General features: G+C 39.3%; 5 protein-coding genes and 2 long non-coding RNA genes across 9 annotated transcripts; 2 read left to right on the plus strand and 5 right to left on the minus strand.

Moving 5' to 3' along the window:
- Positions 1–1,402: 1,402 nt before the first annotated feature.
- slc36a4 (solute carrier family 36 member 4) lies at positions 1,403–34,599 on the minus strand. Its single transcript, XM_079885841.1, has 13 exons — positions 34,330–34,599; positions 33,381–33,490; positions 32,166–32,262; positions 31,858–31,948; positions 31,167–31,255; positions 20,727–20,822; positions 19,490–19,574; positions 19,024–19,278; positions 17,401–17,499; positions 15,334–15,503; positions 14,099–14,268; positions 1,751–3,650; positions 1,403–1,434 (listed from the first exon to the last, which is right to left on the minus strand). The coding sequence occupies exons 2-12, from the start codon at positions 33,400–33,402 to the stop codon at positions 3,355–3,357; spliced, it is 1,470 nt and encodes a 489-aa protein (XP_079741967.1). The 5' UTR covers positions 33,403–33,490; positions 34,330–34,599; the 3' UTR covers positions 1,403–1,434; positions 1,751–3,354.
- A 26-nt stretch (positions 34,600–34,625) lies between these two features.
- On the plus strand, positions 34,626–37,425 carry LOC307166992. Its single transcript, XR_013822722.1, has 4 exons — positions 34,626–34,744; positions 35,697–35,792; positions 35,879–35,981; positions 36,210–37,425. It is a non-coding gene; the product is annotated as an uncharacterized lncRNA (long non-coding RNA).
- LOC307166990 lies at positions 36,933–37,893 on the minus strand. Its single transcript, XR_013822721.1, has 3 exons — positions 37,693–37,893; positions 37,183–37,361; positions 36,933–36,987 (listed from the first exon to the last, which is right to left on the minus strand). It is a non-coding gene; the product is annotated as an uncharacterized lncRNA (long non-coding RNA).
- A 6,668-nt stretch (positions 37,894–44,561) lies between these two features.
- On the minus strand, positions 44,562–52,665 carry smco4 (single-pass membrane protein with coiled-coil domains 4). 2 transcript variants are annotated; one of them, XM_079886441.1, is made up of 2 exons: positions 52,525–52,665; positions 44,562–45,578 (listed from the first exon to the last, which is right to left on the minus strand). In XM_079886441.1, exon 2 carries the CDS (start codon positions 45,511–45,513, stop codon positions 45,334–45,336), a length of 180 nt encoding a protein of 59 aa, XP_079742567.1. In that variant the 5' UTR covers positions 45,514–45,578; positions 52,525–52,665; the 3' UTR covers positions 44,562–45,333. The 2 variants fall into 2 exon arrangements, with proteins under 2 accessions (XP_079742567.1, XP_079742568.1); XM_079886442.1 differs by having other exon boundaries at positions 52,514–52,535.
- A 2,488-nt stretch (positions 52,666–55,153) lies between these two features.
- On the minus strand, positions 55,154–71,255 carry ccdc150 (coiled-coil domain containing 150; the record flags this gene model as incomplete). Of its 2 annotated transcripts, none has more annotated exons than XM_079885851.1 (24): positions 55,154–55,750; positions 57,031–57,168; positions 57,442–57,528; positions 60,149–60,280; positions 60,954–61,022; positions 61,132–61,290; positions 61,422–61,536; positions 62,558–62,670; positions 62,755–62,827; positions 63,204–63,328; positions 63,428–63,493; positions 64,284–64,382; positions 64,571–64,654; positions 64,729–64,821; positions 65,004–65,072; positions 65,768–65,945; positions 66,201–66,325; positions 67,454–67,561; positions 67,942–68,034; positions 68,106–68,149; positions 68,230–68,359; positions 68,757–68,873; positions 69,502–69,668; positions 70,898–71,255. In XM_079885851.1, the coding sequence occupies 24 exons, from the start codon at positions 71,253–71,255 to the stop codon at positions 55,616–55,618; spliced, it is 2,877 nt and encodes a 958-aa protein (XP_079741977.1). In that variant the 3' UTR covers positions 55,154–55,615. The 2 variants fall into 2 exon arrangements, with proteins under 2 accessions (XP_079741977.1, XP_079741976.1); XM_079885850.1 differs by having other exon boundaries at positions 61,422–61,539.
- A 1,971-nt stretch (positions 71,256–73,226) lies between these two features.
- Positions 73,227–84,967, minus strand: usp16 (ubiquitin specific peptidase 16). Its single transcript, XM_079885509.1, has 17 exons — positions 84,818–84,967; positions 84,431–84,499; positions 84,166–84,344; positions 83,986–84,086; positions 83,781–83,896; positions 81,910–82,106; positions 81,749–81,838; positions 81,539–81,669; positions 80,472–80,559; positions 80,252–80,333; positions 79,303–79,448; positions 79,010–79,174; positions 77,679–78,336; positions 76,867–76,961; positions 76,682–76,768; positions 75,352–75,499; positions 73,227–73,757 (listed from the first exon to the last, which is right to left on the minus strand). Exons 2-17 carry the CDS (start codon positions 84,477–84,479, stop codon positions 73,636–73,638), a joined length of 2,454 nt encoding a protein of 817 aa, XP_079741635.1. The 5' UTR covers positions 84,480–84,499; positions 84,818–84,967; the 3' UTR covers positions 73,227–73,635.
- Positions 84,968–103,711: 18,744 nt separating this feature from the next.
- On the plus strand, positions 103,712–107,304 carry lpar6a (lysophosphatidic acid receptor 6a). Its single transcript, XM_079885593.1, has one exon. It carries the CDS (start codon positions 104,532–104,534, stop codon positions 105,645–105,647), a length of 1,116 nt encoding a protein of 371 aa, XP_079741719.1. The 5' UTR covers positions 103,712–104,531; the 3' UTR covers positions 105,648–107,304.
- The last annotated feature ends 36,875 nt before the right edge of the window (positions 107,305–144,179 follow it).

Genomic DNA, 144,179 nt, shown 5'->3' on the forward strand with positions numbered 1-144,179 from the left:
TATGATATGGACAATGAGCAATTTAATTAATTCACGCTGGCATTTAAGAAATATATTGCATGATTCATTTAAAGCCATTGATAAATGGACCCTATTTACATTTTTAATACACGTTCCGGGTCATATTGTGAACGATTCATCAGAGCACGTTAGTCCGAAGACTAAAATGCATTGTCTTTATAACCTTTGATCAAAATCTAATAACTTCCTCTGACATTGAAATTAATTTCCTTTTGCCTGGCATCACCAACCTCTTCATTTTTCAACCCCTCGCCTCCGAATAAATGCTCATTTTTTTACGATCCAATCTATTCCTGATGTTAAAATCAAGTACTGCCTTAGATTTATCCTCATTGATTAATCTGTTTCACTTGGAAATATGACAAGAAGAACTTTCCTCCGCTTTTGAAGAACTTCAACAATATAAGTGGAAGTAAACTGGGTTGCATGAATGTGGAAAGGTTCAATACAAAATAGGGTCTATCTTTTCTAGAACTACAGAAAATGGACTCATCCCTCAATTTGTAAAAGGAAAAATTTATTTTATAGTAATATACTGACATTTGCACTGCACTTGAATAAATGTTAACATTACAACGTTCCGAAAGTATAGGCACAACATTTTTTGGCCTTGTTTACACCTGGTATTAATATGCGTTTCGGTCGTACGGACAAGTAGATGACGCAAAATACAGGTGTTAACGGGGTCTAAAACGTTTTAAGCTTTTCCACTTTTGACCACTTCCAGAGATAGTCGAAAACGCATTGGACCGGATTGCTTTCGTAGTGTAAACGCTCATGTGGTCGAATGCCTTTCGAACAACAACAAAAGACGCCTAGTCTCCGCCTACTGACCTAACATGTAAACATTATGGGAAGTGCACTAGCCAGACAGGATTTAAACTGTCGGGTGAAGAACCAAGCACAATGGGTTTCATTCACTAATTGCGTACACTATTCACATTTACGCACATATGACAAAAACGTTTAGCTTAATTCACAACACATTCGTACGCACATGAATTTGTTCTTAACCTCTTTCTAGTGTTGATGAATTCTGAATGAGCGACCACGTACCAACAGAAGTAATTTCTAATTTACATAAAAACGCCCCAAACCATGTCCATATAAGGGCTTTTCACACACCCTTTTATTTCATGACTCTCATCAAACATGCAATCTCTACAGACGCATTCTCGCTATAACACCTTTTCTACTTTTATTTTACTGTGAGTCATATATGATGAAATAAAGCCTAAATAAGATTTATATCTGTTTAAAATTTCATCCTATGATGCCACTAAGAGTATGTAATTTTTACCTAAGAGTGGTTTCAGTTCAATTACATTTTTTCAGAATTTAAAAAATATTATAGAATCAAAGTTTTTGATGAATTGTGCTCAGATTTCACGCTCAAATTTGAGTTTACGCATGCTTCGTGAATGAGACCCAATGTTCTTGATTTCTAACACGCACTCATAGTGTTCAAAATACAATTCTTTGACGCATGACCACATAACTAAGCAAAACATATATGTATGGATATATGGTATATGATAAAATCTGAAACCTTAACAACCTGCCTGAATTAACATGAAAATGCCACACTAGTTAGCAATAGAGTGCAACAGCTTTTTTTCAGCGCCGCTGGTACCCGCAAGTATTTTTTTCCATTTATTTTTTCACATAGGGATTTAAAAAAATTTCTTTGTTAAAGTATTATAAGCCATGAACCAAGCCAATCCGATACAAGGTGAATCACAACAGTACAAACTTTGATTTCAAGCAAAAAAGGTTTCGAAAATCGCACAAAAAGACAATGTTCAAGACTGTGAACTTAACGGCTTTAGTTTGGGAAAGAACTACAATCCCATGAAGCATTGTGAACAGCATAATCAAATTAAAAACAATGGTGAAATAGAAAACTACTCATTTACAAATGTTGATTTTTTTAATACATATATATACATACACAAACATTTAAGTGTTTAGAGAGTGTAGAACAATGTCATTCGCAGCGCTTCATGTGAGTGGGTGGAGCTAACAAGACTTTTTACTCTCTGATTGGTGTAATTTTCTGCACAGCATCATGGGTAATGTAGTTTTTCACCAGGAATTCCACTGTTAAACACGATCATTTTAAAAATAAGCTGAAATAACACAGGCTGACGGCTTCAACAGAAGCAAATGCCATCGATTAATAACCTCGTAGCTCACAGTAGGTCTGTCTTTATAAGCGTATAAGGTTTATAAATCAATTTCCTCATGGAGAAAATTAATGTTTTCCTTCCGGAACCCGACTGTTGCGCTCTATAACACTAGTGTGTGCTGGAAAAATTAATGCTGCATTTTTAGTGACACCAGTTAGCTTTGTCACTCACAAAATATTAAAACTACAATAAAAATTAAACTGAAAAATGTAAATAATAATTGATAGAATACAAATAAAAAACTGAAAATAAAATAGAAATAAGCATTTATTTCATAACCAACAGTCCTGCTGATAAACAGTAAATACCAAGAGGATTCTTGGTGGCATAATCAGAAATACACAACTAACAGGATTATTTAGAAATGCATTTTCGCATTGAAGAAATTAAGAGCTTTAACTAAAAGCTTCTTCAACACCTTGTGCAAACACGATTTTTGCGTGTCTTTACAAACTGAGGGACGAGTCGATAATGATGTCTGTGATAATTGACAACATTCCACAGATACGGTCGATACAGCTTTGAATCCTGAATATTTCCATAAAAAAGGAGACTTGCTTGTCTTCTACTATTTAGATTGGATTTTTACTTAACAGTTTAATCGCTTGCAATACATTCAACATTTTAATGATTTTCGTTAATTAAGACTTATAATTCCCATTGAATATTGCTGCAGTCAAAAAAAAAAGAATAAAAATAATTAAATATCACAAGCCTCAGGAGAAAGGATTAGTTTTATTAATAATACCTCTAGTCAGCGAGAACGTACATTCTTTACAGTGTGCAATATTTCTCTCCCGCTGCGTTAAATGCTGACATGCTATACGGTCTACCGACCTGATTGAGTAAAAGCCATTCCAGAACAGGGTGGAGTCATGGAAAGCCCATAAGGCTGTACGGAAAAAATATTTCCTACGCACGCCATCACTCACACACACACACACACGTGCACGCATCCACGCTACAGCAGCACACCTCAGGCTTGTCCCTGTGGAATGACAAACAAATTGAGCTATAAAATACACCTCAACCCCAATAAGACAAGTTCTTGATCCCAAAGCCACCATGAAGTGTCTCTGCTGTCACAGCGTTAACAGTGGAACTGTGCCTTCATGGATTGGTCCTTCATTTGTGGGCGTGGTCCTCAGGGCGGTGAGGTAGTGGGTGTGGTCCAGTTCCCATGGTCACGGAGATGGGTCTGTCCTTGGTCGTCGGGATAAATTATCTCCTCCACCGTCACGTAGGTTCCAGCCAGGAAGCCAATGAAGCCGAGGGTGGCGATGGAGAGATCTTTGAGGAGGAGGAGAGGAGGAGGGGGTTGACTGGGGAACGCCATGAGCTCCACCAGCGGAGGAAAGATGAGCGCCAACGCTGAGCTGCTCACCGCGCCGACCAATGAGATCACCAGGTCTAACCGCGGTATCATAACAGCGGTTACACCTGAGAGAGACAGAGAGATTAGATGTTTTCATGTTCTGAAGAAAACATGAGTGGTGTTTGCTCATAAGAAACTCAATCCAATGATACTGGCAGGGCTGAGTGGTTGCCAAGGTGTTGCTAGGGTGTTTTTGTGGTTAACAGTGTTGCTAGGTGTCCCATAGTGTGTTGGGATATAAATCAGGGTTTTGCTCTGGGTTGCTATAGGTTTTTTTAGAGTGGTTGATAGGGCATTGCAAAATGTTCTCTTCGGCATGTTGACAAGACAAAAGCACATAACAGAAGCACTAAAACTTGTTGCTAGGGTGTTCTGGGTGATTGTTATGGTGTTGCTAGGGGTTTGGTATGGTGTGTTGGGATATATAAAGTGTTATAATGCCATTGTTAGTGTGTTCTTGTTGGTTGCTAGAGTGTTGGGATATATAAAGCATTACAATGCAGCTGCTAATGTGTGGTGGATGGTTGCTAGGGTGTTGCTAAGGTTGTCTGGATGGTTGCCAGGGCCAAAAGCTAGGTCACAAAATTTGAGTTCTTGTCAGCATTTATGTCTGTAGCACAAACGAGTTACATATAGAAGTTTCATACTTAGTTAAGTTTCAAAAGTTTGTGCAAAAACCACCAATTACAACAAAGAAAAAAGATGAAAAAAAGAAATGGTAGATTTTTGCCTTATTTGGATGAACTGCACAAAGTAACTTTTTCTACACAATTCATCCGGCTGTGGTTTTAAACTGCAGTGTGTCTTTAACTCTCTGACATCCTGACTGGTTTGTTTGTGGACGAGTGTAAGCAGAGAATTGTGGCTGAAGGACTAAATCAAAAATCAATATTCATCTTTTTTGCTGATGTGGAAGACAAAACCCCCTTTCCTTTCCCTGAAAACAAAGGCACAACAATTTATATCCACACACACATGCAGCTTGTAGTGGAATGTCTCCCATCGCTCTTCGCAGCATTTTATAAAAAGCACACACACTCTCTGGCTGTACACATATGTTTAATTCATGAGACTCTAGTGTAGTGGTTCTCAACGGGGGGCGTTGGAAGCAATATTTTTGAAAGGGGGCCGTTCAGGTGTTCACGAGTTTACACCAAAGGTCCAAGATTAAAGATGTAATTACTTGCAAAATAATTGCCTACAACATTCTAAAATCTGCCAGTTTAATGCGACATGTAAGCTATGTATCGTTTCCTTTGCAATGACTATTATTTTTCCAGTCATAGACCAGCGCTCAAGCACTGACTAGAATCAGCATTCATGTGCTCAAAAATGTGTTTTACGCTGACAACAATCACGCAGCGGAGGAATGGAAAGTTGACAAGCCATTAAAAAAGTATTGACTTAATAACCACTTATATAGTTTCAATAAATCATGTTCCCTCTCATAAATTCTATTTATAAGGTAAAACTTTTACATTTTTAGGCATTAACTAATGCCAATGCAAAAATATTTTCTTTGTTCAAGTAATTTACTGGTCAGGCATTATTGTTAACTCGCAAGACTGTAAGAGGAAAATGACAAATTTGATGGATAATTTAAATATATTCTGTAATCACATTTTGGTAATGTATTAATTCCGCCGTCACATCTGAGTGCGAAACGCTGCTTGGATAGTTTCAAGATGGTTAAAAATAATGAATAATACAATAATAATTTAATTGTTCATATATGTTTATTCTTGTTAGAAGATTGAGGCAGTTTGCTATTTCCCACAGCTGGCCAAGGTGATCTTTTTTTCCGAAACAACACTAAATAGATATAACAGGCCCACTATTATTATAATTAGCCTAATATATTTTATTTCCATGAATACCATTGTAATGTTTATTATTTCGAGTGATTATATTGAGTCTGAAAATACAGACCCACCTAAAGCACACATTACCTTATAAACAGTTTAGTAGAATAAGGCCCCGTCCACACTACTGCGTTTTCGTTTAAAAACAGAGACCTTTTGCTACGTTTGCACCTCCCGTCCACACTAAAACGGCAAAAACGGAGACTCAAAACGGAGAAGTTTAGAAACGCTGCCGACCCGTTTTTCGTTTTGAATCTCCGGAGGGCGTTTTAGTGTGGACGGGTCAAAACGGAGGACTTTAGAAACGATGACGCAGAGGCTCACGCTCGGCTCTATGATTGGGTGTCATCAGTCATGGAGTACACACAGGTAATATTCAGTACCAGTCCAGTAAACTTCACCCGCTGGAACAGTTTCTTACAGTAAGAAACTGCCGAGCCTCAGGTGCGGCTCGCGCAGTAAACGCGTGCATGCTAGAAATAGAACCGACGCCTATTTTTCATGCGACACGCAAGTGTGTTGGAAGCATTTCCAGGCAAAATAGAATAGGAAAAGATGTTTATATGTCATTTTGACACAAATACATATTAATAAAAGACATTTTGATGTTTGAAAGCATTTTTTTACAGTCTGTTTGAAAGTCTCTAGGTTTACACCAGCAAGCGCATGCCCAGTGTTGGTGAATGGTCACGTGATCCGCGTTTTCAGTCGTTTTAATGTGGACGGAGATCAATTCTAATACGCAGCTAAAACGCTGGTGTGGACGGAGATCGTATTCGTTTTAATTCTCCGTTTTAAACGAAAACGCAGTAGTGTGGACGGGGCCTAAGCAATAAAACAACTAATTCAAATCAGACTAAAAATATTCATGGAGATAAGAGAACAATTGAACTGTAAAATAATACTCATTACACGGGTCTGAGGCTCTTACCGATGACCTCCTCCTAGTTTACACTGACCACCTGAGGATGGTTAAGGCCGACATGGAGATCCGCTTCAGGGACCTCCTTAACCTTGATGTTCCCAGTTGGGTTGTGCAGCCCTTTCAAACGGATGTGATCGAATGCGAGCCTGCTATTCAGGAGCATCTTATCGACATCCAGTGCGACAAAGCCCAGGCTATTTTACGCAGCTCTGGCTGGTGCAGCATTTGGGGCAAATATGCCCAGCGGTATCCGGCTCTCTGGCTAAAGATCAGGCTGCTGATTCTTGCTTTCCCAACAATTTTTCCAATTAGCAGAAAAACATCAAGCACAGGGCTCACACTATTTTTAAAAATTTTTTACAATTTGAAATTCGAACGTTCAAATAAATCATTCTGCTTTTTCCCTGTTAATGTTCTCCGTTGAAAATAATTTATAAGAATGCTTCTTGTTTGCTGACTGGCTGTTCGCGGTACAGCTGCTGTTGATTAAATATTGAATGTCTAATTTGTAACCGTTGCATTTCGTTAACACTGATATATGCTCTCTGGGAAACTGATACTAATATTCCCAATGTTCAGTCAAATCAAATCTGTAATTTGGCTTTTAGTGACATGCTTTTTAATTTTATATGAAAGCTGCAGTTCGTAACTTTTGGCGCTCTAATGGTAAATAAACAAAATTGCAGGAGTCTTGGTGCTGTGCAGGTACTGTGCTACTCCGCAGCGGTGCCGACTCGAACCAGTCAGGGGCCGCTCACATATTGCGTTATGCACGTGCAAATTCGTTATTTCAAATGTAGGCGCGTGGCAATCGCGCTCATAATAGAAGTGACACGGTCGGTTGAAAACATCTCAACTTTTCAGAATGCCGCAAGCGCACAGCAGGTCATGTGACCAAAACCAACCAATCAGCTTCAGCCTTTCCGTAACAACATCGAAAGCTCGGCCGAACAGCTGATCATAGCTGTACAGGGCGGGTTTTTATTTCTCATCTCCATAAATATATCTAGTAGTAAAGCTAATGCAAGGGCTAGAAATCAATTAAGGGACCTGGATAATGGATAGGGGGCGCTGACCCAAAAAAGGTTGAGAATCACTGCTCTAGTGTGAAGTGTCACACACCTGCTCTCTAAGCTACATCTTCTCTCTTTCTCTCTCGCTCTCCTTCTCTCTGTTTCAGAAAGAAACCAGTAACATATCACACGCTCGATTCTCTCTCTCTCTCTCACTCATGCATTCTGAACACTCTCACAAACACGCATGAACGCTTCAGTTTCTCGTCTCTGTGTGCTACTGCCACCCTCAGGATAGAGGTTTTGACAGTTCGGTACATGATATGAGAGATAACCAACACCAACACATGGACCCACGTTCAAAAAAGTAATGAAAATCTAAAAATGAACAACCAACCATGAATAATAATTAGAGGAATGTGACATGAGTTCTGATGAAGCAAAAGTTACTTATTTTACTTGTTTTAGAGTCAATCCAAGTTCATGTTATTGTTAACTAAAACCGTTTAGATAAATTTAGAAATTATCGTCACTTGAAATAAATGTTAACTAAAAAAAAACTGCTTACTAAAAGAAAATGGAAAATTCTAAACGTATATCAGTATATTAATACCAACAACAAAAAAAGACATTCGATAAATAAATACCAAAATAACAAAGATCTACAGTAGTGGCCAAAAGTGATGTCTGGAGGGGATATTTGTTTTTAACGACCATACTCATTTGATTAAACCATCAAAATATGATACATATTTTTTTTAATATGAGGGAAGAACAAAAGACTAAACTTTGTTGAGGAATTTATCTGAAAATTATTCAAACTACAGCTACAAGTTTTATCTTACTATGAAAAAAAAAATGCATAGAAAAACTAAAAGCTCACAGGAAAAAACAAACATTGACTACAACATAAGTTATTAATATTTAGTTGGTTCTCATTTGTTTTTTCATGTTCATAATTTCTTTGTATGACAGCCTGGCCAAAAATTTTGTCTGCACAATTTGGCACAATTATCACAAATAAAACAATTGACTCAAAGCACAACTACGCAATATAGGTGCATACGCGCCATGTCGTTATTACCATAAAGTTTCTGAACTGTAAAAAGCCTTCACTTGTTTGTAATTTCAATAACTTGTATTTACATGTTAACTTTAAATTTTCTGAGAGCTACGACTTGTACCATGTGGCCGCTGTACCACCTGACCACTGCAGATTCAAGGTGTGTTCGACCTGAGTATTAAATTAATCCATGTATGATGTCAAAGTACTGCGAGTGAAATTCAAAAGCATACAGAGCTTTATTTACGGTAATTTCAACATGGCGTGACCGAAGCATATGCTTGTGGCAAGCAGGGCGGGGCCAAAAGCTGTGGAAGCGGAGCGAGGCCGGTGGCGCGAGTGCTAATGAGCCACATCGGTCACGGGTCCCACGGAGAAACCTCGGAAGGAGAAAAAGAGGAGTGACGACAGTGAAGGACGAGAGAAGACCAGGCCTGATTTTATGTTGTTATTTTGTTTTCATTTATGTGGCAGTTGTCCGTGAGGGGCTGCCGCTTTACGTTTACTGTTCGCTGGTCCCTGCCGCCTCCTTCCCAGAGCTTTTAACATTGTTGCATTGGTGGAGGAGGCGGGAACCGGCGAAGAATAAACAAAAATCACAAAATAAACAAACAACAAAACGGCATTCTCTCACGGACGACTGCCACATAAACTGAAACAAAACAACAATAAAGTCCCTGGCCTGGTCCTCTTCTTCCTTCACTGTCGTCACTCCTTTTATCTAGTGCTCGACCGATACGTTTTTTTGGGGGTTTTTTTGGCCGATGCCGATATCTTAAAATGCAGGGTGGCCGATGTCATTTATATTTTTAATTCATATTTATTTACAACATATTTTTTCCCAAATAAATGAATAACAAAGTAAACCCTGTAACCAACAGGGTACTCAGTAATCTGGTAAATTTTTCGTATACCGTTTATTTTCTTTGTTTAACAGTTCTATCTAATAACGTGTTATACAGAACTGTTAAACAGAGACTGTAAACTAATGAAGATGAAGAATGGGAGCGCTGTGTGTTCTCAGTGCCAACAAAAATGTTGCTTTTTTTTTTAATGAAACTTAGCCACATTCAAGTGTTGATAAAGACCAAAAATGCTGGCGGTGGCTGGCAACTATTTTTTTAAAAACACTGGCGGGGAAAGAGTTAACACTCGTGCCACTGGCCTTGCTCCATTCCCATGGCTCTCGGCCCCACCCTGCTTGTCACAATGCTTATATAATCTTTACCAAACTTTTAATACTATTTGGGTGAAGGTGTAAAATTTCCTAGGCTGGACATCACTTTTGGCCACAACTGTCGAAACCTGGGGTTACGTGACTTAATTCTTGTATGGATCGAACCAGAAATGTTTGTGTTACCAGTGAACTTTCTACAAAGTGGTTGAGTCAGAGGCATTTTGGAATCTCAGAGATGGGCCTCAGCGTGCAGGTGCATGATAAGCCCCATCACGGAGCTCTGCGACAGGCCTCAGCGGAGAGCTCCATGATGGGCCTGTCTCCGTAGGGCAGGCAGGTAATAATTCACAGAGTTTCAGGAAGACGGAGATAAATGACCAGACACTGAATGAGTCCCTCAACTCTGCCCCAGCTCTCACACACACCACAGAAGACGGCCACAAACACACTCCATACATACAATGCACCCGTAATCTATCACGGTGCTCGGGGGGGTGACGGCCTTGAGCCAGAAAAAGAGGGAGGAAGCACATCAGGCAGAAAGAACACGGAGAGAGATAAAAGACAGCATAGGTGAGTGACAGAATAAGAACTTCATCTTTTTATCTACCAGCACGGGCCACGGACCCGCAACCTTCGGAGCTCATTACCCCCCTGTCCAACAGCACTTCTACGGGTCTCTTCTAAAACTTCCTCAGAAGAGCGATGCGCAGAAGAGATCAGTTCTAACTACACCCGAATCCGCTATTAAAAATAGCTCATCCACCTGCCAGTCACTGGAACCCATGATTTTTTCTGATTTAGATATCCTCACTTGATCATCACATTACAGTTATTCTAGTTCTGTGTTAAGAGTGATGATATGGTAACATATTTCACTGAAGTAGGCTGTTTTAAAGTCAAAGTTCTTCTTTGGCAAAATTGCAATTCCTTAATAACCTAAACACAGGCTTGCTTTACTCCTTCAAACCTAAATGGGAACGTCACTGTTTCCATCACTGAAACTTCCTGAACGCATAAATTAAATCCGATCAGCCCAAGCAAAGGCTGGATATAGGCTTTATGAGTTTGTAGCAGTTACATATCATATACCCAGCACTTGACTGATCCTGGTTAACTACTTAATTTTGCTTTGTTCTTAATTCTGCTTTTTGAAATGTCTCTCCGATCTGTTTTGCCTCCATTAGTTGCTTGAAAAAGTGGACCCTGCAACTGCGTAGCTTAGAATCTTGAAAATACTGCCTGACGAAATATTTCCATCATTAATGATTTCTCTCATCCATCCACCCATCCACCCACCCGTAATTAATCAGTTTGTTACTTTTTATTACTTGGCCCAACCGACCCGCAGATTATCTGCAGTGTCTGTGGATATAACCACAATCCGCATCACTAATGTGCAGCATAAAAGCGTCCAACAGAACCGAAAAACACAGCTGATGCATGTGATATGACTAATAGTGATATATAATTTATGGATATACAGTTTAAAGAGAAAATAAAAAACATAAAATAAATATACACATTTACATTTTTTGTTCATTTTAATTTATTTTTATTCTTAAAACTCTATGTCCATAAACTTTATATCATTATTAGTCATTAAAAAAAGAAAATTATGACTCTAATACACAGCTACTTTTTGTATCCATAAATTATGTATTAAAGAAATATGTAAATAAATTAAAATGAATAATATAAACAAATGACCCCATTTCTGGCTTCCCATGCCTTCTGACCAACTGTCTATAGATACTTTTCAAGTTTTGCACTGAAAAACAGCAATTTGTAGGCAAATAAATTATTTAGAGCTGTGCATAACTAGAAACAGTTACATTTATTATGGAAATTTCCAAGACGTGAAGGACTTCAAAATTGCATTTATTCAATGACTTTTTCCAGGCCTTTTACATTTTTATTTTACTTTTGTTTCCATTTCTAATTTAAATAATTACAATAATTTCCAAGAAAGTAGGAACCCTGCTATTTTCTTTCCTAATAAATGTCCATAGTCTCATTGTACACGGCTTACCAGCGCATTTCATGGTAAAGAAAATATATATTTTTTCATAATCTTTCATCAAAATGTAATGACTTTCTCTGCCTCTGAAATGACTTTTCTGCTGTGTGGGCAGAGAAAATAATATTAACCAATAATATCTTGGCCAATAAACCAATCAAACCCCAGTGGATAAAATCAAGTCCCACCTAACATAATTTCCCACCGACAATTGCTTTACTGAAATGCATAATTCGGAAATATAAATGTAGTTTAGCAATGAATTAATGTGAACATTTAATTTTTAAAAAATTAATTTACAAGGCATTCATGTTTCTTTCATGATGGCATGTTGCAACTTAAACCTTTGAACAGAGAGAGGAAAAGAGAGACGGAGAGTAGCGAATGATTGAAAGGTCAGGACAAAAGAAAAAGAGTCATGGATGCAATAAAATAAATCTTATAAGTGGAGAACGTGATATGTCCCAGGAGACAAGAGACATGGAGAGAACAAAAGACTGACAAATGAATAGTGAGCAGAGACACTGGGGAGGGAAGGAAGAAAGAAAGAAAGAAAGAAAGATTGTATTTTCATAGAATGATAGATGGATACAACAATATAAATTGCTGGAATGGTAGATTGCAAGAAAGATAGATCACTAGAAAATAGCTAGAATGATAAAGAGCAAAAACAATAGGTGGTTAGAACAACTGGTAGAATGATGGTTACTATTAACAACAGGTAAAATCATGATAACAGTAGATAGAACAATGGATAGTAAGCTAGAATGATAACGATAGCTAGAATGTAGACGGCTAGAAAGAATGATAGAGGTGAAAATAGCTCAAATTATAGAAAAGCTACATAGAATTATAAATGGAACGATAGATAGATATAAATAAATGGGATGTGATAAATGATAAATGGAACATGATCAATGGAACGATAGATTTGAGCTATTCTATCATATTTTCACTTCTATCATTCTTTGGATAGATGGATAGATATTTTTTAAAAACTGATAGAAAGGTGATTGGAAACAAAATTAAACAGAATAAAATATACACATAACATGAAATCGGCTTGCACGGTCTTCACACAGTCTCACTCCATACAAAAACACACCATCACTCACTTTTCCATTCACTATTTGGCATGCGCACACAATTCTTGCAACATGCTCTCGTCCTCTTTCCTTCTCTTTCTTCATAGCAACGCTCTCTCACTTGTCCCTGCATGACTGCCGGTGTTAAACAAATATTTATTTTCATATTTTAGGTCTCTGGGTGGTTCACGGTTCAGTGGCAGACTCAATTTTTCCAAAGATAAAAAACATATATCAAAGTAATCCAAAAACCTTCAGGTTTACAATGGTTCACAGGATCCATCCATCATTTTTGGGAGGGGTACAAACCTCCACTATCTCGCCTCTCATCACCAATGAATATTAGAGGGAGGATTAGGATGAGGAGAAGATAAGAATGGGAGGAAAAAGCAGACCGACCGGACGGATGGGTGGAGCGAGTTCAGATAATATAGGAGGGAAACAAAGCGGATGATGAAGATGGAGAAGCATACGATGAGCTTCTTACATGGGCAGAACAAACCCATATTCACCACCTTGGATGTTTTTGTTGTCATTGAGCTCGGCACAATGCATTCTGGGACTGCTTTCATTATGAAAGATGTGACTATAACTATGTTAGCAGTCACCTATTTTATGCAAATTTTACGTTATCTCATAAAAAATGATGGAAACGCCAAGATGCAAATTCATTTTAAACGATTTATGCGCTGAATTGGGGCGGATCATTTTTTTACTCAATAAAACGACGTGCATAAACAATGGAAACACGTTTACTGAATAAATCCCTCGATGCACAACAAAAAAAGTCACATGACTTTGCCTCAAAAGTGGACGATCTGATAACTGGACTAACCAGTGGACCGATTTCATCGCACAGCATCTCAAATGTCGTTCTGAAACGCCAAAGTCTGTCATCAGAATGATTTGGTTTAATTCCCTCCCAGAAGCGTCCTAATGCCAAATAACATGGCAGTGTTTGTTGGGTTCAAGTCATTTATGATGGAGGGAAAAAAAGAGCCACATTTTCTTCTCTGACTGCAGCAACTTCCATTTTTATTACAAATATTTTATGGCAATTTCTTAGGAAGTGACGGTTTTATTGTCTTTTACACGCGTTGTTTTGTGTGTTTGGCGGTGTGTGTGTCTGTATATGTGTGTGTTTGTGTGACTCTGTGTGTGTGTGTGTGTGTGTGTGTGTGGTTGTATGTGTCTGTTGTGTGTGCATGCGTTTGTGCGCGTGTTTGTCTGTGTGTGTGCGTGCGTATGTTTGTTTGTGTGCATGTTTGTCTGTTTGTGTGCTCGTGTGTCTGTGTGCGCGCGCATGTTTGTCTGTGTGCGTGCATCTGTTTGTGTGCTTGTGTTGCGTGCGTGTGTGTGTACACTCACAGGTGAGGCAGACGAGCACCGCTCTAAGGCTGAGATCAGCCGTCTGTCTCCAGCTCTTTCTGATGCGCTCACACACAGGCGGAACCAAAATCTCTGCCGGCACGAAAAACTGCACTGCAAAACTCACAAACACGCCGAATGAGTACAAGACCTTCACCAGCTGATTGGACCTGCAACACACACACACACACACAGATCAGAAATCATAGAATGTGCAATTACGGGTTGAGGAATGTCAGTGATGCAATGCACCATTTCAACACATGACTTCAAAGGAAACTGAATGCAGAGACTATGACTTTTTGACTTCAAATGTAATTTATTCCTGAGTTTGAAGCAGTATTTTCAGCATCATTACTCCAGTCTTCAGTGTCACATGATCCTTCAGAAATCATTCTAATATGATGATCTGATGCTCAAGAAACATTTGTGATTATGATCAATGTTGAAAACTGTTGTGCTGCTTCATATTCTTGTGAAAAACTGTGATGCAATTTTTTCCATGATTTTTTGATGAATAGAAAATTGGAACAAAAAGAACAGCATTTATTTGATTTATTCATACTTCCATAAAAAAGTCTTTGATCAATTGAATGCATCTTTGCATTATAAAATAATTAGTTTCTTAACATTGTTTAACAGTTTCAGAAGCATGTCACACTGCTTTATACGGCAGCAACCGATTTGCTGAATCAGATATTGGCTCTGGTGACAGACTGTTCTCGGCTGACAGGATGCTAATGAGTTCTAGAAACACATTAACTGCTAATAAAAGTCTTGATGGAAGTTAGTTGGAAATGGCAGCCTTTAGTTAAAGCTAAACTTGAAAGCAGCTGGTTTTGATTTCTTGGTAATTTAATCTTAAGTCGCTCCGAACTGCGATCAATCACTCGAGCCGTTTCTGACAGTGAGCGCAGAGGACGAGGAGTTTTATATTATGTCTCTGAATTTAACTCCATGGAAGAGTGCTGCGATAACTACATTTATCTGAATCAGACACTCAGATGTGACGGATGAGACGTTTTACATTTAGATTTTTCAGCATTTGCCCCTTTTTACGTATAGAGGTAGTTGAGAGAGGCCGGAAATGGGTCGAATGGGAACATGTTGCAGGCCGGACTTGAACCCATTTTTCCCACATGAGCACTAACGCGCCATAGCATGTGCATATATGATTATATTTCACCCACACCACCACTTCGATGACTTTTTAAGCAAGTTTGAGCGCATGTTACCAGGAATCATGCGGGAGGTTGAGTGTGATGCTTCCTTTGATGTCGTCTCTGAAGCAGAGGTAGCCCAGCGTCGCCAGGGTCACGTAAAGCACGATGATGACACCCATGCCAATGTTGAGGGCTTGAGGGAATCGTTTCGGTTCGCTCATTTGATTCTCTAACGGAAGAACCTACACAAACAAAACAGGACATACAGAAGACTGATTGGTGAAGCATTGTTCCGGGCATCACATGCACACTCCGGAGACCAAGGCAAATATCATTTTTGCATTGCCATTTGCTCTAATTGTAAAAAAAAAAAAAAAAAAAAAAAAGAATTAAAAAAAAAATCCACTATTGTCTGATTTTGATGGTCAGAAGAGCGTAAGATGTCAAATTTACCATCACCTACTTACAGTAGAGTTTACTTTTTTGTAATGTAATGCTAGGGTACCAACCCAATGCATGGCATTATAAATGTACCTTAAATGGGCTATTTGTAGAATTCAGAAACGCTTGTTATTAGCAACTTGTATGTTTTGTGAGCATGAGCAATAAGAGACTGAACGTGATTCAAGGCTCCGATATACTCACTGCAAAGTTATTTTTCATTCTTCACTTAGGGGTAAAAAATTCGGAAATACTGTTAACAAACATCCAGACGGCGTTCACCCTGCTGAGAGCGATATTTAGATGAATATTTAAATGTGCTGTGCGTTTCCCTCTCAATAACAAAATGAACACACAACAAAAATGACAGCGGTGAGAAAACAGCAGTTAAAGGGATACTTCACCGATTAGCATTAAGCTTTGTATCAGTAGAAACCTGGTAGTATTTTTGAATGACCGTGCTTCCCTCCCTCATGTCCCCCTGAGACGAGAGATTTCTGTATTGTGTGTCTGGACAAAAAACCTCCGATGATGCAAAAATCGTCATTTAGCGTCATCAGAGGGTTATTTGGCCAGAGGCGAGAGACTACAGCCAGTAGGAGGAGCTCGTTCCGCATGTCTTCAACCCGCCCATAGGGGGATCTCACGATAAAACGGCGGCTTTTCAGTTTCGAGTCAACTAGTAGCCTAGTTGTATCATTTCTTCCGATACTGCCCTCTGTAACCGGTAGGCGTGGCTTGGGAGTGGCCTCGTAGGGAAGCGAAGCAAGTGCATTCTGGGAGTTGTTGTCTTTCATCCACATGAGCTAAAAATACATTTTCTGGCTTTTCTCAGTCTAGAAGGCACCAACTTCTAAAATAATTTCACATTTCTACTACATAAATGACCCAATTTAAATACACATTCATCTTTCCAGCAGTAAAATATCCCTTTAAGAGCATCTGATCATAGTGATATGGATATGTTTGCACCAGCTCTGTGATTCACTCGCAGATGAGGTCATCAAAATTACTGTTAGCATAGTTATAGACTATATGGATATATCTGTGAGACTATAGTTTGAATTAATCGCTTTTCTTCGCATGACACATTAACATTACAGTACTGAATGACTCTTTCTTTATTATCCTGAACATTGTATAAGCATTCGTTTCACGTGTCACTGAACGGAAGAGAGGCTCTCAGGAGCATGTAAACGTCACATCCTTTTATTTTTCCAGGGAAAAAACGTCCTGAGACCTTCACATAAAAATCAGTGTACAGGCTTTCAAAGACGACCTAGGAAGTCAGGGAAGGTCTTGGTTTTTAAGTTTCGTTACAAACGGTTCACACACTGGTAATAAAAAAAAATAAAAAAATACACGAATATTCTTACATATTGCCCCTTTAAGTTGTTTTAAAGAAGAAAATATATATAAAAAAAACTTTTGTAATATTAATACTGCACTGAGAATATCTAAAGTCGCTATGGATAAAAGCATCTGCCAAAATATATTTATGGAAATGTAACCTTTGCAGAGGAAATCCCATACTGCATTAAAACAAGCTCAGTGGGAAAGAAAGCATGAAATGATAGTGGACGAAGCAAGAGAATTGTCCATTGTTATTATTATACCTTAATTTATTCAATACCAATAAAAAAAAAAAATAGTAGATGTATCAAAATCAAATAAATAAAACCTGAATCATAAACTCACCACTCCAATTCCCTCAAAAGCAAATATGGCTGTTCCAAAGAAGAAGGGAAACTTCCGCCATGTGGAGGCATATGGCAGGCTTCTGGGATCACTCACATCCTACGGAAAGAGATACAGTTTCACATGACTATAATTGCAGTCTTTCTTTCTAGTATAAAGGCTGAAATATGCATACACACTTACAGGAACAATATATTTAAAGATCAAATGTCAGGCTCAGACGTACCAGCCACCCACAGCCTTCACAATTTGATGCATAGAAAAATGACTCCAATCTGATTTGGTGGCTTCATGCAATATCAGAGAGCTTGCATGCACAGACTTGTATCAGTCGTGCACAATGAGCATTTCTGACTACAAAAGTGGATATATGAGATTGAAATAATATGAAAGTATGAAATAAAACCGGAATCGCGATATGGCTTAATGCGATTATCAAATCACAAAGACTGATTTATTTCAATTAAATGTATTTGCTTGAACTGTGTTCATTTACACGTGGACAGCTTATGACCTGGGCCCGTATATATATATATATATATATATATATATATATATATATATATATATAGAGCCTCTGAGAATTACTCGCAAGAACACTGCTAAGAATTGTAAAGAGTAAACAAAATTCTTGGCTCAAAGCTGCTCTTAAAAGTTAGTTATCAAGCATCTCAGTCGTAATTTAAGTGAAGTGTAGGACTAAAGCTTAGTCTTAGAGATGATTCACGACACACTGCTGTGCCACAAACAGGATTTTGGATGACGACATTGGCATGGACCAATCACTGAATAGATTTTCTTATTTAAGAATATTCTCAGATAAATTCACATTGAATGGTGAAATTCCTAAGAGGAGTTAACATTCAGCACACATTTGACAATAAATCATTTTCAAGAGAATACATTGATATTCACATTGGAAATTAAAGATAAACACCTTTTCCAACATGTCTTACACATTTTAAACCAGTGCGCTGTTCACTGATATAGCCTAGATTTAATGATTTAAAATCATATTTCATATTTGTGTTTACATAATATAATGTTATTTTATAATTTCATCTATGTTGATTATATGAAAAGTGAACAGCATGAGTAAGACAGGATCATAAGATGGGCCAGACATGATTTTGACCACTTTATTAAGTTTTGTTTTTGAGAGAAAAACTTGAGACATCTCGAGCTGTCTTAAATAACTGGGTAAGTAAATTTCATGAATTCAATCAGTGTTGGGGTAATGCATTACCATTAACGTAATCAGATTACTTTTTTCAAGTAACTAGAAAAGGACATTCAAGCTATTTTTAGGCATCAAGAATTTTTTTCAAAGAAAAAACACTTAAATATGTAATTTTGGTGATCAAAGATGAGTTTTAAGTGTTAAAATGATTGACTACAGGGGGACTTTAAATACTTTATTTTACAGTAAGATATTACAATAGTTATATTTCTTATTTTAATAGTTTATTTAATAATAATATTTTTTTAAATTTAATTGTCATATTGCTATATAACAACAACAAACCTGGAGCTTAAAAAAAAACATTTTAAATTGCAATTATCATATCGCAATTAGATTCTTTCCCCCAGAATCATGCAGCCTCAGCACACACGCACACTTACGTGGAGTATATATGTGAAGATCAGGATGAGGCTGATGGCCATACAGAGGTTGGCGATGGCGGAGAGCACGGCCATGTTCCGCAGGTCCCTGATGAAGGTCAGCACGATGATGAAGGGAAGGAGGAAGACCATGTAGAGCCGCAGATCCAGCCCCGCAGCAGAAGGAGTGTCTGGGGACACGGCGCCCTCCTCTGAGCTATTGGGGTATAATGGCACGGTCTCCGCGGAAGAGTTCGGACGAGCTCCTTCCATCACCTGTACAAGAACACACTGAGCTTTGACATAATTCCAAACAAAAATGTGATTGGCTGTTAAGTTTAAAGCCAGATTCTGTCGGGCTGCTGATGGTCTTCATTCTGGAAATGTGTTTTTCCATTCGTTTTCATTTGCTCTGGCTCCATCATATAGTGAAGATCTGCTTATCTATGGAGAAAATGAAACTTGGGTGCACTACTGTCGCACATACCTGTTTAATGTTCTCAGCCAGGAACACAAAATAAACGCTACAGAAGCCCAGCTGGGTCAAAACCAGGAAGAAATTCACCAGGTGCCTGTAAAAGATAATAATAATAATATGTGATCAGAGACATGAATCAGGTGCAACAATGGTCAATTATACAGTTTATCGGGTTAGAGAAAAAAAATATTTGACTGAAGCAACTGACCCATAAGAATCAAGTATTCCAGAGAGACATCAGACATGTACTTCATTTTTGTTAATTTTTTAAGGGATAGTTAAATTAAAGGGATAGTTCACCTAAAAATGGAAACTATTAAAAAAACTTTTTTTTTAAATCGAAATAAAAGGAGAAATAAGACTAAATATCTTGGCAGCTAATTGTAATAACGTCAAGTTGAAGTGCTAGAATTACTAACTAAAATACAAATAAATTATTTAGAAATATATATATAAAAAAAAATGTAGTTACTATAAATTTAACAAATTTAAATAAAATATAAAAAGTAAAATGATAAAGTTAAAGGTATGTAAAAAAAAAAAAAAAAAAAAAAACTCTAAATGGAAATTGTCATAATTTACTCAACCTCATGTTGTTCGAAACCCATATGACTTCCTTTTTTCAAAATTACATGAAAGGGGGACATTTAAAGACTACAATCTTTTCCGTGCAATTGCCATGAATAAAACCTAAAGATTTCAAGCTTCGAAAAACACGAAAAGCACCATTAAAGTGTCACAAAAAATAGTGAGGCGATTTCAAGCTGTTCCAAAAAAACAATCATATGGGGTTGTAAACACATAAGGGTGTGTAAATAAGGACAGAAGTTTCTGTTATATATACACTATAAGATACATAAAATGTTATTAAAATATTTATTCAATCAATATTATTATTAATAATTGCAATATTATTATTACTTTTTTTTATTAGCAGTAGTATTGTTAGTTTTATTTTTCAGTATGCATGATATTATCTCTCAACAATGACAATACGAGGCACCATTTCCCAGAAAAAGACAGATCTTTTTAAGATTCAGGGCACAAGATTTCTCTCTGTGTGTGTGGGACATCAGATCTGAAAACACCACTGCAGGCACCGTCCTGTCTCTCTCTGCACTCTAATGAGTGTATTCATTCCAGCACAGACGTTTGCCCTCTTGCCATCCCCCTCTCTCTCTCACATATGCACACAAGTGGGGTGTAAGGCTGTCATGCCAATGAACTGCATGATGGGATAGCTCACCTCCCAAAATGAGCACCTTTCCTGAGGCACTGGGAGGAACTGGTCTCCATGGCAACGGCAACCGTTTCGCTGTAACCGAGGGGGGAACGCTTAAACCTGTGAGAGAACATGCAGGAATGAGACAGACAAAACAGGAAAATATTCTTGAAGAGCAAAGCAGTGCAGAAAACAAAACAGCTTTTTGTGTAATTCTAGGGTGGAAAATAATGAGGTCAAAACACTTTTCATCATACGTGATTTTTATATTTTATGTGGTTGTTGTTTTTGTTGTTGGAGTAACTCGACTCAACTTTGGGGACAAAATTGACCCCCAAAGCTAAATCTAACAATACTTCCCTGGTGATGTCCTCAAAAAGAAAAAGAAAAAGATTCATATTTTTATTTTAAAGATTCATATTTATATTGTAATAATTTCACAGTTAATCCAAATTCATGTAGAAACAACAAAGACGGTATATTTTAAATACTTGATCTAACAGGTAGAAAAATACACAGAAATTTAATAAAGTTATCAAACACTTTAGTCTTCACTGCATGAATCATCATTTAAATATATCCTTATTAATGCTAGAAAAGTTATTGTCAAGAGCAGTGAGTGCTTTTATCTTTGTCTTTGCTTTAAATTAATAACAGACAGAAACTGGTTTATTAGGCTACTGTCACTTTAAGATCTGACACACATCCTATGGCCTCACAACTCTTTACGGTCATTTAAGACTTTATGTAACTCAATATAATAATATATTTATGTAATTCAAGACTATGCTTACGAGGATACTCGACAAAGCGGGCAATTTGGCCTAATTTTGTGTTTTTGTCGGTTCAAGTGCGAAAGAGAAAATGTGGTCGGCACGTTGTCTGAAGTGGCTTTCTGTGCGCACGAGTCGTGTGTGTGTGTCACACAGACAGAGCGCCAGTACAGATTTAAGTTCTTTTTTTTTGTGCATCTTATCACGCTTGAATGATTTAATAGCAATTGAATGAGTGATAGTGCGATTATATACTGTATAGTGTGACTTATATACTTTGCATATGTGTGTATATCCTCGGCAGTACATCGATGAAGCTGAAGTAGAACTGTAATACTGGCACACTTTGTAAAAAACACCCTGCCCACATGTGACTGATGCAGTATTCTGTCGCTTCCTGTACTCAGACCCGAGGGAGAGCCCTTTTAACGCGTTTAAAGCTGGAATGCATGCAAGAAGTTTTTTAAAGTGTGAACACACCGACAGATACTCAGACATGTTTATACGCTAGCAGCTGCTACATTCAGAATACAGAATATGTACGCTTCAAATGTATGCACACTTCTAATTTTACAAACAACCCAAGCCTCTCACGTTTATATGAATACCTAATGAGATTGGTTTTTAGGTCGCCCCTTCCATTGTGGAATAATTCAAATGCCACACGTGGTCATGGGAATCACTTTATCCCAGAGCGCCGCTGTCAAAAGCTCACTGCACGCACACTTGCTTTGGTTTTCCATCACCACCAGTATCAGAATCAAACATCCGTTTACAATTTCAGAACAATTTCAAAGAAAAGGGGGACATATCTCACATGTGCTCCAGCAGAGGGCCACAATCATCTAAAAGTCACCTTTGGTCACCTGAAATGAGCAATGCTTTATCTTAAGTCTTAGATGAACATCTGCTATGTGTGAAATTAATATTTCGGGGGTTATTTTTGTCTATTGACCTGGTTAAGTAAAGACTGGCAGGAAGTAAAGGCCCATTTACATCAAGAACAAGGCGATATCTATAAAGTATAATTAAACTATAACAATACTATTAGCATCCACACAACGCACAATATTGTTTACAGTCAACTCTGTTAGAGAGCTACATATGGCAATTAATCTGTTCAATATAACTCACCTGTTCAGTAATAAAAACACTATCTCTATTACAACATTTCAAATCCCTCAGTTCTCGCCATCTCTTAAAAGCTAATGTTGATTCTTGTTTTATTACGAGCTCTGTCTCGTTCTCTTTTTGTCAGCAGACTCTCCTCTATTCAGCGTTTGTTTAAAACAGGTGATTCCCCGGAGGTTGGAGATTTATCTGCTCCATTTCTTGTGCCAGACAAAATTACGGAGGACGCTGGATTGTCAACAGTAGCAAAAGTGTTGGGGTAAGGCGCGTGGCAGAAAGTTGACGCAAAACGACCCGGAGTTCGAATCTGCCTTTTGACGAAATCGCTTTACTCCCTTTTCCCATCGTATATCAGATCGGAAAGGCCTTTATTTTCAATAAAACAATGAAGAAAATATTCTAAAAGTGGAAATAAAGGGTGTAAGGTGTGTTTATCGGTTAGGGGTAGGTGTAAGGAGGGCTTTATTGTCCCAATAAGGCGGCATCCGTTTAATAATTTTAATAAATATAATTATTTACACGCCATGTTATTATTGCATACCGTTTACTGTACAACAACACTGAGGTACAAACAGTATATGCCACTATTTTTAAGTATAATTATCATTAACTACTTTTTACACTTATTGTAAAGAAAATACTGCTATTTTTACATAGTGTTTCATAGTGATAGATTGTAAGAAAATATGCTTTTGTCATTTAGTGTAAATAGAATCTAGTTGATATTTACACATTTGCAAATAATATAATAAATAAAACCAATAAATTAAACAAAATTTCAATCAAATGAAATCAGTATCAACAAAAGCCATTTTTGGTCTGCAGTGGCACAAGCTGCATCTAGATGCATTTATATACCGTTTAATGCTGCTCAGAGGTGGCATGAATGCAATTAAAATGGCGTAAATAATGTTATGAGATAATGTTTTTGGGGAAAAAAAAAATTGTTTAATATGATGGTACGAAGTGATACTTTTAAAAATTAAACAAAGCTACACTGTGTAACTTTTTAAGTTGATTCTTAGCAAAAAACACTTTGTTCTATCAAAAGTATATGTGCTCATTCAAGTGTAATTACTTCCACCAACTAATCAAGTATTCTCGTAAGCGTAAAATCTGCCATTTATAATACATACGAGCGAGTCACTCGAATTGTTGCGCCTCCATCTTGAAAATACAGTCGCCAAAGAGGGACATACCTGGAAATTCAAGCTTCGCCTTTCGCGCTTTACTCTCAGTGACACCGTGACGAATGCGAGGGGGAGATTACTCGCGACCGCCGGCAGATTTGAAAGGTTGCTGAAGATGGAGGATCACGCCTATTTTCGAGGACATGTAGCAGAGTCGCCAAGGAAGCGAAAGAGAGAATTAAAACGTCAACGCGACAGGCAAATCAGCAAGACCAAAGTCAATACTGGAGTAACTTTTCCCAGATGGAAAGAGCTCATGAGGAGCAAAGATTTTAAAACGGACGGCGAAGTTGCCTGCTTTCTTCTCGACAGGTAATTCAGCCTATTTGTGTAAATTCGAAGTTTTATAGTTGCTTGTCTAACCATAGCATGGCTGTGCATAACGCCAGAACGACCTCTAGTATAACTTGCGTTACTGTTCCTCGCGTCAATGGTGAAAAAGTATTGTTTACCTTGTAACATAAATCTGTGCTGTGACGGATCACAGGTGATGAATAGTTTTAAAGGCGCAAATTTTGCGAAGTCGAACTGGAAACCATGTTAATCTTGGAATAATACGGCCACCGTAGGAGTTAAACCACCCTCGAAATTGAAAGGGACAGAAACTAATATTCACTGGGTAGTCATATACAATTTCACCACTAGATGGGGGAAAATATCACACAGTGTAGCTTTAAACCGCCAGTAGGTGGCGGTCTTAATGAATGATTAATTCATTCAGTAACGAAGCAAGTGGCTGTATTTATGAATTCATTGAATCTTCCGATTCGTTCAAAGCCACAGATTCGTTCACAAAATAATTATGTTGCAAAATAAAGCAAAAAATACTGACAATACGGCTTAAAATGAACATCAGTTCAGCAAACAAAAAGGTAATATTAAGTTGTATAAAATCAGTCACATTTGCAATCGTGTGGATATTAGGGAAAAATTCTTGATTGTATAATTTATCATCAACATTGAAAACCTAAACTCACATGTATCGAGGAGAGTTTGAGTCTTATTCGATCTCTATTCACATTCTGTCTATATTTGTTATTATACTTCATGCTAGTAAGTGCTAAATCCGCACTTTTTACAAAGGTACATTATCAAGAACAGCAATAATGTAGTGTGATTTGCTGAGGCAGCAGACTCTGCACACAACCAAGGCCGCATTAATGCACGGGCTTACCTGGGCTGAAGCCCAGGGGCCTCCCAAGTTCAGGGGCCTCCCATGTTCAAGTTCATGATGAGCTGAAAAGGTCATATTGTTTGTCAATCACTCTAATCGCACGTTACATGTCTGCTGATTGAGTGACCCACATGGCCCCATAAGCCCCGTTCACACAGCCAGCGATTTTGTCACTGTATGTCGCTAGTCTCTATACTGTGAAGTCGCTTGTGGCCGTTGGTAGTGCTGTCGCTCTAATGTTATTGGTAGACTGCTCGTCTGGCCACATCTATACAAAACACCATCACAAGTGATACAACTATATCATTTTAATTTGACTAGGAATTAGGCTCAAAAGAAACAGTATGCTGTTTGGAGGGTGTTTTTATATCACCACACAGCAGTGTTCAGTGGATTAAATAATTTACTAGATTAACGATCGATCAATCTACAAATTAAACTCACTCATACTGTCATAAATTACTAAAACGTCATCCGAATTTTCTTGTCCCTAAGTCAACATAATGCAGGGGAAACTGTAAAATGAACTGCAGCAGTGCTAAACTTGCATCATAAAACTACAACACTCGAACTATAAATGTATGAATTAAACTCACTGAGACTGTCGACAGTTTCTATTCCATGCATCATTTTATTATACCGTATCCATGTTTGTGGTTAGTTACAGTCAAATCATATAAAACAGTGAAATCGCCCTTAAACTCTTGTCTTGCCTGCACTGCACTCGAGACGGCGACAGTCCACTGAAAGGCTTCTTTCCTATTGGTTGTCGCTCGCGAAAATCGCTTCTCATTCGCATAAGTTGAAATTTAGTTGCTGTGTGTGGTTGTTAAATAAAGTGTCTTGTGTTTATGCTCAAGTAAGCTCAGTGATATGTTAATAACAATATTATGGTGTTTTCAGGCTCAAAGAGGGAAAACTCACTGTTGTAGGTCTCGAAAGAAACTAATGCATTTTGTGATGTAGATTACCTAGGTACAACACTTTTTTAAAATGAGACTATAAATCGAGGGGATGGGGGGCCTACAAAACCTCTCAGCCCCGGGGCCTAACATTAGGTTAAGGCGGCTCTGACGCAACCTATCATATGCACGCTGCTTGTGCGGGTGCAGTCAGTAAATTGATTGGATGTCATGTATTTGACCTTTTACGGCACTACCATTTTCCCATTTTTACACTAGAGACAGCATTTTACCTGTTAGAAAATACATGCTCGGTTTTATGTTATTAAAACCGAGGCAAAACTCAGCATTTTGTTTGCTTACTCCAGTTTAGGAACCACTGAACTACACCTTAAATCATGCCAGGACTTAGGGATGGGCGTATTGATATGAAGTATCGATATATCGATACTCAAATAAAAATATCGATATTACAGTGTGTTATTTTGTTTATTTGACAAGAAATTTAATGCGAACAATATGCATTGAATTGGATGAATAACCTATGTTAGTGAATAATTGTGTGGTAGAACTATTTTCCTGCTCATCTGAACACGCAAATGCTACAAGTCAGAACAAATCAATCACAGAGAGCGTTCACACACTGCTGGCATTCAAACAGGGCTGCGTTTGCCAAAAGCATTAAGAAACTATTGATGCTTTTGGGAAACGCAGCCCAGAACAATGCTTAACAGAAGACAGAAAAACATCTTGGGCCCTATCTTGACCCCAGTGCAATTGACTTTGTACACCGACGCATGTATCATTCCTATTTTGCACCAGCGCAAAGCGGACTTTTCCCTCCACAGACGCACGGCGGTAAACTAAGAAATGCATTTGCGCTCCCGGGGGCGGTTCAGCGCAAAGAGGAGGCGTGTTCCGGCGCAAACGTTCCCTGGTGCTATTTTGCAGGTTTAGAAAACAATTCCACCACAGACCAGGAAAAACCTAGTCAAAAGTCAGTGGCGCCACGCGTTGTGCATGTTATTCATATACTATTTTAAGGGCGCATGCTTGGCCATAATCAATATAGCGTGTGCACAACGCGCATGCACTTTGATTCTCTCATCTACACAGAAGCAGCAGTTCCCATTTTTGCAAATCATACATTATTACAATAGATAGATAGATAGATAGATAGATAGATAGACAGTTTATTATAAAAGCATAAATCTAGCTTACACATTTACCCAAATTATCATACGCCTGTTTAACTGAAGTTAATTTGGGTGTGTTTCTCCATCCCCAATGTCACTTCTCTGTGTTTTACGGCCCTGACGAGAACGTTGGTCCTCGGCTATGAACCGCTGCTGCCGTGCGTCTGGCAAATCCGCCGTTATAATAGCAATCCGCCATGGAACAAGCGCGCCTGCTCTTAAAGGGAATGTGAGATGTCGCTCTGATTGGTTTATTTCACGTTACGCCCAAACCACACCGATGAGTAATGAAGCTACTTCAGACTAGGGATCGGCATGATTAATCGACGATCGATAATTGATCGTTAAGAATTTTGTCGATCACGTTAATTTGTTATCGATTAATCTAATGCATTTTTTTTTATCTAATGCAGGTTGCGTTGCGTAGTGTGAGTCTTGAAGCAATTAAATGAATTTCACTGTGTGGCAGCAATTCAACATTTTACCACCCGGGGGCAATATTTGACACCATACTCGGTTATCTGTGATCTTCCGTTTTGATTTCAAAATAATCATGAAGAGGTCACGGTGAAGTGTGGCGTGGGACCATTTTGATTTAAAAAGCGAAATAGTTCACTGCATGATGTACCACTTAAATAAAGTGCATCCGACCCTGGTCGGTGGCGGTGCATCCTGCTCTCAGTCTCAACCTAGCATCAAGTCGGCGTTAGCACGGACTCGGAGCTGTGATGCACAACGAGCAGAGAAAATTACCCAAGGGATCTGCAAGTTCATTGAGATGGATATTCTGCCCTTAAGTATTGTTGAGGGCAATGGTTTTCAAGAACTGATACATTTATTGGAACCAGCATATCAAATTCCATCACGACGTACCATCACTAGACTGGTAGAAACTCACTACGAAGAACGAAAGCAGCAGCTGTTAAAAGAATTGAGCAAAGCTGAGAGAGTTGCTCTAACTACAGACTGCTGGACCGCTTTAACAGCTGAGAGCTACATCACCATAGCCTGCAGCTACATCAGTGATGACCGGCAAATGAACTCAGCGGTCCTGCTCACAGAAAGCCTGCCAGGCCGGCATACAGCTGACCACCTCGCTGAGAAAATGAATGGAGCTGTAGAGCAGTGGGGACTTGAAGGCCGAGCTATTGCATGCGTTCATGACAACGCGGCCAATATTGTAGCAGCCAACAGTCCCACCAGAGTGCCCTGGATTTCCGTTGCCTGCTTTGCACACACCCTCCAGTTGGCCATAAATGACAGATTTGCACTGTATCTTTATCGGGTAATATCAGCGGCTAGTAAACTCGTTAGCCACTTTAATCACAGCACTACAGCAACCAAAGGGCTGCAAAAGAAACAGGAGCAAATGGGCCTCGCAACTCACCGGCTTACCCAGTCGTGTAAAACACGGTGGAACTCCGTGTGTGAGATGTTTGATCGGCTGGTGGAGCAGCGGTGGGCTGTTGTTGCTGTGCTGTCGGACCGAACCGTGACCAAGCTTCAAGATGCCAGGATCCTGGAGTTGAAGGATGAGTACTGGCAGCTGATGGAGGACAAACAGCCCGTGCTGTCAGCACTTAAATGTGCCACCACGGTTATGTCTGCAGAGAAAGACGTCTCCATCTCGAACACTTATCCCGTCACCTTCGGCCTCATCAATATCCACCTCATGCGCAGTGAAGGAGACGGGCCCAGACTCATCGAATTCAAGACAAAACTGCGTTCCTCTCTCATCCAACGAATGAATGTAAGCTAAACTTTTTATCTTAGTTTACATATACATAATTACATGGATACTTTCCTGTTATCTGCGTGTTACCTTTTTAGATTTAAGCAGTAAGCCCCTCGAAGAATAAAACTGTTACTCCATAAAAATATTTTAATATTTATTTTATTCATTAAATAAATAATAAAAATATAACGTTATTATAACACATGTATTCGTTTATTCGTTACCTATTTAGATTTAAGCAATAAGCCCCGCAAAGAATAAAACTGTTACTCCATAAAAATATTCATTTTAATATTTATTTTATTCATAAAATAAATAAAACTATAACGTTATTATTACACATTTATTCGTTAGTTCGTTACCTATTTAAATTTAAGTAATAAGCCCCGCGAAGAATAAAACTGTTACTCTTACTCCATAAAAATATAAATTTTAATATTTATTTTATGAATAAAATAAACAAAAAAAAAATACAACGTTTTCTGATTATTGATTCCCCATCATGTATTTATACAGATTGAGGCTGGTGAGTTTGTCATTCGCCCCCATGATCTCATCAATGCTGGACCCTCGTCACAAACACCTGGGCTTTCTTACACCAACACAGAGACTGGCTGCTAATGTGAAACTGGTTGAACTGGGAGAGGCGGCGGGGACCGATAGGGCGGCTATCCAACAGGCTGGGGGAGTCGAGGCTGCGTTGTCTGACACGGACGAGGGTAGCGCAAACACTGAAGTCGCGACCTCCCAGTCATCTGCTATGGCACAACTCCTTGGGGATCACTATACCACTCAATGTGAGGCTGGTATTGAAGCAGAACTTCAGAACTTTCTGAGGGAGACTCCTCCACCCCTGAATTGCACACCTACAGACTGGTGGAAAGTGAACGGAATAAGGTTCCCCGCGCTGGCCAAGTTAGCGCGGAGGTACCTGTGCATCCCAGCAACGTCAGTCCCCTCAGAGCGGGTGTTTTCGGCGGCTGGACTGACAGTCCCCAGGTTGCGGTCGCGTCTGACCCCAGATCATGTCAACATGCTCTTGTTTCTCAACAAAAATCAGTAGACTGGTGCAGAAGTTGTATGCGATTGGGAGTTACTAAAGTTAGTTATTTTTCACTAGCCTAACGTTAATTTGTTAAGTTAGCCTAATTATTAGGAAGGCTAATAGCCTATCTCTCACCCTCTTTCTTCTGGTGTGGATAGTTTTGAGTTACATTTTGACAAAATCTGTCAAGTATTATTATGTTTTTTTGTTTAAGTTATTGTTTAACATGATTCTTTTTTATTATTATTATTTTGGAACAAATTAGGTCTCTGTTTAAGAACGCCGGCTCGCAGCTGCAGGTTCCGCTGCTTTAGAGCACCGCATATATGTTCGGTTTGCCTATAACGTAGTTTAACTGTCTGCCACAAGTTAATCTTGTAATAAAGGTCTCATTGATGAAAAACACGCTGTATTTTTGTATTCATTGCATTTTTGAATTATAGAAGTTAAATAATTTTATTATAAAAATATTGATTAATGATTAATCGATAGTCGATGGTTAATTCTCCCGACGATCGACTAAGAAAATTTAATCGAATGCCCATCCCTACTGCAGACCAACCCATTGTAGATTTGCATCGGGCGCAAGAGTCATTTATCCCGCCAGTATAATAGCAACAGTGCCCAAGACCTGCCCACAAAGTTGCTTGCGTTTCACGCTTGATACTTGCGTTTCAGACCCCGTTTCAGAGTCCCTTGAGTTATTTTACAATATACACTAATTGAAATTGTAGGCGTCTGTGCAATTAAATTGTTTTAAATTGAATGTTAAAAATTCATACTAATGTTCTATTCTGTAACTAATTTTAATATAAATCATACACTGTCAGAATAAAAAAGGTGCATTTTATGGGTGCAACAGCCTGTCACTGGCAGTCCCTTATGAAAATGAACATTACAGTGACCACAGTTCAACTACGCCTAAAATATTTTGTAGATTTCCATGGTTGCCACTACAAGTAAACATTTTAACCATGTGTAAACAAAAAATATATTCTAATAAGTTCCAATTAAGGCGTATTGAATGTTAAAATGCCTTTCAAATATAATGTTAAGTGTGTATCATTACCCATTTTACTCTTAGTAGCTCAATAATTTAAGAAATTTAAAAGTGTAAAAGTTCAGTTTAGAGGTATCGTATCGGTATCTGTATCCGCGATACTGGCCTTGAAAGTATCGTATCGTATCATATCGAAAACAAAACAAGTGGTATCGCCCATCCCTACCAGGACTGAGTGTTCATTTAAAAAAAAAAGTGAGCTGAAATGTGATTGGCTGTGGTGACTGAGACGGTGGGCTGTGATTGGTGGACTCTTACCGTTCACTGAGCTGATGGCTGCAGTTGACCAGGATGTGCATGCAGTGAAGACACACCACACCCATCAGTACCAGACTAACCGGACCGAGCTTGAGGAAAAACAGAGAACCATGTTCAGTCTAATGCGGTTTAGACACTTTTAAAGCACATCAACCGTTTTAAAAGATATTATCTGTTTTTAGTGACCAAATGTAATGTCTTCCAGAGCAATAAAGCTTTATCGCTCTCATTCTCTCTCAACATGAACTTTGCCTACATACTGTACTAAAGCTTTATGACAGCAATAAAATGTGTGGACTGACATTCTTACAAACCAATTTGGCCGTCAGCACAGTCACACAGTTTAGTTTGTAAACCAGTCCGACTAGTTTTTTTAATCTGTCCACCCATTAAACAGTCAGTATCAGGATATGATGGTGAAAACAAACAAAGCCAATTACAGGGGCAATAAAGCCGCAATTGTATTTTTTTTGGCATCAACAAATGCATTTAAATGCTCCCTAAAGCATTTCATGTTTTTACAGTCTGCAAGTCAGTTTTCATGGCGTACTTCGAATGATCTGGTTTTACTAACAGTCTGAAGCTTCAGATTCAGGCTCAGTTTGAGAAGAAGCAAAGAAATGGTCTGTATGTAACAGAAACTGGAAAATCATTCACGCGCCTTCACAGAAGCAGCGGAGATGCTACGTACCAGTATCCCAGCATTCTTCACCGCCAGAGGAAGCCCAAGCAACCCTGTGCCGATGTTCCCCTTCAAAAGATGCAGCAGGGTTTGAGTAAACCTGAAGAGTAGAGAAAACACATCCACACCAGTGTGGTTATTTCAGGCAGACAGATGTCAGAAATTATGGTATAACATACATTATGTAATATGAGAGTATGCTGTTTATATATACACATACACACACATTTTTTGTTACAGACAAAATTACTGTTTGCAAACAAACACCTGATGAGTGTCAACCCAAAACTACAAAAGTAACCCTGACTGTGACTCACGTGATTCCTCGCGGCAGATGCTCTGAATCTTCATCCACGTCTACATCCTCTTCCTCTCCTCCTGCTTCCTCCATCAGAGGGGTCATCACCTCCATGTCTGCTCAGGATCATATTTAATACAACCACAGAGTTATCAAATGCACTGGTAAGATCTTATGCAGTAATAATAATCATGCGTTTTATTTATAAAGTGCTTTTTTGGTATCAACATGAAGCTGATTAAACGTTAGGTTTTGGGAAGGAACTGCAGGGGTTCATAAATTGATGAAAAGCTATTAAATAATTAAATCTTAATCATTTTAAATAAATGGAGTGATTTTGTCAAAATAAAACACTAACAAAAAGATAAAATATTGTATTTGTTTCTGCTGTGTGGCCTCTCAATTTTCCATGTAATTTTAGTCACCTAACTAGTGGCCTTTCTCTGAGTGTAATAACGTACAGTATATAAGCAATAGGTTTTTTCAGAACTTAAAATTAAATAGATCAAAAATAATAAGCAGAATCAGTGAATTATGAATAATTTACTGCCATTTTGGGAATATTAAGTAATCATGTAATCATTAAAAAGTAATTGTAGTCTGTTTATGAGTATTTTAAAACGTAATATAATTTAATTACAATTACTTCATTTTTGGAATCTGATTACGTAATCCAGATTGCATGTAATCAGTTACTACCCAGCAATACATAAATACACATACATATAATATATTTATACACACACTTTTTTTTTTATTAATGGCCTAATTAAAATGGATCTAGTTCATGAATTTAAAAAAGGCCTGCTTAGAAAAACAGCAGCCTGATGCTTTATTCAGTTAATAAAGAAACACACAAACAGCATAAAATAGTCTGTACACTCAGTGTCATGTGGACGGCCTATCTATCTATCTATCTATCTATCTATCTATCCATTAATATATATTTTTATATAAAATGAAGACCAAATTTGCGGTGTGTCTCTTTGTGTTTCTCTTCTGGATGATACTGATTTAAATGCACTAACATAAAAAGTATCACAATAACACACACACACACAAAGGTGCTGCATACAATTACTTGATAGTGGTAAGTTTCTGTTAGATTAAACTTAGGTTAACGTTTCTGTATTAGATGTAGAGAGATTAAACCAATGCATCAAGCAGAGACAGAAAGAGACGGCGACACACAGATGGTTCAGTGTCATCTGTGGTGTAACACACACATCATTACCTAGTTGTTCAGCTGAGACCATCTTCTGCTGCTCATCTGGAGGATGTTTATCCACACACGCTGAAGCTGATTATCTTACGGCCACGTATCGTGTGCTGACGATGAATCAGCTGTAGACCCAATAAAAATGCAATGACAGACATTCATTAGACTCAAAAGAATAAGTAAACATGATAGACAAAAACTCAAAACACTAAATGTATCTGTTGTTACACACTATAGTGACCTTTGTCAATGTCATGCTGAAATTATATTAAAAACTATAAATGTCAAAACAATATGTAGTTAAGCAGCCAAGAGCATATTAATATTTAGCATACTATGCAGACTTCCAGACTTATGTTTGGACACACACACCTATTATTTACCATGACTATAAATTATAGATAAGTATTATACAAACAATAATAGGCAACATGCAAAATATGCAATACATATGTGTAACATTTGTTTACAGAATTGTTTTAATAGAATAAATGTATAATATATATATATATATATATATATATATATATATATATATATATATATATATATATATATACACACACACACACACCGTTATATAGGCCTATATATATATATATATATATATATATATATATATATATATATATATATATATATATACACACACACCGTTATATAGGCCTATATATATATATATATATATATATATATATATATATATATATATATATATTTGTTTTTTTTTTTTTTTATATATAGCCTATACACATACACGAACATATATACACACACATTACATTAAACCTATACTTTATACTATAACTTACTATACTTTATAACGATATACAATAATATATCTGCTCAACAATAACTTTATATTTTACAAATAAAACAATATAAAGAGCTAAGTGTTGATGATGTCGTGCATTTTAAGCAGTTTAAAGTGATGAGTTGTGTAGTGGAAGTGGAGGCGACTCACCGAAGGAGCGCAGAAATCTCAGCCGCTCCTCTGTTGCTCTCTCCGGCTTCAAACGCGACCATCACCGGCCCTGTGCTGGATCCGGGATCCCGGTGTCCGCTCCGAACAGCCCGCGACACGACGACTCAAGCCAACAGTGATGACATGCCATTGGAAAAGAGATACCCGTCAGTGAAGATGAGCCCTGGTGGAGATTTCTTTCACACGGACGGTGAACATCATCGCAGGATCTCACACACAAACTGTGCCGTGAACGTCACCGTCGTCACGACTGTGCAACTCCTTAAAGGGGCCGCGACTCAAATCACGGACAATGGTGACGGCCAGGACTCGAGTTTGACTAGTAGTTAGCTTTAGCAGTTAGTACACAATAATACAGGCTACATTTCTTCCCCAAAATACAAACTTGAAATATGTAAGTATGGTATATATTATTGTAGATGTTTCACTAGAGGTTGATTGTATAGGATGCCTGTTGAGAGCTATGATATTTATGATAACAAAATCATAAATAGCTAAACAAAAATCTTTACATTTTTCTATGCATAATAATTCAATACTTGCTGCTTTCTTTTGATACTTATACTCTGTATCAATACAGTGGACAATACTAATGAATATGGGCCAGCTACATAATTTAGATTTCATGAGCAAATTCCCAAAAGGTGCATTTTTCTTTAAATCAAATTGTTATAAACTCTCTGCTAAATTTGGTACTACTAAAGTTCTCTTCTGGCAAGCAGAGAATTTTTTTTGTTTGCTTAATGTAGCCAGAAGACATGACCTGGGCTGCGTCCAAAATCTCATACTTAGCCTACTTGCGGCCGCCAAAACAGTATGTTCTAGTATAGATGTGTGTATGTAATGTGGACGTACTACATTCGCCATGTTGTCATTATCATGTGACCAACCAGCGTCAGTTACTGTCGCTTCACTCACTCATTCACAAATTCTGTCCAGTGGCCTCATGGGATAGTAAAGTGTCCATAGTATGCACACTTCAGAATCTCACCGGAAGTAGGTCATCCGGGTCATTTTCGCCTACTCTTTTATGAGTACTGTGAATTCGACGTACTACTATTGTCATAAACTGTTTTTCAGCTACTAGTTAAGCCTGCAATTTCAGATGTAGCCATAGTTTAGTGCAGTTTACTGTCTACGGAGCCTTTTTTCCCAAAAAAAAAAACCTGCAAAGTTTTGTGGGGAAAACCAATACTTTTGCGTGAGAACCCGAAAGGTTTTGAGAGCGGATGCAGAGTTTCTCGGGGGAACGAAATACTTTTGCGAGAGAGAGCTGTTTTAAATTGTAATAATATTTCACAATATTACTGATTTTTGTTGTTGTATTTTTAATCAAATAAATTCAGCCTTGGTGAGCAGAAGAGACTTGCATTGGAGGAATACATTGATGTATTCATCATTTTTCCTGGCCATTAAAGAAGAGGTCTTTTACAAAATAGCTGGTAAGATCACTTCAAATGCAGCCTATTAAGATTAATCTTATGTTAAAGATCTTAAAGTTGCATAACAATGTTTTGACATTTCCTAGGGTCAATGGTGCAATAGATTTGCACACATATCGCAATGTCTGCAGCCCTGAGCATGAGGCTGATTCTGTGAATAGAAAATCCACTCACTCCCCCAATGTTCAGGTACAGTCCAAGATGCCCTCTCATTTCTCGTTAACTGATTACACTCTTATCAAATATGATTTTTTTTTCCTATGGTCATGTTTTACTATACATGACTCCAGAATTTTACAGGAGTCTGTGTTAGGTCAGCGCTTTGACGAAGGTTTGGGAAGAAAAAGAAAAACCCACACATACTTACAATGGAACTATATTGTAGACTTCTATCATTTCTTTTATGCTTATTGACAGGGATGTTTGATGGCATGTTGGTTGGAGACAGAGGTTATCCATGTCACCGATTTTTAATGACCCCCTACCCTGACCCTGACCCTGACGCAAGGCCCCATGCAGCAGCAATACAACATCTCCACAGCAAAACCAGGGTCAGAATCGAGAATACCTTTGGCATTCTGAAGGCTCCATTTAATTGTCAGCATGGCCTGAGGGCATCACCACAGAGAGCATACCAGATAGTGGCTGCATGTGCAATACTGCACAAAATGGCCACTATAAGAAAAGAGCAAGTGCCACCAACCCCCCGCTGATGAAACTGACCCCATTACGATGGACTTTCCAGCTGGCAGAGCACTCAGAATCGCAATAACAGCACAGTATTTCAGTTGATTTCTAATAAAAAAGAACAGTAAACATACTTGGGCATCCCAGTGTTTTGATCTTCATGACTTCACATCCCATCTTCCGGTATTCCAACTCCTCAAGCTGTAGTTTCAGCTTCTTCTGTTTATTTTTTTATTTATTTTTATCTTATAGTCCAGCTCCAGATTTCTTTTGTAGAGGGATCTGATCTACACCTAAAGTAGAAACAGACTGGTTATAATTTTATTGTATACAGTTGGAAGCTGTGATGAAGAGGGTTCATGTAGAGGATGCAGTTGTGAGAAGTCCTATAATACAATAGACATCAGAAACCTTTTCTTCTTCATTAATATATGTTCTAACAAAGCACATTTACCTCTGCAGCTGTCTCTGAGCAAACTGATAGTGTCTCCTCATCACAAGCTTCCCCCTATTAACCAAATAAGGCCATGCAATAAACGCAATGGCAATAGCATGTTGTCATCTCTGTATGAGACTCTGTAGGTGTGTGTGCTGGCTCTGACAAGGTAATTGAACTTCCCCCAGATGAAAAACACATTAAGGCATAAGTGCTTGTATTTTAGAGTTAAGTTTTAAAAAGGATCAAATGTTTATGCACACATACCCTGTGTAAGTGTAGCCCGTTCGGAGGAGCCAGCACCTGCTGAGGATGCACTGCCTTCGATGCCATCCATGATGGGTCGACCCTGGTTAGTTACTGGACTGGGCCAACTCCTCTGCAACAGTGTATTTTTGAGGAGGTGGCCCTCCCCTCTTTTTCTCTTTCACACTTTTTTCTCTTGGCTACAGAGGATACACTTTATTATAGTATGCACACAAGAACAATAAAAACCATATTGCAATTATTAATGATGTTTTTGTATTTGAACAATGTTTTTGCATTTCATTTTTATCTGCGCCAAAGATCTTATGGCGTTCGGGTTGCATCCAAGTATAAAATAATTAGTTAAAATCTTTTTTTCTTTTACCTTCACTTTTAAGTATTTCTGAACAAAGATTTGTAATTTTTATATGAAATATACTCATTTCATATTCAAATATGAAATTTTGTTATGAGTTTTCAGTTTTATGCTCGTCGTTGTGAGCCTATAAAAATTACTGTGTAAAAACTTACGCATTTACACAATCAGCTATTTTCTGCCAGCAATTCTATAGCTTTGGCCGCTGCAATGGTGTTTCTTCATAATAATTTATTGTTCTTCAACTGAAAAATAGGCACACCTGAACGCTCACGGCAAAGGTGTGGCTTTTATTTGCACGCGCATGATAATTAATCATTGATTCAGGGTTTAAACCTGGGTTGAGAGAGAAAGTTGATAACCAGCGTCAGTTTAGATTTGTTTGGTTTTGTCAACCTGAAACTTACAGTAGGAGCTAAACTCTGGGTTGAAGACCTATACACCAGGGGTGTCCAACCCTGCTCCTGGAGGGCCACAAAGTTTAGCTCCAACCCCAATTACACTCACCTGAACCAGCTCATCAAGGGCTGAATCCGAAATCGCCCCCTTAACCCTCAATGACTATTCCCTACGTTAGTACACTAAGTTAAAAAGTTCCAGAGATGGAAAGTAACTGATTACAAATACTTTCGTTAAGGTCCTTGAGTAGATTTTTCGATTTTTTTCTACTTTGAGTATAATTAAACTGTGGTACTTTTACTTGAGTAGAATAAAAATGAAGTATTCAACTTCGCTACATTTATTTTTCACCAAAAGTACAAAGTACTTTGACAAGGTGCCGACGGACGGAGCAACAGGACGAGCTGACATGTGACAGGCACTTTTCAAACTACTGCGGTGGGTGGAGCCCTGCGCTTCAGCCAATCACAGACAGGTCTGATACGCTTCAGCCAATAACAGATAGGTCTAACTCGGGTGCAAAACCAATCAAAACTTCCAGTTCGGCTGGGGGGCGGGGCGTTCAAACCGCGTATTATTGACATTCAATCACTGGCGCTCATGTTTTGAATCAGTATCGCTAACGTTTCAATATTTTAGTGAATGTAAGTGTTAGTGAGCTATGCTCATATATTTAATTATTATTTTAATTATGGCAATTCCTGAAATGGGTCCCATTGTTTATACCAGAGCACTGAGCAGTTGAAGTAAATAAGAAACTCGGATCATAACATGGACGCAGTTATTGCATGGACGGAGCAAGAACAATGTAAGAATCTTAAAAAAACATGGACACAGTTCAATTGACCTTTCGCCGAGCCCCGCCCCCCTTAGTTACTGTTGCTACGTCCGACAAACAAATGGTCAAACACGACCAGCGCGACAGATTGCCATTGCGGAAAGAGGTATACCTGTGCGTGTCAGTGACCATTTTTGGAGCAATACCTCCGCGATATCCTCCAGATCGAGACAAAAGGGGTTACAGTATGCAGTGGAGGGATATATTCAAAATATAAAAATACGCAATGAAGGAGACACGACTACTATCTACGTCTCTATCGAGGCTAATGCTTACCGGTGTTCATACACAGCATTTGTGATATGACAAAGAACGAGGAATCAAGTGTTTAAAAGCATTGAAAGACACTTACTGTTGTGTTTTTGTGTGAAAGAAAAAACTCTCTGAAAATAAAAGTGCTGTCAGCAATAATTTCTTATGTGTGTTTTTTTCGCATAACACAATGACTAACATTTTAAATGCTGCAAAACACATGGGAGTTAACGTATATTCCCGATGCTGTAGTTTATTTGATCAGTCACTATATCATTAATTTGACTTGCAGGGTGAACTGAAAGCTTTTACAATCTTTTAGCTATAACTTATATCATTGACAAAAGTATGTGGTGCATTTTCTTCCAAAAATGATTTTCTTTCTCAAATTCATGCTTCAAGTTGACAAAGCACAATAAACGAAATCACACAATAACTGTTTAACCAGACATAGCCTTAATTTGCTTCTAAATAACTTTCCTTGATTGTCTTTCATAATGCACTTACCATGTATTAGGGGGGCAACGGATCACAAAAATCGCGGTTGAGACCATAATATTTATTAGTGGGGCAACGGATCATAAAACTCGCGGTTCAGACAATATTATGTTTTTTGAGTTACAGATAGGATAGTTTTTCAGATCAGAAAAACAAAACAAAAAAAACTTTAAGTAGCCATCGATACCACAGCCAGCAGACGTATTTATGCTTCGTAATGTTCGACACATTTAACTGGGAGTGGGGCCGTCCACACTGTTTGTGTTTTCGGCTTTGGGAATGGAAAGAACACAACTCCTCCAGACAAGCTCTCGGGGTATCTAGTGTCCGATTTACAAACGCCATGGGCGCACGCTTCACCATCTTGCTAATGTTTGTTGGACCTGCTCACATAGTAACGGTTGCTATGATGTGTGATTGGACAATGGCCGTTTTGGGGGAGGGGCCGGCGAAAGGTCAAATTGAACGGTAAAGCTCGTCCTCTTTTTTTTACTGGCACTTTTTTATTCATACTGTTGTACAACTCTGTTTTTTTTATCGGACCTCTCACTTAACCTTCTTTGCTTTCAATTAGGAAATTATTCAAATGAAAACATTAAAATGATCCGGGGGCTGTTCCATAAACCAAGATTAGAGTATAAGCCAGGCTTATTTCGGTTAGTCAGGCTTATTTTTGGTAGATTCGGTTTCATAAAGCAAACTTAAAATAGTTCAAACTCAGTTACCCTGGCAACTTATGCTGGGAAACTAGCCTGGTCCAGGGCAGGCTAACTGTCAGGCTAAGCCTCAGTTGTTACACAGATCCTCTAACACTGACCGACAAGAACACAATGATATTACCACTGACACTCTCTCATACCATTATTGGACTTTATTAACCACTATTAGTCCAAAAATAAATACACAGTATACAGAAAATCAACTTAAATAAGGCTACAATGATAAATTAGACTATATATATATATATATATATATATATATATATATATATATATATATGACTGAATGTTTTGTGCCCAAGATTTAATTAGATTGTTTTAAAGATTTATGAATACATTTCTCTCTGGTTTTGTTTGGCAGCTGTATTACATGTTTATGATTATTAGAAGAACATTAGAACACAATCTAAAAAAAGCTTTTTAAAGCAGAAGTTCAAATCACAAAATTAAAAATAAATAATTACAAAAGCACAGTATAAATTTTAACTGGTAAGATGAATCTGAGCTTAGTAATTGACAGCCTACATTTGATTTACCCCATTACAATAGTCCCTTTACAGTTATTGCTATCATAAAAATACACTTGTAGGTTTAAAATTCTAAATAAGGGACATCTAATGTCCAAATAACAAATATTTTAGCATATATGTATATATATATATATATATATATATATATATATATATATATATATATATATATATATATATATATATATATGAAGACTTCAGATGCAAAAGCCTCTAAGTGTCATTTGAAATTTTCTTCTAAAATGAGTATTCTTATCAAGCTCATATTTAAGTTCAGTAATTTCACTTTAATGACAATTAATAGGTAATTTTCATTGCCATTAAAGTGCAATAAGTGAACATAAACATACAAGCTTGATAAAAATGATCATTCTAGAAGGAAATTTCAGATGGCACTTAGAGGCTTTTGCATCTGAAGTCTTCATATATATATATATATAAAAAATGTACTTTATTGTGTCTTTCAATTCAAACACATTTAACACAATTATACAAATGGACAGTTCCTTTAAAGACATCATATTTTCCCCCAATAAATATTCCTTATTTTTCCTTCTACTTTTTTTCTTTTGTGATAATACCCACCAACACATAGCCTAAAAAACACATGATTAGAACAATAACCAAAAAGTACATAGTTAGACACTTTTACATATGATTTAAGGGGAAAAAGACAAAAAACAATAAATAAATATTAATAAACATTTAACATTCACATATTTATATCAAACTCTTATAATGACACATAATTCCTTTGAGGGTTATATAAAAATGTAGTTAATGTAGGCTAATATATATTCCTTTATTTTATGGAATATTCTTTGATTTTAGAGTTGCACATATCTTTTCAAAATGTATACATTTGCTCTTAATTTCATGTTATCCTCTCCATAATGTACTTTAGAAACTAAATCTAACCACTCATTTAAAACTGGGGATTCTTGCTTTCTCCAAAAAATGATTGCATTAAAAGCTGTAATTCTCAGCATTCTAAATAAGTAGGCCTATATGCCATCTTTATTAAGTAGCATAGGTCCTATACCCAAAACTTTATTTTGTATCTTTATATATTTAGCTTCTTAAAAAAAATCTTCCCTGAATTAGGCTATACTTCTGTTAATTTTTTTTTTATTAGAAGTAGCCTATAAAATATATGAGTGTAATGAGCTAGAAGTTCACTGCAACTTATCCAACATCCTAAAGATAAATTATTATAATTAGAAGATATTTCTGGTGTTATGAAATATCGCATATTCATTTTCCAAGCAAAATTTATATTTTAGTCAGAATTATTGCGCTCCTATATGACGCGCATGCGCGCAGCAGCGCTCGTTCAATATGAAGATTAACAGCAAAATGGATATATTTGCATGACTTTCTAACATTTACAGATGGAGAATATAACTGTAAAATGTAAGTTTTGCACTGAGGAAAAAAAAAAAAAACATGTCACAAACACATAAAACAGCACAAAATATACGCTGTTTGATGGTGGATCGATTTGATCTATGATCGACCTCTAGGGCTGCTTCAGAAACGCGTGCACACGCAATTATCTAGACTAGATAAACCAGAATCAAATTAGTGAGATTGTGTGAACTTCGATTACCTTTTATGGAACCACTTTAGCCCCAACTTATTTGTTAGGCTCATTCAAGTCCGGTTTTGGAGTTTAATCCCCGCTTTTCTAAGCGTCTTTTGGAACAGCCCCCCGGACTTACTTTTCAAAATTAGTAATAAAACAATTGCTCTTGACAACAGGGAAAGCTAGTATGTTTGTTTAGCATACCGTCAAACACTACAATTTATGAGTTTAATATCATGTTTTCTTCCAAAATCACAATACATGTCAGTCGTGTTTGAAATGACTTCTGTGGTTTCATGTTGCTTCTTAACACAGAGTGAGAATATATTATTTTATTAAATTCTATGATAAAGGCTATGTTGATTAGCATTGCATTAAAGGGTTAGTTCACCCAGCCCATGATTTACTCACCCTCAAGTCTCTCCTAGGTGTACATGATGACATTCTTCTTTCAGACGTTATATTAAAAATGTTCTGGCTCTTTCAGGCTTTTTAATGGGAGTGAATGGCTGGAAAACATTTAAAACCCCAAAAAGTGCATCCATTCATGATTAAAAAAAAAAATACTCCACATGGCTCCAGTGGATTAGTAAAGGCCTTCAGAAGCGAAGCCATTGGTTTTCGTGAGAAAAATACCCATATTTATAACTTTATAATCTAAAATAACTAGCTTCCACCAGACGACCATACGCATACTACGCAAATTGACTTGCGCCACAAGAGTAACCAGTAACGCATGTATGAAGTAGGATGTAGGAGTATCGTAAGCTTAGACGCCTCTCGCGGTTTAAACAATTAGGGCTGGGCAACAAACTGAAGCTCCTCTTCTATTATATAGAAATCCTCTGACATTTCTCTTCAAAATTGCTAATTCGCGACCAGGGTTTTGTCTTGCTCTTTCCTCTTAGCTTACGCGTTCATTATTACGTTGTGCGTCGGGTCAGGGGTTAGTCTTCAACTGTAAATCGAATCGATGCCTAGTCCATCTTTCGGAAGCTAGTGATTATAGTTTATAAAGTTTTAAATATGGGTATTTTCCTTACACAAACACATGGCTTCACTTCAGAAGGCTTTTATTAACCCCCTGGAGTAAAAGTGGAGCTCTTTTATCATGGATGGATGCACTGTTTTGGGCTTCAAACTTTCTCCAGCCATTCACTACCATTATAAAGCTTGGAAGAGCCAGGACATTTTTTAGTATAACTCTGATTGTATTTGTCTGAAAGAAGAAAGTCATATACACCTAGGATGGCACCAGGGTGAGTAAATCATGGGCTAATTTTCCTTTTTGGGTGAACTGTCCCTTTAAAGACATACATAATTCTTATGAAAATACCTGAGATAGCTTGATGAACACAGATATATTATCGTTATCATCTGTTTGTCTTCATGTTTTATCAGTCAAAAAATGTCTCTATTTGCATGTTATTATATCCATATAAGGCATTTCCTGAAACGTCATAAGTTTAATACTTCTATGGATCTCACTTGTGGACTTTCTGCGCGAGGGATGAATCCGTACTGGGCTTCCAGTATGAATGAAACAGATGACATGAGAGTGTTTAGCGCTCCATATCGCCATCATCTCCCCATTTGAGGTAAAAATAGAAAAATACTGAAGTTTGTAACGTAGTTACTTGAGTAGTTTTTAAGCAAACTACTTATTTACTCTTGAGTCATATTATTTTTCAGTACTTGTACTTAAGTAAATTATTACTTAAGTAGCAATACTTTTACTCAAGTACAAGTTTTTAGTACTCTTTCCATCACTGAACAGTTCACAGGAAGGAGTGAATGAAAACGAGTGAGCGAATTTGGACAGTTGTTGAGTGTACATGGGTTGTATGATTGAATGAGTGCACTCAATAACGTCCACCACTACAAATGGCTGTCCCCTCAAATAATGCCCTATTTGATGGTATAGGGGGGCGATTTCGGATTCAGCCAAGGTCTTACTAAGCATACAACTTCCAAGCAGGTGTGTTGAGGCAATTTGTAGCTAAACACTGCAGGAAAGTGACCCTCCAGGACCGAGTTTAGACACCCCATTCACCCCTTTGAAGGGATTAGGGCATAGGGTTTGAGCCCTTCAGAATGAAACACAGGATATTTCAGCGCCTCAGGCTGTAGTGCTCTTCAGCAAAATGAGAAGGATATGAACTTGGAACTTCTCAAACTTAGTGTAAAACATCACAACACAGAGTCTTGTTAAAAGCACTGAAGTAGTCAGCGTGGCTTTTAACTTCTTTATTAATACTTTAACTGCGGTTACATCATTAAAAGTTTTAAGGCACATTCTTAGATCCAAGTCCTGCTGGAATACATTTTAAAACAAGAGTATGTTTGCCGCTGGGATTGTATATCACAGATGTGTCATAAAAACATGCACTCAATGGTGCATTTGCTCGCGCACACACACATGGTTTAACCAAAACACATCAGCAACTGACTGTTAAGAGGCATTCGGTAATGAGCATTCAGAAGTATAAACATTCATTTCTGTCATTGGTTTCATGTGACATCCATCAAAGTTCATTTGTGACACGTCCACGGGATCTGTGTGTGTGCGTGTGTGTGTGCATAAGCGTGCATGCTACAGACATGTGCAATTCTACAGTCACTTCTCATTTGTACTGACTTGTAACTGAGCACAGAGACATCAGGTCTGACCCTGTTCCTGGGTCAGTCCGAGTCTGCTGCGTCTCAGGTGCTTTGGCATGAAACTGGAACCCTGTAAATGCATTTGGAGCCAACATGGCCTCCACAGACACGAACGCTGGTAGCTGGGAGAGGCGCTCTTGCTGGAAGCCAAAGCGGGAGACTCCATTAATACACTCCAAACATGGCACTGAAAACCTCTCCTTTATCAATCCATTCATCCTTATGATTGTGTCCAATTCATGGCATTGGGAAAGAACAAGGGAAAACGAAAGAGACAAGACAAGGACAGGGGGATTTGGCTATTTGGAGTCTTTTTACTCGATGGCTCCGGGTCTGGTCGCCACGTAGACGAAGAGGACGATGAGCAGCACGAGCACGACGAGCGTCGGTAGAACGATGGTCGTCACCTGCTCCCTGGCCTCATGCATGGCCTGCTTGCGCTCCTTTTTGTCTTTCCACGACTCCTTCTTCGGCTTGCCCTTCAACTGCCGCATGGCTCAGTGCGTATCCACAGAGCGGGTTACCGGCGATCCCAGATAAAAACCCAAAAGATTCCCTCCTGTGAAAACATGTACAATAGGCTTTATGTCAAACGTCACATGAACAAACCGAAAAACAGGTCTCATTGCATCCGCTTGTCGGAGAAAGCGTTAATGGTAGTACGAACTGACGGCGATATCTATGGACGATAATCAGCTAACCTAGCTAGTTCTTTATATTGTTGGCGTTTTATTCAGTTTTAGGGCGTTTTCACTCCTGGCTCGTTTATAGAGTGTTTGTTGCGGAACCTGGTGCGTTTTCTCCTTTATTTTAGTTAGTTTAGGCATATGTAAACACGGTAATCACGCCAAAAGAATCGCTCCCAGATAGCCCAAAGTTCCTGAACGAGGTGGTTCGGTTGAGGTCAAAAAAGCAACATGATCCAATGGACCAACAAACCAAGCGGTATCATAATTAATCTGCAGTGTCTGCTTCTGTGAGTGAGCACATTAGTTATCGCAGATGAAAGCCAAACCATCTTATAGGTATGGTAGGAAAGAGGCTAGCAATAGCAAGCTAGCTTTGAAAGCATGAGATCCCACCCTCCCTATAGAGCGTCTCCTAAGCCACGCCTCCTTTAAAACACATGAACACGCAGGTGAAGCAAAGCCAGAGCAGATAAGCGTCATGAGAATACTAATGAACAGAGCTGTAATTGTACCAAAGACTATAGAATAACACAAGAGGAATCACTCATATTGTTTTGAATGGGGAAAAGTGCAATGCTCAATATGGCGGAATAAGTCCTGCCTTCTAAATAAGAGCCAATCGCCGATTCATTGGTAAAGTTATCGTCACTGCAGCTGCTGAAACAGTCCCATAGAAACAGTCAGACGCGTCCATGCGCATTAGTTTGATCCAGCCTGAAAAATGACGTTTTCTATCATGATTCGAGTGTTTAGAAAATATTTTATGAGACAGTTGTTGCCAGATTTCATTGGTGATTTCAAATCTGAAATTTAATTATAAGCTTGGCAAACAGTTTTAAAGAATTTGATGTTTCCCCATTCAAAGAGAAGAGAACTGCACTTGCATGTCCGAGAGGCGTTTCAAAGATGGCCGCAGAGTGAAATGATTTTAGGACCAGTATAACAAAAAGTGTTTATGAAAAAAATTGCCTACTCTACCTTTAAAATGTTGTTTAATTGCTCTTCACCAAGAATGCTGTCCTGACAAAGCCTTGACTCCCACTCTAACCGCATTATAAGTGTTTGCGTGTAGCCGCAGCTACAAATAAAGCCACAAAAATAAAGTGAACTTGTTTATCCATCTTGATGGATGACGCAGAGGAATGCAAACAGGTGAAATCTGACCAATAAGAGGACAGCTTTACTTACTTGCATAAACACATTTTTGGAACACTTTCAAATGTTGCTGTGTGAAAGCGATCTGAACCAAGAAGAAAATGCAACATTGTAACAAATTAAATCCCTGTTTCAGAACAAAGCAATCGATTTACAGGTCTGAAAACGCCCTTAATATTCAAATATTAGTAAGAATAAAATAAAAAAATTTTTTTAGATATCAATCTGTCTGTGTCATGGACATCTATTATGCTCATCTTTGCTCATTTATATGAAGGTATCTTGAGTAAAATAGCTCTATTTTTAACGAAGCACATACAAAAGACCTGAAACGGAAGCAATGCAACTGTTAAATAAATATTTTTTTTCTAGTAAAATACATGAATAACCCTTTGTAAAATTGTTGTAAAATAGCAATGTAGTTTTAAACCTATGGATGGCTTTTATTTATACATAGCTAAAAAATAACAACAATTTTTTTTTTAGGGTAAACTCAATAAGGTGTCACTTGTTAACATTAGTTCCTTCAATACTTCTACAGCATTTCTTAATATTAGTCAATGTTAATGTTGATTTCATTCATCGGGAGTTGACTGTAAAAATCTGAGGAACAGTAAGTTGATATATTTTGATATGATGTGCTATGATGAACTGTGCACAATAAAAAAAATATGACTATACTATCAATAAGTAATAATATTAGTATATTATTAATAAATAATTCAATTTTGAGAATTTTTTTTAAGATCTTTAAAGTTGTTTTTGTTAAATTATTCTGCAGTGAGAATTTAATTTTGTAGTATGTCAAATGAGTTATGCATGCATGACAATTATAAAAAAAAAAAAAAAAAACCTTTGAATGTTTAATAGTAAAAATGTTTAAAGGTGCTTTAAGTGATGTTGGGTGACGTCACTTCTTGTTGACGTTTAAAGTATTGTCAAACAAAACGGAGGCTAGCTAGACCCTTCCTCCTCCTCATCCGAGCACTAACCCCCCAAACCCCACCCCCAAATCCTTCTTGTCGGTTATTGGCTGGAACAGTTTGTTATATTTCGTGGTGCGGGTTAGCGCAGTTTGTTTTTCTTTCGTTTGTGGAGCCTGGGGTGTCTACATAGACCGCGTTTTTTTTACAGTGTGTTCAGGGGACAGGCAGCTAGCGGATGGTGAGGAGATGTTTGCTATATGTGACAAAAAATGTTTTGGCCTAAAAAATGCATGACATCGCTTAGAGCACCTTTAATATGGAGTATAGTAGGGGTCTCCAACACGTCCAGTAGTTCGTGGCCTAATTGGAGGTAGCTCGCCAAGGGCCGTTCACATATCGCGTCTTTTGCGCGCTCAAGTTCGTTATTTTAAATAATTGAAGCGACGCGCTCATTGAAGCAACGCGCTCACGTACAGCGAGATGAAAATATCTCAGCTTTTCAGAATGCCGCTAATGCACCACAGGTCATGTGACAAGAACCAACCAATCAGCTTCACCCTTTACGTAACAACATTGAAAGCTCAGTCAACATGAAGGATGGGGGTGCACCCAAACACTACGGGTGTTTTTCTCTTCTCCGTAAATAAATCTTGTAGCAGAGCTGCAGCAAGCGTTTTTCGGTGGTGGAAATACATTAACTACTAAAACTTTATTTTGTCGTTGTGGAGAGCGCAGTGCATGGTTGCATAGCAACGACAGACGCCACAGGCAAATCAGACCAAATTTTACTATTAATAATAAAAGATAAGCTAATGTGCATTGTAAATGTCAGTAATTTATATTTTCTGACTTATAAAAATTATTTAAAGGCTGAAATATGCGAGGTTTATCTTTTTATAAAACCTTTTTTATTTGAAATAAAAACTTTTTTTGAACTTGTACATGTTAGAAGATAACTATATTGATATTATTGATAAAAAAGATGTTATTTTCATGTTTATGTAAACAAAAAGTGCATATTGATGCTAATTTTATTTGTTATTTGCTGGTTTTCGACATAAAACTTGGTGAATTGATTTTATTGTGTAGAATTAGTACTTTTTAAACAGGATTCTGTGATAACAGTGATTATTTTGGTCACTATAATCATGAAATTTAATTTTCATGCCATTTCATCTCTAGTTATGATGCACTACAAAATCAACAATAATTGTGTTTTTACAGTATAATATGCAAAGTACAATTTTCTATAATTTTTTTTTTCCCTGACAATTAAGGATGACAATAACTCTTTTAGGTCTAAAACAGTTTGGATAGTTGTTAATATGAGAGTTATGAGACATTATTTAAGAGATTTAAGTATTGCATAAGTATAGCTCTCAAATGAAAAAAGGCTGGAGACCCCCGTGTAGCATGTCACACTTAATACACTGCTGTCTATACAAAATAAAAATACATTAATAATAAATGCACCATTGGTGCTCAGGTCCTAAATATCTGTGGCTTCACACCTTTAGTAAGTTTTTTCACCCGTAGTCATGGAAACTGAGCAAAGGCCAGGAGTAAGAAATCTGAATGTGAAAATGCAGTAGCGCACACACATACAGAACCGCAGCCACAATTCCCACCCAGGCAAACAGGAACTGGGTGTTGTATCCTGAATCTTAAGATTGTGTGATTTTGTGCACACATTACGTGTGTGTCATAATGAACTACACGCTTGAATAAAACCACATTTTCAATTAAATAAAATACTTTCAAAAAATCAACACACAAGCCGATTTTCATAGTATTTTGCAGACCAGCTCAGGTGAATTAGGGTAATCTGCGACATGAAGCTCTGTTGTGTAACTTTACAAGCAGTCGACAAGTTTTTCAGTGACTGATGTTGATACTTCTATATATAAATGCTGATATATACAATTTAATTAGAGCAAATTACATGTAAACTGATAGGAAGAATTGTTTCAAATCTAATGCCAAAACCATTGGCAGATTCTGGAACTGAAACAGGGTTTCATTTGTGATTCATGGATACGGATTTTAAATAACTTTGAATATGACTGATTCGCTAGTGAATCAATCAGGCCAATTTGTTGGAGTGATTCACTGAAATGAGCCAATTTGAAAAAAAGTGTATACTCAATTATTCAGAAAATATCCATGACTGTAAAGCCTTTATTAATAGTGTCAAAATTATGTAATATATATACCGGTCCATCAAGAAACATCGCCATATTTGATCTGGGTTGTCATGTCATAATTTGTTGGTAAAAGGTTGGTGGACAGCCAGTAAATAATGTCCTAGATTACCTTAAAGGGTTAGTTCGCCCAAAAATAAAAAAATCTGTCGTTAATTATTCACTCTCATGTCGTTCCAAAGAACACGCCAACTTTTTGGGACTTTAGCTTATTCACCGCACCGTATCCCCCAGAGTTAGATAAATCCATACATACCCTTTTCATCTCCGTGCGTGCCGTAACTCTGTCTGACGCACTCACCGCTAGCCTAGCTTAGCACAAAGACTGGAGGTGAACGGCTCCAGCTAGCATACTGCTCCCAATAAATGACAAAATAACACCAACATTTTCCTATTTACATGTTGTGATTTGTATAGTCACAGCGTGTACAAATAACAAGGTCACATGAGACACAGACATCTTCTAACTGTAAACATACTGGGAACTATATTCTCAGAAGGCGAAGCACTGCTACAGGCGGAGTGATTTACTCGCAGCGCCTGAGAAGCCCTGTCGTGAGGAGCAGAGAGTTCGCTCAGAGTCGGAGTAAATCGCTCTGCAGAAGTAGCAGTGCTTCGCCTTCTGAGAATATAGTTCCTAGTATGTATACGGTTAGAAGATGTCTGTGTCTCATGTGACCTTGTGATTCGTACACGCTGTGACTATACAAATCACAACATGTAAATAGTAAAATGTTGGCGTTGTTTTGTCACTTATTGGGGGCAGTATGCTAGCTGGAGCCGTTTACCTCCAGTCTTTGTGCTAAGCTAGGCTAGCGGTGGGTGCGTCAGACAGAGTTACGGCACGCACGGAGATGAAAAGGGTATGTATGGACTGATCTAACTCTGGGGGATACGGTGAATAAGCTAAAGTCCCAAAAAGTCAGACTTTAAGGCTAAAGTCCCAAAAAGTCAGACTTTAAGGCTAAAGTCCCAAAAAGTCTTGTTCCTTTAAGACTTTTGTTCGTCTTCGGAACACAAATTAAGATATTTTTAATGAAATCTAAGAGATTTCCGTCCCTCCATTGACAGCCTATGCAACTATCACTTTCAAGCCTCAGAAAGGTATAAAAAGACATCATTAAAGCTACACTGTAATTTTTAGCAAAAAACACTTTGTTCTTTCAAAATGATATGTGCTCATTAATGTGTAATTACTTCTACCAACTAATCAAGTATTCTCGTAAGCGTAGAATCTGCCATTTATAATACATACGAGCGAGTCGCTTGAATGGCGGCAGCCATGTTGCGCCTCCATCTTGAAAATACATTAGCCAAAGAGGCACATACCTGGAAATTAAAGCTTCACCTTTCGCGTTTTTACACTCAGTTGCACCGTGACAAATGCGAGGGGGAGATTGCTCGCGACTGCCGGCAGATTTGAAATAATATGGCCACCATAGGAGTTAAAGGGGCTAGAAAGTAATATTCAGTTGGTAGTCATAAACAATTTCACCGCTAGATGGGGGAAAATCCTACACAGTGTAGCTTTAAAGTAATCCATGTGACTCTTGGTTTAACCTCAATTTTATGAAGCGACGCGAATGCTTTATTTGGGCAAAAAACATAATGCATCACTTTATTTACAAAATATTAATCTCCAACACACATTAACGTATCTGCTCTCGCGTCGAAACAACATGCATGCATTGTGGTGCTCTTGAGAATGCATGGTGGGGATAATTTTTTTTTGCTAAAAAATTGGCAAATTATGTTTTTCATAAAGTTATGATTAAACCACTGGAGTCACATGGATTACTTTAATGATGTCTTTACCACTTTCAAGCCTCAGAAAGCTTGTAGTTGCGTAGACTGTCACTGGAGGGACAGAAAGCTCTCAGATTTCATCAAAAAGATATTTATTTTTGTTCCGAAGTCTTACGGTTTCGAATGACATGAAGGTGAGTAATTAATGACATAATTTTTGGCTGAACAAATCTTATAACTCACTTTATAACACACATATACAACATCCCAAACCCACTAAGCACAATACAGCATAACATGAACACGACATGCGCCATACTGTGAATAAATGCTGTTGCAAGTCTCATTATGAATCAGCACTACAGGTGGTGTGTGTGACATCTTGTGTTGAACTTTTCTGAATATAACACCTAAAAAGTTACAGTACTCAGAATCACTGCTCAAAACACATGAAAGTTGGCCGTGAGAAAAGCTAAGGCGTCCCGGTCAAGCTCACAGACCAGGCTGCTATTGAACATACTAGAAAACTACTGCATTGACAGCGTGAGCCTCATAGTTTCTCTTCTGCGTCGAAGTTGCTTGTCAGTGTTTACAATGAAACGAGTTGCTACAGACAACAAATCAACGACCTGTTGCATGCAAATGACTCGAAAAGTATCCGATCCCACTTCACACACATGGATCGCCCTGTTGCTTGTGCTCGCGCTTTAAAAATGCACTAAATGTGGACTGCGTCTCGTGCACTCGCGCCGCGCGCGTGGGGACACTTCCACGCACTTTTCGCTTACCGCCACAGTGTGTGTTCCGCTACACCCGCGCGCACCGCCCGGAGGTGTTTCGCACAGTGTGTTTGAGTGTTCCGCAGTCGTTGTCACGGTTCCCGGAGGTTTCTAGTGAGTGAGCGGGGGCTCCACCGAGATTACGTGGCAGAGCTGGAGCCTCGCGCGCAAGAGGAGGAGGAGCACGCACGCGCGCGCTCTCTCCCTCTGCGGGGGCACGAGAGACGGGAAAGATGTGAAAGAAAAAAAAGAAAACATCTGTAGTGACAGTGACTCCTCACTGCCGACAGGGGGAAACACGAGACGACCAACAGATCAGAATACACCGAAAAATGGCTGTAAACTTTTTTTTTTTATATAAACATAAAACGCCCCCTCTACTTTACTTGCATCAATAAAATGTGATTCTTGAGAAATCACACCTAGGCTATCTCTGTAACTATGGAAGCTTACTGAATAAAAAGTAAAAAAGGTAATTGCAACATTTTCTTAGATTTTTTTCTCAGAATTGCGTGAAATAAACGCAAAATTGCGTGTTATAAAGCTAGAACTGTGTGAAAAAACAATCGCAATTCAATGTTTTAAAGTCAGAATTGCGTGAAATAAATTGCGTGTTATAAAGGCAAAATTGCATGAAATAAACTCACAATAGCATGTTATAAAGTCAGAATTGCGAAATTTGCAATTGTGAGAAATAAAGTCAGAATTGTGATACTGTCTAAACTCGCAATTACACGTTATAAAGTCAGAATTGTGAAATTTGCAATTGTGAGAAATAAAGTCAGAATTGTGATACTGTCTAAACTCGCAATTACACGTTATAAAGTCAGAATTGCGAAATTTGCAATTGTGAGAAATAAAGGCAGAATTGTGATACTGTCTAAACTCGCAATTACAAGATATAAAGTCAGAATTGCGAAATTTGCAATTGTGAGAAATAAAGTCAGAATTGTGATACTGTCTAAACTCGCAATATAAAGTCAGAATTGCAAAATTTGCAATTGTGAGAAATAAAGTCAGAATTGTGATACTGTCTAAACTCGCAATTAAAGTCGGAGGTGTGATGTGAGAATTGCGAGCTGATGTTTTTCCTCAAAATTGGACTTCGCTCGCAATTTCGAGTCAGAAGTGCGAAATGTAAACTCACAATTTTGAGTTGGGGAATTGTGAGATAAAGAGTCCAAACGATCTTTAGAAAAAAAACATGTATTCCATGGCGGAAACAAGCTTCCATACTGTAACAGCACTAGACTGTCAGGGCCGGATTAACCATTAGGGCAACTGGGCACTTGCCCAGGGGCCCATGACATCTAGGGGGCCCTGACAGGTAGGAAATACACAGAAATTTAATAAAGTTATCAAACTCTTTACAGTCTTCACTGCATAAACTGCATCTACGCGGGTTCACGCAGACTTTCCTCCCTCCCCGCTGAACGCCAGCGATTACTAATTCGTGAAATGCACTCCCGCTGGTTGAGCGCGGTAAAGTTCGTTTCAGGTTCGATATTAGCCGGAAATTTGTTCTACAGGGTCGGTAGTCTAACAAAGATATAAATAGCAAGATTAGTTTTAACATTATGTGACCATTGTATATCGACGTGATGAAATATTCGTTCAAAATCATTCATGCATTAATGCTGCATAATTATACCTGACGCATTTCCACAGCGCACGATGCTAAAAGGGAACGTCTGCCAATTCCACCAACTGCGTTAAACGTAGTCTATAATTTGTATTATTTAAAATTACTTTTAACATTTAAAAACAGACGTTTTCAAATCCCAAAGCTTGCAGAAGGTTCCTAATGACAATACTGACTTAGGCTACAGCTTTACTGGTAGCCTTGAGTAAATTAACATGTCTAAGAAAATGATTCATAAAACGTATTTATCAGTTGAGCCTATAGGCTCTGACACAGACGAAAATGAAAAGACTATCAGTCAAAGTTCAGCTTTAGGAGAGGTAGAAATAGGATAAGAATACTGAGAGAATAAGAAATATGAAGAGGAGGAGAGAGCAGGTATTGACAAATAATCTAATGACAAGGTTTTAAAGCTAGCCTATTTCTTATAATTTTTTGGCCTTCAAAAGTCCTAAATTGCACATATGTAGGTCAGAGAAATCCAAATTTTCTCGGGGGAGCATGCCCCCCAACCCCCCTAACTACGGGGGCCTTGAGTCTGGTTGCCCAGGGCACAGGAAATTCTTAATCCGGCCCTGTAGACTGTAAACAGTGAATAAGAACCAGAGGAGCAGCCCACGTTTTTGAGCCAATCAGAGTTCGTATGCTCTTTTGCCTTTTATGTCTGCTGATTGGCTGACATATAAGTGGTGGGCGGGGTTTAAAAAAGGCCAGTGGTTGTACAGATCAGAGCTGTTCAGTTTGTGCTTAACTAAATAAAATTTGAATTTTGATTATATATACACACACACACACATATATATATATATATATATATATATATATATATATATATATATATATACACACACCCACACACACGTGTAAATATAATCATTTTATTACAGTATTGTCTTTTCAGATTCAAGCCGCTGTATTGACATTACAAAAAGCGATATAGCAATAAAAACTATTATAAAAATGTAATACCAAAATATACACATATACAAAACAGGTTGCCCCTTTCTAACAGCAAGACTTTATTTACATTTGTAGTTATTTTTGCACTTTCTGGCGTTTCACTTTGCAGGTGCAGGAGTTTGACCTTATATTATTGTGATGGATTAACATTGTTGTGGGCTGCAGGGAAATAACATGTTTAACATGAGTCATTTGTGAGTAATTAGGTCATTTGTGGCTCTGTTTTTTATATTATGAGCAGCATGACTATCTTTTTCTGGTTGTCAAAACTCTGTCTCTCTACATCCACACATAATGTATTTTTGCAAGTGCACTTTTTATGTTCAAGTAATGACAAAAGCATTAATATACGTTTCAATGAATTTGTTAAACGTGCTTGATATTTCCCAGCATATACAAACACAGCAACTGTAGATCTTTCATTTCTGCTTTGATTTCGCCTTTCTCCATGATCTATGAGTTGTTGATGCACTTCTTCATGACCCCTGGAGGCTGTTATCAGCTGGTCAGTGTGCGTACGCGTCTTGTGTGTTTGGAACTGCCGCCGATGCTTCCCAGCTCCTTCTTCATCTCCCAGCGCTGTAATGCTGAGGCCCAGGGCTCCAGTGTAGGGTCATAAAAGCAAACGTGGGTCTAATAACAAAGTACAACCTTCAGGTCAGGAATAAAACACACAAACCTGACATTTGAGATAAAATAATCACCCTCAGGACCAGAGACGAGGTCGGGACCAAATTGTGAGATATAAATGTATGAACTGTGTCCACATACACACACACGCGCACACACACACACACACACACACACACACACACACACACACACACACACACACACACACACACACACACACACACATTTATAAAGAGATATATATTAATTAAATGTATATTTAATTTACAATACTGTTTAAAACATGTTCTCCAAGGCTGCATTTATGTGATCAAAAATACAGTAAAAAAAACTATAATATTGTAAAATATATTTACAATTTAAGGTAACTATTTGCTATTTTAATATGTGATCCTGGATCACAAAACCAGTCACAAGTCGCGCTGGTATATTTGTGGCAATAGCCAACAATACATTGTATGGGTCAAAATTATCGATTTTTCTTTTATGCCAGAAATCATTAGGATATTATGTAAAGATCATGTTCCATTAAGATATTTTGTAAATTTCCTACCGTAAATATATAAATGTATTTTTGTGAGTGAATGCAGCACAATCGCGAAAATAAATGAACAACATTAAAGGTGATTTTCTCAATGTTTCGATTTTTTTGCACACTCAGATTCCAGATTTTCAATAGTTGTATCTCGACCAAATATTGTCATATCCTAACAAACCATACATCAATGGAAAGCTTATTTATTATCTTATATGTATAAATCTCAGTTTAAAAAAATTTACCCATGTGACTGGTTTTGTGGTCCAGGGTCACATTTTAAAATGCAATTTATTTCTGTGATCAAAGCTGAATTTTCAGCATCATTACTCCAGTCTTCAGTGTCACATGATCCTTCAGAAATCATTCTAATATGATGATTTGAAACATTTCTGATTATTATCAATGTTGAAAACAGTTGTGCTGCTTCATATTTTTGTGGAAATTGTGATAAATCTTTTTAGGATTCTTTGATAAATAGAAAGTTCAAAAGAACAGCATTTATTTAAAATATAAATATTTTTAATACGTATGATCAATTTAATGCATCCTTGCTGAATAAAAGTTAATCCATGCATACATACAAATGTAGTAAAATGTATCATCAAAATAACCATTTAATAAGTTTTATTTGGACTTGGATGCAACTGGACAGTTGATCACACATGGATCACTAGGACCCTTATAAATGGATTTTCAACTAATATAATATAAAATGGTTAAATTTATGTGTCTCATTTGCTACCTGAGCAGGAGTGGACATTGTGCCGTCTTTCCCCGTCCTCCATAAGCTTTCCCTGAGTTTCTGTGGCTCATCCTCGCAGTTAAAGCTCTCCGATCCCGAGTGGAGTCCTCTGTGGTCCTCAACCATGTTCTCTGTGATCTGAGGAACAGAGAAACTGAGCAATCAAAGGCAAAGGCAAAAGAAATGTCCATCCTCTGGAGAGCTCGCATGATTTCAACACTGGCTGTGATCAGCAGAGGAGGAGGCGGCAATCTAAATTCTGACATGGTTTTGAGCAATAATTTCAAGACTTTGGAAAAAGGGATAGATGATCATTACTGGAAACACCACAGCATTCAGATTCAGTTGGCTTACTTTATGTCCCTATTATTATTGCTGATGCATAAATGGTTGCAAATGGGGTTCGTTTACCTGCTGTGACTCCAGACAAACTTCCCGGATTCTCAGTTCTGCCTCATCCCTCTCGTCCCGGAGCCGTTTCAAACTCTCTTCCAGGTGCTGTACACAAACACATTAACAGCACCATTCAGCACAAAGCCCCTGATCACTTATTCACATACTGGCATTTCTCCAGCACTTTGTTGGTCTTGCAGTATTGATGCCCTGAAGGGAGAAACAGACAGGAAGAAGAAGGGAACAGTAGCTTGCTGAGACTGCACAGAGGAAGGAAAAACAGAGACATGGAGAGAGAGAATCACAAGGCAAACAGAAAACGATAAAAAAAAAAAAGATGAAAGAAGAAAGGAGTATTTATGGCTCCTGATCCACCAAGTTAACACGTGAAGTAATATCACATGAACCACGAGGACTGAGAGCACAATTTGAGACAGTACCACATGCTTAAAGGCCCCGGTATAATTAAAGTCCCCCTGTAGTCAATCATTTTATCCCTTAAAACTCATCTTTGATCACCAAAATGATATATTTAAACCTGTCCTGTGAATTTTTTTTCTCGTCATGCCTTAAAATAGCTTGAGCTCAGGCATGAAAACAGGTCAGGGGTAAAAAAGGTGAGAAGGATGCGGCATATACGAATATGCAAAAGAGCCCCGCCTCCACTCACTCACACCAGCTCAGAGATCCACTCGTTGACCTGATTGGTTACAAGGTAATTTGTGAGGTCAGAAACACCAGCGAACTAAACCGCGTTTTTGGTTCACTGCAGTTTTAAGGAGATAATACTCAGCAATGATGTTGACACATGAATTTGCACGTGATTTGTCTTAAAGCATATTAAACACCACATAGACATATACTAGGCATGTGCCGGTATCAAATTTTCATGCTGCGATTAATTGATTGAGCTTTTATCACGGTATACGGTATTATCACGATATTTTAATTGCTCAAGAGAAACGGATGGATTGGGGGAGATGTAGAAAAAAAAACAACTTGCATCACAATAGGTGTAATTGTGATTGTCAAAACATTTGGTAACTAAACAGAATTTTACACAATTTTCACGATTTCAATTCAATTCTTGGGATTTGATTTCAATCTTGATTCAATATTGACTCTTTGGATAAATATTAGGTAGGCTACAGTAGATAGCCTACATGTTAATTTTTCTCAAGAAAAAATACATCTCACCTAATGCTGGAAACATACAGAGAGCCCTGTCAGCTGGTATTATTAAAGGTTAAAAATTAACTAATTAAATTAAATATAATTTGGTTTTCATTATAATAACAATTATGACACAAGTAAAAATATAATACAAATGTAATATAGTGCACATATTTAGCAAAATACTCCTCTCTATAGCTATTTTTTTCTAGTCAACTAACGTGTTGGTCATTAAATGGCATTCCTGAGGTAAATGTAACGTTCTGTGACATAATTGTTCACCTGCAGTTTTATTGACCTCTTTCCGTGGTTGAAAAACACTGATTGATCGATATTATTTATGAGGCATAAATACCTTTCGGTAAGTTGTACTGTATCTTTAAATAAAAAGTAACAGATGATCGGTTTACTTGAACTGAGGCGCTACAGCGATCGGTCACGTCACATTTACAAGCACCAAAACGGTATTTATTGTCTGAATTTCGTAATAAAATGGACAGAACCTGATAGCTGAAAATTTTTTTCATATCAAAAGTAACCTGCTCTGTCTAGTCTGTCGGTGTCAGTGTCCTCTTTGCTCCGCGATTATTCTCTGCGTGAGAAAATGGATGTGTGTCGCGAGAGCGTGTGAGAAGTGTAAATTGCGTGAGTCTCACGTTGAATGAGTAGAGTTGGCAGCCCTGCTTTTAGAAGGGGGATGAATCGTCGGCACTCGGCAGCGTTCCTCCTTCCGCCATGCTTCTTCTCCACGTGAGGATTGTTTACATTAGACTAAAGTGCGCACTGCGCCGCATGCACACAGTGCTTCATGTGGGGATTGTTTACATCAGTGCGCACGTGTTTCGCGCAGCATATACGCATTGTTTGTTTAAGCGGTTGATGGAAAATAAGCTAATGCGCGTTCTATAAACATAAATTCTGATCTATTATTTTTCACGGTATTTTGAAGTGCCCGCGATAACAATATCGTGCATATTCATTACCGCGATTTATCGCATTACCGAATACCGGCACATGTCTAACATATACACAACATTAAAAGCTTCATTTTCACCACAAGCGATATCAAAGAACGAACTGATGTGACGTAATTCTGAATAAAATCAGGCCCAAACAATGTTCATTTTGTGTTCGTTTCGGAAGTTTGAAACAGCTTCCCAAAGCGAACTTTCTGGAAAAGTTTGCTCTGGCTGGTAAACACCTTTGAACTACCATTGGTCAGTGGTGATGATGTAATAGGTAGGTAATAGGTAGCACAGAGGCTCCGCCTTCTTTGATGTGGAATTCTTCTCCGGTTCATTTCTTCTGTTCAGTCCCTCGAGGTCCCCGTTTTCACACCGCTGTCATTCATGTTGTGTTAATTTTGTTATTGAGAGGAAAGTGTGCAGCACATATTTACATATTCATCTAAACGCAGCGTGAACAGCATCTGGACATTCGCTAACAGTATATCGCTGCTCACGTATTACAAACTACTTTTTACCCCAAAGCGAAGAGCGAAGAGTGAAGAGTGAGTAAACCGGGGCCTTGAGGTGAAAAAGAGAGCGCTGACCTGACATTGCTCCTGTAGGGTGTGATTGAGATCTCTTTCGGCCTGTAGCTCCCCCTGCTGTGTGGAGGACAGACACTGCAGCTCAGACTGGAGAGAAACCATCTCAGAGCGCATCTGCAGCAGACACTGAGACTGAAACACACACATGACAAACTGTGAGGACATCTTTAGTAAAGATGGGTCAGGACATTCACTAGTTGTACAGCATGTCGGTACGTAAGTGAGGTTATATCTTTTAGCAGCTGTGCTTTAAAGGGGATGCATTTAGAAATACAACTTTTAAGCAAACTTTTTAAGCTTTTTAAAATATTAAAGCTGTGCTGGTGTAATAAAGTATCTGCCTTAAATGATAAATATCTATCAAGACAATTATGGTTGGAGTCTATTATGCATTATACATAAATGTATTTTTTTTTCATGACAACTATGAATAATCATACTAATTATGAATAACAAGATAAAATAAAAGTATTAGATTCAAAATCACTCTAAATATATCTTAGCAAAATTACAATTTTTAATTACATTTAATAAATAAATTGTGTTCATTTTTATGCTCAGCATGATACACAGTGAAATGCATTATAAAAAAATATAAAGTTAATTGTGCCATTAATTTATAGAGCAAATAAAGTGCATTGTGACATGGAGGCGAACATTTGAGAAATGAAGGGCCGTTTACACGACACCATTTTCATCCAAAAACAGAAGGAATAAAAAGTATGCTTTTTGGCCGTTCATTTACACGTCAAGGGGGTTTTGGGGGCCTGAAAATGCAAACTTTTGAAACAGTTTGGATGCACACCTGCTCATAACTCCTCCTCTTATATTCATCCTTAACTTCTTCAAGACTTTCAATTTCTGCTTCCAAATCCTGTTGGGAGAAGCAAGACGATGCAATGAACTGTGTTTATGTTGGTATTACAGTGAGAGAGCGTGTATCCAGCACAGATGTGAGGTGAGCCATGGGTAAAGTGACACACCTTGATTCTCAGAGAGTGGTTCAGAGCTGTTCTGTTGTCCAGATACTGATTCAACCGAGACGCCAGCTTCTCCAGCTCAGACACCTTCTCTTGTAGCTTCTGATTGGCTTGTGAGAGGTCACCTGACTTTGCTGATGCATCATTTAGTGCCTTCTTCAGCTATATAGAAAACAGGAGTCAGTCAGAGTCATTCTTATTTGTAAAGTAAGTAGTTAAAAGTGCTATACATTGAAAACTACATCACAAGACAACTAATGTGCATAAAAATAAAAACATATTTTCAATATTACCCTCTGCGCTGACTTCCTCCTTGAGTCTTTTTCTCTGGTGAGTCGGTTCTTGAGGGAATCTACACATTCCGTCAACCGGCGAATCTCTGCCCTTGCCTCTTTAAGCTCCGCCTCCCTGCTGATGCAATCATGTATAATATGAACTCAAGAAAACATGGAGGAAAACAACTGTGTCCCTTTGATTTGAACATAGCTGGATCCTAGTAAATACATAAATAAGCAGACACAAATAGACATATAGATCAATGCAAAAAATTTGGGATGCAGGATAAATCTGCACTATATCAATTATTGACCAATATTAGAGATTTTTACATTTTAATTAGTTGATATTGCCTCTATCAGTTAGTATTAGATATTTAATTGTGCACACTATTTTTACATATATTATATAGAATTAACATTAATGTTATATTGAATTGTACATATTTATATTGAATGAACAGCCATTTAAAGTTAATCTTTAAAACACTAATAATTGAATGTCATTAAGTGTATCTTAAAGGTATAGCGGAGGATTTTCCCGAATTTGCACGAGCTAATCATAGCTTACATTAACTTTTACTAGCAGTGATTTTAAATGGATTTCTCCAAATAGCATGCCAAACTTTACCTGTCAATTAGAAACTTTGCGACTGAGGCATCAGTGGGAAGCCCAACCTGTGTTTTGAGCGCACGCCATCGTGTGAATCGTGTGCACGAGCACGCACGACGGCCTTACGTAAACATATCACCAGAATGATTGACACTTAGGAGGACCAATAGTCTTGATGATCCACCCGGAAAAAGAAAATCCTCCGCTATGCCTTTAAAATAATTATTTTACCATCCATTTTTCATACTGTACTTCATAATGTTGTGATGCCTAAATTTGTAGCAGTTGAAACAAATTTAAGTTTTTAATCTTTATTTTTTATTTAGATAAAACAATACAGAACTTTATTATTGGCCATTACATGAACATAATTATCTGCTTATCAGTATCGGCCAGAATTGTTAATAATATTGTTGCATCTCTAAGTACAGTATAACACACATCCTAATGTCAAGTGACATTAATGAAGTACACAATGTAGAATCGAGTTTGTGGTTTTAAATGACAAACAGTCCTGCTGATAAAACATATATTCCCTCACCTCTCGCCGAGGGTGTTTAGTTTCTCCTGTGTGTTTTGGTTTTCCCGTAAGGCCTGCTCTAAACTCTGAGCAAGTGTCCTGTTGTCATCAAGTGCTTTTTGCAAAGACTCCCCCTTCAGTGTGAGCGTGAAAACATTTAAACGCTTTGATCACATCTCTTATTTATTTGGTCATCAGTGTGTTTGTGTGCGTTATACCTTCTCATTATTGGTTGCTTTGTGATTCTCTACTTCAGCTTCAAGCCTCTGAATCTCTTTTATAGCCTGCAGTCTGACAAACACACACACACACACACACACACACACACACACACACACACACACACAGTGCTGATTACCAAAGACAAACACTGACTTAGTAAAAACAAACAACAATCATATTTACAGTAATGCACTTATAATGGAAGTCTATTCAGCAAGACATTCCCCAGAAATGAATAAATGTCAAAGCACTTTATTTAATTGTCTCATACAAAAATGTGTTATTTGAGCTGTAAAGTTCAAAACCTGAAAACTTATTTTATGCTGCATCCATGACACAAGTGCAAGACGGCTGCCATAATTGGCTAGCACAACATAAAAAATGATCCCCTTCCTTTAATCAGACGTGTCTCGTCTTATAGTTTCTCACACACACAAACACACACCTCTCTCTCCTGAGTGTGTGTAGTTCCTGCGCTCTTTCTCTCAGCTCTGCATGCAGTGTTTGTGTGTTCTGCTGCAGACGAGCGTGAGACGACAGGACGTTCTCCAGAGTCTGCGCTATTTCATTCTGTTACGCACAAAAAAACACACACACGCGGTCATAAAAATGTGATCTTTTGGTAATGCAATTCATTGCTTTCAATTCTCGTTCTTTAGAAAGACTCACCGTGTCTCTGTGCTGTTGCCGTAGCGCACCGAGTTGCTCTTTCAGTGTCTGATTTTCTATCTGCATCTGAGAACGAGAGTGTTAAATTGATCAGTCCACTTATAATTGTAGCCATAAATCACCATTTTGCAGTTTTTGCAGCCTCTACAAAGCCCCATTTCATTGTGACAGATGCATAAAACAATCAGCACTGAAACGTCCTGAAATTATTACTTAATTGTGACTCGGCAAGCCAAGATTATGAACACGGAATGGATGTTGTTAAATGTGGGCTGTCATATATAAACTTATAATAGAGATATACACATCACTTTCTGTTTTATGTGTTTTATATTGATGGTATCATCTAACTGTGTTTCGTCTTATGTTCTGCTTTTTAAAAAAATTGTGTCAAATGATAATGTTTTGCTTTCTGATGTCAGGAATCTAGCGGTCACATTTTAACGGTATCATATGGGTTACCTGTTAATCAGTATTTGGTGATTTTTAAACGAGGCAAGTTTGCTGCTTAGATAATATTTATAAATATTAGTCTTTTTGGATGAGGATGAAGTACAGTATATGAGCCTTTTATTAATTGAGCAGTCTGAGAGTTTTAATTAGCAAATCTATTTGTTCTCCGTCTCAGAAGTAGCGCGAGCGCTTGGACTATGTCACAAATAGAATTGGGCTTTGTCGTATTGCGTCGCACCGTATCCAGTGTAGACAGCATCGCTGATTGTAATGGGTTTTATCTGCTTTTGTGGCTTTATGTTGTTGCGGCTCGCATCTGGTGTAAACACGGTGTCACACACCTGAGCGACACACTGAGCTTGTGAAACAGCAGTGGTTTTGTTAGACGAGTGTTTGTGTTTACCTGTGTGTAACTGTTCTGCAGTTTAGTGTTAGTCTGACAGTGTTCATTACAGTCTGCTTTCAATGTCTTCAGTTCAGCGGCCATCTGCTGCACTCGTGCCTGTGCGCGCACACACACACACACACACACACACACACGCAGTCTATTAGAAGCCTGGTGGGTGTTTTTGCTATGTAATGTGTGTGTTCATCATATGATTGTTTGAGCATCATTGTATGACACACTGTGAAAAATGTGTGAAATAAATCCATATACATGCAAAGTGTGTGTGTGTGTGTGTCACAGACCTGCAACTTGCCCTTCTCGTAGGCCAGTTTGTTCTTGCTGTCTGTCAAGTCCCACAGCATCTGTTCTACCTGACGGTGAGTTACCTGGGAGAGAAAGAGTGTTACAAGCACATTTTCTTTTGACGTGCATCTGCCTCTGTGATCTTTTGATCTCAAACCTGCTGATGCTCCATGACTGTCAGGCTCTCCATCAGCTCCTCGTTCTCCTCCTTCTGTTTCTGCAGTGCTGAGTTCACTGTGGTCAGCTCCACCTGTCCATCACAGGGGAGAAGATGATGTTATGGTAATAGCTGGTGCAATATTACCCTGATCTGTAGAGTAGGTGAAATGAGCTCTATTTTGTATCCAGCAAACAAAGAGAAAAAAAAAAAGTTTGATCTCCTGAATGAGATAAAGAAAGACTGGAAGTGACCTCACATTTGGTCAACAGTACCTTGATATCTGACAGCTGTGTTTCTAGAATGTTCTTCTCTTTTTTCAGCAAAGAGATTGCAGAGTTCATCTGAGATTTGGAAATTAAGAGTTCATTAAAGCAAAGTGGTTGTGCAGTACAGAATTTTCAAAGGTTAATGGCTGTTGTTAGCAAGCATAATGTGAAAAAAAAAATCATAAAGGAGATAATTCACATCCACATTCACATAATAAACATATTATTATTATTATTATTATTTGTATACTGTATATATAAATTACATAATGTATTATAATTATTATAATGATTAAGTATTAAACATTATATACTACTTTGATGATCAAAGTAATTATAATTTTAAAATAATGATAAATTACTAATATATATATATATATATATATATAGTATAATTATATTAGATCAAGTATAATTAATACAAATATTATTATGAATATTATAGTTTTTTGTAGTCATAGTTATTATTAATATAATTAATAATACTAATACTTTTATTTAATAAAATTAATACAATATCAATAACAATATATTAGTACTACTACCACCACAACCAATAGTATTAATAGTAATAATAATAAATAATAATAACAATCATAATTATTATTATTATTGTTGTTGTTCTTATGGCTTCAAATGTGCCTCATCCAATTATAATTTAGTGCCAGAACTATCAGTTTAATTCATACCCATGTAAACATCAGTGCTTGTGTCCTTTCCTTTCAGCTTGAGAAATGACACCAACAAAAAATAACAACAATTCAACTCACTTCACCCTTCATGTGCTCTCTCTCTTCTCTCAGGGTCTCTCCATCTCTCCCAGCACGACTGAGCTCCCCCTGAAGCCTCTGAATGGTCTGTTCCAACATCTGCTGATGACTGACAGCTGTCACCTGGGAAACAGTGGAGCTCTGCTGCAGCTCGGAATGATCCATCTTCAGTGCCTGCCTTGTAGACCAAATAAAACAGTTTGTTTACAGTCATATTTTCTTTTATCTTTTGTAGTTTCGCTCAAGGTTTTCAAAGATGATGGCATTTCATGCAACATGTTGGCATCTGCCTAATCTGACTGAATTGAAGATGAATTTCAGCCAAAACATGGTAGCGTTTGCTAAGATACAGCTTTTGACGTCAACAACAAAGTATGTGTGTTCGTCTTTTCCCTGCTGTTGTTTTATAGTAGTGAATGTGTGTGTAACTCACAGTTCTTTCTGCAGGACGAGTTTCTCTGATATCGTGACCTGTAGTTCAGCCTGGATGTTCCTCCTGGCTGTGTCTAAAAGCAGATCCTGCTCCTTCAGGTGTTTAGACACACGATCTCGCTCCGCCTGAACAAACAGTGTGTGTGTGTGTGTGTGTGTGTGTGTGTGTGTGTGTGTGTGTGTGTGTGTGTGTGAGAGAAATATAATCTCTATCAGCAAACTTTTGTTCAGTATTACTATTACTGCCATGAGTATAAACTGAACTAATGTTATTTTACTGGTTAAAGGGGGGGTGAAATGCTATTTCATGCATACTGAGTTTTTTACACTTTTAAAGAGTTGGATTCCCATGCTAAACATGGACAAAGTTTCAAAAATTAAATTGTACGTTTGAAGGAGTATTTCTGTGCCAAAAATCGTCCTTCCGGTTTGTCACAAGTTTCGGAAAGTTTTTTTCGAGTATGGGTCTGCGTGACGTCAGCTGGGGCGGAATTTCCTTATACGGGTCCTAAGGGCACTTCTCCATGAATAGCGCGGGCGCGCGCGCACTCGTAGACCAGAGCAAGAGAGCGAAAGCAGTTCGCCCATCAAAGCGCCCTGCCCGGCTTTTGGGAAGTCAATGTCACCAAAGAAGTGTGTTTTTGGTTGCCAGGGCAAGACAACCCTGCACAGATTCCCAAAGAACCCAGCGTTAAGGAACCCGTGGATGGAGTTTGTTTTTTCAGAGCATCAAGGGAGTTGTGCAAGACTGTTTGTTCCCTGCATTTCGACGATGATTGTTTTATAAACAAAGCCCAGATCGACGGATTTGCAGATCGTCTAATGCTTAAGGATCGAGCAGTCACAATATAAAGGTTCGCGGTCGCAGGCAGTGAGTAAAACTGCTTCAAATGTCTCTGTGTGTTGTTGTTAGCTCGGCGGGTAAGCATAGCTTTAGCTTCGCCCACACGGCCCGCCCCCAGCCGCTCGTTTTTTTCCGGAAAGACTCGGTACAGCCTATCTTTCTTTTATAAATATAATAAAACTAAAGACTTTTTGGAGATATGAAGGATGCAATACTACTCTATAGGTACTCAAGATTAACAGGAGATTGAGTGAAAATGAGCATTTCACCCCCCCTTTAAAGATAACTTATTTTGCACTTATTAATGCACTAATTCAGTTGTTCGCAGCTAAGATGAAAACGAACTGGCAATAGAATGTTCAATTGTTTTCCATGCCAATATCAGTAAAACTGGAACTGAACTGAAATACCTTGATGTTGCTCTGATACTCTGTCTGTAGTCGAGTGTTTTCCAGTGTTACCGAGTGAAGTGCAGTGCTCAGCTCTGAACACTGAACCTCTAACTTATCATTCAACACCTGAGAGAAAGAGAGAGGATGACTTTTAACCTTTATTCATAACATGCACAAAGATTTTTACACCAGAACAGGAAAGTTAATCAATAAAAACGATGTTGTTGGCTAAACAAAGCTAAATAAATGTATATAAACCTACATTTCAATCAGTTTTCCACACAAATTATTCAAATCACTTCGGAAGATTAAAGAATATAGCGAATAAATCATACACACTACTATATGGTACTTTTTATGTGCTTTTTTGAGCTTGACTATTACAATAACCACACAAAATTGAGAACCATAGCTCTAATCCATATATTTGTACAATGACAGTATGTTGGCTTTGTGGAGCTAACAATTAATTAATGCTAAACAGATGTGTGTGTGTGTGTGTGTACCTGAACTTGCTCTGCAGCTGCTCTGAGGTCTCGTCCATCTCTGATGAGTCTGCTGTTGTCCTGCTGCTGCTTCTGCAGAGCCGTCTTCACGCTCTAAACACACACGGACATCATGAGACGTGTCATTACTGCTATCAGCGTCTCTAACACACATGTGCTCGTACCTTGATCTCTTTGCTCAGCTGTGATATCAGAGTCTCTTTCACTCCTGTGAGGAAACAACATTTTAGTTTCACAATACAGTAGCCTAAATCAAGATTAAATGTCCCATAATTCAGTGTTTCTGACTGGAATGGTCTCGGAGCTGCTGACACTCTCTCTCCAGGTACTGGATTTGCTCCTCCCTCTTCTTTAGCTCCGCCCTGTTTGCCTGTCCGTCAGTACGTAAGGCGTGGCAGTCTACTTGAAGAGCTTCTACCTAACAAGACACCAGCAAATAGTGAATAGAAAGATTAGATTAGGCGTTTTATGGCTATAAAACACATCCAGGGTGTTGTGGGTGGTTGCTAAGGTGTTGCTATGGTGTTCTAGGTGGTTGCTCTGAGCATTGCTTGGTGTAAAGAGGTATTCTACAGTAGTCAACATTTGAAGTGGATAAAAAAAGTTAATCAAAGTTGTCCTAAGGCAAGAACAGGTATTGTTCAAAATGCATGTATAACTTTGATGAAAGGTTTTGATCCACTTCAAATGTTGACTACTGTAGTTTCTCCAAGTATATTTATCAATCAGACAAGTCTTTTTTTAAAATATGCAAGTAAGATCTCAGTAAACGAGGATATACAGTGAACCTTTTCTAGTCCTTTCCTTCAGTTTACCTGGCCTCTCTCCTTCTCCACCACTCTCTCCATCTCCTTCGCTCTCAGCAGCAGTGCATTGTGGGATTGCTCAGCCTCCAAGTGTGCTGCGGCCTCTTGCGCCATCTGCTCCTCCTTCTGTGAACAGATTCAGAGGTCATGAACTATCAAATGAGATTGAAAGTAACATACTTACGACATTATTTAGATTAATCAGTTCAACCAAGAAAAATATGAAAACATTCTGGAGAAAAATAATGGATGTACATTTTTAAATTAATACTTTTATTTAGCAAGGACACATTTAATTGATCAAAAGTGACAGTAAAGACATTTATAATGTTACAAAAGATTTCAAATAAATGCTATTCTTTTAACACTGATAACATCAGAAATGTTTCTTGAGCATCAGATCATCATATTAGACTGATTTCTGAAGGATCATGTGACGCTGAAAACTGGAGTAATGATGCTGAAAATTCAGCTTTACCATCATAGGAATAAATTGCATTTTAAAATATATTAAAATAGAAACCAGTTATTTTACATTGTAATAATATTTCATAATATTACTGTATTTTTGATCAAATAAATGCAGCCTTGGTGAACATAAGACATTTTTGAACGCCAGATAACCAGGTAACTATTAACTAAAACGTTGTTTTAACACATTTTAGCATTTTTTATTGTGTGATAAATTAATTATTAAAAGCACAAATATTTTCATGTAGACATTAATTAATGAATGAGCCCATAGCTATTTTACTTTAGCGGAGTTGGTATTCTCCAGCGCCTCTCTGAGTCTGAGCACCTCCCGCTGCGCCTCCTGCCTCTCCTCACAGGCCTTCGTCAGCTCGTCCTGTACATGCAGCAGGTCCCGGTGTGAAGAGCGCTGCTCCTCCTCGTGCTGCTCCTGCAGGGCGCTTAATCGCGCTACACACAGAGGGGAGATTACAAACTCGTCTCCTGCAGGGCCCACAGATGAATGCAGACAAAACAAGTGCAGAAATCACTTTCTCACTCTCACACACACACTCTTACTGGATTACTGCTCACACAAATTCAGTTTTGAAATTATTTCATAGACTATTGCTGGATGGTTACGCGGTTAAATGACTCACTGAGTGATGATGCAAATAATAATGAATGTGTTAGGCAAGTGTTGATTTGATATTGCAATGTTGAGAAATCACTCTTTAAAAGTGAAATGATTTCTATAAATCCAGTGATCAAATGCTATGGGTCTCAGTTTTCAATGAGAGTCACATGACTAGTGGCTGGTTTGTCTGTGCAATCATTTTTGGAATATGATAACATGTAAAAAGTTACTACCCAGCATTGTGTGTGTGTGTGTGTGTGTGTGTGTGTGTGTGTGTGTGTGTGTGTGTGTGTGTGTGTGTGTGTGTTTGCATACATTATTGCAGTGACTAATATTGATGCTCCTCTTGATGAAAATAAATGCTGTGATGTTATTTCCATCAAGAGGTGCATCAATCTTTGGTCAAGATCTTGTATTGACAGTGCAAGAGTCCAGCACTCTGTAAAGTCTCCTCATGACCGTCACTCCGCAACAAATAACGGCGCACTTATTCATTTGCATTGAAGCAATAGCGAATATTAAAAAGCATTTGGTAAACAGAAAAGACATCCTAACATGTTTTGATGTTCTTTGTACTGTATTGATCTGTCCACCTAAAACACATTTTTGGTGATGAGGATGAAAGAGGAAGGGAGGAGATGGCTGGATGACAACATGTTGTTTGAAAAATGTATATATATATATATATATATATATATATATATATATATATGCTGTAATGTGGTTAATCTGGTTCATTTATTTATTTACTTTTTGGCTAATAGAAGTTCTGAATGGCCGGTAACTTAAAAATTTTGTAGACAAATTTCAAACCCTGTTCATATGGTCCTTCCAACCATTATTACACAATTTGAGCCTGATGAATCTTGACATTGTCATCCTGGAATATGGCCATGGTGTGTCTTCCTACACAAGCTACACACGGTTAGGGTTAGAAGAACTGTTGCCAAACATATAACATGCTAGAAACATAATAATCACTGTAATAATGATCCAATCATAGACTCTTAAGCATTTGCCAATTTAAATCTAAAAAGTTTTTTCATACATTAGGCGTGCTGACCTGTGTGAGATGGATTGAGCTCTCTGTTCATCTCCAGACGGAAGATGGTGAGTTTCAGAGTGTGCAAAACACTTTCTAATCTGCACACGCGTGCGACGAGCGTTTCACTCTGCCTCCATAGCAAACCCTCTCCTGTGGCACTCAGGGGCCCGTCGATGTTCCCGGGACTGACCGGACGCCGCTTTGAGGAGTTTGAAGAGTTCACGAGCAGCTGATCTGCAGACGCTCCCAAAGAGCCCAGACTCCTCCTCAACTCCTCCGTCTGCTCCTCCGCTTTCTGAAGACGCCTCTGTAACACGGAGAGAGACTCAGGAGCCGTGGCCCCCACAGTCAGAGGACAGATCACTGGCCTGGACATTAATAGATAGATAGATAGATAGATAGATAGATAGATAGATAGATAGATAGATACTGGACAGATATAGATAGATAGATAGATAGATAGATAGATAGATAGATAGATAGATAGATAGATAGATAGATAGATAGATAGATAGATAGACAGATAGATAGATACTGGACAGATATAGACAGACAGATAGATAGATAGATAGATAGATAGATAGATAGATAGATAGATAGATAGATAGATAGATAGATATTGGACATACATAGATAGATAGATAGATAGATAGATAGATAGATAGATAGATGTTAGACAGACAGATAGCATTGTTTAATGTTACCATGTGAATATACATTATATAATTTAATGTAATGTCGTTGGTTAGCTGAAAACCCTTCTCAAAGAATATAATGGCATTATGGGATTTAAATCAGTGTAAACGCACAAACACGCTCCGGCGTTAAGTGACAAACGGCGAATCTTCTCAACAAAACGTCTACATTTTAGTCACACTCTGAGAAATTAAATAAACTGTTCGTTTATATTAACTGAATGCGGAATAGATTTCATTTGTATCTGTTATTGTTGCTTACCTTTAGAGAGCCCGGCACTTCCGGCATAGGTGGTTACCGTGGAGACCGCTCCCTCTCGAGCTCGGTTCTAAACTCCCGCCATAGCGAAAACACACACAAAACTAGAGTGGCAAATGCTGACTGAACTGATTAGGTAGTGGCCCGAAAGTTCTCATTTAATTTCCATAACATCAGACCTGACCAATTATAGTTCAATTTTTACTCTTCAACTGGGTGTTTTCAACTTTAGTAGCTTTAAATATTCATTATTCTGGAGTAAATTACTGCTCGTCCTACTCTTTGAGAGAACGGCCTTATCACGTGGTTTCTTTACAATCACAGTAGTTTGTGATTCAAGGACACGGGCGTTTTGTTCATAATTTTGCAGCGATTGTGATACTTCAGATTTTTTAAATGTACACCAGAAGCCAAACCTTTCGTTTATTAGATTGAAAAGTTCATACTTTTTTTGCAGACAAAAAAGACTGATATTCTTGAGCCGTCACGCGCCCCCTCGAGGAGAGACTTTTATTAACAGAAAAACAGTATTGGCTAGTAGTGCCGCCCAATATACAGTAATTTCGTCTCTATAAACTTCTCGTTAGTAGGTTTCAAGCATAGACTGTAAAAAATAGGTTTCAAGAGACGCTTGGACGCTCGTTTTGAACAACTGTCAGAAGATAAAATTGTCCATTTTATTTTAGTATTTTAGCTTCTTAAAATGTTAGAAAAACAAACAAACAAACAAACATTTTATTTGAAGGTAGTCATTTATTTAGAGCTTCAGTGCTCTGAGGTTGTTGCTTTTTTTTTTTTTGGAAAAGAAAATCCTAAATAAAACAAACAAATCTAAAAACAAAAGTCTTCAGAATCTGTTCATATATTGAAATTGCATGTTGAAGTTGACTCATGAGTCATGAATGCCATTATATTTGAGGGCAGGAAGGCATTTAATGTAATATAAAATTGTAGCAATATATAGGCTATTTCTGAACCAATATATATTTCTGTTTTACAATTGTTAAAATGGTATGAATCCCATGCTGTAAACTCAAGTCTTGGTCATATTTTTAGTTCTTATTTCACCCCAAAAATGTATTATTTTGAATAAAGAAAATGAAACCTATTTCTAAGACCATTATTTACTTATTTATTTTAAGTACAGCTGTATGTTTACATTACATTATTTGAATGTACTGAATATAATTGACACAGACTAAATTTTAAAAATGTTTCCATGATCATTAAGTGAATCACATCATTAAAAATGAGATTTGTAATGGGAAAAAAAGACTTTAAAAAAACGTAATGAGAATTGTAAGGATATGTACTTAATTGTCAGGGGTATGTATATATATATATATATATATATATATATATATATATATATATATATATATATATATATATATATATACACCTGTGGTTTTAGGGTGAAATATGACTTTTCTTCATGAGATTCACTCAAAATGACTATTTCTCTTGGCAGCAGTCCCGGAAGATTGTGCAGGACACTCAGATACTTTGAGAAATGCTGTATGAGGCAAATGACCACTTCAAAGCCTCATCAAACCATGATGATCAAGAGGTTAGAAAAACATTTCATCACTTTCCAATCCCCACTGAGCATTATTAACTTCAATTAAAAAAACAGAAATTATCGCAAGTAAGTTCTGCGTCATGTTTGCATGAATCAAAACTTTCCCCTGAACAGCAGCTGATAATGCAGAAAAAAAAAAAAAAAAAAAAAAAGAGGATGTCCCAGCAGTCGGAAAGAAGCACCAGCAGCCCTTTGTTTTGAAGCTCGGTCCTCACGTGGGTTATGAGATCTTCTCGTAGAACAGGAGGTAGGCTTGGGAACTCTGCACTTTGGCCTCCGGAACCGGATGGACGCTGCTGTCGCTGACGTGGAACCATGATCCTTTACTGACCTCAGCATTACCTGCGACAAGAGGAATATTGGAACATCATAATAATAATGTCACTGGGTTTCCAGCTAAATTCAATAGGGATTCAAAAAGTTAGATTTTTCAGTCTCAAACATTATTGCATGTTCATATATATACAGTGAGGAAAATAAGTATTTGAACACCTGAGAAAATCAATGTTAATATTTGGTACAGTAGCCTTTGTTTGCAATTACAGAGGTCAAACGTTTCCTGTAGTTTTTCACCAGGTTTGCACACACTGCAGGAGGGATTTTGGCCCACTCCTCCACACAGATCTTCTCTAGATCAGTCAGGTTTCTGGGCTGTCGCTGAGAAACACGGAGTTTGAGCTCTCTCCAAAGATTCTCTATTGGGTTTAGGTCTGGAGACTGGCTAGGCCACGCCAGAACCTTGATATGCTTCTTACAGAGCCACTCCTTGGTTATCCTGGCTGTGTGCTTCGGGTCATTGTCATGTTGGAAGACCCAACCTCGACCCATCTTCAATGCTCTAACTGAGGGAAGGAGGTTGTTCCCCAAAATCTCGCAATACATGGCCCCGGTCATCCTCTCCTTAATACAGTGCAGTCGCCCTGTCCCATGTGCAGAACCCCCCCCCAAAGCATGATGCTACCACCCCCATGCTTCACAGTAGGGATGGTGTTCTTGGGATGGTACTCATCATTCTTCTTCCTCCAAACACGTTTAGTGGAATTATGACCAAAAAGTTCTATTTTGGTCTCATCTGACCACATGACTTTCTCCCATGACTCCTCTGGATCATCCAAATGGTCATTGGCAAACTTAAGACGGGCCTTGACATGTGCTGGTTTAAGCAGGGGAACCTTCCGTGCCATGCATGATTTCAAACCATGACGTCTTAGTGTATTACCAACAGTAACCTTGGAAACGGTGGTCCCAGCTCTTTTCAGGTCATTGACCAGCTCCTCCCGTGTAGTTCCGGGCTGATTTCTCACCTTTCTTAGGATCATTGAGACCCCACGAGGTGAGATCTTGCATGGAGCCCCAGTCCGTGGGAGATTGACAGTCATGTTTAGCTTCTTCCATTTTCTAATGATTGCTCCAACAGTGGACCTTTTTTCACCAAGCTGCTTGGCAATTTCCCCGTAGCCCTTTCCAGCCTTGTGGAGGTGTACAATTTTGTCTCTAGTGTCTTTGGACAGCTCTTTGGTCTTGGCCATGTTAGTAGTTGGATTCTTACTGATTGTATGGGGTGGACAGGTGTCTTTATGCAGCTAACGACCTCAAACAGGTGCATCTAATTTAGGATAATAAATGGAGTGGAGGTGGACATTTTAAAGGCAGACTAACAGGTCTTTGAGGGTCAGAATTCTAGCTGATAGACAGGTGTTCAAATACTTATTTGCAGCTGTATCATACAAATAAATAGTTAAAAAATCATATATTGTGATTTCTGGATTTTTTTTTTAGATTATGTCTCTCACAGTGGACATGCACCTACGATGACAATTTCAGACCCCTCCATGATTTCCAAGTGGGAGAACTTGCAAAATAGCAGGGTGTTCAAATACTTATTTTCCTCACTATATATATATATATCAACAGACTCAACAGCGCTGATACTCACAACCAGCAGCCAACCCGTTTTCTACGTAATTGTGCGTGGAGGGTCGTGATTTAACGTAGGCCGTGTAGTGTCCGGACCGCATGGTGCCGCTGTGCTCCACTATGCCATAAAGACTATACAGCACTCGTGTTTCTCCCTCCTTCACACCCTAAAAACACAAACAGGGTTTGATGCACTGCTCATACAAGAGCATGATTAATTAAAAAAAAAAAAAAAAATCACAATCTCGATTCAAACACCCACATGATCTGATCTCATTCCTACAGGACAATGATTCAGCCATTTCTATTAAACCTTTGACAAGTAGCCTGTGATCACAGCGAACAGTCAAATCTGCGTTGGCGCTGCCGCTGAGCCAGAGCGAGCAGTTGTCACGTGCAGGTATGACACAGCTTCACAAACAGTCTTTTCAACATCACAGTTTGAGTTGTCGAAAAGTACCGACTTCGGTACCAAGTTGGTACTGAAATTTAAAAAAGTGACGATACCAGCATTTCCCTCTAGCATTTTGAGTGCTGTTGAACATATTCTTAAACACCTCTGATCGGCCATTGTGTTGACGCGCTCAACATATATGTCTGTGACAATGGCCAATCAGAGGTGTTTAAGAATCCATTCAACAGCGCTCAAAATGCTAGAGGGAAATGTTGATATTGCCACATTTTTCAAATTTCAGTACTTTTGACAACAGTACAAATCACAGTATAATTATTTCCAAAAATTATTTGCATGAAATTTGCATTATATGCAAAAAAGAAAAAAGAAAGATGCCGGTCTGTGTGCGCGATTACACAAACCTGGAAGACCATCTGACCATAAGCAGTAGACTTGTATAGAAAGGATCATTTTAAATCAATGAATTGTGAATAATTTCTGGTCATTGTGAGAATAACTGTAATCAATAGAAAAGTAACTGTAGTCTGATTACAAGTATTTTAAAATGTAAAATAATTAATTGCAAGTACTACATTTTTGGAATCTGATTACATGTAATCAGTTACTACCCAGTTACACCATTAGGTAGTTTTAACAAGTTACTTTTAAAAATGTATTTGTCACTGAATCATTCTTTCAAGATTAAAAAAAACGTACTCATCCAGTAATGAAACAGGTGACATCTTTATGAGTGAGTCTTTGAATCATTCGTTCAAACTGAATAAAAATAAATAAATATTCAAATTAAATATTTTTTAGAAAGACTGTAGCAATTAACATTTTGTCAGAACCTCTAGTAAATTATTATTTTGTTAAGTTATCCATTCAGAATCGTTGGAGAACCATGATCTCTATTCTAAACACTCAATTACTCCAGAAATTATCATTTGCTCACCTTGCAGTTTAAAGAGCAGAAAGGAGCAAGATCCAGGATCTGAGGAAACTGCACATGTCTGTTCACCTTACAAACGCTGTATCCAACCTACAGGCAAACAAATGACAAAACAAGGGTCTAAATGGAGATTCCTTTGAGTGTATCAGTGTGGTGAGGTCTGGGACAGGAGGAACCAGGTGTTTTACCTGCTGGAATCTCTTCAGGTGAAGTGTGAGCACTGCTGGAGGAAGAGAGATCAGCATCTGCTTCAGTGCATCTCTGTAAACAGCTTTCTTACCACCTGAATCGTGACAAAAATCAGTTTAGAAACACTGCTGTCACAATTGAGCTTATGATAAACTAAGTTTTGTGTTCAATAAAAAAAAAAAGGTTATATATATATCTTATATATATATATATATATATATAAAATGTGTATATAATATGTATATAACTTGTGACATCTGTGGCATTGTGCTGTGTGATAAAACTGAGTGAGTGGCCTTTTATTGTGGCTAGCCTAAGGCACACCTGTGCAATAATCATGCTGTCTAATCTGCATCTTGATATGCCACACCTGTGAGGTGGATGGATTATCTCGGCAAAGGAGAAGTGCTCACTAACACAGATTTAGACATATTTGTGAACAATATTGAGAGAAATAGGCCTTTTGTGTACATAGAAAAAGACTTAGATCTTTGAGTTCAGCTCATGAAAAATGGGGGCAAAAACAAAAGTGTTGCATTTATAATTTTGTTCAGTGTATGTATGTATGTATGTATGTATATGTATATATATATATATATATATATATATATATATATATATATATATATATGTATATATATATATATATATATATATATATATATATATATATATATATATATATAGCCACAATAGTCCTAGATATTTTATGTTTACTAGCATATCACGTGGCCATTAACTGAAACATCTGAGGGATTCGGCTGACAAAAAGTCTAAGTCTGTTAAATATTGTAAAAGGTGAGCACAGTACCATCAGAGGCTTTATGTCCAGACTGGCGTTTTGTACAGGTAAAACACATCAGTCTGTTGTTCTCTGTGAGATGTTCCACCTCAGTGAACTGATACAGGCAGGACTCCACCGAACACTCCTTCTTCTCTGGCGCCTCCCTGGTGGTCAGTGCGTGAAAGGCAAGCTCAGGGTCCTGATTCACCACAGTGTATTCTTTAACGTCAACTGAGTCATCATCTCCATTCTCCATTTCACCTTCTGAAGCTGTTTTTAGTGACATAATATTCAGTTCTTTGACTAATTGATCCTCTTCAGCACAAAGCTGGTCAGCACCGTCCTCCTCCTCCTCAATTTCATTCACCTCTTCCACTTTGTCTCCCTCCATAGACACATCTTCAGAGGTCTGGTCTTCGGATAAGGCAGTGAAGCGGTTCTTGCCAGCAGTAGCATGTTCTTGCTCGGGTTCCTCATCATCTTCATCCTCATTTTGTGATTGTGCGGAAGGTTTCTCAAGGACCAAATGCTCCTGGCTGTTTTTAACTGGTTCCACATCAGCACTGCCATTTTCTGAAACACTGTGAACGGAGCCGTCCGCTGGATCGGTGCTGCTAGCTGTGCTCTGATTGGGCAGAGGTTCCAGAGTGACTTTACTGCCCAGTTTCTGCTGTCGTCTCTGAGTCTATGGATACAAAAGCCAACAAATAAGCGTATCGCAGATTGTCGGTATTCTACTTGATACTGTGAAAAATAAGTCACTGGAACATGATATGTGTAAAACATGTAGGGAGAAAAAAAAACACACACACACACACACACACACACATATATATATATATATATATATATATATATTTTTTTTTTTTTAGTTCAGTCATGAAACTCTATAGGGCGCAGGCTGATCCTTTACATGCAATTGGCAATCAATCACATCATTACCACATGGTACAAGCTGATTGACCTCTACTGATCCTGCAGCCAATGAGATTGCTTGTTTAACATTTAAATAGTCTGGTTCATTGTTTGCTGTAAGCTAGTCCTGTAACGCGCCTCTGAAACCCTCCACCTCCCCCAGCTCCACCTGCCTAGATCTGCTATGGGATTTATGCTTGTCTCTTTATGCATCAGCAGCATATCTTACATGCTCACAGTAACATATCTGTGTATCTATTGGCAGTAGCAAGTTTATATTTGCTCTGCAGCAGCAGCAATAATCAACAGCAGAAGCAGCGAAGCAGATCTAATCTGACGAAACCAAATACATTAACACTGACCTATTCAATAACATGCTTAAACTATTCCGAGAGTTGTCATGATTGAGATATATAATTGAAATGTTGACACGGTGTCTTTACCTTGGCTTGTTTCTTGGCCTGTTTCTTGGCTTTCTTCTGCTGGTACTTGCTTCCTGTTCCTGTAGGCATGTCTTCATTCCCATTGGCCAGAGAAGTTGTGCTGTCTTGATCTCCATCGTCACTGCGATACTGAGCAACTTTCTTCTGATTCTTCTTTCTGTAGGCCTGGAGGAGAGACTCAAATCAGTTCACGTCCCCAGAACATGCTCACGCTTCACAACAGCAACTATGAGCGTTTTGCCAGAAGGAAGAGCCAAAGTGTTTGAGGGATAAAGCAGCTATATGAATCTTACCTCATCAGCTACAGGAAGAGACAGATCCAGAAACATCTCTGTCACCAGAGACACAGTTCTGCACTCTTTACACATCACCGTGCTGCTCATCTCTCCACCAAACACTCGGTCTACAAAGTTCTTGGGTGCACCATTTTTCTCATACTCTGGTGAAAACGATGCAAGAGAAAGTCAGTTATTAATTGAATAATACTCATGTTATGATAAACAAGCTTTGGGTTTAATCTTGCCTTAAAATGCTTCGCTGATTTCAACCTGCTCTGTATTGTTACAATGTCGGTAATGTATGTAAATGAACAATGTTTACTCGTTCTCCATGTTACCTGGACTGATAAATTCACATTTATTTGTCAGCAAAAGTCCACCGGATAGTGCAAAATGTGTCTTCCGGCTGACTATTGACAGGCCTTTCATGAAAACTACAGATGATAATTCTGCATTTTTGTATCCCCGCCCACAGACAGTCGGATCAACAGAGTTTATTAACCGAATAGTTATTGTAAGAGTAGGTTTATCAATGAAAACTCTATTTTGTCCACTCTTTAAACTGCATTATGGCGAAAGTGGAACACCATGGCTGTTTGTAATCATCCAGTTTGAAATGCTGACTACAACATTATGACTAAAAGTTTGCTAAGAAGTATTTCCTAGTAAAGCAAGGCAATATTTGACTCTGGTCAATCGTATCCATAGCAGACTGGTGGGAGTGGCCTTGGACTGTAACATGCCCAGTGCATTATGGGTGTTGAAGTTTTCCTACCTATTTGGCAAAGGGGAATGACAACAACCTTTTTTCTGTGTTTTCTCAAGTCAGATAGCACCGATTTCAAAACTTTTATCGACCTTCTACTGCATTGGCAGCCAAGTTTTATTGAAAGCCCATTTTGCCAGTGCTTTAATCATTCCATTATAATACATAATTTGTCATTCTGGTAATCTGATCTGGTACCTTTAGTAACCTTCTTCGTCTGCTCAGCCTCTAAGCTTTTGCCAGAGTTTTTCAAAGCCCCCAGAATTCCAGAATTTACTCTCTGAAAAATACAGAAAATAAACAAACAGGACACGGTTACACTAAAATGTCTCAAACATTCCTTATAATCAATGGCAAAGGAACACCAGCAGACACGAGTTCATCTGGTTTGTGTTCATGTGCTGTTAGAGGTTTATACTTTCACTTCTTCTGCCCGCATGCCGTCCAGAAGGTACCGCAGCAGCTCCTGACTGTCCTGCTGCTGAAAGCCTTTAAAGCGTGGAGCTCTGTGTACAACAAATAATGGAATCATTAAACGATCACGATCTCGATTCAAACACCCATGCAAACTTGTTCCTTTAAGACAACGATTTGCCTGTGTCTTTTAAACCTTTTACAAAATCACACCGGAACATTCAAATCTGCGTTGGCGCTTCCGCTGAGCCAGAGAGAGCAGTTGTCATGAGCAAGTATGAAAACGCTTCACAAACAGTCTTTTCAACATCACAGTATCATTATTTCTGTTACAATAATATCACTGGGATAAAAGTTAGTATTTTGGATATAAACACTGATGTCGTCGGAAGAGATAAATAAAGGAAATCCCCGTTTGAAAGTGACTTGGTGCTTCTAATAACGATTGTATCAATTGCATCGTTACACCAGTAGGTGGCGACAAGTGGTTGTGAAAAAAAAACGTATTTGTCAATGAATCAATCATTCATGAGATTGGTTCACAAATGCTGATTCATCCAGTAATAAAACAAGTAAAGCCTTCATGAGGGAGTCATTCAAACCTGCAGATATTAACATTTTGTCAGAACCTCTAGTAAATTACATGTTTTTTTTGTTTAGTTGTCTATTCAGAATCCTGGGAGAATCGTAATCTCTATTTAAAAAAATAAATAAATGGTGGTTCACAATTTATCCAGAATTGTTGTCTCTTATGCTCATCAAGGCTGCATTAATTTGTTTAAAAATACAGTAAAAACAGTAATACTGTGAAATATTGTTACGATTTAAAATAACTATTTTAAATTTTAATATATTGCAAAATGTAATTTATTCCTGTGATCAAAGCTGAACAGCAGAGTTTCTCACGATCATCATGACTAAACTATCAAACAAGAGACACACACATACATGTATACATATATACAATACATTTCTTTAGGACATGCAGGTGTCAAACACATCAGTAAAACAGCACTTTCCTCTTATTATATGAGGCAGCAGTGCTACGAACATGTTTGTGCGGCTACTTACTTTTTACACACTTGTGTGAAGAGTTCTTTAGGGGTCACAACACCTTTCTTGGTATCCTGGACTTCATTAAGTAACTGACACATAGCCAGCGTGAGCGACCCGGGTCTTTCCAGCTGGATCTGAAGAGGTTCCTGAAAACATGATGTGAAAATATGCTGTTAGATGAAGATTTATGCATAAACTGAACATAATGAGGGTCAGCATTAGTACCAGCTCAGATGATGGTGTGATGATGAAGCAGCTCTTCTCATCTGAAATCTGGCTCAGCAGTTCTCGCAAAAACTGCGTCTGTGATAAATTCTGAGGGAGACGAGAACATCAGGGTATGCAGAGCTTGTTTACATGCAGAAATGTGTAGCCTGACTCTGCACCTGCACGACTGCATTGAAGAAACACGTGTTGCCCAGATTACTGAGACCCCTGACACACACGACACCAGAGCTTCCTGCCGCCGCCGCCTTCTGTCTTTTGGGACTGTCATCATGTTTGGAGTTGCTCTTCTGGTTCTCCTTGTTCTCTTTCTCTTCATCCGGTGTTTGCTCTTCAGGTTTCTCTTCCTTCTTACATTCTGCAGGCAAATGTATGCTTTTTTTTTTTTTTTTTTAAATGAAACCATGTGCTTTTAGTAAACAAATTTCAAAATAGCCAAAATAAAGTGTCTAAAATATATTGTTTTCAAATATTACATAGTATATTCTGTTAAAATCCCCCTGTAGTCAATCATTTTATCCCTTAAAACTCACCTTTGATCACCAAAATGACATATTTAAACGTATTTTTTTTTTTCTTGAAATATACATATACGCGGTTCTATGAATATCACTCGATCTATGACGATCACTCGTTGATCTGATTGGTTAAGGTAGTTTGTGACGTCAGAAACACCAGCGATTTCAAACCGTGTTTTTGAGACTGTCTTTGGATCACTGCAGTTTTAAAGGAGACATATCATGCTTTTAAATCGTTCCTTTTTACATATAAATCATACATTTGTAGTCTATATAAAGCGGAACTGCAATGCTTGGGTCTGAATTCCTCATTATTATAGCTCCACAGGCCCCTTTTCTACCCCTTTTCTGATGAGCGTCTGAGAGCAACTCGTTTTGGTGCAGTCTCTTTAAATACAATTGAGACACTTCATACCCGCCCCCTCTCCAGTTTGCAGAGGTTCAACTCCACCCCGTTCGGCCATTTTTGTAGTTTGATAGCAGAGATACGATTATCTAGCGGCACAGAAACTTTTTATTCACACGTTATTAACAAAATGTCAACAACGGAAGACTTGTCCAGCCAGCCTTACATGTTCGAGCCGGAGTCGGAGCCGGAGCGAGATGAAAATGAAGACGACGAACCTGCAGAACAACGTCTTCATATGGATGTATCGCAATGGTGTGTTACTGTATTTACATATGAAACTTTGGTCTTCCGACCTTTTACCACCGTGTCGATTTATTTTGATTAATATGTGCAAGGGAGAGAGAGCAAGACAGCGTCTAGTTTGGAGACGGTGAAGTCTTGTTTACACTTTCGCCTGGCTTCGAAGAGAGAGAGTGTGCGTGCGCGACCGGGTCTCTCTCTCTCTGCTCATTCTTTCAGTTAAACATGCGCCCTGTCACAAGCGCGGCAGTTCATCTACATTAGACGGTGTAATGAAGCGTGTGGGTTACTACATCCAACAACCGAACATTTTAACTTACCCTCTCGTAACTTCTGCATCTTTTAGCTTGGACTACAAAATTCCAGCGAGAAATAAAAATGGCGGATTGCTCGAAGTGTTGGGCTGGAAGTCAATGTCCTTATTTGGCAGTTCCGCTGCAAATACTGTGACGTAATAGTTCACAAAACGTCATAGATAACAGAAAAATCTGAACAGGTTGAAAAATAAGGCCAAAACAGAATATAAAGATATCAACGAAGCACCTGATTAGAATAATTTCAACTTTTCTGTACTTCTAAACACTCCAAATATACAACAAAATGCATTTAAGGGCTAAAAAAGTGGATTTAGCATGATATGTCCCCTTTAAGGAGGAAATACTCGATGCAATGTTGCTGACACATGAATTTACACATGGTTTGTCTTAAAGCATATTAAAAACACCACATAGACAATAACATTAAAAGCTTGATTTTCACCACAGGGGGACTTTAATATTACAAATTTGTTTAAAAAAAACATATTGGTCAACTGCTACTGATATTAAATAAGCGGACGTGGCTCTGAAAACTGTCTGGCACCTACTTTTGTTGGAGGTGCTCTTGCCAGGATCCGTCGGCACTTGTTTTCTTATGTTTGTGATCAGCTGTGCCAGCTGACCCGTGCTGGAATACTGAACTTCTTCATCACAGATGTAACACCTTGACGGCACATCAAGCAGAAGGTAAGAGGTCTGAACGCACAAACCCTGCCACATTTCAGTGAGGATGAGGATGTGTGTGTGACTTACCATACGCTCCAGACGTCCAGGCTGAGCACTAAACAGTGCGGCTCGGATCGAGGCGTCTCGTAGTGCTTGATCGCATGCTGATTCTCCAATCTACCGCAGCCCTGACGAGGATCACAACATAGTGTTTAAGTGCGGCTGGCCAATAGCAACGTGGCATAACTAAGTCACCTGATCACTTACTCTGTGGCCGCATTTCAGGCACATCCACACAGCTGGACTTTCTCTTTCAATTTCATCCTCCGAGATCTGGTCTTCAACAGGCTTGTTCGGCTCACAGTCTTGGCACGAGCTCAGATTTAGACCGGCTTTCTTCAGGAAGCTGTTATCTATTCCTTTGCGGATGTGAGTGCAGGAAACCCCTTACAAAGCAACAGGAGAATCATGTTAAGTTAAGAGGTTTCATGATTAAAATCACTTAATTTACAGCCAGCTGTCACACATGTACCTGGTGTCTCAGTGCTAGGACTTCTGTCTTTCCCCTTCTTTTTACCCATTTTGGTTTATAGAGGAGCACCTGGGAGGGGTTTTAAAACATGCATATTAACAGTCATATCAGTAGCTACATCATTATCATTTTATAATAATAACACAAACACCAGTGATTCACTGATGTGATGCTGACCCGAGGTCGTTTATGAGTGTGTCAGCAAACACAGATCTCTGATACAAAAACGTTTTGAGAAAAGTAACAGTCGCATTCAATTTAAAGATCAAGTCACGAAGAATAAGTCATTAATGTGTCCGTTTAAACCACTGAAAATACAAATAAACCGCGACAGCTGTTATTTTCAGATGAAAAAAAACATGACACAAACAGTTTAAGTAAACTTACGAGGCCAGCAAAATCATTTAAAAATATGTAAACGGGATTACATCCATCCAAGTTTCCGTATTTAAATCATTTGTAGCGAAATAAACCGCATGAAAACACCAGTGTAAAGCATGTTGTTCAGCGGCTGCTTAGAGTATATCCGGGTGACGCTCGACGCCGCTGAGGTTCATTTCAAAATAAGAGTCTGAATTAAGAAATGACAAGGACACACATTTCTCGTCTTTCCTTGTCAAGACGGACCCATCACCTAGTGACTACACCTTTTATAAAGGACAATAAACAAATATACATATACAAACCGAGGCTTTTCTGTGATTGATCACCACGTGATCTGTTTGTTCCAAAATCCAAAAGGAAAGTGAATGTAAACAAAACAGGAGCCAAAGATGTGTTCTATTAAAATTAATGTCTTCTATTAAATTAAACACATAACAGTGTTTAACATTACAAGTTACAACACAATAAAAAGAAGAACATATTCTGATATCTTGGAAATGGCTTAAAAACTTTGAAACCAACGTGTGGGTAAAAATTGCATCCACATGCTGGAATGAGAAACATTAATATATGAACTTTGGAATATATATATATATATATATATATATATATATATATATATATATATATATATATATATATATATAATTTGTAGCGAAATAATATATATATATATATATATATATATATATATATATATATATATATATATATATATATATATATATATATATAATATACAGTACTAAATTGTTTCTAATGACACTGAAAGTTATACCTTCTACAAAAAATAAATAAAAATAAAAAATCCATTTGCATCTACAAAATGAAAAATGTACTATCTCTAGTAGGCTACCTAGTACTCTCTCCATTCAGTCTCTAAAAAGTGATTTGATTCTAAAAGAGACAGAGCTGTTGTTCCAAGCAGCTGTATTATGTTGAGTAAAGTTGGTCATACAAGAACTTACAGTGTGTAAAAACCTAAATAAAAACCAGATCAGTTTTGTGGAGAGAAAAATCACACCACAAAACAAAATCAATACCACCTACATTTTTGAAAATTTCCCCATGAACACAAAACCAAAGACTGCCAGTTTACAGAAAGATAACTTGAACGAGTTGAATGAAAGGAAAAAAAAAAGGTTTTTCCCCCGAAGATTAGAAGGCCAGATTGGACAGATGGATGCAAATACATATTTCCATATTTCGCCAAATACTCCAATTTAGTAAACAGTATTTGTCGAAATATGGAAATATGTATTTGCAGCCATCTGTCCAATCTAGCCTTGCAATCATCTAATCTTCAGAAAAAATAACCTTTTTTTTTTTTTTTTAATTTTCATTCAACTCCTTCAAGTTTTCCCTAGATGTTTAACACTAGATTAAACTAAGGACACATGGCAGTCAGAAGCCATTCATTCACATTTATCCAGGCACGAACCAGAACAGGAGCTTTAGAAGAAGAATAAACAAACCTGTGAAGAGCTTTTGGAATCTGATCACATATTTATTCCAATTAATTATATTTTTTCTTGATTTTTATAAAGCAGTTGACACATTGAGCTTTATCGTTAAAGTGAGTAGTTTAGGAAATAATTAATACCCTCTATCAGAATGATTCCTGTTCATTTTCACTGAAAGAATTACCTTGTTTTAATATAAAGTGTGGAAATCAAGCATGAGCAACTGTCTCATCACTGCTTTTTTGTTGTTGGCTTCAGAAATGCTTTCCATCAAGAGGAATACATATAGAAATTAGTAACTAACTGTGTTCAAAGGCAGGAGGGAAAATAAAAATAAAAATAAAAAACAGTAAAAGAATGTGAAGATTTAGGTGGAAACCTACATAACTATACAAAATAGGTAAATAATAATAATATTTTACAGAAAGAAAAAAAATCTGTGAAATTATTTGTATAATCTGTGTCTCCCTCTGCTTGTAGACACATTTATAGCATCTATCTCTTGTGTAGCAGGCTCTTGTTTTCTCAAAGTAAAACTTGTAAAAACTCTTCCTACATTTATATTAAAGTAAAAACAAAATGTTAAAAATGCTACATTGATAAAGGAATCACATTCTCCCTTTATTTGTACCATTAAATATCTGTTAGGCACTTTATTTCCACTTTTCGAGTATTGTCTTAATTTTTATTTAAAATCAACGTCTCTCTGGAGCTAATAATGGGAAAAGGGAGAAAAATAATTTCGGAAAAAGGCGGATTTGAACTTGGGTCAAAAGTTAACGCCACTCGTCTAACTCAACGCCACTAATCCTGCTGTCAGCGGGATTTCGTTTGTAGTTTTGTCTGGCTCAATTAGACAATGGTGGGCAGAGTTAGTGTAAATAACATCAGTCAACAAGGCGGGCTATTTGCACTTGGTGTAATTAGACACTCTGTTATAGGAAACAACGCTATCAGTATTGCACAATAAATCTATTTTTACACCGTCAATTGCTTGTTGCTTAAAATGTGAGTGTTTAACTTTTGTCACTTTGCTTTAATTTTTTGCCATGTATATTGAGTTTATTATTTCAATCTTCATTATTTCAAATTTGATACAGTTCAAAGTATCTATTTTCAGCACTCATTTTCATGGACCTTACATATAAAAGAAACTGGTGTGGAACCACACACACTGTGACTTTAATCTCTGTAGCAGCTCCTTATTTACCCTCAGCTGATCCTGAGGAAACTAGATTGACGTCCAAATACTGAGAGTCTTACAATAAAACACACACAGTCACAAATGGAGTATGAGACATTGTTGCTAATAGTCTAATAACAGTAAATGAAAGACAACTCTCTCTTAATCGCTTACTCACAGAGACACTGTAAGAGAAGAAAATATTCATATATTCATTGATCAGTCACATATAGAATTAAACTCTCATTAAACACAATTTAAAGTGAAAAGACTAAAGTGGAGCTAAATTATCTTATATTCTTGAGTTACACACATACAGTATCAGGCGTGTTACTGAATTTGGACTAATTTAAAAGTTTTAAACAAAAATGCACTATATAATTTGAATCATCCCTCAGGTCAGAGAGCAACTTCACTCCTGAATTCCCTACACTGCAAAAACAAACTAGCTGATTCAACTTAAAATAATTTGTAACCTGGCTGCATTGCTGTATAAATGTTGTATATCGTTTATTCTCAGACAGATCCAGTACTCGAAGCTGTGAGGGGTTTGATCTCAGAGCTGAAGCCAGAGCAACACAGCCTTCATCTGTGATATCACAATGTCTCAACCTGTAGAGAACTAAGACACAATGTGAATTGTAATTCAAGTGTTTGTAGTTTGTTATTCACTTTGTTCTCAGAGCAGATACTCACCTCATGCTCATTACTGATCTCTCCACTCTTACTCTCTGTGATGTAGAGCTCTGTGTAGATCTCATTCAGGAGAGTCTGGTTTCCCTGCTTTGCTGTTCCTTTATACAGACACTGAAACTTCATTGAAACTTCAACTGCATCAGTTTGATAAATGTGTTGAAGACCCGTCGCTTCTGATAGACACACATCTGGACTCTGGTTCTGATCTCTTCTGATGAACTGAACTATAACAAAGATATTAAAGTTGATTCTTTTAATTGCTGTATTCAACAAATTACATATTAATTTATGACTAAAACACTCACTTTAAAGAGTGCTTTATGATTTTTCATTTACACAGCGTTATTACAAAAATTGTAGATTGAACTGAGTATTTTCACAGATGTGTCTCTATGTGAGCAGCTCTGTATGCGGTAAAACAGATAATAAATAATACCTATAAACAATGTACAATAATTTCACATATTTATACTACTAATATGCAAAAATGCCAAACTATAAAACATATTTTAATGTAAATGTAATACCTGAGATCAGTCTGTATATCTCCTCTCTTAAAATCTAATGGCTGATCCATAGACTCGTCACTATTCATTGACACACAGCTGAACTCTGGTTCTGCTAAACTCAACTATAATAGAACAGATTTAATCATTTTATGAAGATAATTATTGTATATTTAATTATTGATAATTTAGAGATAAATATTATATAGATAATTATTGATAATTATTGTATATTGTATACTTATATAATATATTAAGATAAGATAAATATTGTACTATTTTAGGGAACAGCCATTTATAGTGGTGCTCGAAACCATAGTGGACATTATTGAGTGCACTCATTCATACATCCCCCAATGCACCGCAATAACAAGTGTACAACCGATGTACGTTCAACCATAGACATAATAAATACATGTATTTATTATGTCTATGCGTTCAACGGCTAGAGAATACCCATAATGCACTGTGACGGTTGTGCCGAATGAATTCCCGCGTCTGACCTGAAGATGGCGCCCACAGCTGAATCATCTAGCCATTCTCAGCGTAATATCATACAGATATAAATTCCTTTTTAAGTGACTATTAAATTGTTTAATTAAGGTTTATACATAGTTTCAACGACAGAGTTCAAGATAAATCTTTTCATTACTACTGGAGCTGCCAGTTTGCTAAGTTTAAAATTATTATTAAACAACAAGCACAAACTATGCAAAAGCGGCAGCCCTTCCGACGCACTCAGTGTCCGAATTCACTCACTCGTTTTCATTCACTCCTTCAATTGGACTAGATTAGTGGAGTAATAGGGAATAGCGAATGAGGGTATAGGGCAGGGTTCCTCAAACTCGGTCCTGGAGGGCTGAAAGACAGTTGCATCTCATACAGAACGCTGAGTAGAACCAGAAAATATGAACATATCACACCAGTCCTCAGGTCTTTACACTGGCTCCCAGTTAGATTTAGGATGATTTTAAAGTATTATTACTGTTATATAAATCACTCAATGGCCTAGGACCTCAATACATTGCAGATATGCTCACTGAATATAAACCCAGCAGATCATTAGGTTCACATCAGCTAGAAATACCAAAGGTTCACTCTAAGCATGGCGAGTCTGCTTTTAGCTATTATGCTGGAACCAGCTTCCAGAAGAGATCAGACGTGCTCCTACAGTAGTCACTTTCAAATCCAGACTCAAAACTCTTCTGTTTAGCTGTGCATTTAAATGAATGAGCGCTGTGCCACTGTTCGTTCGGCTGATTACACTGTATTTTATCTCTGTATTCTTCCTGTTGATTCTAAACTGAACTCAAATGGCACTGATTGATAACCGGTGTTTTGTGAAGGGTATTGTAGTAGTGGGGGAAACCCTGATGGTTTTCTGTGGTGGAGTTTGAGAGGGATTGACTCATGACGGTCAAGGGAACACTGTGGTGACTAGTACAGATTATTAGTCTGGTACGGATTATCAAGGGAACACTGTGGTGACTAGTACAGATTACTAATTTGGTGGGCTCAGATAATCCACGGTATATGAAAATCCACAGAAGAATACTGACCATCATGGGGAAATCTCAGAGTCAAAATAAGATACACCATGTGTTTTGCCAGATGAGAAGTTTATTTACTAATTTAATTCATTTTACTCTAATTAATTTTATAACTGTATCATTTATCTCTTTTTATTCCTTTTATAACTGTTTTAATTTCCCCTGCTTTTATTTTGTCTATTTTCTATGCAAAGCTCTATGAATTGCTATAGTGTGATTATTATAATTCCTTTCTATGTAAAGCTGTTGAATAACTGTTTGAATTTTCCTTGCTTTTATTTTTTTGTGATTATTTTTATTCCTCTCTATGTAAAGCACTTTGAATTGCCATAGTGTATGAAATGTGCTATATAAATAAACTTGCCTTGCCTACATCTACGTTTGGTGCCGCTCAGATGGTTCCCTGGTTCCCTGGTTCCCATTGTGGTTTTGTTACACAGAAAGCAAAATAGTGTCGGCCCAGATCTGGCCCACATCTGGTACGAGTGGAATCCACGTGTACCAGATGTGGCATGGATCTGGGCCAACACTATGTTGCTTTCTGGGATATTATGTTTGTTTTGTATTAAACTCATTTTGCACATGGATCCAGCTCTCCTTTGTTTTTGAGTTCACCTTTCGTTACAGAAGTTTAGTTACATGTTCAGTGTCTTTAGTTCGCACATGCCATTAAAACAGTGCCTGTAACCAAGGTGTGCAGACATTTATGCTATTATCGTATTAACTGTATATTAATCTGTGCTCACAACAAATATACATTAAGTGTTTATGTATATGTATATGTTTATGTATACATTTTAAAATAGTCTAGTGACACTTTAACCTATTTAATGTTTAGGGGTCTTTCAATGAGAATCTTTATTGTACTTATATTAGGTGCTTATGTCCATAACTAACTATGATCAGTTTATGTTACATGTGTTTATTTTGCAGAAAATAATATTCACAGTGAGTGAATTGGATGCAATGACCAGAACTGAGGCAAAACTCAAACAGGTAGGTTTAGAGAGGCGGTTTTAACATTAAGTGGCATGGCATTTTACTTACAAAACCCATTGGCTTGTGCTGCTATGCTTAGTGACGCATCTGGTTGTATATTGGCGTACGCCACTAAAACTTGTGACATGTTTTGGTGGATTACATCATGTGCCACTAAAACGTGTGCGCCAATGGATTGCATCATGTGCCACTGACATTGTTGTGGAGACATGCCGCTGTCTGCCAATCATTGTGTAGATGGTGTAACATTAATGGCAGAGCAGCATATAATTAATAATATGTTGCTTTCAAACATATAGAGTTTATTACACCCCAGAGTAATTTTTACTACAACCATTAGGCTTCTCCATATTTAATAATATCTGCCTTGTGGCCCGTTGTATGTGTTTATATTTATTATAAGTAACTTTTTAAAAATATTTTTTACAATGTTTTTAAAATGATTTAAAATGATTTAAAAATACATATTGTAAATACACAGTTGATTTGATAACTCAACACATTTTCTCTATTTGCGTAGGATTTACAGTTCAGCTGTGTCATTTGGAATTATAAAATTATGTAGACAGTATTTAGATTGGTGGCCACAAAAAAAGAAAAAAAAAAAAGAAAAAAGAAGTGAAACCAACAGGGGTATGTGGCACCACAAACTGACACTTGCCAATCAGGTACTTTATATTGTCAACTAGCATGATAGACAAATGCCACAAACCATTATAAAGGGACACCTACCATTCTGAAATGCATTATGAAAACTGGCACCAACACATATATTAAACAATTATACCACAATTAAACCAAATATTATACCACAATTATACCAACACATATATTAAATATGGACCTTCACATTGACTCTTCACAATGCACAGTAATGTAGGTCTGTGGGTGTCTATTATAATGTGCCTACAGCAAGTCAAATGCTTCATCAAACCATTCAGTCATCTCCAGAAAGAATGCATGTTCACATTGTTAAAAAAATAGTTTTCTTTAATTTTTAATTATTCCATAAAATTATTTGCAAAATATTATAGCCACATATGAGAACCACCATCCACATATTTAAGTATATCTATATTTATTACAGACAACGTTGAGGCGAGGGTTGACTGGAGGATGACTGGAGATAGACTTGGATAAGGTAACAGGAGTAGCTAGCAAGGTAGTCAGGAACATAAAGCAGGTAAATAGTTTGTAGCATCAGACAATGACTGAGGAGGGAGTGTGTGTGTGTGTGGCTTTTTATAGTGCTGGTGATGAGGTCTTGATGAGTTCCAGGTGTGCATGGTTAAGTGCCAGGGAGGATGATGGGAAATGCAATCCATGACAGCTATTATTAACATTAATCCACTTTCTGGAAATAAACCCAGAGACAGTTTTGACTTTGAAAAAAGCTTAACCCATTAGTTGCCAAGTCCCTTTTTGAGTGTTGACCACAACTCTTTGTAATGCTTGGGAATACAGGCCTAATATTGGCTTTTTAAAAAAAGCATGTCATTTTTGAAATGAAAGAAAAAAAGTTGAGCTTCACTATTCTGGATAAATTAAGAATCTTAGTTTTTTTGTTGTTGTTTCAAATAGAGATCCCAACTCTCCGATGATTCTGAACAGACAACTAAACAAAAAAATTGGTTTGATTGAATGATTCAATGACTCACACATAAATACTTCACTTGTTTCATTACTGGATGAATCAGCATTTGTGAACAGATCTCTAGAATGAGTGATTCAATGACCAATACATTTTTAACAGTCACTTGTCGCCACCTACTGGTGTAACAATGTAATCGATACAATCCTTATTTGAAGCGACAAGTTTCTTTATTAAACAGTGATTTTCTCTATTTTAATCGCTACGATAAACATCAGTGTTTATATCCGAACTATAAACTTTTATCCTAGTACTTCTGTGGTGATTTGAATATTTGTAACACAGAAATAATGATACAGTGTGGTTGTAAAGCCTGTTTGTGTTTTAATCGAGATTGCGATCTCTAAATGATTAATCATGCCGCTCTAGCACGCATCTCTAATGATTGTGAAATGTGTAAACACCAATGATGCCCAGAGTGTTTCCCTCTTCAGCCTGAGATTCTGGGATAGACTCCAGCACTCCGGCGATCTTACATAGGAGAAGAGAGCAGGGCTGTTGCTAGGTAATCTGGGACCTCTTGAAAGAATGGGCGGACCCCCAACCGCCCAACCCTCTCTCCATTCCCTAAGGGACGAAACAAAAGAATCCCTAAGTGTTCTCACATGAACTTTTTTATTAAGTAATAAACAAAAACACACGTGATAAATGAAATAGATAAAAAAAAACAAAAAGAGTGGATACTCTGTGGCACTTTTAAGACAGGAACTGGACTTGCAATCCTCTCTCTCTCTCTCAGAGCAGACATGAGTGTAGCTGGGCAGCAGGTTCTACACAAGATATAGATGAAGTCTATTTAGTCTATAGATTAACTAGCAAGTAACTGATAACATGACAGCAGTTCTCTATTTGCTCAGTTGTCCTCACTCGCCTTCTGACACTGGACTGGAGGACTGGCTCTCGGGATCAGACGAGGGTCACTGCACTTTTATAATGCTTGCAGTATTGCAGATGAAACAGCTGATAAAGAATAAGCTTTGTTTGCGTTTATTTCTAAATAGTAGCATATTTGGTATGTGTATTCATGGACAGACCAAACAACAGTCCAACATAGATTTTATACTGCTGTGCTGTTGAGAAACGTTTTCCCAGGGAATTGGGATACTTAAAAAAAAAGGTTTTGATGTATAAACTATATTTGACTGAAATGCTTGTATTGACATATTTTACTCTATTCAAATTTATCAATCTGTACCCGTCATGATTATATAAAACTCTCCTGATATTAGAGTAACAATATAAGAAAAACAATAAAGCATATTTGGTTACCTTTTGAAGCTTGTAAGGGTTAAGTTTGAGCAGATGTTTTATACCATCATCACTGTCCTTGTCAGAGCTCATTTTCCAGAACATTCAACATCTGATTAATATTCGCCATCTCAAACATATCCTCAAAACGATCATTTTCAACATCTTCAAAATCAATATTTCATCGCTGAAAGCTTCTTCATCAGATCCAGCATCAAGTGACAGTGACACTAATATTTGATTGCGTTCAGTACTTTTTTCTGCAGTAAATCTCTGAGCCATTTCAAGTTTTGCTGATGATACGTCCTATTCTTTTGTTTCTGCCTGCGGTAACTATGAGTGAAACGTCACTTCATCATTATGTATCAGACATTAAATTAATTGCACTTATTCAGTCATCAAAGGTTCAATTATTGTTGTGCAGAAAAAAAAAAAAAACTTTATATTTATACTTTGTTAATATTTATACTTTGTTACACAACTCGGGTCGTTAGTGACCCTATACAATTTTTACAAAAAATGTATGGGAAAACAGGCATTAAATCACATGGGTTAATGAGCTGATGAGTTGAATCAGGTGTGTTTGATTAGGGAGACAAAGAAAACGTGCAGTGTTGGGGGTCCTTCAGGAGCAGGATTGAAGAACACTGCTTTAAAAAAATGAATGAGGCGGAATGTAGTGAATGACGTCCCGGGTCACTAAAGACCCAAGATATGCGTTTAATGCTGTCGCCACACCTAAAGATATTTAAAATCTTATAAGACTTTCAAAATGTAAGCGACCACAAACATGAGGACAAAAAATCCTAGATTTAACAGTTTTGCTCCTATAGTGTGTTGTGTGTCGCGATTTAGTGTGTCATGAGAAGATAACCACACAGAGTTTTCCAGAATCCCGACTGTGGGAAATCTCACAAAATCTCTTGAGACTTCACAATAAACATGGCGGAGATAGGCAGGAAGAAATTGCTATGATAGTGTTTGGAATGCTTTTGACAGAACATTGCCACAAATTGACAAGCTGATCCCCCATCTCTGATGTGATAACCATTTTAAACCTGGAACACACCAAACCGACGCCGACGAACTAGCGCTGATGAAAGCCGACTGTGTAGTTGTGGTAATATTGAAATATTCGAGAAGGAACACTCAGGAACAGCCTTCTATCTGTATCGTTTTGACTTCTTTGCTCGCTGTTTTGCTATTATTCTCTGACTTGTTCACTAAGCTGGACAGCCAATCAAAGTTCTCTCTTTCACCGACGGCCCGACGCCGATTCAACGTGTCGAATCGACCGAAAAAAAGCCGACATGGACCAATTTCTGCCGACGGTGCGGAACACACTGAGAAAACTTAGTCGGCCAGCGCACAAAAACTAGCCCGACCGTCGGCTTGGTATGTTCCAGGCTTTACAGAGTAGGCTATGCGCGTTTGTCCTTGGGGTTCCCCCCACATCAGCATTTCTGATCAGATTATCTTATCAGATTTTCCTGTGGAGTTAGATGTGTTAAGAGTGACCGAACCTGCTGTTGAATATTACGATTCTAGATCGAGGCGGCGTTCTTCCGAGCAGGTTCGGTCACTCTTAACACACCTAACTCCACAGGAAAATCTGATCAAATAATCTAAACCATCAAGATAATCGAGATTTAATGCCTGGCTTACACTACAGGAGTTTCAGGCAAATTTATGCCCGATTTGATGGTAATTTAGAAGAAGTAGATGGATAGATGGGTGGGTGGAGAGTAGCCTATAATCAATAAATTATAACATCGAATCCATTTTTTTGTGATAATCTTTCACTCAAGCATTGAACAATGTAATAATACACGTTTGAACAGCCTTTTCTTACTCTTAAGTTTGACCTTAGAATGTGCTTTTCCATCATTTTCATAAAACAAGCTTTTAACACCTTTGACATTTATTATACCTTGCACTAATGCTTTATCCTGGAAACCAAAATGATTAAATAAATAATTTGCTGTATATGGCATATAGCCTACCAGATAACGGGGACAAGGGGATTTTCAGACACTTAATAAATTCAGATCATTCAAATAAGTTGATGGGGTCAAACTCTCATAATTTTTTTAAACTGTTATATTATAAAAGTATGCCTTTTACATATAGATGGTTGATGTCTCATAATAAAACTAAACACCCATAATACTGTGGGTTTATTTTCATTCAAGTAGTCTCTAAAATTGACTACTTGAATATTAGCAGAACCTTTCGCTTTTTGAGAACGAGTAAATTGTTTCATCATAATTTTAATCTTCATGTCCAGGTTTAAATTACAAAAAAAATAATCTCAGATTTTCAGTGGTCTTTTGCACCTCATTGTGTGTTACATCACCAGATGGCAGTATATCACATGCAAGCACTGTTAAGTGCACTGTAAAATCCACTTGTCACAGATTACACACTGTTACTCAGTATTAAGGTCTGCCTGTGTCTCACTCTCACAGCTGAGAGAATGGAATTAGGAGCATAACCAGTTCCTGCTTGTGAGATCTTTCTGAGAAAAGCACATGACCCAACATATCCAAGACTTGCACAACAAGACCTCACAGTAAACATGAGTTTGGGTTTGACTTTCAAAACAACATGAACCTCAGAAGAATGTAGTTCCAGACTTTTATTGAATTCTGTAGTATCTTAAAGGGTTAGTTCACCCAAAAAATGAAAATTATCCTATGATATACTCACGCTCTCAAGCCATCCATAGGTGTATATGACTTTCTTTTTTCAGCTGAACAAAATTGGAGTTATATTAAAAAATATCCTGGCTCTTCCAAGCTTTATAATGGAAGTGAATAGTAACTGAGATTTTGAAGGCCAGAAAAGTGCATCCATCCATCATGAAAGTAATCCATATGGCTCCAGTGGGTTAATAAAGGCCTTCTGAAGTGAAGCGATGTGTTTTTGTGAGAAAAAATATCCATATTTATAACTTTTCAAACTATAATCACTGGCTTCCGGTAACGGCCGTACGCGAGTCTAGTTCCACTGACCTCTGAGCCAGGATGTTTTTTAATATAACTCTGATTGTGTTCGGCTGAAAGAAGAAAGTCATACACAGGATGGCTAGTAAATGATGGGATAAGTTTAATTTTTGGGTGAACTATCCCTTTAAAGTGTGTGTAGACCTACAGTATGTTTACCATGACCAAATCTGTGGGTGTCTGGAAATCTTCACAGCCTCTTATCTGTCTAGTTTTTAGATTTTTTCTGTCTGTCATGCTGTTTCCATTTTATTAGTAACACGCAAAATTTTCCCCATTTGTTATTCTCTTCACATTTATCAGGTATCATATGACAAAAAATTCCCATCCTGCATTTGAAATAATCAAAGATTATTATAATTTTGTTCACAGGAAGTGGTCTTTGAAAAGGCAGTAGTGACATTTTGGGACTCTATTCACCAACTAGACTTACAGTAAACACATGCATAGTCCAAACCTGTCTTTTGTAGTTTCTCTCTGTGCTGGTTCCTGATCCTTGTTCGTTCTGTGCATGGTGTACTGATCATTTTAATATGAACATTCAATGTTTTTTAAAAAGGTGACAGACTTTGAATTTTTTTTTGTCTCCATTCATGTGGTAACATCTACAATAACTGGTTATGTTGAAATGAAATACATTATTTTAAGTTTACTGAATTCAACCAACCTGAAAAACAAGGTTTTACTGACACAAAAGTCAGTAGATATAACCTGATTTCTCCAGCTAGGTAAAATTACTTAATTAGTTTGATATAATCTTTTTTTGTTTTATATGATGAAAGTCCTTTTCCACATTGATGTAAATACATTAAAAAAATATGAATTACCCTTACTTAATTTAAATGAACACATTTTTACACACAACCTAATTTAATTCTAAATAAATCAGTTAAGTTGGGTTAACACTATTTAGTTGGTTTATGTCAAATTAAATTACTCATGTATGTTTACCTTAAAGGTATAGTGGAGGATTTTCCCGAATTTTAGAAAAGAACCGCCCTCTCCACTTTTTGAAAAAAAGCACATGCGCAACACTCTACCTGCTCCCGAGAGGGAACGCCTATTAAACGTGTGCACGAGCTAATCATAGCTTACATTAACTTTTACTAGCAGTGATTTTAAATGGATTTCTCCAAATAGCATGCCAAACTTCACTTGTCAAGTAGAAACTTTGCGACTGAGGCATCAGTGGGAAGCCCAACCTGTGTTTTGAGCGCACGCCATCGTGTGAATCGTGTGAGCCTTAATTTTCAACCAAGTAGTGTCTCATCACTACATACAATGAAAAAATAAGATAAGACTGGTCAGTACTGATGGCATTGAGTGCCCACAGCAAAAGCACAAGCTCTTCAGTACAATTGTAACCACAAAATTCAATAACTCTAAAAGTCCAACATAACTGAACATTAAACATTAACATAAACTACCAAAATTTTCCCCTTTACTGAAAAACACATAAAATAATCCCTAAATTGACTCTCCTAATGCAGTCCCTTGTAAAGCATACTGGAACTACAGATCCACTGCTCATGTCACGCATAAATTAAACATAAATTATAAATTACACTTTTGAATATATTAGGTGGACTGAACACAATTAAATTAAGTTGTGACAGAATGTTAAATTGTGTTACCTTAGCTCATTTTAATGAATTAACCTGAACATGTTTTTGAGTGTATATTAGTTTTACAATTGCAATTTTCACTTTTATGCAACATAATGTGTATAATAACCTCAAATCACAATTTCTCACTGAAGCAGAATTCGCAGATCAGCAAGAAGCAGCCAAACACAACCCTTTTCTTCTTCTTTGTCCTTCACTGCAGATGTCCTGTATAGCGGACACAAGCTGTCGTATAGTGTGCATGTGTCAAATGTGTCCATCCTGAGCTTTATTGGAAATTGTATATTGGGCCAATGTAACTCAATTAAGTTAAAACAGCATTCCCTTGTTTTATATTACATAAAACCAAATGAATTAGGTTACAACAACAAAATTTGAATTTACAGGTCAAAATAGAAATACCTCCTTAAAGCAACATGTTCACTTTTTACAGTGAATATCAATGTTTAAACTTCACTTCCTCTTACATCTCTTCCTTTCAGAAGATGTTACTTTGTGCACTTTGCATCACTACATGAACTTAACATTCACTTTTCCTTCCTGCCAATGCCCACAGTTTTGCAAGAATGGGCAATGGTGCAACACTGAATCATGACGCAGTATCTTTTCAGTCCGTACACGTTGCCACACATTCTTTCAATATGACAACAACCAACCACTCTTCTGAAATTATGAATTGCAACATCAAATAAACACCTAGACTTCCGTGAATTGAGGCTGTGTGTCATAAACACCCGCAAATGCAAGTGCTTTCACAGTACTTTTGTTGGGAAAAAAACAACCAGTTGGGAAAGACCTCCCATACTTGTATGACTTTCTTCAGTGGAACACAAAAGCAGATGTTTAGCAAAATGTTCAGGCTGCTATTTTCTATATAATGGAAAAATATGATTAAGTGCACTTTTTTTTTCCACAAGGGATTGGGAAAAGTCCGGTCTACTATTGACTATACTTAAGAGGACCAGTAAATGATTTTAATTTTTGGATGAACTATTCCAGCAAAAAACTATAAGTGCAATTACAATCCTCTTAAGTTAGATTCGGAAATAATATGAAACATCTGGTACACATTAATGTGTTTCTATTTGCAAAAAGCAAACTGTCAGCTATATTGGACCACATAATGGCCAAGAAGCCATCAGTAATACGCCCACATATACTATGTAAATATATCCACTCATTATATTCAACAATCAAAGAGTCATGATATTGATTTTTTTGTCCATTATGCGCAGACATAATCTCTGTAAAGCTAAATATTTTATGCGTTTCGACCAAGGAAGCTATTATACTGATAAAGTATTATGACCAAAGGGAAGTGGGAAGAGCAAACATACTTAAATTCCCCACAAATCATTTTGCCCTACTGAACTGATACAGATAAGTGCAGCAATTTGTGAAACATTCTAATGCAGCTTTCATTGAGGGTATAAATGCTTTTCACATGCCACACAAATCTGATTTGGTTTTCAAATCCCAATTAACTGTCCGTATCATTTCGTAAGTAATGCAAGCTGATCTTTTTACTCAGATGTTGTGTAGTCGATATCCAGTGCTTCTACATTAGTTGGTAATTATGTAAGCATCAACACAATGCCAAAAGACTTATAACAACTAACACTTGAGAAAAAGAAGTAATTGTGTTGAATGTGCACTTGTACTTCAAATCTTAAAAGTGTATATTTAAAACCCTGTACTTGCAGATATTATAATATTACTGAAATAAAAGGCCATTTAAGTGTACTTAAAGAGAGTACAATTTTATGACAGTATCTTAAAACACTTAAGTATGCTTTTAAAAAGTAAATATATAACATGCAATTAAGTGTCTAAAAACATTACATTAAGTACGCACCTAGTATATTCTATTACAGTATAGTATTTCCATAGTAAGTACTCTTTTTAATAGTATGCTAAAGTGTACTTTTCACAATAGCTGTAGTGTGTAAAGAGTGGACAAACAACTGTATGTTCTGCTGGAAATTAATGAGATTTCACTGCTATGCTGAACAATTTATTTTTAGCAAGTGTAATTTGTATACAAAATGATTGGAATGCGTGAACACATAAATATTATTCAAGGACAAGGCTGTCTGTAGATGTTGGAACTGACACAAAGGACAGCTAACTAACACTTCTGTTGGTCCCCAGTCGAGCGTGCCTTGGCCATTGCACAGTTTCCTGCTATTGAAATGAGATGCTTTGCGTTCCTGAGACATGCGTTTCGTCTAGTAGCTCTGCACAAATGCGAGTCTTGTTTTTATGTGTTCAGTGCAATGGTTTTGTTGGAGGTCTTGCGTGCAGCAGACAATGACATGTCTGTTTTTCACCGAAAATGTCTCCCTGACCTTGGGGGTGTTTGTTTTAAAGGAGCCCCATGGGGAAAACAGAACAATGGCCATAAAACATCTTACATGTTTCACATGGGCAGCACAGGCTTTCTGAGTTATATATTCATGTCAGTTTGCTGGGTATTTTCGCTTCTTAATAAAATCTCTAGCTCTAACATTGCTGATGTTTGCTTTGGTAACGTTATGTCACGCATACATAATACATTAGACATGAATATACATGTCAGCATGACACAATGTCAAATCTCAGCCTCAAATGCCACACCAGCAAAACATTTGCTGACCAGGCTAGAACTTACCATAGCGTCAGGTTACGTCATTTAGGGAGTGTGTTTACTTATTCTTTTTTTAATCTGTACAAAGAAAAGCGAAACGTTTGAAATATCACAATGTTTGCAAGGAGGGCAACATCAAATTTTGAGGGTTTTTTTTGGCCTGTTTTATCAACTACCAGTCTAAACACATATTTCACCTACAGCATATTGCATAAGTAATACCTCCTATTACTTTACTCCTATAATCTCTCTATTTTGAGGTATTATTTATGTCCTTAGCCATGTCCATCAATCCAAGTCCTATGTGCTATCAGCATTGATTTTTCCTTAAAATAAACAAACAATGATTTTTATTCTGTGACATTAAATTGTCATATTAGTAGAGCGCAACAGGTTTGGCAGTAAAACTCCCTTTCACTTTTTTCTATGGAGAAATTGATTTATAACAATAAAATAGAATAACTTCTAATATTCTTCACCATCTATACTGTAAAAAAAGTTGCTGCCTTAAATTAAGTACAATCAACATGGATGTTTATGTAATTTCAACTTAAATTTTGATTTAAGTTGTATAAACAAAGTTTAAAATAAGCTATTTTGATGAGTTAAAGCAATGTAAAAACATATGTTGTTATATAATTGTTTACAGTGTATATATGAATGACTTCAAATATATTGCATTTAATACTTATAATAAATCAATATTTCATTTTATAATGTGCTGCAGTTTTTTATTTTAGTATTATTTTCTGTATTTTCATGGTTATTCATGATCATTGGGGACTTTAAAATCCCTGTGGAGAAAATGAATGAGAAAATACTTCCAGAATTTTGGTCCCTCTGTTATTTAATCAAAGACTGATTCCTCACAGTATTGCTTAATACATTGCATGTTGTTATTGCAAGATGGTGCAATGTGTCATGGGGTGTGGTTTATAATCCAGAACGCCTTGCCGAACCCTAACATAACGTCTTTAAAACTATGCTCTATTCTCTAAACTGAAGGACGGTTTGCTGAGGTAGCTGGTTGCACTTCCGCTTATTTTAGCTTTGTAATAGTTTGGAAACGCACAGAAATGCAGTTTCTATGTTCATGCAATAAAATCAAAGTGAGAACTCTAATATTAAAAGTCCCCCTGTGGTGAAAATCAAGCTTTTAATATTGTTTATACGTCTATGTGGTGTTTTTAATATGCTTTAAGTCAAACCATGTGCAAATTCATAAGTCAACACCATTGCTGAGTATTTTCTCCTTAAAACTGCAGTGAACCAAAGACCAAAACTACCTTGTAACTAATCATGTCAACGAGTGGATCTCTGAGCTGGTGTGAGTGAGTGGAGGCAGGGCTAATTTGCATATTCATAGAACTGCATACTAAATGAGGCAAGGGTCTAGAGTTACATTCAAGCTATTTTAAGGCACATATATTTTCATTTTTGTCATTTTGGTGACTAATTCCTTAAATTAGTATTAAGGAATCAAATTATTGACTACAGGGGACTTTAAATGGTTTCTCCCAGATAATTTTTCTATAAGTCTTTCGCTTCTAAAATAACATAAAATAAAACACAAGGAGCTCTGTAATACTTGGAGAAAGCTATTGGTTAGCCATCCCATTCACCACAATAGCACTTGATCCAAGCACATGATGTCATGTGACTAATGATGCTAGAACCGCATGACAACATTGATTGGATAATGACATACCCTGATCTTAAGGTAGCAGAAAAGGACAATATACGTCCATGGCTCTGGTAAAACATCTAATATGTGATATAAACTAGCAAATATATGTGTTATATACATAATCTCAGAAATATAGTCAGAATAAATGGATAATCTGAATGACTGTCTGAACTGTCAATGCTCTTTGCATTCAGATGGTGTAATTAAGGCATCTACCAGCAGGGGCTAACTGGACCGTGCTAAAGTTAAACTGTGACTGCCTAGCAATCTCACATGTGTCTCCTAAGAAGAGCTCATAAACTCAGAGCTCTTTGTCAAGATACAAAAGTCAGAGATTTCAATATGAAGCCCCACTAACTGAGCTATTCTATCAACATTTTATAGCTCCAGATTTCAACAAAACAGTTGAAACTTACAAAACACACATATGAGAACTTAAATAATCCTTTAAAGCATAACCTCTCATTATAACTGTCCTATGGGTATAAGGTTTAATATTATAGAATACAATAACAAATTAAAAGTTGTCAAAAGAGACGGTTTGCACCTTGCACATGGTATAATAATAATTTCTTCTCAGTCAGAGGAGGAGGGATCTATCCAGGAGGTAGGAGGAGCCGTGGCTAGTCAAGATACGTTAGTCGTGATAACACTGGCTTGTGAAGTTCTCCACAGCACAGCTGCCTCTCTCCCGCCTCTTCAATGCACACAGCACAGAATTGCCCCTGGGGCCACTGCTGACGGAGACACCAAGACAGAGCTGTGAGGAAGGGGGTGGGACAACAGACCCTTGCTGAAGCAAGTCGGACTCGCTCATTTGCACAGTCACACACTCAGGGAGTGCTGCATGCGGTCTACAGGTGCTCCACAATCACTGGACCATATGTGGGACTGAGAACAAAGAGGGCTAATTGAAAGGATACTTCAAGACAAATCTGGGAACAACAACTATTTTTGAATGCTTTAATTAGTATGTTGGAAAAAGACATCTGCTTTTCCTCAATGGGAATATACTAAGAGTGGATTCTAACAGGACTACTCCCTTTGGCTGATTGTGGATGGTATTGCTCAAGTGAAACCAGAGGAAAGAACTGTGTGAATTGAAACTTTGAAGTGAGTAACTTCTAAGCTTGGGGCAACAATCTTGTGGGGTGGCTGGGGAAAGGGGGAGGGGAAGAGGTAGTTGGGGTCTGGCTCCAGTCTCTGGGGTGAAATGCCTTCAACATGAGGCTTTGTTGGAGAATGCCACAGAGAAGTGTTTGATTGCTTCAGTTTTCAACTGCCAGCAGAGAGAGAAAAAAAAAACACATTAAAGAGATCTATGTGCCCTTGAAGGCAAGACCATTTTGCGGTTGGAAGAAATCTGTCTGCTGCGCATGCTTTGTTTTGCCTTGTTGAATTGTGGATTGAGGGAAATCCTCTTATTGTGTAGTCTCGCCTAACTGCCACCCCATAGTGTGCCTTTGTTTCTCATTGAGATGTACAACACGACTGTTCAGATGGAGAGTTTGACCCAGAAATGGGCTGGCAACTCTAGCGACTGGGACAATATTTCTCTGCAGCTAATCAACAATAGTTGCCCGAAGAATGACAGCTTCAAATATCCACTCTACAGTATAGTGTTTAGCATTGTCTTCATGGTGGGACTCATCACCAATGTTGCAGCCATGTACATTTTCACTTGTTCACTGAAACTGAGCAATGAGACCACAACGTATATGATGAACCTTGTGGTGTCGGACTTGTTATTTGTGCTCACGCTCCCTTTGAGGGTTTTTTACTTCATCCAGCAGAACTGGCCATTTGGCAGTCTGCTCTGCCAGCTCTCTGTTTCACTCTTTTACACCAACATGTACGGGAGCATCCTCTTCCTAACGTGCATCAGCGTGGACCGCTTTCTCGCCATCGTTCACCCCTTCCGTTCGAGGGGGCTCCGGACCAAACGCAATGCTAAAATCGTGTGCGTCGCCGTTTGGATTCTGGTGCTTTCTGGAAGTCTTCCGACAGGCTTCATGCTGAATAGTACAAACAAGCAAAATAACTCAATATCCTGCTTTGAGAACTTCTCCTCAAATCAGTGGAAGAGCCATCTCTCGAAAGTGGTGATCTTCATCGAGACCGTGGGGTTCCTTATCCCCTTGATACTGAACGTGGTTTGCTCCGCTATGGTGCTCCAAACCTTAAGGAGGCCGCAGACTGTCAGTCGAGGAGGGAAGCTGAACAAGACAAAGATCTTGAGGATGATCATCGTCCACCTCTGCATCTTCTGCTTTTGTTTCATCCCCTACAATGTCAACTTGGTTTTCTACTCACTTGTGCGGACCAAAACCTTGAAGGGCTGCGGGGTGGAATCGGTGGTTCGGACGATCTATCCCATCGCTCTGTGCATTGCTGTGTCCAACTGCTGTTTCGACCCCATCGTCTACTATTTCACCTCAGAGACAATACAAAACTCCATTAAGAGGAAGTCTCAGGCGAACCGTTCCTTGGATGTCAAGTTCTCTGAGGCCATGCAGTCGGAGACGAGTTCCTCCCTTCAGTTCAGCCTGAGGTCCATAAAGAACAAGATGTTTCACAATGAATCCAACGTATGAGGACATATATATATATATATATATATATATATATATATATATATTGGACAAATGGATACTTGCTCAACATCCTATCTTGCAACAAATCTCAAAGTCATTACATAAAGTGGATGTAAGGAAACAGAATGCAGAAACAGCTCTCTGCGGTGGATAAAAAGTGACATAAAACATGTGGATTATGCCCTAATTGGGTTTGTTAATATCTCTCTGGGCAATAAGTAAACTATGTCCTTTTAGAGGGATTTACCTCCCTCTTAAAGTCATCCTTCAGCCCGGTACTGGGGGACACACCTGTTCTCAGTGGATATCTATCCAAACATTTGGATTACTTAACTGTGGAGTAAGAATAATACAAATATAGATCAACTGGAACTTGATTAAAGTAGACCAGAACTTCTAACTATATGTGAATGTACTTACATTTCAAGAATGGTAAGTGAATGTGGAAATAACATACTAGGATATAACCACTATTTAATTAAACCCACAAACAAAATGGAATGATAGTATTTCATGCAATGCCACATGAAAACACATTTACTGCCTGAAGTGTCATAGTATTAAGCTGAAAACTTTTGTTGGCACTTTATATAATACTGTATATTAACTTTGCACTGTTATTGATACTGTCATAACGCACTGCTTTTTCCTGTTACAAACTTCACTTGAAAATAAAGTTCTAAAATCATAGAAGTATTTATTTACAATAGATCATCATCAGTGCTTCTCCCTCTGTAATGTCCATTCACAAATACAAGCCTGCAATATTGAAGTTGCGATGTTCCCTTTTTTCGGTTTAATCTTTAAATATTCAACAGTTACTATTTAAAGTCTTTACTATCTGTGTATACCATTGCAAATGTGTGTAATGCCACGCTGATATAAAATATGAAATTCTCTCTGTGTTTTTAGCCATCTCAACTGACTGATATTGACAAAGAACAGTCTCTTAGACTAAATGGAACATAAAAACAACATTTCAATCACTCAAAGTGTCAGTAACTGAATAGTGAAACAGAATCGTCTTGATACGAGATGCATGCCGCAACATGCCGCAATAATACCTCCAAAATTCAGTTTTTCCTTGTTCTTATGAAAATGTAATCTGCTACAGGCATAACTGAGCCTGGGTTTTGGATAAATAAGGTTGAGAAATTTGTTTATAATTGCGTAATTTGTGACATGACAGCACAACGCTAGATTTGGCAGGAACTGTCAACACACCCAATCCTGTCCAACATCCTCCCTTCTAAACGTGCCTGTAAAAGTCTCCAATAAGGTGTTGCTGTATCTGTAAAGATGCGTCAGTCAAAAAGGGAGATCCAGAGCTTTTAAGCTCTTGGCAGAAGTGATAGATTAGATCACCCTCACTCATTGTGTCTCTGTCAAGCAATCAAAGAAAAAGGGGAAATGAAAAAGACCGAAAGTCTGATGAGAAGTACTGACTTCACATTTACGTCAAATCTGCTTCCACTTATTCATGCAAATCCCGTAGTGTTTTGAACCAGGGAACTTGACTGGATCCCAATTTGTTCAACGTCTCTCATAATGCACTTGTCCCTCACAAAATTCAGAATAGTGGTGCATTACTATGGATTTTTCAATTACAGATTATTCCAATATTACATTTGGTCCCCCTTATATTTCAATATTTTTGTACATCCCTCTTTAAACCTTATGCAACTGTCTGATGATACATTTTCCAAATGGCTCAAACTGGTGAGTGGCGACAGATTCTTTAAACACTGCTGTAGGTGATGGTCCACCCATTTGCATTCTGTATTCAAGATTTTATGAGACAACTGGAAGTTTTGGACAGAAAGTTGACTTCTTTTAAATGCATCTTTAAGCCATTATGTAATAAGTCAAAGCTAAATATGGAAGGTAAAAACATCCTCAATAAAGCATGTGTTAGTTCCCAAATATCAAACTGAAATCCTGTTTTGTTTTCACTTCCTCATTCACCTCTGTTGTCAGCATGCATGTCACGAAAACAGTGTACGGGTCACTTTTAACCTCATGATTTAAAAGAAAAAAATGTATTATGTTCTTCATAAAAAAAAAAAAATAAAAAAAAAAAATATATATATATATATATATATATATATATATTTTTTTTTTTTTTTTTTTTTTTTTTTTGCATTGTGACATTATTTTCATGCATGCGAAACAAGCTCATTACCATTGTAATACATCTGTTTTTTTGTAATACAGTAAAAAGAGAATTATAATAATTGACATGTACATATTGTTACAGTGCAAAACAATCCTTAAACTTAATATGCAAAATACGGAAAAAAGCAAAGCAGCTGTTGTGAGAGCCATCCATTTGATTGTTTGTATGGATGTGCACTGGTTTCTCTTGATTTCTTCTAAGCAGCTTGTTATGCTCCTGGCGCTATGAAGGTGGAGCGGTGTGGTTTTGATAAACATCAGCTTATGTCTCCTAACTTCAAACATGCATTACACATCCATTATTTTCCCCGCTGCTCAGCCCTGCACAAACACACCATCCGAAACCCAGCACGCCACCTCAAGCTCCACTTCAAAGCTTCAAAAACTTCAACACAGGCTTGTTTACTTTTTCGCCACCTTTGACTGGTTCATTTCCTGATGATGTGAGAAGGAGGGGTGCATGGTCCCAAGAACTGAAGACAGTCTTAACTAGATTAAGACTAAAGCTATTATTTAGTCTGTTCAGTCCATCTGTTAGATTTTGTTCTGTCTGGATTTTAATATGTTGATAGAAATGTTTATCTTCCATTTAAAGAAGCCAAAAAATGTACTTTTGTAATTTAGCCAAAAAATAACTATAGTCAAATTTATTTAGTCTATATATAAGTACCGGTCAAAAGTTTGGAAAGTTAATATTTTGAATGTTTTTGAAAAAAGTCTCTTATGCTCATCAAGCTTTGAAATCAGACATATCAAAAATCATTCTAATATGCCGATTTATTATCAATGTTGGAAACAGTTGAGCTGCTTAATATTTTTTTTAAAACCTGTAATACATTTTTTCAGTAATCTTTGATGAATAAAAAGTAAAAAAAAGAACAGCATTTATTTTAAATAAAAATCTTTTGTAACAGTATTCACTAGGCTACCACTCAAAAGTTTGGATTCAGGATTTTTTTCTTTAAAGTAATTATTTTATTCAGCAAGGATGTGTTTAATTGATTCAAAGTGATAGTAAAGATGTATATTGTTAGAAAAGATTTCTATTTTGAATAAATGCTGTTCTTTTTAAACTTTTTATCCATCAATGAATCCTGAATAAAGTATCAAAGGATCCAAAAATATCTTAAACAGCACAACCGTTTCCAACATTGATAATAACTGAGCATCAAATTATCATATTAGAATGAATTATGAAGGATCACGTGACACTGAAGACTGGAGTAATGATGCTGAAAATACAGCTTTGATCACAGGAATAAATTACATTTTAAAGTATATTAAAATAGAAATCTATTATTTTAAATTGTAATAATATTTCACAATATTACTGTTTTTACTGTATTTTTGATCAAATAAATGCAGCCTTGGTGAGCATAAGAGACTTTTTTCAAAAATATACAAAAAATTATTATATATATATATATATATATATATAATTTACTATATATAAAATAATGTCAAAATGCAAAAAATAAATAAATAAATATATACATATATATATATAGTACCGGTCAAAATAAATTCTTTGGTGAATAGAAAAAAAAAAAACCCTTCAAATGCAATGTTAAAGTATTTAGTGTATTTAAGTATTTATAAATCTATATTATATGTATTTAAGTATTTATATATGTATTGTGTTATATTTCAAGGCCTGCTTTCACACACAGGTCTTAGATTAATCCAGTATTAGGCCTTAGATTAAGACATTTAAGTAGCTTTTATAAACGTGCCTTAGAAAAAAATAAAAAACATTACTGCGGTGCATCTTGAGGCAAAACAATGGCACTGAGATATTTTAGGATATACTTTCAGTTAAAACAACTCAACTTTTAGTCCAGGACTAGACTTAAACCTTGTCTGTGAAACCACGAGTACATGTCGTGGTTTCACAGACCACGACCACATAAAAGTATAATGAATCTTGGAGTTTAAGGATAAGTGTTATGGTCCTTGCTGTCATTTTTTGACATTTTTCATGTTGCATTCCCAGAAGGAAAGGGCCGCAACAAAACAAAGAAGCTAGTGTGTAAACTTGCGAGTGACCTTCTGACCTTTCGACATGTGAGTGCCGCATTACAAGAGAAAGTGAAGCAAAGCAGTTTGCTGAAAAAAAACAAAGAAGCTTAGCCATCGTAACGGTTCTCAAATCCTGGTGTTTCATTTGTACTCCTCTGTCTTAAAACGGGAGATTAGCATGTTTATTGACATGTACTCGTGGTGAAGCAGAACAGCTGAACAAGCAAACAGGAACCCGCTGAAGTTATTGATAGAATCCCCAGGGCTGCCAGATTAGGTTTCCTCATGACCCCTGACCCCATTTCAGCAGCACATGTGACAGGAACTCTTCTCAAAACTGACTCAGGTATGCTAACCCAAACCGAAGCGCGCCCCTGAAAGCATGTTTCCTGAGTGTGAACCGTTCTGGCTGTCGACCGCATCTTTCTGTTTCTGACACAGTCGCTAATGATGTCAGTATTCATTGTATAGAAAAAAACAAAAAAGGACAAAGACAGAACATAGGATATGTTCAGAATAGCATGCTATCTTTTGTCTTACAACATGAAACTTTCCACCTGCAAGCGCCGGAAGCTTACGCTGCTATTTTGAAGCAATAATCGGAAACAAAAGGCAGTTGAAGGTGACATGCATAATTCAGTTATTTATCTGACTCCAATATAATGACTCCATTAAAGTTGTTGTTATTCTTTAACCTCTTATTCTTTAAAGGTAAAAGTCTTTCTTATAAGACTGTCTTGGAAAACGTAGGATTTAACCTGAAGGTTTAGATAACGAAAGTTATAATCACTTTAGCTTTCAACATCATCAGTGATAAAAGGAAAGATTCTCAAAGCCTTTAAAGCAGGCAAAGTTATTCATTAAGTTACATGTTTAAATATACAGACAGTAGAATGGGACAACATACTGTATAGAAACTTAGTTGTAACAAATAATGCACTGTTGTGCAAACGAGGCCGTAAAAGCCTTTCTCGTAGTATGAGGTTACGCACCGGTGTGCGGGAGTGGCGGGGTTAAAGCCTTTCTCCCAGATCAACAGTTATCTTTCCTTCTTATACCCTGAGCAAAGCATTATTAAACATGAGTGGGATACCAACACCGAAACCGACCGTCAGGAATCCAAAAGATAAGGAAAATGGGTGGTGATCAAGAGGGAGAGAGGAACATTAACATATTCTCCTCAATGCATTTTTAAGCATTACCTAGATCAGGGTTCACCAATCTCGGTCCTGGAGGGCCGCTGTCCTGCAGAGTTTAGCTCCAACCAGCTCCAACACACCTGTTTGAAAGTTTCTAGTATGCCTAGTGAGACCTTGATTAGCTGGTTCAGGTGTGTTTAATTGGGGTTGGAGCTAAACTCTGCAGGACAGCGGCCCTCCAGGACCGAGATTGGTGAACCCTGACGTAGATTGTACATTTGGATATTTTAATATCTCTATTCAGTTCACCACCGTTCAGTTCAGTTTATAAGCTGTCAGATGAGACCAAACATGGCATATTTACATATTAGAACACACTAATAATAAACAGTATGTAGTTGAAAGCATTTGCAAACGACTCTGTCACTCCAAACAGGACCATCCTGCCAACCAACAGTCCTCAATCAGCATATTGATGAATCCCTTGCACTAGATAGGCATTAGCATACTGTGATGAGAAAGCCATTGTGCCATGTTTAATTCACATCGATACCTTTAAAAGGATTTATGAAGTACTAGCAGTAAAGAGTTCTGCCCATATTCGCTCAGCCCTAAACACATATAGCCTACACTGAATACCTGGATTACATTTAACAAAGTGTAGAATACAACTGAGAACAATGCTTTGGGTACTGTATCCCATAATGCAATGCACTCGACTTGACTTTCCATCTTCTGTGAGATTAATTAACCAGAATCAATCTCTTTTTATATCTTCTTATAATTAGGGCTGTCAAACGATTAATCGCGATTAATCGCATCCAAAATAAAAGTTTGTGTTTACATAATATATGTGTGTGTATGGAATATAATTATTTTCTATATATAAATACACACACATATATTTAAGAAAAATGTGTTATTTATATATAAAATATTTATATATAATATAAATGATATATAATATAAATATATATACACAGTATACATGCAAATATTTCTTAAATGACACTGAAGACTGGAGTTGTGATGCTGAAAATCCCTATCCCCACTTTTTTTCTCAAAAAAACATCTGTGATCCACAGAAGAAGATCATATTCATTTACAACAAGTGAAAAATGCTGCCATTGAAACAAAAAAATATACTGTTATGTTATATATTCAAGACACATTCCCTGAAAACCTAATGTCCTAATATCTTATGGAAATTTTATGGAAGCTTGTTTCCGCCACGAAATTTAACAATTTAAAAGAGAATTGCAAATTTTTATCTCACAATTCTGACTTTTTTCTCAAAATTGCGAGAAATAAACTCATAATTGCCAGTTATAAAGTCAGAATTGCGGGATATAAAGTCGCAATTCTTGTTATAAAGTAAACCCGTAATTCTGACTTTTTTTTCTCCTGCTTTAATAGCTCGCAATTACGAGTTTCATAGGTTAGATATAAACTCGCAATTTTTCCAAAAAAGTCAGAATTGTGAGATAAAAAGTCGCGATTACCTGTATTATTTTTTTATTTAGTGGCGGAAACAATAAGCTTCCATACAATTTTGCTTAACATTAAAAGTATCCTTCTTAGATATTTTTACTGATTTTTTTAGACTAGAGCAGCATAGTGAATTATCAAAAATATATAAAATATGCTCCCACTTGTTCTAGCAAAAAATCAATTACAAGGCATTTAAGCAAGACAACACAGTGTCAGCAATTTCAGGAATTTAAAATGTTATTGCACTTGAGACTAAACACACATAAATAACGTGTCTTCATCATGTCAGAATAGAGCCGTATAAGTGTGTGTGTGTGTTGTTGGTCCAGGTCGTGCCTTTCAAACCCTATCTGAAGTGGATCAGGAGCCTCGCACGCAGTCCACACTGACTGCTCTGAGTCCAGTCTTATCTTATCAGTCTAACAGCTCTCCCCCTGGGGCCGCGGTTGAGAAGAGCCAGAGCACACACACAAACACACACTCATTGTGTCCAATACACAAATCTCAAGTCTCCTACACCTCTGCATCTTTGTTTTCGTCGATGGTGTGAATGAGAAGATCCTGATGCACGTCTGTGTGTTTGCTGAGGCGTCCAGCTAGATATTCAAGGATGGCTGGTTTTTAGTTCATTGCTATGAGTTTCTAAAGGGAATTCTTGGTTGTTTCTTGGATGTTCTGCGTGGTTGCTTAGTGGCTAAGTCAGAAAAGCTCCTCCTCAAGCCTCTATGATATTCTAGCCCCTAGATATGCGAAAGACATCATATTTTTCTGAATGGGAGAACGTGCAACATGCAATATGGCATAATAAGTCTGTCTTCTACATAAAAGAGCTAATCGACAATTGATAGTCATTGCGTCACTTCAGCTGCTGTTAAAAGATCCAGTTTCCACAGAAACAGACAGTGTTCTGAGACGCTTGCTTAGGGCTGCACATGCGCATTGCCTGGACCAACCTGAAATATATGGTTTTTAGCATTATAAACAACATTTATATATATATAAAAATGTATGCTAATGCTAATATTATGCTAATGTGAATGCTTGGCCAACGAAATGCAAGTGTGCATTCTGGTTGTATATACTTTTTGCCTTTGGTTTTAGTTGTAAATATATATATATGTCAGGGTATGTTGCTGATTCGAAATATGTTAAAGGTCCCGTTCTTCGTGATCCCATGTTTCAAACTTTAGTTAGTGTGTAATGTTGTTGTTAGAGTATAAATAATATCTATAAAATTATAAAGCTCAAAGTTCAATGCCAAGCGAGATATTTTATTTAACAGAAGTCGCCTACAAGAAACGGCTGGATTGGACTACATCCCTCTACTTCCTTCTTTAATGACGTCATTAAAACCGTGTTTTGACTAACCTCCGCCCACAGGAATACAGGCGTATTGATGGCGAAATGTCAACAGACGTGGTTGATGTTTATCTATAATCGGATACCGCAAAAGTTTAATTCGAAGTTGTTAGTTTGCTCTGTCCATTTCACCACGGACTGTTTTTCTAATCTGGGATAATATCAAGCAGACTTCTCTCAGCGTTTCATACTGACGAAGGGGACTATTTCAACTATATTCCAGCAAGCGGTAAGTAGTGATTTACTATGGAAGTAGCGATCAACTTCACATCGTTTCTCTTAGTAGGATGAAAATAATCTTACTTAAACTGTGATTAATATACAGAAAGCGATCAAAGAACAATCCCTTTCCAATCGCCCAAGCTCAATCACACAGCGCGAGTTTATCTGGACTCTTGCCAAAACTCGTTATGAAATCAATGACGCTGTTACACTGCACAACGAAGCTCTTACTGTATTTATATACCTCATGTTTGCATTGGTGAAATCATTAGTGAGAGTGCAGAAACTGCGTTGCAATGATAAGATCTTTTTTCAAGCGATCAACAGGCTGTCATCTGCTCAATGCTCATCACTGCAACCTTTTATGTGATGGTAATAGATCTAAATACTTAAAAAACTTCTCACGATTCGTTAATCCAGATAGCTGTAATAGTAAAAACGTATAATAGCTGTAATAGTAAAAGTTTTCCAGATAGTTCCACATGTAATGCCAGATATTTCATATGCAAGCATGTCAGCCAATCACAGCAGAGGGCGTTTACATTGAAGTCTCACAGCAGACACGCCCCTTCAAACAGAGTGTTCAAATCAGGTGATGAAATCAGGCTAGGAAATATGCCTTTTATTTCTAAATTATAAAAAAAATTGTATCTAAAAAACATACTAACATTATAAGGGCACCCCAGGAAACATTATAAAATAATAAAATAATCCATGGAATGGGACCTTTAATTAAAAGTGAGCAAGATTTTTACATCAAAAAACATCCTAATTTAGAAGTAATAGACTATTTACTTTCCTGTATTTGACTCTCTCTTTGAAGCATTCAGTTTTGATAGACTTGTACGAAAACGCCCACTGTTATGATTGGGTAACTGTTCTGCATATTAAAATGATATTCAACATCCCCGCCATTACACGTGTAAAATTGTTTTGAAATCTTCCAATGTTGCAAAATAGCAATCAATGAAATTCAGTCATACATGTTTGAGCCAGAGTCTGACACTGAATTGCATGCTAATTGCAATTGAATTAAAATGTATTATAGTTTACATTTATATTAAATTTAATTAGCTGAACTTTAGAGTTTTTTTTTTACTTACTTAAGTAGGATTTAAGAACATCTTTATATGTTTCAAAATTACTTCTATTTTCTTGGTTAAAATATGGTTAAACTAAACTAAAAGTTTAATGAGCCCCTAATTGGACATAGTGATGGCAAAAAAAGGGATGGGAGGATAATGGCTTATGGTTAAGGCTTTGTTCAAATCTAAGTATATGCTATAGTAATAGTGATGCTTGCCTCAGCATTAATACCGTTTCATATTAAGCTTCATATTAATAATATTCATATGAAACTCAAAATGTCATGAGTCATGACTGCACTTTGCTCATGCTTCTTGTGGTGCAAATGGATTGAAGGTCATGCCGCCTGCAACGCATTTCCTCTCATGTCTTCATCTGCTTTATTTACTAGCTAAGTAAGGTATAGCGTGCTAAACACATGCGGTTCTGAAACCCACACACTTGGAATTGGCTTACGTGCCAAATGCTTCATGTAAGCTGTTAGCCTATAACTAAGGGCATACAAGGTCACAAATGCAAGTGTTTGTGGATTGAATGAAACCTTAGCACAGTGATGTGTCTGTATCTGTGTGGCCTGAGGATTAGCATTAGCAAATTCAGTCATGCATAGGCACAGACCTGTGTATGTCAAGAGGTAATTTAGGGGTACATTCTTTTTGTTCTTACATTCCCGTCTTTGTTATATGTTTCTCTTGTGTGGATCACAACATAGATATGTTAGCGTAGCTTCAAATAGCTCTAAACAACAGATATGGCCCACAGGAAGACAGTCAAGGAAAGGAAATGAACATTATCAGTTTGATATGAGAAAATTCTAGCTCATTAGCTTGTTTACATCTTAGGACGTCAGAAGAATAACATCTGGTGAGTGTATGCTAATGATAATGTGAGTATGTAATAGTATGCTAATGTGCTAATGGCCAACGCAATGCAAGTTTGCGTTCTGGTTGTTTTGTTATTTTGGTTAATAAAAGTATAAAGCTGATAAAGATCCACTTCTGGTCTTCCTTTCCTGCCGTGACATGCAGATAATATAAAATTAAATAAATAAAAGGCCACTTAAGAGCATCTAAACTGTTTCATAACACACTTAAATGTATTCACTTGCAACGTCATGTTTTAGTTGAATATAAATGCTTGTCAGCACATTCGGCAGCACACTTTACTCATTTCAAAAACAATATGAAATTACATATAAATATGTAATAGTGAGTACAGGCCGTTTGTGTTTGTACATTTCTTTGTAATATAGTGTGATGTTAATTTTCCAATACTTTTAAATATGGTTTAAATGCTTATTTGTGCTTTATGTTTAAAAAGGAGTGTGTGTTATGCGCATTTATTCATATAATTATTTTCGCTTGGCATACCAGCGTGATGACGTCATCGCACGCATCGCATAGTAACCCGCGCGCTAGTGATGCTTCATTCGTAGTAAATGCAGAGACGAGAAGACATCACAAATGCGTTATTCTCTTCATTGTCTTGTTACTTACAGGTAACTGCAAAGTATAATGCAAAACACACTTCCGATTTAAGCATAAACACTGTTAATAATATGAATGAGTTGTGCGTGTGTTTAACGCAGTTGTTTTGTTATATGAATAGTGCGTCATGAGTTTGTCATGTTGAGCACATGGTTAGCATAAGTGCTCAGCGATTAGCGCCAGAGTCCGCCACATAACTGGTTAAAGTATAAATACTATTTAAATCTATAATGTATAATATTGTTTAGCGTTATAAATTATTTCTAATTTACATACGTGGTCGTTAATCGGCGGTGATGTCTGTAAACTGTGTTATGCGTTACATTTGAGTGAATGTAGTTGAGTGAATTTCACGTCTCGTCATTCAATGTAATACATCAGACAACGAACTTGTATGTGTTCTAAACTGAGAATAGGGAGTGGATTCTTAATGTATTTTACATCATCATTCTCATGTTATTATTTAGATAAAGGGTAAATGCTAGTTAAAGTGTTTTATATATATAAATTATCCATTAGAGTGTCACTTTGGCAATTGTAAACCCTGAATATGCAAAATGTTTAAAGTTGTAATGTTTTATTCAGGCATACTATGCAAAAGTCATATGTGTGTTGACCATGTAGTGTCCAACAGTTGTAATATGCATATACTTTTATTGATTGATTCGTAGTAAATGCAGAGATGAGAAGCCATCACAAATGCGTTCTTCTCTTCATTGTCTTGTTACTTACAGGAGTACTACAAATTTGGAGGCACCGATGGGATAATTGTTAGGTGGTCTGACTCCTTCATCAGCGAGAACCACCCAGTCACATTCATCTCTTACCCAGATGTACAGCAGTGAGGCTGCAGAGTGAAGTGGAGAGACAAGGCTGATTTAGTGGTGCGTGCGCTTGAGACACAGTGAGTTCAGAAGCGACGGCACCCAGGTCAGTGAGGTAACCACCACTTTCAACACTGCTAAATACTGCAGAAAAAAAAGAAAAAAAGAATGCATGCGCTTCAAAGTCTTCAGGAGGAGATAGGAGAAAAATTATGCACACTGTCAAGAGAGAAATTAATAGAACTCTGCTCCTTTTTACACATCCCGTCAGTGAAAGATGTGACCCGCCTCTCACTCATAAAGTATATAAGCAGTCATTTATTGAGGAGTGAGCTGGAAGAACTAGAGGATAGTGGCATGGCAGAGTTATTGTGTATTCATGAAAAAATAAGTGACCTCACACTGGCCACTGCTGACAATCCGGAAAAATGGGTGGAGCCAGAGCACATTGAAAGAGAAATGAACACGGCCCAGAGATCAGTGAGAGAAACTAATTCTGTAACTGAGTCATTTCAGGCCATGCATATTAATACTGCTGTTGCAAATACCACATCAGGGGCGCAGGCAACATCAGATAGGAGGCCGACAGACCATTCGCAACTGCACCAGAGAAACAGCGCGCCAGTCATTTGGCATAAAGAGTTTAAAATTTCAGGCTTGATCGGTGAACCAGGCCAAAAGGACCGATTATCATTCTCTAGTCTCGCTCGTCAAATCGAGAGTGGGCTGGGCAAGGGATATCCTGAACAGGAAATCATAGATGCAGTAATCAGATCCATTACACCTGGGCTTCAGCTGCGTAGCTATCTTGAAGGGAAAGCTGGTTTAACTCTTCCTACTCTGAGACGCATACTCCGTTCTCATTATCAAGAAAAAAAATGCAACTGAATTATACAAACAATTGACCACCGAGGGCCAGCGTAGCAAAGAGACCCCCCAAAACTTCCTGATACGGGCTCTTGACCTGAGACAAAAAATTCTGTTTGCCTCGCAAGAAGATGAATCTGGGCTGAAGTATGACCCTGTTTTAGTGCAGAACATGTTTCTGCATTCAGTTTTAACGGGCTTGCAAAACGATCGTGTTCAGAGCGACTTACAGCCGTATCTTTCTGACGCTGCGATCTCCGATGAAGTATTGCTAGAAAAATTAAATGTTGCATGCTCTCATGAGTCAGAGAGGCAGAACAAGCGGAAAACAGAACGCCAAGCTATTGTTCACGCCACCCAGCTTGATGAACCCGTCCCTGAACAAAAATGTCTGCCTAAACAGTCAAAGCTCGACTTGATGTCTCAGTTAAAAAGACTTAGCGATGACATTATGCAGATCAAAGAGCAAATTCAGCTGCCACAAGTTACATCACAGCAGTGCTTTGCAGTTAACCATGAAGAATTAGCAGTGACAGCAGCACGCCGTCATCCGCAGAACATGTCACAGATCAGGCAGCTGCCGCCAGAGTGGAGCCCAGTGCCAGGTCATTAAGCCCAGAGGCCGGATTCAGTCAAACATGAGCAACAACATTATCAACTTCAATCGCAACATCCGCAATTTGGTGCTGTATCACAGCAACAGTACACAGCACCACAGCCGCTTCATGCCCTGACTCATTTTGCTCATCAACAGCAGCCCCAGCACCATCACTTTCAAATACCTCCCCAAGCCAGTCAGTCACTATACCCGGTCACACGACAGTAACCAAATGAACGGTTGTCGCAACCCCAACGCCAGTATCAACAGCCCAGACGTCAGCAAGCTAGACAATGTTTTCACTGCCAACAGAGGGGAACCACGGAGCAGTGCACCCATTGCTATTATTGCAGCAGCAGCGAACATTATGCAGCTGGTTGCAGAGTACAGGGTATGAGAAACCAGAGGGAGGTTCAGTTAAATGGGGAAGGGTTGCTCCAAAGGGACAGGGAGTGACCCAAGAGACGAGCACGTCCCGACGACGCACAACACGACAGTTCAAACCCAACCTGCAATACCATGTGCCTCACGAAATAGACAGCATAATAACAGCCGAATGCCGAGTTAATCAGCATTCTCCAATAACTTCCCTAGTTGGCAGGCAATGCCTGGTGGCCTGCTATTTGCAAGGACATGAGACAGAGGCTTTATGGGACACAGGCTCCCAGGTGTGTATTATTGATGAGCAGTGGAAAGACAGCTACACACCAGAAGTCAGACTGAGAGATATTTCTGAAGCCACAGAAACACCTGAACGTCTACACCTTGTGGCAGCCAATGGTACTGACATGCCGTACGGAGGATGGGTTGAGGTGACGTTCAAGTTGGCCTCCCCTGCTGAAAGAGTGAAAGAATTAGTCATTCCTATGCTTGTTCTAAAGGGTCAGCAACTCCCTAAACCTATCATTGGATTTAATGTAATCGAGCAAGTGATGAAACAAAAAGATACAGACAATTCGGACAAAGTGACTAACAGGCAGCTGTACCAAACCGTTGTAAGCCCATTTCCCAACCTGAAAAGAGACAAAGTCCATACCTTCATCAATCTGGTGACAGCTGATGATATCGGCGAGTATACAGTGAGTACTGCCCAGGGATCTGTGAACATACCAAAGCACACAATCATGCAAATACAGTGCAAAGTTGAAATGCCACATGTGAGACAAGACAGTGTGTTGCTGTTTGAGCCATGCGTCAACCCTCAACACCCTGAGGGCCTAGAACTGTTTGACACTCTGCTGGAGGTGAAAAAAGGTACCCGCCCTTCAGTCACTCTGAGCGTGCAGAACGAGACCGACCACGATATTATCCTAGGAGGTAGAGTGGAGCTGGGCATTGCGCAACCAGTTAAATCAGTCTTACCTGCGACTATGATCTCCAAGGGGAACAGGATCTGTGACTCAGGTTACGGTCGAGGAAACGCCAAGGGGAACAGAGGAAGACAGCCTGTGGGACCCACCGGTCGACTTGAGCCATCTAACTGCACGGCAACAACAACAAGTGAAGCAGATGTTAAGGGAGGAGTGCCAATCTTTCTCAAAATCCGACGACGACATTGGTTGTGCAAAGGGTCTTCAAATGAGTCTTTCCTTGAATGACAATACACCTGTAGCTTGGACATACAATTCAGTTCCAAAGCCCTTGTACCAGGAGATGAAAGACTACCTACAGGACTTAATAGCTCAAGGGTGGGTAGAAAAGTCCAACTCCTCTTATTCTTCGCCAATTGTGTGTGTCCGGAAAAAGGATGGCAGCCTCAGACTGTGTATTGATTACAGGGACCTGAATCGGAAGACAGTACCTGACCGACAGCCGATTCCTCGAGTGCAGGACGTCTTAGATGGCCTCGGGGGCAATTCTTGGTTCTCTCTGCTCGACCAAGGGAAGGCGTATCATCATGGCTTCATGACCCCAGAGAGCAGGCCACTAACAGCATTCACAAACCCCTGGGGCTTATATGAATGGATTCGAATCCCCTTTGGCCTTATGAATGCTCCGGCAGCGTTCCAGCGGTTCAAGGAGAAATGTTTGAAGGGAATGAGAGACGAGATCTGCGTGCCATATCTGGACGACATCTTGGTCTTCACAAAGTCATTTGATGACCAAGTGGAGGCAGTGAGGAGAGTATTGAGGCAACTATGTACCCATGGGATTAAACCAGTTGTTCTCAATTCCAGTCCTCGTGACCCACTGCTCTGCACATTTTGTATGTCTCCCTTATTTAACACACCTGAACCAGATCATCAGCTCATTAGGAGAGACTCCATGAACTGATCTGTGTGTGTCAAATAAGAGAGACATACAAAATGTGCAGAGCAGTGGGTCACGAGGACTGGAATTGAGAACCACTGGATTAAACTAAAGCCACAAAAATAGCCAGAGGGTAGTCGCCTGGACCCAGCCGATATGGCTGCTGTAACAGCTTTGAAGGAGAAGCGACCAGGCACTGTAGGCGAGCTACGTAAGATCTTGGGCCTGCTCAGCTACTATCGTCGGTACATAAAGGATTTTTCAAGAATCGCCAGTCCGCTGTATAACCTTTTGAAGGGCAAAGCCAATGATGGGGAAAGTCCAGCAAGGGCCAAGAAAAGGACAGAAAGGAACAAGAAGGGTTCTGTGGTGCCATCAAACCAGCTGATTGAATGGACAGCGGATCACCAAGAAGTCTTTGAGAAATTGATTGAGTGCTTGATCCGACCACCCGTGTTAGGGTTTCTAGATTTCTCTGAACCATTCATCCTGCATACAGATGCATCAAATCAAGGCCTGGGGGCTGTTCTATATCAACGGCAATGTGGAAAGTTGAGGGTGATTGCTTATGGGTCCAGAACATTGACAGCGGCTGAGAAGAACTACCACCTCCACAGCGGGAAGCTGGAATTCCTCGCCCTAAATTGGGCTGTGACTGAAAAATTCAGGGACTATTTGTATTACGCCCCAACTTCCACTGTGTACAGAGATAATAATCCGTTGACCTATGTACTCGTCTGCAAAACTCAATGCAACCTGGTGTCGATGGGTCGGTGAGTTAGCGGACTTCCACTTCACAATCCGCTACCGGCCAGGAAGAGAGAATGTGGATGCAGACACGTTGTCTAGGATGCCGTTGGACGTAGAGACTGTGATGAAAGAGTACACAGAGGAGCTTCCATCAGATTGCATTGGAGCAATGATACAAGCAGTTGAAATCCAGGATGAGCTGGGTAAGGTTTAGCGTGCTAAACACATGCGGTTCTGAAACCCACACACTCGGAATTGGCTTACGTGCTAAACGCTTCATGTAAGCTGTTAGCCTATAACTAAGGGCATACAAGGTCACAAATGCAAGTGTTTGTGGATTGAATGAAACCTTAGCACAGTGACGTGTCTGTATCTGTGTGGCCTGAGGATTAGCATTAGCAAATTCAGTCATGCATAGGCGCAGACCTGTGTATGTCAAGAGGTAATTTAGGGGTACATTCTTTTTGTTCTTACATTCCCGTCTTTGTTATATGTTTCTCTTGTGTGGATCACAACATAGATATGTTAGCGTAGCTTCAAATAGCTCTAAACAACAGATATGGCCCACAGGAAGACAGTCAAGGAAAGGAAATGAACAGCTCATTAGCTTGTTTACATCTTAGGACAGAAGAATAACATCTGGTGAGTGTATGCTAATGCTAATGTGAGTATGTAATTGTATGCTAATGTGCTAAAGCTTGGCCAATGCAATGCAAGTGTGCGTTCTGGTTGTTTTAGTTGTTATTTTGGTTAATAAAAGTGTAAAGCTGATAAAGATCCACTTCTGCTCTTCCTCTCCAGATAATATAAAATCAATGAAATAAAACATCACTTAAGAGCATCTAAACTGTTTCATAACACACTTAAATGTATTCAGTTGCAACGTCATGTTTTAGTTGAACATAAATGCTTGTCAGCACATTCGGCAGCACACTTTACTCATTTCGAAAATAATTAAATTATGAAATTACATATAAATATACTTAAATTCTAGTGGGTCAAAGATGCAACTAATTGCATTTGACAAATTTAAACTATGTTTTCATTTTATTAAGTGTCTGAAAACATTACATTCCGTCCACACTTAAGTATATTCTTTTAAAGCATGCTATATCGTAATAAGTACTGTTTTTTAAAAGTATGCTAATGTACTTCTTCACAAAGACGTGAAGTGAGAGCTGTTGACCTGAAAAAGAAAACTAGCAATGTGTGAAATCAACAAAATTGACTTTATCTCCACCTTCAGCGTTATCATCTCGATAAGAAGCTCTTCTGCAGTTTGGTCGAGGAAGGGAGGAGGACACAGACGGGCTGTCATACAATCCAGACATCTCAAAGCTCAACAAGTCTTATCAAAGCACTGGGGAGAATCTGTATCTGTGTTGAATTGCATAACACCAGTCAGAGCACAGACAGTCTCACAACAAACTAGCCAATCGAAGGTTCACTCTCCTTCAGAACATTTACCCTTAGCTGGTGTTTACTGGTGTTTTCTAAGACAAGCATTACTGATTACATTATTGATGTGAATTTATGCTGGAAAACACAAATTAGTTATGTTAAATCTAACATGTCTGCACATTTATATAAAGTTGGACCTGGTTAGGCTAAATTAAAATTTCTTGTAAAATTGTTTTTACTTTTCAATTTTTGCAATTCAAATGGTTTTCTTTTAAACTTAGTTTTCTTTGTAAATGTATGATTACTGAACATTGCTTGTATCTCATACAGTGTAGTAATTTGAGGACTACACTGTATGACACACACACACACACACACACACACACACACACACACACACACTATTACTTAGCTATCTAAATGGGGGCATTGCATAGAATTTAAATAGACTTTTGTTTTTATACACATAAGCAATAAGGTACGAGAGTCTTTGCTGTATCATGAATAAGTCACGGCTGAAGAAGGGCGTTGTTAGGCACGAGTTTTCATTAAGTAAACTCACTAAAAGCCTTCCTTTCGCTGGAAGAAATAGTCCCTGACCATGAACAGCAACAGAAGTTACATTTGGTGCGTTCAAGTCATCTCGTATAGATCGTATTTACGAGTTGAACGCACTTGAACGCCACCACAATGTCGTAAATACCAGTGGGGAGCTCGGGATTTTCTCTAAGCTCCGATCTTTACGAGTTGGGGGCGTATCAGTGATTAACATATTTAGCTGTGATATTGTCAGGCTTTTCTATTAACAGTTCAGTTAGCTAATCGCCAACACAGAATATGATAGTATTATAATATAACAATGCAACATGTAACAATGTGTTGGCAGTGGCTTCATAAATTAATTAAAAACAAAAATACAAAGTACACCTGATGCACATTTCTTTGTTCTTCATTTTCTGGAACAAGAGTTTAAGAACCTTACTGTATTTTTGTGTAATTAATTAAGAGAAAGTACTCCGCCATTTTGCTCCGACGAAAGTGACTTGAACGCACATGCCGTTATAAGCACGACTTCCCATCTCGTACGTACGAACTTCCCAGGAGGACTTGAACGCACCAATTATTACGCCATTAGATGGCGGCAAAGACTGTCTTTATGAGTGAGTCAGTCAGTAGCGACGAAGACTTTTATATTGAAACGATTGAAACTTCTTGTAAACAGGGAAAAAGAAGCAACTGACAAATGCTTTGACTGTCAGTGTCAGAGCACGGGAAAAAACATTAACTGTTCAAAGTACAAGATATCACAGCAGACATTCAAACTGATTATTTATTATGAACATAAGACTGACCTGAAGGAAAATGCTAAATCTGAATGCAGGTAATACACTCGCTCACTCGATCTCTTTCACAATACTCTTCTACATAATACAGTAAGCTTCAGTGAACAATAGCAATGAGAACAAACCACTGATCTATATAATGACACGTTGAACTTAGTATAACGTGCTGAGGTATAATTAATTTGTGGGCACGAAACAATATTCACCTGAATATTCACCAGTTCACAAAAATATAGGTCTTTAGCATTCACTATTTAATTAATAGTAACAAACTGTTTTTCTTACCGTTGAAGACAGCTCTTCAGTGAAGGCCGTCAAGTGTTCTCGTACAGGTTTTTATTCCTTTTGCAAAGAAATTGCCATTTTTTAATAAGCAGGAAAAAATTCAGACTTTAAACAAATAGGCTACCCATTTAAATGCTTAGGATGTTTGCGTTGTGAGAATGTACAGGGAGACTTTAGATTTAAACACTGTCTCATTAGGCAATGTTTTTTCAGTCAAATCATAAAATTTCCTATTGATTCAATAGAAGGCGTGAGCCAACAAAACATACACGCCACTTTCAAGTCAAGTGGCGTGTTAAATACGCATTTTGAGCTTTCCGCGTGTATGTCCACGCGCGTGTATGTGTACGCCGTTAAACGTCAGAGTGATTCCGCGTGTATGTGTACGCCGTTAAATGTCCGAGCGAAACGGAGGAAAATGTATATCTACATCTGGGGAGCAATATTTTTTTTCCTAGGATGGTAGGGGAACACTCATAAATGGTATTAACCCGAGTGATGGGTAGGTTTAGGGACGCGGTTGGGGTAGGTCATATATATTTATATACAGTAATGTAACGTAAATCAACGGCGTTGATAAACACGCTGAAAAGCGATTATGCGTGTTGATAACACGCCAAAAATGGAAATACGAATTGGCGTGTCATACATACGCCATTTCATGAGATCAGTCTGCACTAGGGAATACCAATATTGCGGCGAGGTGGATTCACTGTTTATGACGTCATGAGCTATCCAGTCATACAGGCCGTTTCTCAATATGCGTTCTTGTCTGTACTTGTGTTCTTGTGGACTTGTGAAACGTCATCAGTCGCTGCCCAAGTACTGTCCCAATACACAAGTTTGCATTTTGGCAAGAACGGTTAAAAATCCTGGAAGTGTTCTTGACACGCCCATTTTACCGAGGATGCAACGGTTGGTAACTTGTGTGAACTTGATGGCAGAAATATCCCAGCATTCATTTCGGCATTCGAGGAAGGAGAGGCAGGTCAATACAAGTCGTTTTTCTACAATTTCGTACACTATTTCATCACTAAATTCACTTCTGAGAACATTTGATGCGAGAAATCAACTGTGTAGATTTCAAATATTGGCATTTTTACGAAAACTTATGGCGAATCGAAAATGTGCTCAAACGTTCTCTTACGAGAGGTCTCTCGTATTGCGTAAGGTTAGCTTACGCATCGGGAAAGTCTTCTTTCTTCGAGATCTGAAGCCAAAAAATTATCCTTAATTTTGTATATGTAGCCTGTGGATTTGGGGTGCTCTCTTTTCCCTCTCTTCTCCATCTTTCTTCGCCTCTCGCTCATGTTCACTCTTTCCCGTATTGCTACGTCACCTAATTAAGCGCAGGCAGGTGTATAAGCACCTGGGGTCCTCATGCCGGTAGCCATTCATTGTAGCTAGCTATTGACGCGTTGGAGTGCAGCAGTGTTCCTGGGTGCTGTTTGTCGTGCAAGGTAGGTCTAAACTAGCTGTTGTTGAATGACTATAATGGTTATTTGCGTTCAGTGCACTAAGGGAAGTTTTAATGTTTTCTTGATGGGCTAAGGTGTTACCGAGTGATTGCCAACGGCGCTATTGTCTTGTGTGTGTGCATGCGTTTCCAAAACACGTTGGGGATGCCTAGAGTGACAAGCGTATAGAGAAGGTACCCTTTTATTCCATCTGTTTTAGCATATCTCTGTTGGTCTATTACGTTAATTGTAATGGGGCTCCGTTGTTATGTTCGCTAGCGTCCAGTGACCCTGGTGAATGCGTGAAGCACGGAACACTGTCTACTCACCCAATCGCTAGCTTGCAAAAGGTATGTTATGGCTTTAATAATAAGGTGTTTGGTAAAAAGCAAAACGTGTAACAAAGTTATGTGCTTATGGTTTTTTGCTAAAGAAGTAATGGTAGAGGGTTTTTCTCGCAGTAAATCTACTGGCTCACGTCTGATTAGGATCTAACAGTATGTCATTTATGGGTCTCGCGTTTGCCGTGTGTGCGCATGTATTTAGTAGCTATATGTAAACAGACTACTGATTATGACTCTTAGGCGCACAGAGCACTCAACTGCGTCTTTTGTTTCTTTTTCTTGTTGTTTGTTTGTTTTTATAGAGGCTACAGCAATCAGATTGTCGGCTGCTGTTCTCTTGAATGTGTTTGAATGTGTATGTATGTGCAGGTGCTGCTTCTTAGACATTTTTTTTCGTTTGGTTTATTGATTTATTGTATTTTTCTTTTTTTCTTTTCTTTTACCACTAGCCGGTGGGCTGTAAGATATGTGTGTTAGTGAACTGATGGTGGCCACCGGCTAGCGGTTTCTTCTTTTTGCTTGTTTTCTCCCCCCTTCCCTATTAATAGCCTACTGTGGATTGGGCCCATAAGATAGATTAGCCTACCGGGCTCTAGTCTGGTTTCCTTAGAGTGTTTCACCCCTTTGAAACTGAGGTGTGCAGTGTAATGCTGTGAAGCGTGCATCTGTTGTAATAGCTCAACAAGCAACGTTGCTGTGGTGTGTAAGCTGAGTTTGTAGTGTTTGTTCTACTCTAAAGTGGTGTGCTTTAGCTCACGGTGGTAACGAAACCTAGGCCTGTTTAAGCTTACATTCTGGTGGCTCACTCTACTATGGCTTATCCCTGTTAAATGATGAATTTGTGTGTTATTTATTGACTATCTAAAGCGACTCATTTTTTTAACTAAGATAAAATAAACATTGTATCTTTTTACCTGCTAAACCAAGCCTGTGCGTGGTTCTTTTAAAAAAAAAAGGAGAGTCCCCTTGCTCTCACCAGTCTTGTCCAAGGGGTGGCGTAGTCAGTACTGCCATCGCCCACCAGGGGGGCAACAATTGGCGTAGTCGGCAGGGTAGCATTTGTGTCGCTAGATTAGTTTATTCAAGCAGCACCTGTGTGTGTGTGTGTGTGTGTGTGTGTGTGTATCTGGGAGAGAGAGAGTACGCAAGTGTGTATAGAGAACAGCAGCTGGCAACAAAATGAGTGATGGAGAGGAGTCCGCGGTGGAGCGACAGCAGCTGCAACGACGTTTGGAGCAGCTCCAGGCTGAAAATGAGAGACTTTCGGGGGGAGGGACAGCGGGCAATGCTAGTAGCAGTACTAGTACCCAGCCGGTTCGACGAGAGCAAGCGTTCTTTATACCTCGAGAGCGGCGATGCCCAAAGTTTTCTGGCTCCACAACTGCAGGGTCTTTGTCTGTTGAAGAATGGATTGAAGAGGCAAAAAGTTGTATTCGGGCAACGCATATGTCTAATTTTGACAAGGCCCTGTTTTTGTTTGATCACTTAGAGGGTGAAGCCCGAAATGAGATTAAGTACCGTTCTATAGCCACATGTGAAAACCCTGAGTCGATAATTGAAGTCTTAAGGGAAGTATATGGGTGTGCTAAATCATATGTGTACTGGCAACAGCGTTTCTTTAACAGAAAACAAAAGGACAATGAAACTTTGTTTGAGTTCTCTCATGCTTTAATGGAAATGTTGGATAAAGTAAAACAGTCAAATGAAGGTGCCATTAGGAACCCTGATATTGTTTTGCGAGACCAGTTCTGTGAAAATGTCTGTGATCCTATGTTGCGCAGGGAACTCAAGCGACTGGTACGAGCAGATAGTGGGTTGACTCTTCTAGCCGTACGGAAAGAAGCTATAAGGTGGGTGCAGGAGGGTCAGTCCAACCGAGACCGTAGTTACCGTGCTTCAGGCGCAAGCAGTGAAGCTCAGGTTGTGTCGCAATGTGTTACAGCCCCACAGTCATTGGAATTCATTGAATTAAAAGATTTGGTCCTCAAGCAACAAGCTCAGTTAGACATGCTCGTGAGGCAGTTAGGACATCATAGTGGTAGATCACAGCCCCCTCCACCACACCGGGGTGGGCGATACAAACGTGCCCCCAATGGTCAGCCCATTTGTCTACGGTGCGATCAGCCAGGCCATATAGCCCGTTACTGCCAGGCAGTTCCCCCCACCCACAATAGTAGGTTAGCTTTACGTTTGCCCCCTGATATCCCCCCTAACCAAGCACCGGGCCCAGACAACCTCCCTAGTCAATCGGGAAACTAGAAATTCCCAGTGTGCAGAGCCACACGCTGGGAAGGGATGTGTCTGGCTCAATTTATCCTCAATCATATGATAGGTTAGTTAAAACTTGCCCTGTATTGTCTGTTTCTATGGGAGACGTAACAGTTCCCTGCTTGATTGACACTGGGTCAATGGTGACCACCATCACCGAGAGTTTCTTTCAAGAGCATTTTCATCATCTACAAAAGAAGGATTGTAGATGGCTTGGACTTAAGGCCGCTAATGGTTTAGACATCCCCTATATTGGTTACCTAGAGTTGGATGTGGGGGTACTGGGGCAATGCATTCAGGGGAGGGGAATTTTAATTGTTAAAGACCCAGAGAATAGTACTCTTAAAGATCGTAAGCTTGTAACACCCGGGATACTGGGAATGAATGTAATTGGGGAATGCTATCAGGTCCTTTTTAAACAACATGGGTCACAGCTCTTTCATTCCCTCCCTGTGAAATCGGCGGCACCGGCAGCCCGACGTGCGTTGAGACACTGCGAACAGATCCAGGCCATCGTAAATGCACCGAAGCCGTTCAAAGTGAAAGTCCATGGGAAACGGGCAGTCTGCCTGGAGGCAGGAGCCCTAACCATGGTCCCGGTTACATGCTCCCAGCTTGAGTCCGTAGAGTTTTTACTGGAACCCTTGGACTTTGACGAGGAGCAATTGCCCGAAGGCCTACTAGTGTCCCCTACCCTGGTGCCGGCTAGAAAGGGTTGTCTATATGCACCTGTAGTGAATGTGGGTAACACAAAGGTATGGTTGTCCCCACGCCGCCCTATTGGTACTGTACAAGTTGTGGAAGCAGCTGTAACAGGAACCGCTGCCTCTATATCAGTCGACCCTTCATGGGAACAGTGTCAAGCTTATGTATCCACCCAGGAGGTAGTTGAGTGCTGCAGTGTTCCTGAGTTCATGGTGCCAGACTTTCCGGGGTTGACCCAGCAACAAGCTGCTGAGGCCAGGGCCCTCCTTGTCCAGTATAGTAACATCTTTTCCCAAGGGGAGGGAGACCTAGGATGCACGTCCTTAATCAGCCATGAGATTCCCCTGTTGGACAATGCTCCTGTTCGACAGCCATATCGTAGGATTCCACCCTCCCAGTATGAAACTGTAAAAGCGCACATCCGACAGCTCTTAGATAGTAAAGTCATCAGAGAAAGTAGCAGTCCATATTCTTCTCCCATAGTCTTGGTGACTAAGAAGGATGGGAGTTTGCGCCTTTGTGTAGATTACAGGCAGCTAAATGCAAAAACCCGCCGTGACGCATATCCCCTTCCCCGTATCGAAGAATCGTTGGATGCACTTTCAGGAGCAAAATGGTTCTCCACCTTGGACCTTGCAAGTGGATACAACCAGGTGCCAATGGTGGAGCAGGATAAACTTAAGACCGCCTTCTGTACGCCTTTTGGCCTATTTGAGTTTAACAGAATGGCATTCGGACTGTGTAATGCGCCTGGAACGTTCCAGCGTTTAATGGAGCGCATGTTTGGCGATTGCAGATACCAGTCCGTTTTACTGTACCTGGACGATGTAATCGTCTTTTCCACCACCGTCCAGCAGCATTTGGGAAGACTGGGAGAGGTGTTTTCCCGTCTGCAAAAACAGGGGCTAAAAGTAAAACTGTCAAAATGCCGTTTCTTCCAGCACCAGGTTAGTTACTTGGGGCATGTGGTCTCCGCTGAGGGGGTGGCTACGGATCCCGCCAAGATAGAGGTGGTTAAGGAGTGGAGACGCCCTGGACATCTGGCTGAATTACGATCTTTCCTGGGTTTCGCGAGCTATTATCGCCGTTTCGTGGAGGGATTTTCAAAGCTGGCAGCCCCGCTCCACCATCTGGTAGGAAAACTCAGTGGACCTCGAAGGAAGGGAAAGACCCCCCCAATTCCTCTGGCCTCGGCATGGGATGAAGGATGTGAGCAAGCATTTCTGTCTCTGAAGGAGCGACTCACCTCGGCTCCTGTGCTGGCTTATGCCAACTTTAAGAAGCCCTTCATCTTGGAGGTAGATGCCAGCCACGGAGGTCTTGGTGCAGTCCTCTCCCAAGAGCATGAAGGGAAAGTACGCCCAGTTGCGTTTGCCAGTCGGGGACTCAGAGCTGCCGAAAGAAATATGGAGAACTATAGCTCCATGAAGCTCGAACTACTTGCGGTAAAATGGGCAGTTACGGAAAAGTTCCGTGAATATTTGCTGGGGAACCATTTCACAATCCTTACTGATAATAACCCCCTGAGCCATTTGCACACGGCAAAGCTGGGAGCAACCGAGCAGCGGTGGGCTTCTTAACTGGAGTCATTCAATTTTACCCTCCGATATCGTCCGGGCAAGAGCAATCAGAATGCGGACGCTCTTTCTCGCCAGTATCTGGAACGCTTCACCTTAGGGACAGAGGTCCCCGTGTTGGGCGCATTGACCAGCCTTGGTCCGACACCGGCCATAGAGGGCCAATGCGAGGAGGTGGTGGCCTTACCGGGGCGTACACCTCAGGATCTCAGTTCGCTTCAGGAAGCTGACCCAGCCATCGGGCCCGTGAGGAAGTACTATCAAGAAGGGCGACGGCCAGGTGGAATGGAGCGTGAAGCGTTACCCAAGTCCAGTAGAGCCCTGCTCCGGCACTGGGACCGCCTAGTTAACGAGGAAGGAGTTCTGTATCACCGGATTCATGCACCAGGGGGGGGTCCAGAGACTCTCCAGCTGTTGCTGCCTCAGTGCCTGCAAGCTGAAGTCCTACGGAGTGTTCACGATGAGCAAGGGCACCAAGGCCTGGAAAGAACACTCCAGCTACTCCGAAGCCGATGTTTTTGGCCCAGTATGACTAAAGATGCTGAACAGTGGTGCCAGCAGTGTCAGCGATGCGTTCTGGGGAAGGCCGTCCAGCCCAAAGTCCGTACGTATTGGAGCACGATGCAAGCCACTAGACCGAATGAGATCCTGGCTCTTGATTTCAGTCTGTTAGAGCCGGCCAGTGATGGACGAGAGAATGTCCTGATTCTCACAGACATATTTACAAAGTACTCGCAGGCTGTCCCTACTAAAGATCAAAAAGCTCCTACTGTGGCCAGGGCCTTGGTGCAGCAATGGTTCCATAGGTTTGGTCCCCCAGCTCGTATACACTCTGACCGAGGGCGAAACTTTGAGAGCCTCTTGATCCAGCAACTGTGTCAGATGTACGGTATACAAAAGAGCCGCACCACTCCGTACCATCCTCAAGGGAATGCCCAGTGTGAGCGGTTTAACCGCACCCTCCATGACTTGCTGCACACACTACCTGAGACAGAGAAGCGTCGCTGGCCACATCATCTGCCTCAGCTCACCTTTGCCTATAATATTACCCCACACCAGACCACAGGGCATACACCATATTATCTGATGTTTGGCCACCACCCAAGATTGCCAGTTGACTTCTTGCTTGGTATCAGGGAGGTTGCTCCAGACACCAACACCCTAGAAGAATGGGTTGAAAAGCACCAGCAAAGTGTCAGGATGACTCATGAACATGTCAGGCAGAGATCAGAAGAACTGGCCCTTAGGCGGAACCAGAACCACAATGATCAGGTGAACGATGCCGGCTTCCAAGAGGGAGATTTGATCTATCTGCGGAACCATCCACATGGGAGAAATAAAATCCAGGACTACTGGAACTCTGTGGCCTATCGAGTTGTACGCTGTCCTTCTGGAGCAGGAGCGGTATATACGGTGATCCCTGCGGATGCGGGTGGACCTGTTCGACAGGTACATCGTTCTGAGATGTGCGCCATCCCTATGGGATTGAGGCCCGGGCCAGGTGGTGTTCCTGGTCCAGCTTGGGAAGAGGAGACCCTCAAAGATCCTCCTGCCGGGAACGATAGTGATGCCCGAGATGTGATCATTTGGTATGGGGCGGAACAAGAACCTCAAGCTGTACCTGCGCCAACCGGCACCTCAGCATCGGACGACATTGACATTGAGGATATGGCTGAGGTGCCTGAGGACAATACGGTGGCTGTGCGCCGGTCAGCGAGGTCTACGGCAGGGCAGCACTCCAATCTCTACCATCTACCCCGGCCGACTTGTGGCAGAAATGATGGCCCATCAGGAATAGAGGATGAAGACTCCCGGGCATGAGGTGTCATCGTCGGGCCGCCGATTCATTTGGAGGGGGTGGATTGTAGCCTGTGGATTTGGGGTGCTCTCTTTTCCCTCTCTTCTCCATCTTTCTTCGCCTCTCGCTCATGTTCACTCTTTCCCGTATTGCTACGTCACCTAATTAAGCGCAGGCAGGTGTATAAGCACCTGGGGTCCTCATGCCGGTAGCCATTCATTGTAGCTAGCTATTGACGCGTTGGAGTGCAGCAGTGTTCCTGGGTGCTGTTTGTCGTGCAAGGTAGGTCTAAACTAGCTGTTGTTGAATGACTATAATGGTTATTTGCGTTCAGTGCACTAAGGGAAGTTTTAATGTTTTCTTGATGGGCTAAGGTGTTACCGAGTGATTGCCAACGGCGCTATTGTCTTGTGTGTGTGCATGCGTTTCCAAAACACGTTGGGGATGCCTAGAGTGACAAGCGTATAGAGAAGGTACCCTTTTATTCCATCTGTTTTAGCATATCTCTGTTGGTCTATTACGTTAATTGTAATGGGGCTCCGTTGTTATGTTCGCTAGCGTCCAGTGACCCTGGTGAATGCGTGAAGCACGGAACACTGTCTACTCACCCAATCGCTAGCTTGCAAAAGGTATGTTATGGCTTTAATAATAAGGTGTTTGGTAAAAAGCAAAACGTGTAACAAAGTTATGTGCTTATGGTTTTTTGCTAAAGAAGTAATGGTAGAGGGTTTTTCTCGCAGTAAATCTACTGGCTCACGTCTGATTAGGATCTAACAGTATGTCATTTATGGGTCTCGCGTTTGCCGTGTGTGCGCATGTATTTAGTAGCTATATGTAAACAGACTACTGATTATGACTCTTAGGCGCACAGAGCACTCAACTGCGTCTTTTGTTTCTTTTTCTTGTTGTTTGTTTGTTTTTATAGAGGCTACAGCAATCAGATTGTCGGCTGCTGTTCTCTTGAATGTGTTTGAATGTGTATGTATGTGCAGGTGCTGCTTCTTAGACATTTTTTTTCGTTTGGTTTATTGATTTATTGTATTTTTCTTTTTTTTTTTCTTTTACCACTAGCCGGTGGGCTGTAAGATATGTGTGTTAGTGAACTGATGGTGGCCACCGGCTAGCGGTTTCTTCTTTTTGCTTGTTTTCTCCCCCCTTCCCTATTAATAGCCTACTGTGGATTGGGCCCATAAGATAGATTAGCCTACCGGGCTCTAGTCTGGTTTCCTTAGAGTGTTTCACCCCTTTGAAACTGAGGTGTGCAGTGTAATGCTGTGAAGCGTGCATCTGTTGTAATAGCTCAACAAGCAACGTTGCTGTGGTGTGTAAGCTGAGTTTGTAGTGTTTGTTCTACTCTAAAGTGGTGTGCTTTAGCTCACGGTGGTAACGAAACCTAGGCCTGTTTAAGCTTACATTCTGGTGGCTCACTCTACTATGGCTTATCCCTGTTAAATGATGAATTTGTGTGTTATTTATTGACTATCTAAAGCGACTCATTTTTTTAACTAAGATAAAATAAACATTGTATCTTTTTACCTGCTAAACCAAGCCTGTGCGTGGTTCTTTTAAAAAAAAAAGGAGAGTCCCCTTGCTCTCACCAGTCTTGTCCAAGGGGTGGCGTAGTCAGTACTACCATCGCCCACCAGGGGGGCAACATATACATTGTCAACGCAGTGCAGCAGCCGACAGACCTAGGCAGGCTGTATAAGCGTGCTCATTGGCTGCTCGGCGGCAACTGCTTAAGCCTATCGGTGAGCGCTCTGAACGCGGCAACGCGCCCTCCACACCCTTCTAACCGTCAGAATGGGTGTGGCCAGCGTGTATAAATTCAGCGCTCACAGGCTAAAATTCTGATTTTCTTGTCTTCAGCGAAGCACTTCGCATCGCTGGATCTGGAGAAGCCGCCGCCGTTGAAACCAGCGACCAGCAAGCCTAGGACAGCGCCTGAAGAAGCCGGCCGCCTTCGCCGCCTTCAGCCTTCCGTGCCTGCTACGCTATCCGGCGTCATATCCTTTTCACTGCTGTGTGTTTGCCTACTGCACCACACCCTCTCCTTCTAAAAGAGCGCGGGGCGTTTTTCTAAAAATGCCCCGTTTTCCATGCGGCTCGTGCCACGCCCCGCTCAGCGACGGAGACCGCCATCTCATCTGCGCTCTCTGCCTGGGCCGCGATCACGCCGCCACCGCACTCTCCACGGGCGGCTGCCCCGAGTGCGAGGAACTTCCAATGTCGACCCTGCGGGCTCGGCTTGGAGTTTTCGACCTACATGTCTCCCCGCCCGTCCCTGCTGGGCCGCGCAAGAAAAAGCGCCGCTCACAGCGACCACCGGAGACCAACCAGGCGTACAGAAGCTCGCCGGAGCCTTTCCCTCGAGCTTCTCCTTCGCCTTCCCCGCCCCCCCTCACGGCCGCGCAGCCGCCGGCCGCCGCCGCTTCAGGGGATGAGGCGGATGAGCTTGGTGAACGCGCCGCGGATACCTGTTCTCTCCTGGCCTCTGACAGCGAGGAATGGTCTACCGCCTCCTCTTCAGTCCAGGATTCAGGCCGATCTCGAGCGGGCGAGGACGCGGAACTTTTACGCCTCCTCACGCGTGCTGTCGAACAGCTGGGCCTTGACTGGTCTTCCCCGGAAGAGCCAGCCCCGAACAGACTCGACGGCTGCTTCCTTCACCAACGCCGCCGACAGCTGGCGTCCAGAAAAGCACCCTTCCTGCCTGAGCTTCACAGCGAGCTCTCTAAATCGTGGAATGCTCCATTCTCCGCGAGAGTGTCTTCACACGCCTCATCGACGCTCTCACAGGTTGACGGCGCCGCTGAGAAGGGGTATAATTCCATCCCCCCTGTGGAGGAGGCGGTCGCAGCGCACCTTTGCCCGCCCTCTCGTTGGCGCTCAAAGGCTGCCCTCCCGTCCAAAGCATGCAGGACCACTTCAGCCCTCATCGGCCGCGCTTTCGCCGCCGCGGGGCAGGCCGCATCAGCACTCCACTCTATGGCAGTACTGCAGATTCTCCAGGCTAACCTCCTCCGTGATCTGGACGAGAAGCGCTCGGAGCCTGCTTCCATCACGGATTTGAGGAGCGCGACGGACCTTTCCCTTCGCGCCACGAAATCCGCTGCCCAGGCCATTGGAAGGTGCATGGCCTCTCTGTCAGTTACAGAGAGGCATCTCTGGCTCACGCTCGCGGACATGAGGGAGTCTGAGCGCGCGGTGTTTCTCAACGCCCCCCTCTTCCCCACCGGCCTGTTCGGCCCAGCGGTTAGCGGGATCGTCGACCGCTTTTCGGAGGTTCAAAAAACTACACAGGCAATGAATTTGTTTCTGCCTCGACGCTCCAGACCTGCTGCACGCCGTCCTTCGGACCAGCCTGCACATAGCTCTGCCCAGCGCCCAGCTCGACCTCCGTCCTCGCAGCGACGACAGGGCGGCCGCCCTCGCTCTCGCTCGACCAGCCGCGTCAGACCGCCGCCTCCCCGGGGACCCCGGCAGAGGATCGCGGTGAAGCCTGAGCCTCCAAAATCCTCCTAGCCCGAGGAGAAAAGCGACGACTGGGTCCCGCCGCGGCCGGACCGTCGTCAAAGCTTCACGTTCTGTCAGTCCCCATTGCTACGGTTACTGCAGACACTCATTTCGCAGCCAACGAGCCGGTGAACTCTCGCCTGCACACAACCGCCGTTTTCACGGCGACTCAGAGAAATCTCAAAGAGAGTATTATGCCTGGTCGCGCGCCTCGCGCTGTAAGTGTTTCAAATGCAGAAAATGTGCCCACTTATCTGTGTTCACCTCTGCACACAAGCACTGTAAACTCCGTGTCTCTCACAGAGCCCACTCGCATAAAGCTGGCACAAGCCGCTCGAGTGATAAAAGTAGGTCACGTGTCCACCCCGCTGTGCCCACACCTACTCACTACCCGCTCTGTTACACAACCCCTCACAACCGGTCAAGTTATAAACACAGATGCTGTGCCCGCTTCCACGCGCTCACACATCCGCTCTCTTACTTCGCCCCCCACGCCGCCTTCGAGCGTCGTGCTTCACACTGTATGTTCCCCGTCAAAAGCCACCGGGACGCTGTGTGTAAAACGGCCAGTCACCGCTGTGTGCGACCCGCCGTATCTAAGCACCAAGAGCGCGCGCGTCACGCCCGCCCCTCCGTCTCGAGCTCTCGAGCCCGCGATCAGCGGCGATCAGAGCCCAGAGACCATTCTGCCCCTGGCTGCACACGCGAGAGCGTGGGAAGCTATTCCAGGCGCGTCAGAATGGGTGCTGAGCACAGTAAAACGAGGCTATACTCTGCAGTTCGCTCGCCGCCCTCCGCGCTTTCAAGCGCGTATCGAGACCAGAGTGAATGGGGAAGTAGCACATCTACTTCGAGCAGAAATAGCCTCACTGCTGTGCAAAAGGGCAATAGAACCGGTTTCCCCTTCCATGAGCGAGTCGGGCTTTTACAGCCGTTATTTCCTCGTTCCCAAGAAGGACGGAGCTCTCAGACCGATTCTGGATCTGAGACGTTTGAACAAGGCTCTTATGAAAAGACCGTTCAAAATGCTCACAACCAGACAAATCCTCGCGCAAATTCGCCCGAGGGACTGGTTTATATCTCTCTATCTAAAAGACGCGTACTTTCAGATCCAGATAATACCCCGTCACAGGCCATTCTTGAGATTCGCCTTCGACGGTCAGGTATATCAGTACACCGTCCTGCCGTTCGGCCTGTCTTTGGCACCTCGCACATTCACGAAGTGCATGGACACGGCTCTCGCTCCCCTGAGGGGTCGGGGAATGCGAATTTTGAACTACTTGGACGATTGGCTGATCCTAGCACAGTCAGAGGCCGAACTCATCGCCCACAGAACAGTGCTTTTAAGCCATTTGGACAGCCTGGGGCTTACGGTCAACTGGACCAAGAGCTCGCTCGTGCCCAGTCAATCAACCTCTTTTCTGGGTTTGGATCTGGACACTGTAGCGATGACGGCCCGCCTGTCGACACAGCGCGCGCGCTGCATTCGACGCCTGGCCGCGTCCCTCCGGCCGGGCAGCACCGTACCTCTCAAAACATTTCAGAGGTTACTGGGTTGTATGGCCTCAGCCGCAGCAGCGCTTCGGCTGGGTCTTTTACGAATGCGCCCGCTACAACGCTGGCTGAATGCCCGAGTGCCTCACAGAGCATGGGCTTCCGGTGGTATTCGCATCAGAGTGACTCAGAGCTGCGTTTCAGCTCTGAAGCCCTGGTTAGCGGCCGACTGGTACCAGCGGGGAGTGACAATGGGAGCTATCTCACACCGCAAAGTTATCTCGACGGACGCTTCCACCTCCGGCTGGGGCGCTCTGTTCGAGGGCAAACCGGCTTTTGGCCTATGGTCAGACCGGGAAAAATGCCTCCACATAAACTGTTTGGAGATGATGGCGGTCGAGAACGCGCTCAGGCGCTTCCTCCCATTCATACGGGATCACCATGTGCTAGTCCGCTCGGAAAACACGGCCGTGGTATCCTATGTGAACCGACAGGGCGGTGTCAGATCCAGGAATCTGTGCAGGCTGACAGAACGCCTTCTCGTGTGGGCTTACCGCTCGCTGCGCTCGCTGAGAGCCGCGCACGTGCCGGGCCACCTGAATGTCGGTCCAGACAGACTGTCCAGGGACAACATTCCCCCGGGAGAATGATCTCTGCACCCCCAGACAGTCCAGTTTCTCTGGCGCCTATTCGGCAGAGCGGAAATCGACCTCTTTGCGTCGAAAGACAATGCTCAATGCCAGAAGTTTTATTCGAAGAGCGAGGACGCGCTGTCCCAGACATGGCCCAGCCTCCCGCTGTACGCTTTTCCTCCGATCTCCCTGTTGCCACAGGTCATTTCGAGGATCAGAGAAACGCACCACTCAGTGCTGCTTATAGCCCCGCGATGGGAAAACCAAACCTGGTACCCAGAGCTAGTGAGGCTGTCGCACTCACCCCCATGGCCGATCCCGGTGAGACAGGATCTCCTCTCCCAAGCCGGTGGGTCGATCTGGCATCCCCATCCAGAGCGCTGGTCGCTGCATGCATGGGTGATCAACGGATACCCGTTGACCTGTCAGACGGGGTCGTGAACACGATCACACAGTCGAGAGCCCCCTCTACGAGACGGCTCTACGCGTCTAATTGGTCGGTGTTTTCTAAATGGTGCGCTACTAAAAACTTGGATCCGCGCGCATGCGGGGTCCCGCGGGTGCTCTCCTTCTTGCAAGAGCTGTTGGAAAAGGGCAGATCCCCTTCCATGCTCAAAGTGTATGTGGCCGCTATTGCAGCGTTCGCTGAGACGACGCGCGGCCGGGCAATGGGAAGGAATGAGCTCATTATCCGCTTCCTCAGAGGAGCTAGACGGATGAACCCCCCGCGGCCCCCCTCGGTTCCCTCGTGGGATCTGTCCTTGGTCCTAGCGGCCCTAAAGGCTTTTCCCTTTGAACCGCTTGAATCCGCGGATCTAAAATATCTGTCGCTTAAAACCGTTTTTCTGATAGCTCTGTCTTCAGTCAAACGAGTGGGTGATTTGCACGCGCTATCTGTTAGCCCTGCATGTCTTGAGTTCGGGCCGAATGACTCGAAAGTCATTCTCAGACCGAGACACGGTTACATCCCCAAAGCGATTGGAACCCCGTTTAGGGCACAAGTTATTTCCCTCTCGGCTCTGCCAGCATCCGATAGTGGGGACAGTGATAACCTCCTTTGCCCTGTCCGGGCGCTGAGAGTTTACATCACGCGCTCCGCCGCTTTCAGGCGTTCAGAGCAGCTCTTTGTTTCCTTCGGCGGACGCACCAAGGGTCTCGCCGCCTCGAAGCAGAGCTTGTCCAGGTGGATAGTGGACGCGATAGCAGCAGCTTATGCCTCCAGACACCTGCAGTGCCCTCTGGGCATCAGAGCCCACTCCACTAGAGGCATGGCCTCGTCGTGGGCCTGGTCCAGCGGAATTTCTATTCACGATATTTGTATGGCGGCGGGCTGGGCCTCCCCGTCAACATTCGTGAGGTTTTATAACCTGGAAGTTCCTGCCCTACAGGCAAAAATACTGTCAGTATAAGTGACGTGTATGCTCTGCCCATTTCTCGTGTGCAGACTACGTTCATATGCTGGCGCTATTCTGGTACTATACTCAGGGTGAAGTGTTTGACTCAGACCGGCTGATCCGCTCTGTTTCCCATTTCCCGTTACGCGCTGTTGTCGGTGCTGGCCCGCGCTGCTGGCCGCCCGTATTATTCTCTGTCGCGCGGGAATTTTTCCCTTCATGTGAGACCGACTATGTCGTTTTTCTCCTACCCTTATGAGTGCTTATGTACTGTATGGGCTCGCTCTGCCGGCCCTACTGTTTGTACTGTTATATGTTTATAGACCGGCCGCGCCGCTCTATTTCATATGCTGCATGAAGTGCCTGTACTGCGCTGGCCCGTCTCTCCGACCGGCCACATTTCCCAGCAGAGTGTTTTCCCCGGTTTCCCTGGGATTCATGGGCTGGATGCTCGGCGCACACGGCGTTGACAAAGGGTTCCCGATGCGTAAGCTAACCTTACGCAATACGAGAGACCTCTCGTAAGAGAACGTACTCGGTTACTAATGTAACCTCGGTTCTCTCTAGAAGAGGGAACGAGTATTGCGTAACCTGCCGTGTCGCGCCACGAGCTTTTGCGCTTCAGACTGCGAAAACCAGAATTTTAGCCTGTGAGCGCTGAATTTATACACGCTGGCCACACCCATTCTGACGGTTAGAAGGGTGTGGAGGGCGCGAAGCTCATTGGTTGCCGCGTTCAGAGCGCTCACCGATAGGCTTAAGCAGTTGCCGCCGAGCAGCCAATGAGCACGCTTATACAGCCTGCCTAGGTCTGTCGGCTGCTGCACTGCGTTGACAATGTATACAAAATTAAGGATAATTTTTTGGCTTCAGATCTCGAAGAAAGAAGACTTTCCCGATGCGTAAGCTAACCTTACGCAATACTCGTTCCCTCTTCTAGAGAGAACCGAGGTTACATTAGTAACCGAGTACGTTTTCGGAAGTGAGAATCTCCATAAGAATAACGGCCAATAATAACGTCAATAATTCTCGTTATGTTTGGGTACTGCAGACGGCGTCTGTGCGGGGGTATTATTGCGCAATACTGTACCAGCAAGAACACATCATCTCAAACTGTCAGCGGCGTTCTGTGTGCTCGTCACCTTGTGAGTTCATTCTTCCAAGAACAACTAGCAAGAGCGTTCTCCCCAAGAACACCGTTCTTTGCATTCTTGGTTTTGAGAAACAGCCTCTATATAGATCAGTGGAACAAACATGTTTACGTTGCTAAGAGTGGTTGCTAAGGGAGTTGTGTAGTGATACATAGAACCAGTCATAGCCATGTTTTATCGTGAATAAAACAGTTTTAGTTTCGTTTTCATCGACATTTCCTGTGTTTCCTCTTTGTTTCCTTGGTTGTCATGGTTTATAAGCATGTTTTCATTTGTTTTCATATAGTTAGCACATATATTCATATAGCACATTGATTGATTACATCCATCATGTTCCATGTTCCATGTTTAGTTAAACAGTTTATCAATTTTAAAGTAGACCAATTGACCCATCGCAGGGAGTTTGAAAAATGACCAAAGACTTTGTTTCATATCAAAAGTAACCTGGTCTGTCCTGTCTGTCAGGACGTTGTCAGTGTCCTCTTTGCTCCACGATGTATTTTTCACTGTGTGAGAACATGATGTGGCTTGAGAGCGGCATGGCTTGTCAGACATAGCAACAGAACACTAACTTAAGGGGGTGGGTCTTTGCGAACGGTTGGTTTCACGTGACGTCACGTTGCTGCTTCGCGAGAGCGGAAGGAGGGCACGAAGTGAAATAGCTGAGGATCTTCCGTCTGAAAAAATGCCCATGTTTTGTGTAGTTTACGGTTGCTCCAATCGTTCTAACCGAGAAAAGGGAAAGGGGTTTTAGAGAGTACCAAATATTGTCATTCATAAAGGTAAGAAATGTAAAAAGCTCACAGAACAACGGCGTAAAAAGTGGATTTTAAACCTACGTCTGCGGTCAGGAGGAGCAGAGTCTGTTAATGGCCGTGTCTGCATCGACCACTTTCTCGGAGGTATGTTAGCTATAGCTAACTTGGTTTTTGTGTCTGTGTTTATATAGCATTAGGTTGTCGTTAAATGATCATTTACTTAGTAGGGTACTATACGGTTATCCGGACCACACGTTGGTCGTAATCCCAGTGACGGGTAGGTTTAGGGGCGGGGTTGGGGTAGGTCATCACATGTGGCCCGGATAACCGTATAGTACCCTTAGTAGTGATTATTAAGTGTCTGTAGTCTAATATGGACTTCATTGGGACTTTTTAGGCTGCCCTAGCGCTTAAGGACCAGATAGTTGGTGATGTCAACAGCCTCGACTGTCGGCAAATCTTTAAGTTCTACCGAAAACTCACTCATCTTCATGAGGAACGGGTCACGTCCAACATATCTGTTAATTAACTCCTTGTATCTATGTCTTGAAACTGGATCTAAATCCGTACAATACGGACTCTCCGCAATGGTTCCCTCCATAGATGTATTTTCCATGTTTACTTCCTGCCCTGCGTCTAAAATCGCGGCGCCTTTGTGCGTCATCACAATCAAATCATCATAAACCCAGCTATTCCGCAGAAGAAAAAAAAAACTTGGCAACACTGATCCAAAGCATGAGCTGTTAAGGCTCCGCCCCCTTCTGGATAGGGGGTGGGGAACTGCAGCTCATTTGCATTTAAAGAGACACACACGAAAACAATGAGTTTTTGCTTCCACCCAAAAGAGGGCATATACAACATGGTATAATACATTATCTGTATGGTATTTTGAGCTGAAACTTGTCGTGGAAATTCTCAATACGAATACAACCTACTAAATCCGACTTCACCACGGACAATCCAAACAACTTCCAGTTGTTAATATAATAAAATAACATACCTGTCACAGAACAGAGGGAAGCAGACAGGTCAGTGATATAAACAGGGTCTTTATTGAGTAGAGGCATGGAGCGGGATAGCAATGGAGACTGGTGAGTATGTGGCAGAGAATCAGAGTTGAATAATGAACTTAGCTGAATGTTAATCTTGGTATGTTGATTGTAGATGGTCAGAGAGGATGCGGCAGGCTGATGACTGATGACGGAGTTCGGGTAAGGAATCCTAGAAGCAGGTAATCACAGGTAGGTATCAGGGTAGAGTCTGTATCAGAGGACATTTTAAGGTAATTCCCTGAATACTTACAAGAATACTTACAATGCAATACAATTCTTCCCTGAAGTATGGTGACGGTGTCCCATCAAGAAGCTACTATCACTACCTCTCAATCACACTTGAGCTGTTTCTTTTGTTGTCTTTTGAGCGTAGAATCTTTAGTACTTCTAATTCTCAGCTGCGCAGCATAGGCTATATCTGACACGACTCCCAAAGCTGCTCTTTGCAGAAATGAAGTTTTATTCACGGCCGGGAGATCACTGGTCACAACAACCAAGTGAGTCTTACTGAACAAAAAGATACATGTACAGTACAGGCCAAAAGTTTGGACACATTACTATTTTTAATGTTTTTGAAAGAAGTTTCTTCTGCTCATCAAGCCTGCATTTATTTGATCAAAAATACAGAAAAAAATGTAATATTGTGATATATTATTACAATTTAAAATAATTGGTTTTCAATTTATTATACTTTAAATTATCATTTATTTCGGTGATGCAAAGCTGAATTTTCAGGATCATTACTCCAGTCTATCACATGATCCTTCAGAAATCATTCTAATATGATGATTTATTATCAAAGTTGGAAACAGTTCTGCTGCTTAATATTTTTTCATAACCTGTGATACTTTTTTAGGATACTTTGATGAATAAAAAAAAGAAAAAGAAAAAAGAAAAGAAAAAAAAAGAAGCAAATGTTTTCAAGATAGAAATCTTTTATAACAACAATATACACTACTGGTCAGTAATTTGGGGTCAGTAATTTTTTTCTTTATTTTTTTTTAAATAAATCAATAATTTTATTCAGCAACGATGTGTTAAATTGATAAAAAGTGACAATAAAGAAGATTTATATTTAAAAAAAAAATTT

The sequence above is a fragment of the Squalius cephalus genome (genome assembly GCF_949319135.1).
Source record: "Squalius cephalus genome assembly, chromosome: 11".
NCBI lineage: Eukaryota > Metazoa > Chordata > Actinopteri > Cypriniformes > Leuciscidae > Squalius > Squalius cephalus.

What these genes read in the sequence shown, in the direction of transcription:
- smco4 (XM_079886441.1), bottom strand. Translation starts at nt 45,513, where the DNA reads ATGCGGCAGTTGAAGGGCAAGCCGAAGAAGGAGTCGTGGAAAGACAAA.
- lpar6a (XM_079885593.1), top strand. Translation starts at nt 104,532, where the DNA reads ATGTACAACACGACTGTTCAGATGGAGAGTTTGACCCAGAAATGGGCT.
- usp16 (XM_079885509.1), bottom strand. Translation starts at nt 84,479, where the DNA reads ATGGGTAAAAAGAAGGGGAAAGACAGAAGTCCTAGCACTGAGACACCA. An exon ending in CAAGAGCACCTCCAACAAAA is followed by an intron (nt 82,107 to 83,780) that starts GTAGGTGCCAGA and finishes ATTTGCCTGCAG; the next exon opens with AATGTAAGAAGGAAGAGAAA. An exon ending in TCTGCTCTTTAAACTGCAAG is followed by an intron (nt 75,500 to 76,681) that starts GTGAGCAAATGA and finishes TTGTGTTTTTAG; the next exon opens with GGTGTGAAGGAGGGAGAAAC.
- slc36a4 (XM_079885841.1), bottom strand. Translation starts at nt 33,402, where the DNA reads ATGGTCTCAGCTGAACAACTAG. An exon ending in TGAAGAATGCTGGGATACTG is followed by an intron (nt 31,256 to 31,857) that starts GTACGTAGCATC and finishes TTTTTCCTCAAG; the next exon opens with CTCGGTCCGGTTAGTCTGGT. An exon ending in GGTGCTCGTCTGCCTCACCT is followed by an intron (nt 3,651 to 14,098) that starts GTGAGTGTACAC and finishes TGTCTCTCTCAG; the next exon opens with GTGTAACCGCTGTTATGATA.